This window comes from Lycium ferocissimum, chromosome 3 (genome assembly GCF_029784015.1).
Source record: "Lycium ferocissimum isolate CSIRO_LF1 chromosome 3, AGI_CSIRO_Lferr_CH_V1, whole genome shotgun sequence".
In the NCBI taxonomy this organism is placed as follows: domain Eukaryota; kingdom Viridiplantae; phylum Streptophyta; class Magnoliopsida; order Solanales; family Solanaceae; genus Lycium; species Lycium ferocissimum.
The window spans coordinates 49,599,583-49,703,782 of record NC_081344.1 but is presented as its reverse complement, the minus strand read 5'-3'; the positions used below and the strand labels follow the sequence as shown (position 1 = coordinate 49,703,782).

The 104,200-nt window shown below is 38.6% G+C and overlaps 1 protein-coding gene across 7 annotated transcripts; it reads right to left on the bottom strand.

The window, feature by feature from the left end:
* Nucleotides 1-45,467: 45,467 nt before the first annotated feature.
* Nucleotides 45,468-84,020, bottom strand: LOC132050263 (guanylyl cyclase 1-like). Of its 7 annotated transcripts, XM_059441429.1 has the most exons (13): nucleotides 83,927-84,020; nucleotides 83,361-83,515; nucleotides 81,975-82,177; nucleotides 81,706-81,873; nucleotides 81,360-81,484; nucleotides 79,090-79,201; nucleotides 78,249-78,323; nucleotides 69,090-69,131; nucleotides 67,000-67,088; nucleotides 66,749-66,810; nucleotides 60,363-60,435; nucleotides 46,440-46,515; nucleotides 45,468-45,646 (listed from the first exon to the last, which is right to left on the bottom strand). In XM_059441429.1, the coding sequence occupies exons 4-13, from the start codon at nucleotides 81,871-81,873 to the stop codon at nucleotides 45,605-45,607; spliced, it is 864 nt and encodes a 287-aa protein (XP_059297412.1). In that variant the 5' UTR covers nucleotides 81,975-82,177; nucleotides 83,361-83,515; nucleotides 83,927-84,020; the 3' UTR covers nucleotides 45,468-45,604. The 7 variants fall into 7 exon arrangements, with proteins under 7 accessions (XP_059297412.1, XP_059297411.1, XP_059297414.1 ...); XM_059441428.1 differs by lacking the exon at nucleotides 83,927-84,020 and having other exon boundaries at nucleotides 81,706-81,887; nucleotides 83,361-83,663; XM_059441432.1 differs by lacking the exons at nucleotides 45,468-45,646; nucleotides 83,927-84,020 and adding an exon at nucleotides 45,653-46,255 and having other exon boundaries at nucleotides 83,361-83,665.
* Nucleotides 84,021-104,200: the final 20,180 nt, after the last annotated feature.

Genomic DNA, 104,200 nt, shown 5'->3' with positions numbered 1-104,200 from the left:
CCTTTTCAAAAAAAAAAAGTTAAACGGGGGAAATCATTTTACGACCGATTTTACGGCCCCGTAAACTGGTATGGGACGGCCCCCTAATCGTATTTAATTATTTCACACTTAACCGTAAAGCTGGAATTTTGGCAACTCGGAGGACGCATTGCACTATACGGTCCGTAAATCACTTTACGGGCCGTATAGTGCCATATACGACCACCGATTTAAAAATTCTCGCAACTTTCTTATTTTTTTAAAATTCATCTTTAGCCATTCCCGCCCTAGCGAAACACCATATATTCAAGTCTTCCATAATTCTACCCCTCACACAAGCACGGAGAAATTTCCGAGGTGTAACAAGCTCATCTCGGGAGCACTGCGTGCATGAAACGAAATACCTCAAGAGCGGGGTCGTACGGGAAGATGTACCGACATGTAAAGCATCTCTCGAAGCATGAATCAAAGTACAACAAGAAGCAAATTTAGGGATGCCCCGCATGAATTTAATGTCTAAAGAAAATAGTCCCTTCTGGACGGCCGCTTCCCGCCTAATAATAATAATAATAGTAATAACAATGATAGTAATAATCCCCTTCGCAGCGTGTCGGTCCCGACATACGCCTATCCCGGTTCCCCCGGCATGCCGGTCCCGAAATAAAATGATGGCCCCTTCGGGCATGCCGGTCCAACATACGTCTATCCTGGCCCCTTCGGACATGCTGGCCCCGACATAAAATGATGGCCCCTTCGGGCATGCCGGTCCAGCATACGTCTATCCTGGCCCCTTCGACATGCTGGCCCCGACATAATACTCCTAGCCCCTTCGGGCATAATAATAATAATAATAATAATAATAATAGTAATAGCGTTATGGAATGTAGACATAAGTCGTAAATGGAATGAAATAATAAATTGCACACCCCCTTCGGAGTGGTTTTGGAAAATCTGAATAATAAAATATCGCACTCCCTTCGGAGTGGTTTTTGAAAGTCTAAATAATAAAATATCGCACTCCTGAGAGTGGTTTGAAAATAATTTTTTTTACTTCTTTGTACAAAACTAGTTCTTTTAAAAAATCATTAGTGAACTACAAACGCGTCTCAAATTAATCCGACCTAGCATAAGAAAATTTACGATCATACGCACGCAAACCAATGTTAGATTCATTAGACACGTTTACTTACCGAGACCTGAAAGCTCAGAAACGGGTTTCGAGTCAATCCGACTTAGTATGAAGAAGTTACGAGCATTTGAAGTACAGAACATTCTACACGTGTTTCAGAAGCCATTTTTGGAGAACCGAAGCCATAATCATATTAAAAGAACACTATCACAACAAGGTATATTAAAACTTAACGAAATGCTTAAAACACTATCGTTTAGTAGTCGGGTCAATAGCCAAAAGTTTCTTTTACTTATCGCACATAAATAAGTCAAATGGAGCAACATGTAAGGGTCTCGGGAATTGTGGTCCCATTTCAGGTCAAGTCGGGGTGGCGTACATAAATTACGAACATTAAGCCTTGCCAAGTCATCTACGAAAGTTTCGTGGCAATCTAGTTCCGTTTGTGAAAGATACGGATGTGTAAACTATTTTTCTATCAAAACATAAAGTACCTAATTCAATTACATTGAATAAATAAGGGTCAAAATTAGGCTCAGATTTCTAGGAACCGAGTTTCCCCGAGGTCAGGGATTATAACCTATTATGTCTAGGACATGCCAAAAGAAGGAAAGGTAAGGCTTTACATACCTTTTCCGCTTCTTACGCTTCTCCAATTTCAAGTTCCGAATGCCCCAAAATCTACAATTGGTCACAGACACCAAACATTGATTATAAGCCTTTAAGTATTCAATCTTAAATCAACACTTGTCTACAAAAATTCACAAAGTATCTCCCCGTTTATATGCCTAGCCCAGAATTTACACCCAGCAACCAACACATCAACAACAATACCAAATATATTACCATCATTTTCAACACCAACATATACCGTAAAATAGCCCGCACATTATTTTCCAAATTTTCCAACTAACCAATTCGCGATATAACTATTTAATAATTTTATTTCCATAAAGAAGTCGAAATTAACACTAACAACATTAATAACAACATCCTCCTCATTCTACAAGTTAAATACATTTGTTTTCATCCAAAATTTTCTTCAAACCCCATTCCACAATCCAACCATACCAACAAACGAATTTATCGCGCTATTTTCTTCGTTCTAATCCGTTAAAACTCTAAATAAACTTGTTAACAATGAAAAGGAACCTTATTCATACCTTAAGTGCACAGCCACAACGTCCACCCTCATCTCTTTAGTTGATTTTTAGCTCAAAATCGAAGGCAACGCGACAGAACACTTTTTCTCTTCATGGGCTTCGGGATTCCCAAGGCTCCGATTTTGGTCAAAAATTGGTTTTCTCTCTAGGCTCTCCTCTCCCCTTTTTCTCTAGAGTTTTCTAGGTTCTCTTGGTCTGAAAATGAGGGAGAGAAACCGAAAATTTCAATTAAAAAGCATGGGTGATGGGCCCGACTCGAATTGATCTGCCTGGGTCGGATTTATCGTTCAACTCAACCCTCCTGCCTTAAAATGCTCATATCTCCTTATCCCGATGTCACCTTTAGGCCCATGACCTACCGTTGGAAAGCTAATTCAATTCTATACAACTTTTATTTCTGGAAGTTTTCCCAAATTCCAAACTTATAATGCTGTTTTTTGCCCCTCCAAGTCAGGTCATCCGAAAACGCTTTCTTAAATCGTCCTTTTCGAGGGCTTACACTCATTTTTGGCTTATGGGTCCTTCTTAGGATTTGCTCAACTTCACATGTACTACCCATATATCTCTTCATATGTCTTTTATAAGGTCCCAACGTGTGGGCCCCACCTTAACTTATCGTAACGAGGGTTTTTCGTTAAATAACTTATGAACCAATTCACACCATATTGTCTCCAAATGTCGTACGTGTATATATATTCTTAGACTTAGATCACCCAATATTCATCCTTAATACTTGTTTGACTTAACTCCTTTTCGAGCTCGTACCACGCCGTCTATGATTTTGTAGCGCGAAATTTTTTTCCGGGGTGTAACAGGAAGGGACTATATATATATAAGGGGAAAGATGACTTGTTCATCTTATTTCCCCTAGAGTTTTTAAGAGACAAGAAATCAAGAAAAGAGAGAAAAAAAAAAGAATGGCCATTCGGCCTTGAGGTGAAACCGAAAAAAAAAAAAAAAAAAAAAAAGGAGAGCTTCCAACTTGTTTCTTCTAGCCAAACAATCCCTTTAAGGGTTCTTAGTAAGGCTTAAGTCAGAGCTTTTAAGGGAAGAAGAACTCATACAAGTTGCCAATTTAAGTCAAGTGAAGAAGTGAGGAAAAGGTAAGGTTTAATTTTTCTTATGTGCAAGGCGAGTGTTTCGAGCATGTTGTGTGCATGAGAATGGATGAAATTCATGTGACGGAAGTGTGCGAGCGTGTGTACGGAGCGTGCTTAGGTGTTATGTTATGTTGTGTTGTGTCATGTGTTGTTGGTTTTAATGTATGGAAAATATAGAAGTTCAAGTGAAAATATCACGTGACATGTGAGGTGTGTTCGAATGGTATAGATTATGGTAGGGTGTGGTGAATTGATTTTATTTAATGAAATTGTTGTTATGGTAGGTTCTATGATGTTAGAATAAAGATTTAATGGTTCGATGAATGAAAATTTGGTTGTTGTGATTGAATTTGAAAAAAGAAGGAAATATGTTGTTGTCAGGTCATAAATCGAAGATGCTGGTAAGTAGTATATTGATGGTATTGTTGGAATATCATGTGAATTAAATTGTATTAAGTTATATTGAATTGTAATGAATTGTATTGAATTGCATTGAAAGGAATCGATTGAGTTGAATTGAATATGGGGTTTGTTGGTATTGTTGGTCGATGATTTGGCGTAGTTTCATTCTCGGATTTGTTGAGTGATAATATGGCCGAGTCGAATTCCTCGGGGATGTCATATGTATAGGGGAGGTGCTGCCCAAATTTTGTTTATAGACAAGTATGGGTTAAGATTAACCTTGGTAATTGTGACCAAATCAGAGATTTTGGCGCACTTCGAGCTTGAGTTTGGAGACGGGTGCAAAGCGGAAAAGGTATGTAAGTCCACCTCTCCTTCCTTGGCATGTCCTAGTTATTATAGGTTGAAATCCGACCCTCGGGAAAAGTCCCTCCTCGGAAACGATACCTAAATTTGTTCCTTTTTCGTTCAACAGAATTGAATCCATAACTTGTGCCTTAAGGTAAAGTAATGTTCAAACGTTCGAAACCTTTGTAAATGAAAACGAAATGCCTTGAAATCTCCGTGGATGACCCAACGGGACATAATGACCATGTTTTTATGTTCGTTACCTCGAGTCTCGATGTACGTGCTTATCGGTTTCCATTACTTCTTTCAGAAGCTTTATAATTTTATTTTATATTTTCTCGTGGTGTTGTTGTTCATTGATGGTCTCGCCTTATAATGATTGTTCCTTCATGCGTGACGAAGCGACCGTGGTTATTGCATAAGGTAATCGGGGTTATCGACCTTACGTCACTCCGATAGACACGTGACTTTCTTTGGGTTCTCATGCATGCTGCTTATATGATACGTATATGACATGTATATGATATGTATATGAAAACGGGGAGATTTTGGGGAAGGGACACACATGTTGCGCTATAGACGCATCGCCACCGGCCGGTCACCTGCGTATCTCCATCCCGACGCGGGATGCCCGGACGCGGACACATGTGGGTGAGCCGATTATTTCGGCGCTATGACTTGTTCTATTTTCACATGTATATGACAAGAAATGTTTTGGAAAAAAAAAATTTATATAATAAGCAAGCATGACATCCGCCTGAGAGGCACTTACAGGTACAGATTATCCTTTTATCTCGTTATGTGATCTTTGGTCCCACATGTTGTTATTGCTCACACGTTACATGCTTCATTGTATTATTCTCATGGTTTACATACTCGGTACATAATCGCATCGACCCCTTTTTTCGGGGGTCCGGCCTCATGCCACGCAGTAGACAAAGCTGACGGTTCGACCCTAAGAGCTTTTCCAAATTGTGACGAGAGGTGCTCCTAGCTGTTTCGGGAGCTTCTGTTTTGGGTACTATTTTTGTGCGTATATATGTAGATACAGCAAAGTCAGCTACTTGTAATTACATGTATCTTGTTAGAGGCTCGTAGACAGATATGTACAGTCAGACGTTTCATAGCCTAGTTGTTCTTGTCGCCGTGTAATATGTCAGTATAGTTGACTACTTGTTTACATGTATGCTATTAACGACAGTGTTATGAGGAAAAGGAAAAAAAATGCTAGTGTTCATACGGCCCACTTAGTGATAAGAATAAGACGAACGATACGGGGGTGCCCGGTACAAGTATCGGGTACTCGTCGCGGCCCCTAGTTGGGTCGTGACAATCATCATGAGAAATCATAGAACAGGATCACAAGGCGTCGTTTCATATACTCGGAATCTTTGAAATAGTCATTATCCATGAGTAAAATTGAGAAATCGAGAAATAGCTTATTATTTTCATATCATCATAACCATGGTAGGAACATATCTTCGACATATCCGTCATAGACATTTTCTCACATTTATCATCATCATTGTCATGACAAAATCATATTCGTCGTAAAAGTTTACGAGAATCATAAAACTTGGTTTTTGGAGAAAAATGAATATTTTGGAAAACATTTATAAACTTTTAAGAAGGAAGTTATGCTTTAAAATCATTTCTTCTAGCTTTTGAAAATGAAAACGTTATGGAAGCGTTTAACACATCTCACGTATGGATCATGCCATGAAGGAAAAAGAACGAGCCTTAACATACCGCGCGCGCCTTACTAGCTACGCTTATTCATCCAAGCTTGGTTCCGCTAGTCTACATTCAAGAAAGTTGATGCAACCATTAGATTCATTGACATATACTTGTCGTATCCTTTCAAGTTCCTTCACTTATGGTCCGCCGGAATTTCGGCAAGCATCCCCCCCTATAAACATACCACCCCCGAGAATCTAACTCGGCCAAATTTTTAATCAACGGCAATCCGGGAATTTAACCCGGCCAAAACCAACAATAATACCAACAATTATTCTAACAACACTTCAATAACCAATTCAATTCAATTCAATTCACATAATCTTCCAACAACTTAATTAACATACTACTTCATCCGAAACCTACAACTTCAACAACAACCATGTATTTCATGATCATTCGTATGCATTAACTTCGACAACACCCTTCGTTTTACGTCACATAATCCCTAACGACAACAACTAAAATGTCAAATAACATCAATTTACCATAACTTACCAAATCCTATACCATTCGGCCACAACAACAATACATAGATTTTTATGAGTTTCCTTCTTTTATATATATTACAACAACAACACCAAACTATGTAAAATGTATTCATTTATTTCCATGCAACACCACACAGCCACACACGGCTATAACTACCATCCACACGACACAACAATTACATTACCAAATAATATTAACCCATCACTTCAATACACTACAATACATATTCGGCCACAACCACACACATGCACGGCCAACACACCCACCTCTACAACACATGAATTTCATTCACTTTTCCATACTTCAACATGCATAACATCCATAACACATAAGAAAAGAGTTAAATCTTACCTTTTCCTCAATTCTTCACTTGACTAGGGTTATGAATTTGTGCAAATAAGTGATGCTCTTGTTTCAACAACCCTTCCACGTTGTAGAGGACCTCCAAATGAGCTAGAATATTAGGAGGGAATAATTTTTCCTCATCAAATTTCCATGGCTAGATTTTTCTAGCCATGGCCGAAACTTTGGCCTTTTTTTTTTTTTTTTTTTTCATCTTTCTTGTTCTTTCTTTCTCTCCAAGCCCTCAATTTAATTATGAAGAATTTGGTCATCTTTCTCCATATATATATATTTTCCCCTTTAAATATAAAATGACCACATGCACCCCTTCTTCCTTTCTCTAGAAATCTCTTTTTTTTCTTGAAATTTTCTTAAAACAAAAGATGACTTATTTGTCATCTTCTTTTCTTTCTCTTCCTTTTTTTTTTTTTTTTCTAGAGTCTTCCTCCCTTTTTCTTGAATTCTCTTAAATATTAGAAGATGACTAATCTTTCCTATTTTTGTCATCTTTTCCCTATATTTACACATGTGCATTTTGCATGGCTTCCACTAAAATAAATATGAACACATGGCCCTTCTCTTGAACCTTCATGAAGCTATGTGAAATTACCATTTTGCCCCTAGTCTTCTACATTATTTCCATGGCCATTTTGCGAATTTCCTTTTTGCCCTTAGCCTCTCACAATATTCCATATCAACAATATTCCTAAATAATATTAATAACCTCTTGCGCATTAAAATAGTTTTGGAAATCGATCTTACCTTCCACATTCCACGACTTCTTCGAAATGTCCGAGCGCACGAAATACGGGCTATAACATCCTCCCCCCCTTTAGAACATTCGTCCTCGAATGTTCAACTGACCTTATGGCCGTCATAATCCTCCGGGAGGGTTCCTTTGTTTAGCCGCTCTTTTCTTTATGCCCGTTCCTCATCCTTTTGTCTTATAATCGAACTCCTTGACCTTTTCACGAGTCCTTGCTCCATGTCATAGGTTTTCCTACTTCGCCATACCAACTTGTTATCCCCGTCCTTTCCAGGTCATTTCTTTCCCGTTATTGTTCGTCACCGCACCTTAACGAAAGCCATGTCTTGGTACAGCAGCCTTTACTTAACGATCGGCTATAGGCTACTTCCTTACTCTCATATCCGTCTCTTGGTACACTCATTGTTACTTCGTTTCTACTTTTTTTTTCCAAGTATCCCGGCGACATGCCGACATATTTTGAACTCGATTCTAAGCTAATAGGTTTCTTTTTCGACACTTGATAGTGCTTTGCGGTTCCTTTTTAGGTCTAATATAATATGGTCTCCCCCTTTGGGCTCCTTATATGCTAACCGCCTTCGAGTACCTTTCTTTTTCTTGCTATTTCTTCATATGGGTCCTAAAGCTCGTGAACTATTCCTTTCTAACACATAGATCTCGCCCTTTTCCTAGGTCATCCTCTCGCAGCAGCTCTTCCATGCTCGAGGCAACCATACTAGTATGGCCATACATTTATTCCTTCATATATCTTTCAAGGCCAAAGTCTTATTATATCGTCGCTAAGCTTAATCACTCTTTTTCTTACTTCACATTCCCCTCGTCTTAGTCACTATTCTTTCCGCCTTTCTTATCAAAATCGGTCTTCAAACCTCGTACACTTCTTTCCCCCGTTTCCTTTTATCACTTTCTATTCCTTTTCACATGTCTACTTTGAGTCCTTACCCAAACAATCTCGCTTGCCGGTAATTTCTCTCGGGAGCCTCCTTACCGAGGTTTCTTACCTTTCGCCTTCTTTCGACACTTTGTTCTCTTTGTTTTCCACTAACACACTCTCTTTCCTTCCCAACTATCACCATATTAGACCCCTCCAGCCTTAGTCCATAACAAAATAATGATGCTTTCCTTGTAGCACTTATACCGTCCACTTTCGCCGTCACTGGGCTTCGATTCCTTTACTTGACTAATGCCTTCCTTACCGTAGCGCCGGTCTGTCGGGACTCCTCGTATCTATCAATATAATCATATGTAAAATATTCTACACATTCATGTGTATATATATATGTGCATTATTCACTAACCCACAAAATACTTTCAAACATTGTTCAAGCCTATCCAACTTTCCCGAGCTATGATACACTTTTTGTCTCTTCACCATTCTAGCCTACCTTGTCTTTCGTGACCCCGTATAGTTCCTAACCATTCTGTATACTTTAATTTTCCCCTTAGTTCACTTTTAACTTCTCGTTTGTCTCTTGTATCTCAATTTGTAGAACTTTTGGTTTATTTCCCAGGGGGTCACCCATCCTGAAATTGCTCCCACCTGAGCACGCTTAACCCCGAAACTTTGGTGGAATTCGGTGCCTTAACACCGATATAATCGCGTCCACTTTCTCATATGACCTTTATTACATGATTTAAAGCCGTCGTAGCCTTACGTACCTTCCGAAACATTTTCGTAATACGTCCTTTCTTTTACATTTACCGTTTTACCCTTTTTCTCTTCTCGATATTCACTTCTCTCGCTCGTGTATGACTATTTCCCCTCTCCGGCTGCCCCCGCTCCACGTAACGAACAAATATATCAGTCCGGTCTTACCTCTTTCGACTTCCATATCGTCATTCGCCTTATTCCATCGACATCGGGCGCCGCGGAAATCAACGATGAGTATAAGGAATTTTATTTCCTATGACTTGGCTCTATCGCACGATCTAATGAAAGAAAGAAGGTCAACCATCCCTAGATGCCCCGTACCTCCGTTTATAAACGTGGCCGGCTTCACACCCATAAATAGGACTCTACCGAACACGACTTTGCGTACAACCCTTAGACCGACCCAGGCTCCGATACCACTTTGTCACACCCCGACTTTACTTGTATGTGATGGGCACCCGACCCCATGTTTGGAGCCGAGCGAACCCGATGACTCTTATTACATATCAAATCTTTCAAAATTCCCTTACGACAACAAGTAATAGAAAACGTAAATAAGCTCCCCTTCGATTTTTTTTTCTCGTACTCCTCGATCACATGTAGTCCGTGGTCGTAGTGGACCGGTAACATAATACAATAAGCCGCCTCACCGATGACGCCGCTATCGGGGACCGACATACACACTCATGACTCTCGTCTCGCAAAGTCTCTAACTTCAATCCGTAAATCCTAGCATACAAGCTCGACTCGGCAGCACTCCAAGAACAAGTAGGGCCTGCCAACTCCGCTGGAACGTCTTTTTTGGCTTCTATCCATCTGGGTGTACCTGCGCGGCATGAAACGCAGCCCCCGAAGAAGAGGGGTCAGTACGAGTATTGTACTGAGTATGCAAGGCATGAATAACAACGTAGTAAGAGCTGTAGATCATATCACGTAAAAGAAAGTATCCTGTACATATGAGACATATCATGGGAAGCTGTATCTGTACATATGGAACATATCGGCTGTAAAACTGTAACCTGTACATGTGAATGCCTCTTAAGGCGAAATTATGCATGCTTACTTTTACCCTCATATATACATACATAATCTGTCTAAAGCATATATCATCATAACCTATCTGCATCACATAACATCATTAGCCCGCGTCCGGGCCTCCCGCGTCCGGGTAATCATCTCGTGCCGCCCACTAGTGGTGGTCGTGCCGCCTTCTGGCTCGGTGTAAACATAGCAGCCCGCCTTAGCGGTGACATGCCCGGCCATCTAGGCGCGGTGTAATCATCCAATAGCTGACCGCCTTAGCGGTGACATGCCCGGCCATCTAGGCGCGGTGTAACTGTCTCAACTTAAGCATGCATAAGAGCCCAATTAAAAGCTATACTATTATCGGAGTGACGTAAGGTCGGTAATCTCCGATTATATTATGGAATAATCATGGGCGCTTTGCCTCACCTTGAAGGAACTAGTACTATAAGGCGAGACTATCAATGAAGAGTATCATCATGAGAAATCATAGAACGGGATAGCATCATATACTCGGAATATTTGAAATAGTCATTATCCATGAGTAAAATTGAGAAATCGAGAAATAGCTTATTATTTTCATATCATCATAACCATGGTAGGAACATATCTTCGACATATCCGTCATAGACATTTTCTCACATTTATCATCATCATTGTCATGACAAAATCATATTCGTCGCTTTTTAGTCGTAAAAGTTTACGAGAATCATAAAACTTAGTTTTTGGAGAAAAATGAATATTTTGGAAAACATTTATAAACTTTTAAGAAGGAAGTTATGCTTTAAAATCATTTCTTCTAGCTTTTGAAAATGAAAACGTTATGGAAGCGTTTAACACATCTCACGTATGGATCATGCCACAGAAGGGAAAAAAGAACGAGCCTTAACATACGCGCCGCGCCTTACTAGCTACGCTTATTCATCCAAGCTTGGTTCCGCTAGTCTACATTCAAGAAAGTTGATGCAACCATTAGATTCATTGACATATACTTGTCGTATCCTTTCAAGTTCCTTCACTTATGGTCCGCCGGAATTTCGGCAGCATCCCCCCTATAAACATACCACCCCCGAGAATCTAACTCGGCCAAATTTTTAATCAACGACAATCCGGGAATTTAACCCGGCCAAACCAACAATAATACCAACAATTATTCTAACAACACTTCAATAACCAATTCAATTCAATTCAATTCACATAATCTTCCAACAACTTAATTAACATACTACTTCATCCGAAACCTACAACTTCAACAACAACCATGTATTTCATGATCATTCGTATGCATTAACTTCGACAACACCCTTCGTTTTACGTCACATAATCCCTAACGACAACAACTAAAATGTCAAATAACATCAATTTACCATAACTTACCAAATCCTATACCATTCGGCCACAACAACAATACATAGATTTTTATGAGTTTCCCTTCTTTTCTATATATTACAACAACAACACCAAACTATGTAAAATGTATTCATTTATTTCCATGCAACACCACACAGCCACACCACGGCTATAACTACCATCCACACGACACAACAATCACATTACCAAATAATATTAACCCATCACTTCAATACACTACAATACATATTCGGCCACAACCACACACATGCACGGCCAACACACCCACCTCTACAACACATGAATTTCATTCACTTTTCCATACTTCAACATGCATAACTATCCATAACACATAAGAAAAGAGTTAAATCTTACCTTTTCCTCAATTCTTCACTTGACTAGGGTTATGAATTTGTGCAAATAAGTGATGCTCTTGTTTCAACAACCCTTCCACGTTGTAGAGGACCTCCAAATGAGCTAGAATATTAGGTGGTAATAATTTTTCCTCATAAAATTTCCATGGCTAGATTTTTCTAGCCATGGCCGAAACTTTGGCCTTCTTTTTTTTTTTTTTTTTTTTCATCTTTCTTGTTCTTTCTTTCTCTCCAAGCCCTCAATTTAATTATGAAGAATTTGGTCATCTTTCTCCATATATATATACTTGCCCCCTTTAAATATACCTTTAAATATAAAATGACCACATGCACCCCTTCTTCCTTTCTCTAGAAATCTCTTTTTTTTTTCTTGAAATTTTCTTAAAACAAAAAAATGACTTATTTGTCATCTTCTTTTCTTTTCTCTTCCTTTTTTTTTTCTAGAGTCTTCCTCCCTTTTTCTTGAATTCTCTTAAATATTAGAAGATGACTAATCTTTCCTATTTTTGTCATCTTTTCCCCATATTTACACATGTGCATTTTGCATGGCTTCCACTAAAATAAATATGAACACATGGCCCTTCTCTTGAACCTTCATGAAGCTATGTGAAATTACCATTTTGCCCCTAGTCTTCTACATTATTTCCATGGCCATTTTCCGAATTTTCATTTTTGCCCTTAGCCTCTCACAATATTCCATATCAACAATATTCCTAAATAATATTAATAACCCTCTTGCGCATTAAAATAGTTTTGGAAATCGATCTTACCTTCCACATTCCACGACTTCTTCGAAATGTCCGAGCGCACGAAATACGGGCTATAACAGTAAACGCATGTAGTGTTGACATAATTTATGAATGTAGAAGAAAGAAAGGTGTTGGCAATGTTCTTGTTGAATTGGAATGGTTTCGGGTGGAGTGGCCATTGGTTGGGTTGTTTTGAATATTGTATGGATTGCTTGGAATGTTCTTAAATCATGTGTGAATGGTTGCGGATTAGTAATCGAATATATGAGCATTGGTATTGAATTGATCGTATGTAGTTTATTTGAATATAAATGAAATGTTGCCGAATTGTGTAGAAAGGAGTTATTAATGTTAGAATGCGTTTTGAATCATCTATGGATATTGTTAGTATGGTTGTTAGTTTGGTTGTTGTTGAATTGGCCGAGTTAAATTCTCGGGGATGTCTAATTTATAGGGAAAATTCTGCCGATTTTTTTGTAGATAAAGTATTAATTTGGGAATTGAATTCTTAAGTGTTATGGCTAATGGTTGATGCCTAATGACATTATTGTAGATTGTGAGAAGTCGAGACGTAAGTTCGGATTAGCTTAGGAAGCAGCTAAGGTATGTAAACTCAACCCTTCTTTCTTTGGCATGTCTTAGTGAAAAGTAAGTTATGACACGCATCCCGAGGTAACTCTATTCTTGCGGTCCGAGCATGTTTATGGTCCTTATTTGTTTCTTGATATTCCTATTCTTAATGTAGCCAAATTATGGTCTTTATGTTTTTCGCATGACTAAATTTCAAAAGCTGCATAAAAGTTTGTTTTCAAAAAGAGTTTTGTTCCTAAGCGATTCCGAAACTACGAACGTCTGTAACTTTCGCATAAGGGCTCGGATCGCTTCGATTTGTTCGTAGCAAGTTCTAAAGTGAGTAATGTTTGTAACCTTCCGAGGCGGACTCGGATTAGTTTGGCATATGACTATGATCCCTACGGTTTTGTTAATACGTTTATGATATATGCTATGTGTCCGAATAACGTCCGAAAGATATTTGATATAACTATTGTCCGATTTTCAAATGGCGATTCGTTTTGATTACTTCATTGAGTCTTTGATAATGTTTTATGTGCATATGGTTTCTCACTACTCTGCTCGTGCGAAGCTCAATATGTCCTTCACTGAGTCCCGGGCCAGGACACGCATTCGTGCACATTCCACTGCATTATTCACCGAGTCCCTCACTAGAGGGCCGGGACACGCTATATATATATGTATACGATGATGTGATGATGTGGGGTTGGCGGCCAGGATGGCATACCGAGTCCCTTGCTAGCGGGGCCGGGACACGCTATTCACCGAGTCCCTCACTAGAGGGCCGGGACACGCTATATATATATATATGTACATGCATGCATACATAATGATGACATGATTTTACTTACCGAGTCCCTCACTAGAGGGCCGAGACACGCTATATGTACATGCTTGTGATGATTTGATACACCGAGTCCCTCGTTAGAGGGCCGGGACACACTATATGTATACATGATGATTATATGATTTTGATATGCATGATAAATCTTTTCGAAGGCAAGTTTTATGATTTTCTGTACTCTTTATTTCAGTATGATCCCGCTTATTGTATTTCATGGTTTACATACTCAGTACATATTCCGTACTGACCCCCTTTCTTCGGGGGCTGCGTTTCATGCCGCGCAGGTACACCCAGATGAGTGGAAGATATTAGCGAGTAAGATGTTCCGGCGGGATTGGCGAGCTCCATTTTCTCGAGTCTTTGGCGAGTTAGAGCTTTATGATATGGTTTCATGTTTCATGTTAGAGACTTTGCAGACAGTGTCGTGTATGTAGTATGTCAGTTTTGTAAGCGGATCCATAAACCGGTGTATTATGATATATTATTTTACGGGTTTTATACGATTACAGGTCTTACTTGATTTGGAAAAGATGAAAAGCAAGTTTGTTTTCCGAAAATCTTTCATTATGTATTTATGTTATGCTATGAGGGCCCAATATGATTATGAGTGTCACGAGTGTCAGCGGGTTCGCTCGGCCCTAGGTAAGGGTTGGGTGCCCATCACACCCTATCGGATTAAGGGTGTGACACCTCTACTCATCTGTATACACCTGCGTGGCATGAAACGCATCCCCCGAAGAAAGGGGGTCAGTACGGAATATTACTGAGCATGTAAAGTATGAGGTACAGTAAACCGGATCATACTGAAATAAGGAGTATAGAAAACTAGTACAGAATCCAGAAAAACCACAAGGCTTGCCTTTGAAACATAAATCATGCATGTCAACATCATACCCAGCCCATTATGGGACTGAGTGACCTAAGTAAATAATCATCATGTACATATGCATATATAACGTGTCCCGGCCCTCTAGTGAGGGACTCGGTAAGTAAAATCATTGTATACATGTACATATAGCATGTCCCGGCCCTCTAGTAAGGGAATCGGTGAATGAAGTCATCATATGCCATCCTGGCCGCCATCCCCATATCATCACATCATCATATCATCATATACATATACATATAGCGTGTCCCGGCCCTCTAGTGAGGGACTCGGTGAATAATGCAGTGGAGTTGTGCACGAATGCGTGTCCTGGCCCGGGACTCAGTGAAAGAAGTATTAGCAGTATGCACGAGCAGAGTAGTGAGAGACCATATGCATATAAATCATCTTTTAAGACTCAATAGATACGTAGACGAATCACGCTCGAGTATCAAACGATAGTCATATTAAATCCGCTCTAAATACCATTAGGACTGCATTAAGGAGAAATTTGAGGGATCGTAGACGTGTATCAACCAATCCGAGCCCGCCCATGAAAGTTACGGGCATTACTCGTTATGGAATCTTCTACGAACGTATCGAAGCGATCCGAGCCCGTCTATGAAAGTTAGGGACCTTATTCGACATAGAATCCTCTAGGAACAAAACTTTTTATGCAACATTTACTATCCAATCACACAAAAGACACAAGGACCATAGCTCGACTATATTAAGAATGCTAACATCAAGAGGTGAATAAGAATCGTAGACATGCTCGGATCTTAAGAATAGAGTTACCCCAAGGCTCGTATCATATCTTACTTATATCTAAGACATGCCAAAAGAAAGAAAGGATAAGCTTTACATACCTGTTCCACATCTTATTAGCTACGCTTATTCGTCCAAGCTCGTAAGCCTACACTTAAAAGGATTCACACTAACATTAGACTCTTTATTGCACACCTGTTCCAAATTTCAAATCAAACTACTCTATATTCTGCCGAAAATCGGCAAAGCATCTCCCCTGTTTATACGCCTAGCCCAAAATTACAATTCAGCAACCAATCAACAACAACAATAATACCAACATCAACAACACTATTATTCATACCAACATATTCCATAAACATCCCACACAACGTTTTTCAATATACAACAACAATATGCACTTTCTTCAATCCCAATCAAGGAGTATAATCTCATCAACACACCAACAATGTTTGATACCATTTTTGTATGAATAAATCAGTCCATCCACACGGCCACAACACGTTCAGAACAGCCCATAAACACAACAACTACAATACAACACTCTATGACTTTTTCTCCATAACTAGTTTCATTTTTAAGGCTTGCTAGACCTTCAAATAAACTCAACATAAAAGATGGGATAAATAACATACCTTATACTTGAAAAAAAACTCAGCCACATCAACCTTTTCCACACACCAATCTTAAGTAGAAGCAAGAACAATCACCTTTCACGGACTAGTTTGGCGTAATCTTGTCAAATTCTTGATTTATCGGACTATAATGCTTGGGGGAGGTGTAGAGAATTTTCTAGGACCCTTTGGAATGTTATTATGCTAAAAAAAAATGGGGTTGATGGGGTATTTATACCCCTCCTAGGTCGGTTTCACCGACCTTCTCACGTGGGGCCCGCGGAGCCATTTGGCGACTTAGCCTTAGGTCTTGCTCTTAAAATGGCCATAACTCTTGATTCTGACATCGTGTGAGGACCCGCGACCTATGGTTGGAAAGCTCTTTCAATTATCTACAACTTTTATTCTTGGTGTTTTTCCAAATTCCAAACTTATAATGCCGTTTTTGCCCCTCCAATTCAACTCATCCGAAAACGTTTCCTTAAATCGTCCTTTGGAGGGCTTATGTCCATATTTGGCTTATGGGTCCTTCTTAGGACTTGCTCAACTTCCATGTACTACTTGTATCACTTATAATATATCCTTTACAAAATCCCGACATGTGGGCCCCACCTTAACTCATGGTTTCGAGGGCTATCATCGAGTGATCATGTTAACCGATTTACTCCATACACTCTCCAAATGTCATATATATGTTCTTATGCTCGAGATAACATAATCTTCATCCATAATCCTTGTGTAACTCTGCTCTCCCCGAGCTCATACTAAGCGAATCCCATGTCTTGATAACGCGAAATTTTCCAAGGTGTATATTTGAAAAAATCGCGTTAAAGGACTTAACCGTGCCGTTACGGTTAAGTCCTTTAACGCAGTATTTTACTGCGTTAAAGGTACTTTTGTACCTATTTTTTTTTTTCTTAGAGTATTTTGGTTCACTTGGTCTTTCATTGGGTCATTTTGGTTCAGGACTATTTGGAAGGGCCTATGCCTTTGGTGTAGTAATTTTGTCGTATCTACTAAAGGCTTATGATTTTGGTCTAGTAGTTCCACCACGAGGACCTAGCGTGCGGGTGTTGGATGATGTTTATGCTTAATTGTTGTCCAACTAATACACTGGTTGTAGTGTATTTCCTCTGTGTGTGTGATGTATTACTCAATTCTCGTGCACGGTATTTTAAAACTTGCTTCCAGGGGGTATGATGGGGGGCAAGGTCGATCTTACTAAGTCCTTGTGGCTCATCACTCGCTGCTCTCTTGCAACAGTTAAAATTCCCTCAGACGCTTAAGAGTTTATGATTGTTGTCATGTCAACTGAGGTTAGCCGTCCACTTGGTTCGTGGAGGCTAGAGTTATTCAATGTATCTTAGCTTATGTTTATTAAAAACATTTTGAACAATTTGTATGCGTATTCACAATCAAAATTGAATATTTCGATTTTCAGACATTAAACCCCTTCACATAAGCGGAGATGAATGAACTATAATATAATCTATATGACATTTAGAATACGTCTCTTGAATTTATACTCAATTGTTAGATGATCCATGACTAGTATGTCGGCTTTGGATTATTATCCAATTAGGTAGCTATTGTATTCCACTGTCACGTTTAGATATGAAGAATGGCTACTTGTCATTTATGTGTTTCTATGATTATTGGTGTAGCCAGTTCACTTAGTTGGATTCGGTGCTCGTTAAGTGTTGGTCACGACCTTGCTGATATTGGGTCACTGACCTTTAATGTGGGCAATTCGCGGTGGTCTTTAACTTTTGCCCCTCAAATTGGTGGTTTTTAATTTTTGGCCTTCGCCTAAAATTTATGGGTTCCGGATTCGAACCCCCGCGCAGTCAAAAATTTCTCAAGGTAGAGTTTGAATTTCGCTCTGCCGGAGGGGGCAAGCTTTGCCTTGAGGCATATTTTATTTTTTTTACTTTTCAAGGCATACTTTTAGTTATGCCATAAAGAAAAGTTTTGCCTTATGGGACATACTTTTAGTTATGCCTTAACTAAAAGTGTGTCCCATAAGACATATGTCACGACTCAAACTGGAGGGCCACGACTGACACCCAAGACCCTACTCGGCTGAGTGTCATACTATCATTCTATTCATAAGTCACAACTTTTTATGAACCTTTAAATTATGAAATGACGCCTCTGTCAAGTAAAAGATGAAAACTTTTTAATAGAACTCTTTCATCATGTCAGGGACTTCTTCCTTATCGTTAAGTCAAAGAAAATCTTTAGTCACAATAAAATCTTTAAATCAATGCATATGAACACATCGACCTATGTGGCCACCTTACACAATTGTTGATATCGCCCCTGTGCAAGGGACGCGCATTTAATAATGTACCGAGTATGCGGTGAATCGAAATAATATATCTCGAACCCGAATGATGAAAAAAGAGTAATAGACCGGGCCCGTACCTGTAACCAACACCGATAATCGTGTATGTGCATATGAATTTTACAACATCATGTGTGTGTATATATATATATATATATATATATATATATATACATATAGCCACCTTACACAATTGTTGACATCAATCCCCCAAAGTGGACGTCAAGCATTTAATAATGTACCGAGTATGTAAGGCAGAACTGAAATAATATATCTCGACCCGAATGATGAAAAGAGTAATAGACTCAGTCTGTACCTGTAACCATGTAACCAACACTGATAATCGTGTATGTGCATATGAATTTTTACAACATCATGTGTGTGTGTGTGTGTGTGTATATATACACACACACACACACACACACACACACACACACACACACACACACACACACACACATATATATATATATATATATATATATATATATAAATGCATACCTTCGCTCGCTTCGCAGCCCCTTCAGGCATAATAGCATAATGGCCCCATCGGGCAGCCCTTCGGGCATCATAATCATCGTATACCAGCTGATCAGGTGGTTTGAGTATAGAACGCCATAGCCCTTCCCCTTCCCCATAAAATCATTTTGTACATATATATAAGTGTGTAAATGTATGATAATCTTTGTAAAACATCAAAGGACTCCTGTCGGAGCAACTTTTAGTTCAAAATGGGAACTTCTTCCACTTTTCATTTGTCTCCTTCGAGACTTAAAAATCAAATATGAAATGCATATGAATAAAGAAGCCATATGAATGTCCCCTTCGGGATTTAGACATCATTATCAAAACGTACCACTTATGGATGCCCCTTCGGGACTTAAGAAGTCAAGGAACTCGGGATATGAACAACACCAATATAAACACAGGAGCGAGCTCTACATCTGAAGTGGATTCATTGCTTTAGTATCACCACGTTCGTACTTATCATAGATCATGCCAAAGTGAAAGAAAGGATAACCTTAAAATACCTCAAGTCGCCCAAGCAAATCCAACAATCGGGCTAATTACAACTAGCACGTACTCCTATAACAAGGAATACACATATAAACTTAGATGATGCTCCTATATCACGTATATCAACAACAAGTTGATTCTAAAGTAAAACGGGCAGCATTTCCCCTTACTCTCCAATCACCTCAACATATACAACAACCACAATAACAACAACAAACTTACAAAAGTCCTTAAATACTCCTTTTACTGCCCTTACAAAAAGTATACATCAAACAACCCAAAGTATATCAATATACAATAAATTATATACACTTCCTTTCTTCCCAATCAAGGAGCATAGTCTCATCAACACACCAACAACATTAGATACCATCCATATACATAGAAATTAGCTCAACAACACAGCCACAACATGCTCAAAATAGTGCATGAACTCAGCAACTACAACACAACACTTTATGACCTTTAGTCCATAACTATTTTCACTTTTAAGACTTGTTAAACCTTTAAATCAACTTAACATAAGATATAGGATGAAGAACATACCTTATACTTGAATAAATTTAGCCACAACAACTTTCTTCAAGACCAAACTCAACACAACATCAAGTAGAAACAAGAACAATCACTTTTCATGAACTAGTTTGGTGTAATCTTGTTGGATTCTTGATTTAAGGGGTTATAAGTGTTTAAGAGAAGTGTGTGGATGTTTCTAGAGCTCTCAAGAAGTGTAAATGATGAAAAAGCGGGAATAATAGGGTATTTATACCCCTTAAGAGTCGGTTCCACCGACTTTCCAAGTGCGGCCCGCGGGGAGCCATTTGGCAGCTTGGAGGCTTATCTTGAAATGCCCATAACTCCCTACTCCGATGTCGTTTTGATGAACGGTTTGTTGAGTTGGAAACTAGACTTCCTGAAATTCAATTTAGGCTTTTGTTTCACTTCAAAACTCCTGATATACTAGGAGATATACTTCTCTAAATTTGACCTAGAATTTCTGTCCAAAATTCTGCTGAATTTTTCAAATTTTCAACAAACTTATTTTCTTTGATTTGCTTAGTCCCGGAATCTTCCGAAACTCTCCATACATGATATCTATCATTAATCATACTTGATACTGGTCATATCCTTTGGTTCCAAGATTGTCCTTCCTGGTTACGACTTACGAGATCGTAATTCATCCTTTACTTCATTGCTACGTACTTCCATGGCTTGTACCTTTAAAAACTTCATGGGACGTCTCCGATACTCCATTAATACGGTGAAATACATGGCGTGTTCATGCTCTGAAAGTGCGAGGTGTAACAACATAACTAAAAGTATGCCCCATAAGACGGAACTTTTCCTTAAGGCATAACTAAAAGTTTGCCTTATAAGGCAAAGTCTATGCCTTAAAGAAAAGTTCTGCCTTATGGGGCATACTTTTGGTTATGCCTTAACGAAAAATCTGACCCATAAAGCAAAACTAAGCTATGCCTTAAAGAAAAATTCTGCCTTATGGGGTAGACTTTTAGTTATGTTGGATCCAGCATAACTTTAGTTTTTCCTTCCCCAGCCCTGTCTTGCAAAATTATTTTTTATTTTATGCCTGAACGAGGTTCAAACCCAGAACCTCAGTTCGCCCATCTTTCCAACAAAAAAATGCTTTAATGTTTGTCCATTCAAACAATCTACATTTAGCCTGACAACATAACCTAAAGGGTCATCATAAAAGAACACAATGTTTAACTAGTCTCACTATACATAGATGAAAAGAAGAGGATAAGAAAAAGGGTTGGCTTAAATTACGACCAAAAAAGAATAAACATTAGAGGTAGAAATCAAATAGATTATTTTGCAAAAAAATGAAGAAATGGATATATTATTTTAAAAGCGGAAAAGGGCTTAAAATACCCTCGAACTATTGGAATTGGTATAAAAATACCCTCCATCCACCTTTGAGCCCCCAAATACCCCTGTCGTCCACCTATGGTGTCACACCCTAATTTCCGATGTATGCGTGATGGGCACCCGACCCTTACTTAGGGCCGAGCGAACCCGCTGACTCTCGTTATACTCATAATTATCTTTGGGCCCTTACACTTCCGCTGCGCCACTCTGATGAAATACGATGCTCTAATGCTAGTATGATCGCGTCCACCTCATCGCATGACCTTCGTCACATAATCTGGAGTAAGTTGAAGTCTTAACAGATTTCAAAACGTTCCCATAACACCTTTCCCTTCGAATTAGAAAAGGTCTCTTACTCTCCTGACCCCACAATTACTATTTTAGCCCTTCTTCAATTCTCACTATTCACCTTTCATCTGGTGAGGAACACACCTTGATCGCCGTTACTTATAAATACTTGGTTATCGGCCTTTGGATTCCTGCTCTCATTTTACCTCATCCTTTCTGTAACCGAGTCTTTCACATTCCCGTCACTTATAGTACTCGTGTCCTTAGCTACACACGTCGCGCCCATTACTACTCGTTACCTCGCTCCTTCTTATTCCTTCTTCCATTTACCCTTCTTTTCTTATGCTCACTATCATTTCCGTTATTACATAACCCTTATTCCAAGCTTTCCCTACGTAACTTGATAAAGCCTTCCTTATTCGTTCTATAGCTTGCTTTTCCGTTTCACACTTGCCTTTATATTCGGGCTACATAGATCACCCGAAAACGTTACTTAAAAATATTTGTTTGGAGGACTTCCACTTTGATTTGGCTCAAGGGTCCTTCTTGAGTTATGTTTAACTTCACATGCGACAATTCATATGAATCACGTATGTGAAGTTAAACATAACTCAAGAAGGACCCCGAGCCAAATCAAAGTGGAAGTCCTCCAAACAAATATTTTTAAGTAACGTTTTCGGGTGATCTCGACTTCGAGGGCGTAAATGATATTATAAGTTTGGATTAGTGTCACACCCCGGTCTTACTAGGGTGTGATGGGTACCCGACCCCATATTCGGAGCCGAGCGAACCCGCTAACTCTTGTTACACATATAAACTTATGAGTCCGATAGAAGTGAATACATGGAAATTTTTATTTTTTTTTTCATAAGCAAAATCTAACATCATATAAGACTCGTAACACGAGACGTAATAACATGTCGGCTGTTGGAGCCGCTTATAGACTGAAAACCCAATACCCACGACTCTGTCTGCAAAGTCTCTAACTCCGAACAAGTCATCATGGCACATATACTCTGACTCGGCAGCACCCCAGGGCAAGTGGAGCCTACCAACCCCGCTGGACATCTTCTATGCTAGCTTCAGCTCATCCGGGGTTCTCGCGCGGCATGAAACGCAGCCCCCCGAAGAAGAGGGGTCAAGCGAGCAATGTACTGAGTATGTAAGACATGGATAGTAACATAGAAAGAGACATAATCATGTGCAACAACAGTATGGAGATGTAGAGCATATCCTGTACATATGAGACATATCACGTATAAGGGAGTAAGCTGTGCATAGGGAACATGTCATATGTAAAACTGTAACCTGTACGTATGGAACATATCATGTAAAGCTGGAGCCTGTACATAGGAATCATATCTTGTAAAGTTGTGACCTGTGCATATGAGTGCCCCTGGGGGCGGATGCCATGCATGCTTGTCTGGTCATATGGTATCATAGCGCCGAACAAGCCGGCTCACCCACATAGCGCCGAAATACGTCGGCTCACCCATATATCCCGCGTCCGGCATCCCGCATCCGAATGATAAGCCACCCGAATTGTGTGGCAATGAAACATGTTTCCCTTCGCATTCCCCACATATACATGTATCCCATTCCCCCCAACCCATATACAGGTATGGCATGCATGAGAGCCCAAAGAAAGTCATGTACTCGTCGGAGGGACGTAAGGTCGGAAACCTCCGATCGCATTATGGGGTAATCATGGCCGCTTTGTCTCACCTTGAAGGATTGATAATCATAAGGCGAGACTACCAACAGAGATTAACATTAAGAGAACGTAGAACATGTCATTTCGTATCATATCATATCATACCGTGTCATATCATAGCATATCATGTCCTGTCATAGCATATCATGTCCTGTCGTGTCATATCATGTCATGTCATGTCATGTCATAGTCATTTTCTCATATCCGACATCTTCATTGTCATCATAGAATCATGGTCATTGTTTTAGTCATAAAGACTTTCAAAAATTTGTAAAACTTGGATTTAGAGAACAATGAATACTTTGGAAAACATTTAGGAACTTTCGTAAGGAAATTCATGCCTTGGAATCGAGGGATTAGTTAAAACAACTATTACTTAGTAGTCGGAAAGATGTCCAAAAGTTTCCTTTAGCTGTAATACGGAAATAAGCCAAATGGAGCCATAGGAGGAAATTAAGGAATAGCGGGCCCACCTCGAGTCAAATGAGGTGGCGTATACAATTTACGTATGAAACATTTCATAACGTTACTTATGAGAGTTTTAGGGTAGTCGGGTCTTATTCATGCAGGTTCTAGGTGTTTAGACATTTCTTTCAACTATTCATGAACATTTACTTCAATTCTACCGAATGAATAGTAACCAATTTCAATCTCGGATTTCTAGGATTAGAGTAGTCCCCGAGACACGTGTTCAAGCCTATTATGTCTAAGACATGCCAAAGAAGGAAAGTGAAGTCTTACATACCTCTTTCCGCTCCTTCGCTACTCCAAATTCCGAGTTCAAGTTCGCGAATCTACGATTTGGAAACATTTACCAAACGTCAATTAGAGTATTTCGAAGTTGAATCTTAAGGTAACACTTGTCTGCCGAAATTTTGGCAGCATTTCCCCTGTAATTACTCCATCCCACCAAGTTCAACTTGGCCAATTTCAATCAGCAACAATCCCGGGAATACAACCCGGCCAAACTAACAACATTACCAACAATCATACTAACAATTTCAATCAACGTACTACTTCCTTCAAGGCTTTCCAACTCCAATAAAACAATAACAACCCCGGTGATTTAGATTCCAACAACATAAGCTTTTATTTGCAACATGAAATCCACAACCAAACCTTCAATTCATCATACCCATTAAATAAATTCAATCCATTTTTTTCTACACACACACTATTCCATTCGGCCATACACACACATGCATATTTTCCATGAATTTTCATCCTTCTCTTTACATTACAACAACCAAAACTCTAAATAAAATCATTGAATCATTGTTCCATTAACCATGCATACATACGGCCACAATGCCATCTCACGGCCACACAACCACCAACATCACAATTTCATGCTTTTCATTTATTTCCATCATAAAATACATAACAACAACAATTGAAATGCTACATAGGAATTGATTCATCATTCACACACATAACACCCATACGGCCAAGCTCCAACACCTACAACTTCATGAATTTCATTCACTTTGCATACTACAACATACATAATTATCCAAAACATGTATAAGAACATAAACTCTTACCTTCTTCCTTAATTCCCCACTTGACTAGAATTTTGTAACTTGCAAGAATATGCTTCCTTCTTGCTCCAACAATCTTCTCATGTTAAAGGGGACCTCAAGTTAGTAGGAACACTAGTAGAAAATAATTTTTTCCCATCAATTTCCATGGCCTAAAATTTGGCCATGTTGGCGAATATTTTCTCCTTCTTGCTCTTCTCCTCTTTTTTTTTTTTTTCCAAGTCTTCTTATCATGTAAGTAATATGGCTAGCACTCATATATATATATATATATATATATATATATATATATATATATATATATATATATATATATATATATATAATATATGTGAGGGGCACATGCCCTCTCTAGAAAATTCTTGAAATTAAAGATGACTTATTTGTCATCAATTTCTCATTCTTTTTCTTCCAAATTTTTCTAGAGTTTTCTTCTCTTTTTTTCTTGAAAATAAATGATGACTTAATGGTTTGACTAGGTCATCCCTTGGCCTTTTCTTGATCATTGTGAAATTCCCATTTTGCCCCTCGACTTTCCTCAATATTACCATTTTGCCCTAGCCTTCCACATTATTTTCATTGGCCACTTCGCAAATTCTCTTTTTACCCTTAGCCTTTCTCAATATTTCCATACTACCAACATTCATAAATAATTTTTATAACCACTCGTGCATTAAAATAACTCTTAAAATAATCTTGTCCTTAACTCCCCGCCATTAACTCGAAATATTCAAATGTACAAAATACGAGGTATAACATCCTTCCCCCTTTTAGAACATTCGTCCTCGAATGTTCAACTAGTCTTACTGGTCGCATAAGCACCTCGGGGGGAGCTCCCTTTTTATAGATGGTGTTGTCCTTCATACTATCTCTTAGGCTATCCAATACCATTCTCTTTGTCATACTCTTTCTCTTCATATACATCCATTTTACTCGCGTCGCATTATTCAAAGTCCGTACAAACTTGTCACATTACCTTAAACATTATCCGGGCTTCTATCCACTTATTGTCGGTTTCCCCGACCTTACTAATTCACTTGATGCAAAAGGTCTCCCCAGTAGCTCAAGCGTTCATATCAAACACACTACCGTATCAACTGTCTTTATCTCATCCTTACATTTCTCTCACCTGCTTCCCCCCTTTTAGGGCGCACCTATACCATTATCCATTCATACTTCGTCTCATATCCTCATTCCCAATCTCAATCTACAGTGGAATAATAATAACTTACTTTGCAACACTTGTACCATTTACTCTTGCTATCACTCGAACTTCGGCCTTTTTACTCGATTAATGCCTTTGTACCGTAACTTCGGTTCGCTGGGATTCACATGTCCACCGATACCATCATATTTGGGATATCCTACACCTTCACATATACATATATTCAATTACTACTAACTAGCCCACAAAATACGTCCAAACGCTGTTCAAGCCTATCCTAATTCCCAGGGCTGTGATGCACTTCCTGTCTCTTTACCAAGCAAGTTTGCCTCATCCTACGTGTCTTCTTAAGGTTTCCAATCATCCCATATATAATCTAGTCTTCCTTAGGCTACTCTAATCTTCCATTTGTCCCTTATGTCCGAATATATAGAATTTCCTATAAACTTCCCAAGTGGGGGTCACCCATCTTAGGATTGCTCCCACCGAGCACGCTTAACTCGAAACTTTGGTGAAATCCGGTGCCTTAATGCCGATATAATCGCGTCCACTCCCTCGTATGACCTTTATTATATGTTGGGAGCAAATCGAAGCCTTACCGATTCTGAAACATTTTCGTAACACGTCCTTTCTTTGTAATTACTATTTTGCCCTTTTCAGTTCCTGATGTTCACTTTCCACCTGTGTACACGACTACTTCCTGTCCTGGGCCTACAGATTCCAGAGGATAGCGATCGTACCTGTCACACCCCAATTTTCGATAGGGTGTGATGGGCACCCGACCCTTACTTAGGGACGAGCGAACCCTCTGGCTGTCATAGCACTCGTAGTCATAATGGGCCCCTAACCGGCCATAAATGCGTAATGAAATTTTTTTGAAACAATATACAGTATACCTTTCAAATCAACATAGCTTGCGATTGTACAAAATCTGTAATATCATGTATGCAATACGACGGCTTATAGAGCCGCTCACAACTGACGTCTTATAAACATGACTCCGTCTGCAAAGTCTCTAACATAGTCAGATACCATGGCACACGTGTACACTGACTCGGCAGCACTCCGAAGGAAAAGGAGCTCGCCAATCCCGCTGGAACACCTTCGGCTAATGTCTTCGGCTCACCTGGGTACCTGCGCGGCATGAACGCAGCCCCCGAAGAAAGGGGGTCAGTACGGAATATGTACTGAGTATGTAAGGTATGGAAATAAAAAGCATGAATATATGAAAACATCATGGGATCATAGAACGGATAAGATAAGAAAGTAACTTTGTTTCTTTTTACATAGAAAAAGTCTCTTTTCATAGGTCTTATCGAAAGTAGAACCTATATCGGATCGTGTCACATCATCTCATGTCACGTCATATAGCGTATATATCATAGCATAGTAAGTCATATCATATCGTGTCATAGCATATAAGTCATAGCATAGCGTATCGATCGTAGCATAGTAAGTCATGGCATAGCATAGCGTATCATGTCATATCATGGCGTTTCATATCATATCATAGCATATCATGTCATAGCATAGCATATCATGGCATAGCATAGCATATCATGGCATAGCATAGCATATCATAGTATATCACATCATGTCATGTCATAGCACCGAACAACGTCGGCTCGCCCACATAGCGCCGAAATACCTCGGCTCGCCCATATATCCCGCGTCCGGGCATCCCGCGTCCGGGATGATAAGCCTACCGACTGTGTGGCAATGAAACATAGTTCCCTTCCCATTTTCCAAATATTCCCTACCTCCCACCCCATGTTCATATACATATATTTATCATATATCATGTTAGAATCATGTTCGTCGTTTTAGTCATAAAAGCTTTGAAAATCATCAAACTTGGTTTTTGGAGAAAAATGAATATTTTGGAAAACATTTGCAAACTTTTTTGAAAGAAATCATGTGTTAGAACCATTATTTCTAGCTTTTGAAAATGAAATCGTTATGGAAACGTTTAGCACATCTCACGTAATTACAATCGTGGTAGAAACGTATCGTCGACATATTCGTCATAGGCATTTCTCCATATTTGACGTCATTGTTACCATTATAAGCCATATTCATCGTTTTCGTGGCATAAAGGCTTTCGACCTCTTAGACTTTGGTCTTTGCAACACATGGACCTCATGGAGAACATTTACGAACGAAGGAATACTTGTCTTAGAATCCTAGGCTTAATAAAGTTATCTTGCAAGGTTTTAGGACAGCGCGTTGGAAAGTTGCATATACTCAATTACCTTTCAATGAAACATAGCAAGTTTAATTCAATTCTATTGAATGAATAGTGATCAAATTCAAACTTAGGTTTCTAGAGATTGAGTGGTCCCCGAGGCTCGTGTTCACACCTATTATGTCTAGGACATGCCAAAGAAGGAAGAGTAAAGCCTTACATACCTTTTTCCGCTTTGTACGCCGCTCCAAATTCAACTTCCGATTTCGCCAAAATCTACAATTTGGTCACAGATACCAAACATTGGTTATAAGACTTTAGGAATTTAATCTTAAATCAACGCTCGTCTTGACTTCTCAAATAAATTCACTTATATTCTGCCGAGATTTCGGCAGCATCTCCCCTGTAAATACACCATCCCCGAGAATATAACTCGGCCAATTTCAATCAACAACAATCCGGGAATTCAACCCGGCCAAACTATCGACAATACTAACAATCATTCTAGCAACACTTCAATATTCAATTCAACCCAAAATCTTCCAAATACCATAAGAATTCCAACAATACATTTATTTCTTTCAAACTCGTAAACTATCTCAACAATTCCATAAGTTACCAACATCATTTTCATCAACTCAAACGACTATATTAAAATTACATTATGTTCCAAATCAGCCCACAACAATTATGATTTCCATTTGAGTCATCAAACCTTCATTTTCATCACATAATCTACAACAATCAATCACCAAAATACTATATAAAATGAGTTCATTATATTCTACCAAAAACAGTCCCTATACACGGCCAACATCAACATGTGTAATTTCATCAATTTCATTCATTTTCTACACATCACAACAACACACAAACATGCTAAATTCAATTAACTCTCCATTCCTACACAACCACACACACTCACGGCCAAGCTTCAACTTCCATATCTTTGTGAATTTCATTCACTTCTACATATCTCAACATGTACAAATCATGCATAACATATAGAAATAAGGATTAGTTCTCACCTTTTTCCTCCACTTCTTCACTTGGCTAGAATTGGTAACTTGTATGATTATGAGTTTTTCTTGTTCCAACAATTATTCCATGTTGTAGAGGGCCTTCCAATGAGTTGAAAGCTTGAAGAAAACTCTCTCCATGGTCACCTTTATGGGGCTGGTTCGGCCAGCCCCTCAAAACCGTGCCTTCTCCTTTTTTTTTTTTTTCTTCATCTTTCTTCATGTTTCTAGAGAAATGGAAGATGAATACTTGTCTTGTTTTTTTTTTTCATCACATGCTTATATATATATATAGAGAGAGAGAGGGAGGTGGCCGGTTGCCCCTCTTTATTTTCTCAAATTTTCTTTAATTCTCTAGAAATTTCCTTATGTAGTAAAAATGAATAACCCCTTGACTTGGTCAACCCTTGCCCTTATATGCATGTCTTGCAACATAAGATAAACACCTATCCCTTTTTAATGGCTTAAATTAATTGGCCAACATGGACACCTTGGCCATTTCATGAAATTATGTTTCCAACTTCTAGCCTCCAATTTCTCCTTATCCTAAATTTACCCTTAATGCTCCATTCCAATAAAACGATGAATACGCAACTCATACATTTTAACAAAATTGTAACCTTGTCCTTTTCTTCCCGCCATTAACTCGGAATATTCAAATGTACAAAATGCGAGGTGTAACATCCTTCCCCCCTTTTGGAACATTCGTCCTCGAATGTTTGTCTAGTCTTACGGGGTCTCATAAGCACCTCGGGGGAGCTCCCTTTTTATAGTTATCCCATACCATCTTCTTACCATACCCTTTTTCTTCATACACTTCCATTTGCTCGTGTCCCGTCATTCGAGGTTTTTGTAAGGCTTCTCACACCGCCTCAAACACCATCCTAGCTTTTATACACTTATTGTTGGTTTTCCGACCTCACTAACTTACTTCGGTGAGGGGGGGGGCCTCATTAGTAGCCCAGACGTCCATACCAAACGCGTTATCGTATTAACCGTTCTTATCCCACTCTTGCATTCCTCTCACCTGCTTCCCCCCTTTAGGGGTATGCTTATACCTTCACCCATTCACGCCTGTTTCTTTTTCTGCACCTGAGAAATCTTATGCTACCTTTGTGTCGTCCAGAACACACTATTCTTACCTAGTCCCTTTTTTTCATTTTCAAAACGTATTCTGTTCATTCACATTTTATCCATATCGTACCAGTCATTCTCTAGCGTTCATTCTGCCTTGTTCCTCGTCTTTCTATAACTTAGCCTTTCACAATCCTGCCGCTTATGGTACTTGTGCCCTCAATTATACATCATCACCTATTGTTACACAGTTGTCTCGCTTCCTTTTTATTCCTTTCTTTCCGTTAACTCCTTTTCTTCACCCGACCTGATTTACACCGTCCTACGTGTCCTTTTAAGGTTTCTGGCCGCTCCACATACTCTAATCTCTCTTAGACTACTCCACTTTCTCATTTACTCCTTACGTCTGAATTTGTAGGATTTTCAAAAAAAACTTCCCAGGGGGTCACCCATCCTGAAATTGCTCTCACTCCAGCACGCTTAACCTTGAGACTTTAATGAAATCGGGTGCGTTAATGTCGGTATGATCACGTCCACTTCGCCGCACAGCCTTCATTACATATTCTAGAGTACGTCGGAGCCTTACCAGACTTCAAAACGTCCCCGCAGCACATTTTACCAGCTATCTGATCGATACATTCCTATTCGTCACGATTCTTTTTCCTCATACGCTTATCTTAATCATATCATCTTATCCAAACCTGCCAGTCCTTTCTAAATCATCTCCAGAAAGACAAGTCCTTCAAATTTCCTTACTACCATATTTCCACCGCCGTCTTATTAACCATTTCACTACTCATTCCACGCTAACTTATTCCCGGAGGGCGCCGTTTTACAAACCAACTTTCATCACTACTGTTATCCCGGCGTTTGCAATATATTTTCCAACTTGTATCTCATCCTCATACTATTTCTAGAAAAATTTCGGCAGAGTTTCCTCTGTATTTCTTACTATCCAAAACCTGCACGCAGGAAATACCAACAGTGCCTCACAGGGCCATCATCATATATACATATCACACCATATTGTATCGTATCATAGCCACACAGGGCTCTCAATATTCACAAAGGTCCGAAGACATTGGATTTATCTCATATGCTCAGCACGACTACACATGTCACATTTTCTTGCTTACCTTCCTTTTCAATTTTCCAACTTTGCCTTTCAATCGTTTGCCAATACCTTACTTGACATATACCTTTCGTATCTTTACTTACCTGCGTGCTTTGAAACCTTCCATACCGCTGATCGCTTCCGCCTGTCAATGTCATTCCTCTGCCGGAATCAAAAGATTAGTACAAAGGATCTCATTTCCTATAACTTGGCTCTACAACACGATCTAAGATGCCAAAGAAGAGTAACCATCCTAGATGCCCCGTAGCCTCCTGTTTATAAATGTGGCGCGCTTCACACCATAAACAGGACTCTACCGGACACGACTTTGCAGACAACCCTTGGACCGACCTGCTCTGATACCACTTTGTCACACCCCAATTTCCGATAGGGTGTGATGGGCACCCGACCCTTACTTAGGACCGAGCGAACCCTCTGACTGTCATAGCACTCGTAGTCATAATGGGCCCCTAACCGGCCATAAATGCGTAATGAAATTTTTTTGAAACAATATACAGTATACCTTTCAAATCAACATAGCTTGCGATTGTACAAAATTTGTAATATCATGTATACAATACGACGGCTTATAGAGCCGCTCACAACTGACGTCTTATAACCATGACTCCGTCTGCAAAGTCTCTAACACAGTCAGATACCATGGCACACGTGTACACCGACTCGGCGGCACTCCGGAGAAAATGGAGCTCGCCAATCTCGCCGGAACACCTTCTCGCTAATGTCTTCGGCTCACACCGGGTGCACTCGCGCGGCATGAACGCGCCCCCGAAGAAGGGGTCGGTACGAATATGTACCGAGTATGTAAGGCATGGAAATAAACAAAAGCATGATCATATATGAATAAATATCATGGGATCATAGAACGGATAATGATAAGAAAGTAACCGTTTTTTTTGTTTACTTTTAGTTTAAAATAGTCTCTTTTATATCACGTCTTATCATATGAAGAAAACTATATCGGATCGTAGACATAGAAAATAGTATCACGGTCAGGTCATAGCGTATCGTATCATGTCATAGTAGTCATAGCATCGTGATCATAGCATATAAGTCATAGCATAGCGATCATAGCATAGTAAGTCATAGCATAGTCGATCATAGCATAGTAAGTCATAGTCATATCATAGTTTCATAGTAGTCATAGCATATCATGTCATAGCATATCAAGTCATATCATGGCATAGCATAGCATATAATCATAGCATAGCGATATCATAGTAAGTCACAGCATGTCATGTCATAGCACCGAACAATGTCGGCTCGCCCACATAGCGCCGAAATACCTCGGCTCGCCCATATATCCCGCGTCCGGGCATCCCGCGTCCGGGATGATAAGCCAGCTGACCAGGTGGCAATGAAACATAGTTCCCTTCCCATTTTCCATGTATTCCCTACCTCCCACCCCATGTTCATATACATATCCATTCATTTACATAGATTATAGTATCATGTCATGTTTTAGTCATAAAGCTTTCAAAAGTTTGTAAAATCTTATTTTAGAGATGAATAAATATTTTAGAAAACATTTATAAACTTGGTTTTTGGAGAAAAATGAATATTTTGGAAACACAAACTTTTTGAAAGATGAACTGTTAAAACAACTATTATTTAGTTTTGAAAATGAAATCGTTATGGAACGTTTAACATTTCACGTAATTACAATTATAGAAACGTAAAATAAACCACGTCATTGAACAATAAGAGATATTCATCGTTTCGGGGTAAAAGCTTTCGGCCTCTTAAAATTTGGTCTTTGCAACATATGGGGTGGGCATACACAATTTACGGAAGGAATACTTGCCTTAGAATGGAGTCATTAATACGAAGTTCTAAGCAAGGTTTTAGGACATTCCATTTGCCGTCGGTGGAAATGTTTAAACAATTACCTTTCCGATGAAACACCAAACTTAATTCAATTCTATTGAATGAATAGTATCAATTTCAAGTTCGAATTTCTAGGAATGGGATCATCCCCGAGGCGCGTATTCAAGCCTGTTACATCTAAGACATGCCAAGAAAGAAAAGTGAGGCCTTACATACCTTTTTCCGCTTTGTACGCCGCTCCAAATTCAACTTCCGATTTCGCCAAAATCTACAATTTGGTCACAGATACCAAACATTGGTTATAAGACTTTAGGAATTTAATCTTAAATCAACGCTCGTCTTGACTTCTCAAATAGATTCACTTATATTCTGCCGAGATTTCGGCAGCATCTCCCCTGTAAATACACCATCCCCGAGAATATAACTCGGCCAATTTCAATCAACAACAATCCGGGAATTCAACCCGGCCAAACTATCGACAATACTAACAATCATTCTAGCAACACTTCAATATTCAATTCAACCCAAAATCTTCCAAATACCATAAGAATTCCAACAATACATTTATTTCTTTCAAACTCGTAAACTATCTCAACAATTCCATAAGTTACCAACATCATTTTCATCAACTCAAACGACTATATTAAAATTACATTATGTTCCAAATCAGCCCACAACAATTATGATTTCCATTTGAGTCATCAAACCTTCATTTTCATCACATAATCTACAACAATCAATCACCAAAATACTATATAAAATGAGTTCATTATATTCTACCAAAAACAGTCCCTATACACGGCCAACATCAACATGTGTAATTTCATCAATTTCATTCATTTTCTACACATCACAACAACACACAAACATGCTAAATTCAATTAACTCTCCATTCCTACACAACCACACACACTCACGGCCAAGCTTCAACTTCCATATCTTTGTGAATTTCATTCACTTCTACATATCTCAACATGTACAAATCATGCATAACATATAGAAATAAGGATTAGTTCTCACCTTTTTCCTCCACTTCTTCACTTGGCTAGAATTGGTAACTTGTATGATTATGAGTTTTCTTGTTCCAACAATTATTCCATGTTGTAGAGGGCCTTCCAATGAGTTGAAAGCTTGAAGAAAACTCTCTCCATGGTCACCTTTATGGGGCTGGTTCGGCCAGCCCCTCAAAACCGTGCCTTCTCCTTTTTTTTTTTCTTCATCTTTCTTCATGTTTCTAGAGAAATGAAAGATGAATACTTGTCTTGTTTTTTTTTCTTTCATCACATGCTTATATATATATATATATATATAGAGAGAGGGAGGTGGCCGGTTGCCCCTCTTTATTTTCTCAAATTTTCTTTAATTCTCTAGAAATTTCCTTATGTAGTAAAAATGAATAACTCCTTGACTTGGTCAACCCTTGCCCTTATATGCATGTCTTGCAACATAAGATAAACACCTATCCCTTTTTAATGGCTTAAATTAATTGGCCAACATGGACACCTTGGCCATTTCATGAAATTATGTTTCCAACTTCTAGCCTCCAATTTCTCCTTATCCTAAATTTACCCTTAATGCTCCATTCCAATAAAACGATGAATACGCAACTCATACATTTTAACAAAATTGTAGCCTTGTCCTTTTCTTCCCGCCATTAACTCGGAATATTCAAATGTACAAAATGCTATAAGTTACCAACATCATTTTGTAACTAAGACATTCTATCGCCATGCCAAATCCATGACCTTTGAGTCATCAAACATCGCACCTCGCTTATTGCCAATTTATCGTATTTCCTTTCGCGCGCTCCTTTCTCTTAGACGTATCCATCACGGTAACACCAAACATGCTTTATCGTTCTCACCATTCAAATCCCCGTAACTTTCCGTATCGCCTCTCACTTTCTTCCGTCGTAGGTAAAATAGAAATAGGAGATTCCATTTTCCGACTTGGCTCTATCTATCGTAACGATGATATGAGGTAGAAAGAAGGTCAACAATTCCGAGTTAAATGCTTGAAGAAAACCTCCCGTTTATAAATGTGGCCGGCTTCACACCCATAAACGTAGGACTTTTCTTCATCTTTGCAGACATCCCTAGAAATAGATGAATACTTGTCTTGTTTACCACTTTGTCACACCCTTATATATATATACAGAGAGAGTGATGGGTACCCGACCCCATATTCGGAGCCGAGCGAACCCGCTAACTCTTGTTACACATATAAACTTATGAGTCCGATAGAAGTGAATACATGGAAAAAAAAAAAAAATTCATAAGCAAAATCTAACATCATATAAGACTCGTAACACGAGACGTAATAACATGTCGGCATTGGAGCCATTTATAAAAGATCGACAACCCAATACCCACTTGTCCTTTTCTTCCCGCCAAAGTCTCTAACTCGAACAAGTCATCATGGAACATATACTACCCGACTCGGAAAGTTTTACTCAAGCAAGTGGAGCCTACCAACCCCGCCGGACATCTTCTATGCTAGCTTCCGCTTTAATCCGGGTTCACGCGCGCGCATTATATAAGGAATACGTGCACCCCCCGCTAATAGGGGTCGGTACGAGCAATGTACATCGAGTATGTAAGACATGGATGGTAACATAGAAAGAGACATAATCATGTGCAACAACATATGGAGATGTGCAGCATATCCCGTACTATACGAGACATATCACGTATCCTTAGAGCATTACTCGTGCATAGAACATGTCATATGTAATCATTGGCTTAAACTCGTACGTATGGAACATATCATGAGATGAAAATTGGCCCAAGAACCATGCCATAGGAATCATATCTTGTAAAGTTGTGACATGTGCATATGAGTGCCCCTGGGGGCGGATGCCATGCATGCTTGTCTGGTCATATGGTATTGTCACGACCCAACTCCGTAGGCCGCGACACGTGCCCTAGTTGGACACTCGTACGTACCTCATCCTACATTAGCAAATTATTACGATTAGACAGAAATAATAATTTAACAAGGACAAGTGGGCATGCCGCACGAAGGCCGATAAGGCCGTCACAAAACATAGACAACTCTAAACGTACGCAAATCTCACGAAACATATACAGAACCCACACCACATGTCTACAGACCTCTACAGAACAAAAACATAATCATATGACGGGACAGGGCCCCGCCGTACCCAGAACAAATACGTACATATGCAGCAGAAAAATATTATACCAAAATACGGGCTCCGGACAAAGGAGCACTCCAACAGCTGAGCAGATAACCTAAGCAACGGATCCACAAATCAGTCGTCTGTACCTGCGCGGCACGAAACGCAGCCCCCGAAGAAAGGGGGTCAGTACGGAAAATGTACTGAATATGTAAAGCAGAGAACGTAATAAATAATATCAAAATCAGAACAGAATGTGCGGAAGAAGCATAAGATACATAGGGAATCAAAAATGCATACCAGAAAATCATAAGTAATGCATGCAGAAAACATATGCAAGGCCGGCCCCGCTATGGGACTCGGTGAACAGAACAGAGGCGCTCCCTTCTGTCCCGCGCCAAAACACAGCATACTTCGTAGTAGGGAATATCTCCGAAACAAATCATAACATACCAAGTGGCCACGTCGATCACATAATCGATATCAAAATATACGTACATGGCACATCATACACCACAACCCATGTACGTATATACCGCCCCTCACACGGGGCGCGGCGAACAATGCAGACATACGCTTGAGAACATATCCCGGCCCGGCTCGGTGTGGGAAACATCGAGGCATCCACGAGTGGAGTAGTGAGAAACTAATGCAATAAAAATAACATATATATATACAGAGACTCGATGAGGCGTATCAAATGACAAATCGATCAATGAAATCGGACGGAGTCATAGTACGTACCTTTCGGACGTCACAAGAGATTATGTCGTGCGTAACATTCGGAGTCAAAGTACGTATCAAAACGTTCCATAGGACTTAATGGAATATTTAAAATGATTTTGGTTTAGTAGTCAACACATTCTTTGAAAACCGTTCAAGACAAATCGTAAATACAAAGAGTAAAATCGAAATAAGTGGGCCCACCTCGGTCAATTGAGGTGGCGGACGGAAATTACATATGTTCAACTTCATAATATCATTTACGAGGATTTTAAGGTAATCGGATTTTATTTACAAAAGTTGGGGAGGTTTAGATCATTTTCTAGTCTTTTACAACCTAACTAATTCAATCTTACTGAAAGAAAAGGGGAAGTTTTTGAATGCGGATTCCAAAGAGTGGAGTGGTCCCCGAGGTCCGAATTCAAGCCTACTACATCTAGGGCGTGCCAAGGAAAGAATAAGGGTAGCTTTACATACCTTTCTGTCCTCTTCACGATCGCCAAAGATCAAATCCCATTTCGTCAAAAATCCGCAAATGGTCATTCTTACCAGTTACTATTCATGCAAATGGACATTTCAATCTTTGGTTTCTATTTGGCTACCAAAATTTCGACAAAGACTTCCCCTATAAACGTGACACCCCGAGATCCAACTCGGCTCAAAACAACAAACAACAACCCAACAACAACATCAATAACATCAACAATCATAACAAAACACAACATGGCATAACTAACCAACTTTCCAACATAATACCATAACTCCCATTCCGACTCCATACGTCCAAATCAATGCCATCATATTCACATTCATTACTAACTAAGGTCATTACAATGCCATTCGGAAGCATTTAATACCATTTTTACAATATATACACAAATTATACAAAATGCACAACTCTCCACCAAGGCCATAATCTATCCAAATTTTCAAATCTTCAACATACATATTCATAACATATTTCCATCTTCCAAGTTCATCAATAATCATCATGATTCACACTTTAATATCTCAATTTCCATAATGTCATAAAATCATACAAATACGACATAAGTTTCTACATGCCGTTTCAACGCAAACTTGCACCATATATGCTTCATTTACATTGCCACGATCACAATAACACCATTAGCATGTTAAACTAAAATTGATTCATTCCCATTCCTCTAAGGGGTACCACACGGCCAAATGCTCTTTTTACATTTCACTTACATTTATTCAACTTTCCTTTCCAATATAAATTCCACACTAAACACAACTAGAATACAACACAAATTCAACTCACCATAGATATACCATATATACATACACACGGCCATACATATGCATTCACTTCCGCCATGCAAACTTCCATATTTCAATGTGTTCTACTCATTTACATATGCTACAACACAAACAAACCTTCAAAACATAATTAGAATGAATGAATTCTTACCTTTTTCTTCCAACTTCTTCACTTGTCCAAAGTGTTGAATCAACAAAACTAACGACTTATCTTCCGAAATAATTGCACCACGTTGCAGTAGGACCTTGAATTAGTATAAATATAACAAGGAAATAATTTTTAGAAACAAGATTTTCTTGGTAAAATGGAGGCTCTCTCTTGGCCGAATGCCCTCCTATTGTTCTTGAAATATTTCTTGTTTTCTCCTTCTTTCTTATGTCTTGAAAATTCTAGAGAATTTTCATGAATCTTAATCCTTTATTTTTACTTAGTCACATGACTTAGTCACATGACTAAGTCATGGGCCGGCCAAGCCACCCCTCAACTTTGGGCTTCAATTTCTTCATTTTCATTTTTTTTTTTTTTTCTAGCCCAATTTCCTTAGCCCATGCTTGGTAATTCATGAAACCATTTTTCAAAATTCCAATTTTGCCCTTAGTCTTTTCCGATATTTCCACGTCTACATTTTTCCATAACCAACTTATGAACCAAACAAAATCAATACATTACAATGTCCTTAACCTTCCTTAAACATCCCATGCACACTAGGTAGAATCCAATTAGAACCTTAATTCCTACCATTCCGACTTGTTTCCAATTTATCCGAATACGCATAAAATGCGAGGTGTAACAGGTATCATAGCGCCGAACAAGCCGGCTCACCCACATAGCGCCGAAATACGTCGGCTCACCCATATATCCCGCGTCCGGGCATCCCGCGTCCGGGATGATAAGCCGACCGACTGTGGCAATGAAACATGTTTCTCTCCCATTCCCCACATATACGTGTATCCCATCCCCCAACCCATATACAGTATGGCATGCATGAGAGCCCAAAGAAAGTCATGTACTCGTCGAGGGACGTAAGGTCGAAACCTCCGATCGCCTTATGGGTAATCATAGCCGCTTTGTCTCACCTTGAAGGATTGATAATCATAAGGCGAGACTACCAACAGAGATTAACATTAAGAGAACGTAGAACATGTCATTTCGTATCATATCATATCATACCGTGTCATATCATAGCATATCATGTCCTGTCGTGTCATATCATGTCATGTCATGTCATAGTCATTTTCTCATATCCGACATCTTCATTGTCATCATAGAATCATGGTCATTGTTTTAGTCATAAAGACTTTCAAAAATTTGTAAAACTTGGATTTAGAGAACAATGAATACTTTGGAAAACATTTAGGAACTTTCGTAAGGAAATTCATGCCTTGAATCGAGGGATTAGTTAAAACAACTATTACTTAGTAGTCGGAAAGATGTCCAAAAGTTTCCTTTAGGCTGTAGTACGGAAATAAGCCAAATGGAGCCATAGGAGGAAATTAAGGAATAGCGGGCCCACCTCGAGTCAAATGAGGTGGCGTATACAATTTACGTATGAAACATTTCATAACGTTACTTATGAGAGTTTTAGGGTAGTCGGTCTTATTCATGGTGTTCTAGTGTGTTTAGACATTTCTTTTAACTATTCATGAACATTTACTTCAATTCTACCGAACGAATAGTAACCAATTTCAATCTCGGATTTCTAGGATTAGAGTAGTCCCGAGACACGTGTTCAAGCCTATTATGTCTAAGACATGCCAAAGAAGGAAAGTGAAGTCTTACATACCTCTTTCCGCTCCTTCGCTACTCCAAATTCAGCTCCAAGTTCGCCGTAATCTACGATTTGGTCACATTTACCAAACGTCAATTAGAGTATTTCGAAGTTGAATCTTAAGGTAACACTTGTCCGCCGAAATTTGCAAAGATTTCCGTAATTACTCCATCCCACCAAGTTCAACTTGGCCAATTTCAATCAAGAACAATCCCGGAATACAACCTACCAAACTAACAACATTACCAACAATCATACTAACAATTTCAATCAACGTACTACTTCCTTCAAGGCTTTCCAACTCCAATAAAACAATAACAACCCTGTGATTTAGATTCCAACAACATAAGCTTTTATTTGCAACATGAAATCCACAACCAAACCTTCAATTCATCATACCCATTAAATAAATTCAATCCATTTTTTTCTACACACACACTATTCCATTCGGCCATACACACACATGCATATTTTCCATGAATTTTCATCCTTCTCTTTACATTACAACAACCAAAACTCTAAATAAAATCATTGAATCATTGTTCCATTAACCATGCATACATACGGCCACAATGCCATCTCACGGCCACACAACCACCAACATCACAATTTCATGCTTTTCATTTATTTCCATCATAAAATACATAACAACAACAATTGAAATGCTACATAGGAATTGATTCATCATTCACACACATAACACCCATACGGCCAAGCTCCAACACCTACAACTTCATGAATTTCATTCACTTTGCATACTACAACATACATAATTATCCAAAACATGTATAAGAACATAAACTCTTACCTTCTTCCTTAATTCCCCACTTGACTAGAATTTTGTAACTTGCAAGAATATGCTTCCTTCTTGCTCCAACAATCTTCTCATGTTAAAGGGGACCTCAAGTTAGTAGGAACACTAGTAGAAAATAATTTTTCCCATCAATTTCCATGGCCTAAAATTTGGCCATGTTGGCCGAATATTTTTCTCTCCTTCTTGCTCTTCTCCTCCTCTTTTTTTTTTTTTCCAAGTCTTCTTATCATGTAAGAAATATGGCTAGCACTCCTATATATATATATATATATATATACATATAATCATGTGAGGGGCACATGCCCTCTCTAGAAAATTCTTGAAATTAAAGATGACTTATTTGTCATCAATTTCTCATTCTTTTTCTTCCAAATTTTTCTAGAGTTTTCTTCTCTTTTTTTCTAGAAAATAAATGATGACTTAATGGTTTGACTAGGTCATCCCTTGGCCTTTTCTTGATCATTGTGAAATTCCCGTTTTGCCCTCGACTTTCCTCAATATTACCATTTTGCCCCTAGCCTTCCACATTATTTTCATTGGCCACTTCGCAAATTTCTCTTTTTACCCTTAGCCTTTCTCAATATTTCCATACTACCAACATTCATAAATAATTTTTATAACCACTCGTGCATTAAAATAACTCTTAAAAATAATCTTGTCCTTAACTCCCCGCCATTAACTCGAAATATTCAAATGTACAAAATACGAGGTATAACAATTAGCTTAGGAAGCGGACGAGGTATGTAAAGCCTAACCTTTCTTTCTTTGACATGTCTTAGTTGTAAGTAGGATATGATACGAGCCTCGGGGTAATTCTATTCTTACGATCCGAGCATGTCTACGATTCTTATTCACCTCTTAATGTTGGCACTCTTAATGTAGTAGAATTATGATCCTTATGTCTTTGTATGATTGGATTTCAAATGTTGCATAAGATGATTTAAGCAAATTGGCCAGAGCCAGGTTTGTCCTAGGGGTTGTCTGCAAAGTCGTGTCCAGTAGAGTCCTGTTTATGGTGTGAAGCGCGCCACATTTATAAACGGGAGGCTACGGGGCATCTAGGGTGGTTACTCTTCTTTCACTTCTTAGATCGTGCTATAGAGCCAAGTCATAGGGAATGAGATTTCTTCTACTAACCTTTGATTTCAACAGAAGAATGGCATCGGCAGAAGAAAGTGACGAGCGATATTGGAAGCTACAAAGCACGCAGGTAAGCAAAAGATATAAAAGATATATGTTGGGTAAGATATTAAAGTATGATTGAAATACAAGTTGAAGATTAAAAGGGAAAGTAAACAAGAAAGTGTAACAGGTGCAGTTTGAGTTGGGCATACGAGGTACGTTCGTCATTGTTAATCGTTCTCGATATTGGGAGCCCCGTATGGGCCGTGATATGATATATATATATATATGTTGGCCCCGTGAGGCATTGTTGGTATTTCACGCGTGCGGTTTTGGAGATAGTAACAATTACGGAGGAAACTCGCCAAAATTTTCCGGAAGTAAAAAAAAAGAGAATGAGATATAGGTTTGCAATATGTCTTGAAAGGTCGTGCCAATAGTAATGGTAAGATTTGACTAAGCTACGAGTACGGCCGACATCGAGAAAGAAGTTAATTGCTGAATTGAGGATAATAATAACTGGAAGGTCGATATTGATATGGTAAAAAAGAATTTGGAAAGGGCTTGTAATCCTAAGAGATGATTCGGAAAAGGGTTGGTAAATCTTGATGGAGTGTTATTTAAGGCACCGACTGAATTGATAAACAGGGAGGAATTACGATGAGCTTATAGTTAAAAGAAGTAATAGTGTGATTAAGACAAGAGTACAGAAGAAAAGAATTGTGATGGATATGAATGTACTGATAAGACAGCTCGTGAGATATTAAGGATAAAGTTGATCAGAAAAGGTAAAGGGTTAAGGAGTGCTACATTATAGGATTGATTACGAATAGAAGATATGATGTGAATATAATGAGGATTGCTATGAAAATAAGTAAGGCCTAGTGAGAAAGTGGCCAAAAGCTATGATGTGATACGAAGTATGATGTGTTACGAAGTATGATGTGATATGAAGTATGATGTGTTACGAAGTATGATGTGATACGAAATATGATGTGTTCGGAGATATGCAATATTCTGAAGTATGATGTGTTATGGCGCCAAAGATGGGGTGGCGACCATGTTCCGTCCGCCGGGTCCCATTACGGACCGCATGTGATATATAATATGATAATATGATGACATGATGATGTGATGATTCTATTCACCGAGTCCCTCACTGTAGGGTCGGTACGTATATATATATATATATATGATGATATGATGGCTATACATGATGATTATATGATCTCATTTACCGAGTCCCTCACTGGAGGGCCGGGACACGTTATATATACATTTGTACATGATGATTATTTACTTATGTTTCTATGTTCCATAATGAATTGGATATGATATTGACACGTATGATTTACGTCAGAGACAAGCCTTATGATTTTGCTATACTTCTTATTTCAGTATGATTCTGCTTACTGTATTTCATGCTTTACATGCTCAGTACATATTCCGTACTGACCCCCTTTCTTTTCGGGTCGCGTTTCATGCCACGTGTGTGTATACGGATGAGTAGAGGATATAAGGTAAGATGTTCCAGCGGGATTGGCGAGCTCCATTTCCTTCCGTGAGTGTCTTTCCGAGTCGAATATTTATGTTATGGTATCTTGGTTTATGTTAGAGACTTTGCAGACAGAGTCACGTATGTAACATGTCAGCTTTGTAAGCGGCTCTGTAAGCCGATGTGTCATTATGCATTTTGTTACAGATTTCATGTGTTTACAGATTTTATTTGATTTGAGAAAGATGGAAAGCATGTTGTTTTGAAAAGCTTTCATTATGCATCATTTTCATGATTTAAGAGTTCAGTCAGATTATGAGTGTTACGAGGATTAGTGGGTTCGCTCGGCCCTAAGTAAGGGTCGGGTGCCCATCACACCCTATCACAGGTTAGGGTGTGACATATGGGGTCTAATACCCCTGCCGTCCACCTATGGGGTCTAATATTCCCTTATTTCTAATAACCTCATCTCAATTATGACATGGCAATATTTAATTGGTTACCGCATATGATTAACTAATCTAATTAATTTTAAACCCACTTACCCGACAAACCCGACCTGCCCCAAGTTAACTAAGGCTAAAAATGAAGTAATTTTTATCAAATTATCACTTATTTCTGCCGGAAACAATAAAAATTGTGGTACGCTAATGCTTAATTCAAGCACTAATACCAGGCTGCATAATAGTTTATCCACTGCCCGCTCAGTTATTCCCATCCAACTAATAACCCTCAAATAACCTTCTAAAAGGAAGAGTAATTTAACAAAAACCAAAAGAAAAGGAAAAAAAAGTTAAAATTAGCAAAAAAATAAAACCAGTATGCAATAAGTGATGGGTAACCAATTCCTTTCGCACTTACCATGAAATACTTATGGTATATTTGGGGCGGTTTGGGTTTGTCGAGTAGGTGGGTTGGAATCCGATCAACATAGTATAAAATTAATTAGATTAGTTAATTATATAGGATAACCATATAAATGTTGTCACGTCATAAATGAGATGGGGTGTTAGAACGCAACCACGCAGTTAGCACGCCTTTTACTAAAATAAAAAAATAAAAAAAAGAGATTGGGTTGTTAAAAAATAAGGGTATATTAGACCTCATAAGTGGACGGCAGGGGTATTTGAGGGCTCAAAGATGAATAGAGGGTATTTTTATACCAATTCTAATAGTTCGAGGGTATTTTAGGCCTTTTTCCGTTTAAAAAAAGAATGAAGGTGCAAATAGGAAGCGGAACAAACATTAGGGTACCAAATGCAAAGACCGTCAAAAAAGAATGCTCCATACTTAAATCAAAACAAAAAAGGGAACCTGCATATCAAAACAATAATACAATTTTGTTTTGCACAAGAGACGAGGATAATACAGATGCACACTACGTAATTTACGAGGAGGTTTATGCAACTACTACACCATTTATTAGTAACTTCTGGAACTAGTATTAATTTCATGAGGTACATATGATAGATACTTCTCGTGCACAGCCATGATACTATTGCCAAGAATGTACATAATATACAAGATTTACAAGGAGACTAAATTCATGATACTACTGCCTAACAACAATAACATACCCAATGTAGTCCCACAAGCGGAGAGGGTAGGATGTCTGTGAGCCTTACCCCTACGCTGTAGGGTATAGATTTGTTTCCGATAGACCCTCGGCTCTCACGATACTACTGCCTAGATGAACATAATATACGACTAAAGAATACCCAATATGGGCAATACAGCAGCAATGGCCAAGCCACAGAGGAACAATCATTCATCCATGGAAATCACAATAATCACAAGGGGCTGCTTTCAGTCTCTTCTTTTTGTAAATGGATCTGCATGCAAATATAAAATCATAAGAATGTCACTTGTGGCATCTTACAATATTTCCATCAAAAGAGCATATTAAAAAACTATCTGATGCAAAATTTACAAAAATTTAATGCAACTCCAACCTTTTCTGGAATAGATTTATTATTATTATTATTATTATTTTTTTTTTTTTTTTTTTTTTGTTGATAAGTAATGATTATATTCTCATATGTTCAACTTATTTCGGGGCAACAAACTCAGGAGGGTCAAGGGGAAGGTACTGACACTGTAGATTGGTGGTCATTACCAAAAGAATAGTAAAAGATGTTTACTAATTTCATCCAGCAGTTTATACTAAAGCCATATTTGATTTAGGTCTTGTATAACACTTTTCTTTTTATAAGTTTAGAGCTTTTGCAACGCTTGAAACATGATATGTTATCCAACAATAAACCCGTGGCGGTTAGCTAGTTTTCATGCATGAATAGTCAAATACTGCTCTCCAAAGTTCTCCTTTTATCCCCTTTTGATGAAGTAATTACTTCTCCGTGAGCTTACAGCCAACGACAACGAGTAGTAGCATTAATGAACCATCAGAAAGGTGCCCTGTATTCCCTGGCAAAAGCACCATTCTATTGCATCATAATGAATGCTTCAAGACCATGCATACTTGTACCAAGCAAGCTGATTAAGCAAATACTGAAGTGCACTTAAATGTCTAGTCATCAAAGTGAACAAGTTTCAGATTAAATAACTTAATACAGAAATAAGTATCTCAATCAGCAAAAAGGAAAGGTTGCTAAAAGTTAACTTTACCAGTAAAAGATCCTCATCAGTTCCAAATGATTTGCGTGCCCCTTCTAAACAGCTTGAGGTGACCTTTTCATGCTTCCTGAATAAGGTTTCCAGGCAGACGTAGATCCAAGATTTTAAGTCAGTATACACATAATACTGATATACTCACTACTATTTGTGGACAACAGATACGAACTTTGTATAAATATATAGTTTCTTAAAATTTTATATATATATATATATATATATATATATATATATATATATATATATATATATATATATATATAGAGAGAGAGAGAGAGAGAGAGAGAGAGAGATGTATGTTAAGCCCACTAACTCTCCCAGACGAGATGAAACTAATTGTATAAGTCAAAATAAAAAAGGTTGATCTTAGATGTAGGATTTGTCAAATTAGTCAAGGTATTACTCTCTCAAATCATATGAAAGCATAAGTCTGTAAGTCCAAATAATAAAGGTGGATCTCTTAGATGTAGGATTTGTCAAACTATTCAAGGTAATATTTCCTGCCCACTGTCCTACTACATCAGCAGATCAAGTATGAATTTTCTTCCTTGTGTCAACTGATCAGAGAAAAAAAATTACAAGTAGTAAACTATGCAGTCTAGATCGTGCTATCAAAACTAGAAAAAGCTCCTTCATTATAGTGGCAAATCATCAATTTACCAGGACATTCAAACACACATCACATGCACTTCTTGTAATGAATTGCACACTGTAATGTCCCATATTTCTCAAATCTTCAAATAACTTAATGTTATCAATAGAACTTAGCACCGTAGCATGCAGGATGAACCATATCTCATGTGTTCTGCTATGCTCTGGGATCGGAGACATACTACCCTGTTAGATAATTAGACTTTTAAAAACATAATACAAGTGTACAGTGTATACACTGCTGACTCACATAAATGCAATGTGTAAATTGTAACGTGTTCCTTGAAAGGATTCAAGCGTAAATCATTTGTCTTAACACAGTGACCCGATTTCTCATCTTTTTATCTCTTATTCCTCAAACGAAATTAGAGCATTGGTGAAGAATCCATTTCCATGCAAACAACAGCATGTTGGGTAGAATAAAACATCGTTTTCGATCAATTTTACTACTGTCGTATTTGTCCAAGATTTTCGCACTCTTTGCGTGTTTTATATACACCCGCACCACCTTTCACTCTAGATCCTCCTGCAAACCCAACCCAAGAAACCGCGCCATTGTTATAGTTCACAGATGCTCTTACGTTCCACTAGAAGGTAAGACACCTCCCCTTCGTGCAACATCATGCATCAGAGAGTATGAGACTTTCCCACCAACTTTTGACCGCCACTGCAATACCTTTAGGATCGACTCGTTATTTCGATTTGACCCATCTTAGTCCTAGTTTATTTCCGTGGCTGGAACCCTAGTCCTATGACGATCCTAGAACTTTCCGGCAGCATTTCTTCATCTACCACTTCATGCCCAATTTTCTAGCATCATCCAAATTGGAATTGGCTAAGACACCTACCTAGTGCATTCAAAAATGCTTGACCACTCTTCAGCAAGTTTCTGATGACTAGTCAATTTCTGGTGACATTTGTCAGAAAAATCTTCACAAGATATCTTATATCAGTCTCTTTGTCAACCATTGATAGTTCTTCTTGTAGCTTGTGGCTCCTCTGATAAATTAATTTTTACTGTTTATCTTTAATTCCAACTATGAAATTATTAATATTTGGCAATTTTTGTTCGAAGAAAATGAAATTTGGTAAAACGAATCTTATGGTTACCACATAACATCTCAATTGGAGGATTAAACTCTTGACAGTGGTATTTATCTATCAATTGTGGGCCAGAGGGCACCACTCATGAACATCTTACCAACAAGCTTTAGATATTGATGTATACTATCACCTAAAGTACTGGAGAGTTGATATTCAACTGTGCTGTCTTTTGTGGAAATCTGTTAATCACTAAATTGACAATAGGTATTTTGTCCTTTACAAACTCGCTATTTAGTTTAGGAAAGGCCTGCACCCTTAAGGCTGTTTCGTCCCTTCTAGACTTACCTTTTCTTTTTTTATAATGGTATGAAGTCTTACATTAATTCTCATTACCAAGATGGTACTGAAAAGGTTGCACAAACTGGACTTCCCCAACTTACCTGACAAAAGACTCTAGCAAGTCCAGAAAATCCAACACATCAGGAGCAAAAGACCCAACAACAACAACATACCCTGTGAAATCCCACGGTGGGGGGTCTGGGGAGGGTAAAGTATACGCAGACCTTACCCCCATCTCAGAAGATAGAGAGGCTGTTTCCAAAAGATAAGAGAAAACATGACGAGAAAAAGTTAGACAAGCACAAACAGTACAAAGCAAAACGGAAATGAAACTAACGAAAGCGACAAAAGCCATAATAAAGCAGTCTGAGAAAAAGAAGCAGTAGCTAGCACAAATAAATACGATAATTGTGGTACAAGAAATGACTAATATTTGCAAGAATCAAAGGACAAGAAAATGAAGATCGAAACTGCGACTACTAGTACGACGGGATATGTGGGACTACCTACTAGCCTTCTACCCTAATCTGAGTCCTCCACAGCCTCCTATCTAAGGTCATATCCTCGGTAGCCGAAATCGCGCCATGTCCTGTCAAGCACCTCTCCGAATACTTCTTCGACCTACCTCTGTCTCTCTCCGAAACCGTCCATTGCTAGCCTCTCACACCTCCGCACCGGGGCATCCGTGTCTCTCTCTTCACATGCCCAAACCATCTCGGCCCGCGCTTCGCATCTTGTCCTCCACCGATGCCACTCTCACCTTGTCTCGGATATCTTCATTTCTAATCCTATCTCTCCTGGTATGCCCACACATCCATCGCAACATTCTCATTTCCGCGACTTTCATCTTTTGATCGTGTGAGTTCTTGACTGCCCAGCCCTCCACCCCGCACAACAAAGTCGGCCTCACTACCACTTTGTAGAACTTGCCTTTAAGCTTTGGTGGCACCTTCTTATCACACAGCACTCCCCAAGCGAGCCTCCATTTCATCCACCCTGCGCCAATACGATGTATGACATCATCATCAATATCCCCATCTCCTTGCACAATAGACCCAAGATACTTGAAACTCCCTTTCTTTTGGATAGCCTGGGTTCCAAGCCTCACTTCCACGTCAGCCTCATGTGTCACGTCACTAAACTTGCACTCCATGTACCTGGCTCTCGTCCTACTCAACTTGAACTTTAGACCTCCGGCAGTTTGTCTCCAAACCTCTAGCTTAGCATTCACTCCGTCGCGGGTCTCGTCAATCGCACTATATCATCCGCGACCCACGCACCATGGCACCTCACCTGAATTTGCCACGTCAAACCATCTATCACCAAGGCAAATAAAAACGCTGCCAAGAGCCGATCCCCGACGCAACCCCATCTCCACCGGTGAAGTTGTTCCGAGTCTTCTCCCATCGCCTACCCCGATTCGACTCCCTCATACATGTCCTTGATCGCCACATGTACGCCACAGGTACACCTCTAACCTCCAAGCATCTCCATAAAACCTTTCTTGGTACCTTGTCGTAAGTCTTTTCTAGGTCGATGAAAACCACGTGTGTCTCTCTTTCTTTCCCTATACTCGCTCCACAATCTCCCTCACAAGATGAACGGCTCGTAGTCGAGCGCCCGCTCTAATCCGAACTCGGTTCTCTCGAAACGGACACGCCCTCTCTCACCCTCATCTCCACCACCCTTTCCCACACTTTCATGGTCGTAGACTTCGTGACTCGATACCTCTATAGTTGTTGCAATTTTCAATGTCGCCCTTATTCTGCAAAGAAACCATCGTACTCCACCTCCATTCCTCGGGCATCTTCGTCGTCTTAAAAACGACATTAAACAACCCGCCGGCCTACTCCAAACCTTCCCGCCCGCACTCTTCCAAAACACTCTGTGGATCTCATCGGGCCAAAGTCTTGGCCGCTCTCTGGCGCATCCTACGAATGAAACTCCCTTAACCTTATCTACCTTTATACTCCTACAATACCCAAAATTGCGACGTCTCTCGGAGTACTCCAAATCTCCCAACACAATGTCTCTGTCACCTTCCTCGTTCAAGAGTTTATGGAAGTATGACTGCCATCTCCGTCTAATGAGAGCATCCTCCACCAATACCTTGTCATCCTCGTCCTTAACGCACTTTACTTGATCCAGATCCCGTGCCTTTCTCTCCCTTACCTTGGCTAGCCTGAACAATTTCTTATCCCCGCCTTTGTCCTCTAGTTCTGCATATAGGTGTTCAAAAGCTGCTGTTTTTGCCGCCGAAAGACCCAATATTCCCAAACAATAGATTATGAATACATTTAAATTTTATAGCAGCTACACATTCCTTCTTCCCATCAAAGCATCTTTTGTTTCTTTCTAGCCATATGGTCCATGCTATGCATAAGGGAACTGTCCCCCAAAGATTCTCCGGCCTCCTGTCAATTCTCTGTGTTTGCCAAATATGGAGTAGCTCTCTAAAGTTTGATGGCATTACCCAGTGAACTCCAAAAAAGCATAAAAATATAGAGCAAATCTGCCATGAAGAGCTACAGATAAGTAGCAAGTAATCCAATGATTTCCTAGCATTCTCACATAAAAAGCACCTGCTGAAAAGAATAAATCCTTTCTTCTGCCGTCTATCATGTGTTAAACATGCTCCGAGAGTAGCAAGCCAGCGAAAGCAAGCCACTTTGGCACTTTAGTCTTCCAAATCATTTTCCAAGGCCAATCTTTTAAATATTCCACTGGAAGTTCTTGCAGCTTGTCATAGCATGTCTTAACAGTGAATGGTCCATCTTTACCTGCCAGATAGCATTGACAATCTTTCTTGCAAACATCTAATGTCACATTCTACATTTTCTGCATAAAGGAGGCAGCTTTGGTCATTTCCCAGTCATTAAGCTTTATTCTAAATTGAAAGTCCCATCCTGAGTTAGAAATGCATTCTGCCATTAGACAATACTTATCTCTGACCAACTTGCATAAGGAAGGAAACATGTCCTTAAGTATCTTCACACCATTTATTTGTCCGTGGCCTAATTTTTCTCCCATTTCCGACTTTTAGAATTATACTATATTTGAACTTACCCCCCCCCCCCCCCCCCGCCCCCTCAAAAAAAGAGGTTCGCAATATATCTCCAAATTGCTTTTATGTATGAAGTCTTAACAGGTTTGGGATCCCAACAGCCCTATTTGCCATATTCAGAGACAGTAACAGATTTCCATAAGGCATTCCTGCCATCATTCAACCTCCATATCCACTTGTATAACAAACACTTGTTGTGAATTCTTGAGTCCCTTAACCCAAGACCACCCCCTTTTTTACATCTACAAACTTTTTGCCAATTGACCAAATGAAACTTTCTGGTAGTGGCATTTCCTTCCCATAAAAACTGGTTTCTTAACCTATTTATCCTCTTCTTCACTTTAGCAGGAATAGGAAGCAATGACATTAGATAAGTTGGTATCTAGTTCTAGAATACTATTAATTAATGTCAATTTGCCACCAAAGGACAAGTATTGTCTCATCCAGGGAGTGAGTTTCATTTCAGACTTGTCAATGACGCCCTGCCAAGTATTTGTTATCTTTTCCTCTTGCCCCCAGAGGAAGTTCCAAATAGGTGGAAGGAAAGCTTTCAACTTTGCACCACAATATCCCAGCCAACTCCTAAATCTGGTTATCTGCATTTACTGAGAAAATGCTACTTTTAGCCAGATTATTTTTAACCTAGACACAGCTCCAAAAGCTAATAAGATCACGCTTAGATAAAGGATTTGTTCTCATTCTGCACCATTGTACTTGTATTATGTCTTTGTTCTATCTCTTAAGTCTATAAGTGAAGCTCTATCACATAAGCTATGACTAAGGACAATTTTTTTCATTAAAGTATCTATTTAGAGCTTGTTCCTCTTCCTCCATGTAAATTTCACTGTCGGTTGTTAGTGGGTCAATGGTTAATTGATCAGCTTAGAACATATTAGGTTACCAAAAGTATACTAAGATATTAAGATGGACTATTGTAAACATACTTGCATAAGCTATGACTAAGGACAATTTTTTTCATTAAAGTATCTATTTAGAGCTTGTTCCTCTTCCTCCATGTAAATTTCACTGTCGGTTGTTAGTGGGTCAATGGTTAATTGATCAGCTTAGAACATATTAGGTTACCAAAAGTATACTAAGATATTAAGATGGACTATTGTAAACATACTTGCAAGTGGTTAAAATTGCTTCCCTGTGTCTCTTTTATCCATGACTGTTATTTGCAATTAGCTCTTCATCAATTAGACATCAAGAATATATTTCTTCACAATGGTATTCAGGATGAAGTATATATAGAGAAACCATCAATGTCTGAGTCTTAGGGGGCCTAGAGGTCTAAATCTGTCAATTACGTCGATCATTATACAGCCAAAAGCAGTCTCTTTGAACATTACTCGATAAATTGAGACATAGTTTATGAGTTTGCATGACTTGTTGTGAAACTAGTCATGAAGTGTCCTATTATCATTCTGCTTCAGATGTGCATTTTTATTTTATTTTTGGTAAAAGTTTATTATGTTGATGCAGTTAGTGATCAAGAGAACAACAACAAACCCAGTGTAATCTCACAAGTGAGGGTCTGGGGGGGTAGTGTGTACGTAGACCTTTACCTCTACCTTGGAAAGGTAGAGAGGTTGTTTCCGGGAGACCCTCGGCTAATGGGAAGGTAGTGATCGAGAGAGCATTAACAAATCAAAAGGTCTATCCAGCACCTTTAGACCAAGGACCTACGCAAATTGCAAATATTTTCTTGGGGTATTGAGGCTGCCCATGCAGATGTGGCATTATAGAGAAAGTATACCTAAGTGAGGATCCTTAAAGATTTTGGAGACATAGATGATAGGTTAGCAAGTTAAACTATGTTACAGTGATTTGACCAGACATTGTCATTCCGAGAGTTTGTACGTCAATTTATGGATCTCCATTTGATCCAATTCATTACTATGTAGATGTAATGGCATGTATCTTCTTTGTAGATAAAAAGTTCCCAAAAAAGTACTTAACGAGCATAAAGGAAATGAGCAGATCGTTGACTATACTATATAGACAGAGACAGAAAATATCACCTATACAAATACAGACTGGCAGGGTCACCTTCTAATAGACGTTCCAGCTCTGGATACTGTGGTTTGTTAGGAAGAAATTCAACGGCTTGAAAGATCAAGATACAAAATGTGGATGCAAGATCACGTGAAAGAAAATATAGGGCCAGTACAATATCAACTTGTGAACTCGTAGGGATGAAGACCCTACACCGAGAACTAACGTTTGCATAGACTAGCAGACAGAACTTGTGAGTATGATACTGATACTGCACTTGGTATATCATTTAATCCAGTATTTCATTAGCGAACCAAGCATGTAGAATGATGGTCATTTTGTCATAAAATCTATGAAGAGACGCCATTACTAAGTTTGTAAAGTCAAAGGTCTAACTTGCAGACGTATTAACTAGATCATTTGCTAATCTGTGAGCTAATTATATATGTAGGTTGAAACAAACTTGATACATACTACATCTATACAGTATACACCCATTAAGGAAGAGTTAGATAGCTAGATAACCTGTTTGATTGTGTACAAATGTTACAGTTTATTACATCGGAAAATGTAATACTCCCTTCGTCCCAATTTATGTGACCTTTTTTACTGTGTATGGAGTTTAAGAAAGAAAATAAGACTTTTGAAACTAGCAATCTAAAACAAGCCATAGACATTTTGTGGTATGAATCATCTCGTTAAGGGTAAAGGAATTTTAAAGTTAAGTTGTTTGTAATACTATTTTTTTTTGGAACAGACTAAAAGAGGAAAGTGCGGCTTTTGGAGCTACTCAACACGTCTCCTCCTCTGGGCTCAACTCCAGACTCTTTTCTGGAATTCCAACTCTAAAGGTCTCTTATCGGTTAGAAGCTGCTATCGCAATCTTATCGGTACATCTTCACAATCCCTTTGGCCTTGGAAGACTATTTGGAAAACCAAGGCGCCTCACAAAGTCAAATGTTTTACTTGCTTGGTATCTCATGGAAAATGCCTTACTCTTGACAGCTTGCAAAAGAAAGGCAAAATACTTTGTAATTGTTGCTCTCTATGCGGAAGGGATTGGGAAGATGTGAACCACTTATTTCTACATTGCAGCTTCACCAGTCATGGTTGACATTTTATTCTGTGTCATGTGGGTATTAAATGGTGCATGCTTAGGAGCACGGTTGGTTGTCTCCTCTCATGGCACAAACAGGATATGCATAAAGCGTCGGCTTACATCTGGAAGTCTATCCCAGCAGTAGTTTGGCGGGTTGTATGGAGAGAGAGAAATGGTAGAATTTTTAATAACAAAAAAGACAACCAAGTTAATCTAAAGCACAAATGTATATTTTTGCTTAATTTTTGGTGCAACATAACCTTTGCAAATGTTTTGGAGCCGGAGGCGTTGGCTGAGTTTCTTAGTTCTTTACATTCACAGTGAAGTTATCTTTTAGATGTACTTCTGTCCAGCTTTTCCTTAAAGTTGGCCCCTTCTTTACATCAAATAAAATTCTTTCAGTTACCTATCAAAAAAAAAAAAAAAGTGGGCAGAGGGAATTACACATTGTAAAGTGTGTTGATGATAGGCTATAAACACAGGTTTTTAACTATATTTTGCCTCTTAATTGCTACACTTTAATCGTGTTTGAGATATAATGTTAGTATTTTTATACTTATTAGGTGTGTTTCTTGTGTAGGACTTGTTCCTGAGTAAATGAGCATTTTCGAAGTTCAAAAGGAGATTTTGGGACTTCGGAGTCTGAATAGAAGTTCAACGAACAATTCAGGATTGAGTTCAGGATTCGAGGACTAGTTATGCATGCTAAAAGGTGAAGAAAACGGACGAAGCAGGAGGCAAACCAGGCGACGCATGATGCGCCAGCGACCAGTAGCACAGCCTGAGAGAAAAAAAATGAGGTTACAGAATATTTGGCGTGCCGCCCGCCTAGCGCCATGCATTGCGCGGGGCGGTAGGCCAATTTCGGGCTGTTTTCAATTTCCGATTTTTTAAGGGTATTTTGGTCCGAGCACTTTCTGGTTATCCTATAAATATATGAAAAGCACGTTTTTTAAAGGACTTTTGATCTAGGGAGCATTGGAGGAACGTAGAAGAGGATTTGACAGCCGAATTCGTTACTTTCCATCACGATTCGATACAATACGGAAGTTTGGATCAATCGTCGATTGTAATGTTTTCTACTTCTATTTCTTCTATGTTCTTTTATTCTATTATGGAGTAGTTTCTTATAGGGTTTTGATAGACATGATGTATTTATTAACGTTTTTAGATTCGATTCTTCTTTTATTGCTTGAATTCGTTAACAAGGTTTTGAATTGAATTGCAGAGCTATTTACTATTTTATTTAATTGAAAGAAGAATAGTTTGGTATCTTTGCATTATTTTGTTTGGTTCTAATTGGTGATTCTTCTAAGTAACCGAAAAAGCTTCTTGAATCCTTTGGTTGAACCAGCCAAACAACGGGCAAGAGAGCTACCCCTAGAACAACACCATCTCATGATAGTATTTCAATGGAACTCCTTGATGCTGTGGAATTCCACGGTCAAAAGTGGTTTACCAAGTTCTTCCCAACCGTTAATCCAACACCGGAAGAGGAGATAAATTCAATCAAGTTGCGCCTCAATTATATTGATGTTTACCAGAGCCTAGAGCCTTGATTGACTGTTGATATTCTCCTTGACTAATTCATTGGGTGATGCGAATAATGATATGGTGCGGGAATTCTATGCCAACTGGTCCCAGGATTGGTATACACTTCAGACTATGTTATCCAGGTAAGAGGGACGAGGGTGAATTTCTCGTACAAGGTGATTAATGAGTTGATGCGGTGCCCTAAAGTACCTTGCGTCGAATATGATGACTTCTTGTGGAGGCCTGATTATAGGGCCATTCATCACACATTATGCGGGACAAATTTCGTGGCTGCTTGGGTCCGTCATGCTGATGGGTGACATCAGCATATGCGGCGATGTGATTTCAATATGGAAGCCAAGGTTGTATTGCGTTTTATCAATTGCCGCACTATGCCCATAGACCATGACTCTACGGTGTCCAAAGAGAAAGTGTACTCGATATACGCCATCTTAACTCGTATGCCCATTAATATGGGAAAAATCATGATCACAGTAATGGGTAAGACTAGGAATGATGGTAAAGGAAGGTTGATCTATCCAAGCATTATCAACAATTTGCTGATTAAGGCCGCGGTGCCTACAAACCAAAGGGGTGATGTCATACTCACCTGTTCTAAAAAGAAGTATGATGTCACGTCAGTGAAGGAATCTACAGGGGAGTCTAGTGCTAGGCTCACTGCTGTGCAGAGGACAAACCGCATTGAGCAATCAATTCCTACTTCTAATGGCGGATTTGCGAATCGGGCTGCGAAAGGAGAGGCAAATTTAGAGGAGCACCTCCACGCCGGCCAAATGGCAACGGAAAACAAAGCAGCAAATAAATGACTACACCCATACTTAAGCTAAGTGTTGTCCTCAATGCGGATAAACTAATTTAAAATTCAAGAACATATGCAAAAACTATCGAATGGATTTAATAGAAGGAAAACTTCTCTCGAATATCTTTCGATCTTGATTCAAGAGCAATTCAAAGAAGCTCTTACGATTACTCAAAAGAACTGCACTTCAACAACAATCTACTAGCTTAAGTATTCAATAACGTAGTACTCTTTCGATTAACTAAAATAAGTAAAACATATGCATAACGTTCAAAACTACAAACGAGAATTCTAGCAAGAAACATAATCAATCCGTAAATAAGTCTCAAAACACCATGTCTGTCAAAAACCTAAGATAAACTACTTCATAATAGCAAAAATAAACATAATAGGAGAAGAAAGTAAACTAGAAGTCATTACAACCAACTTTCGTATTGAATCGTTTGTAGAAAGTAGAAAAGTCTTCTCTCAAACTCTAAGCCGCCTCCCAAGATGTAGCTGCCCAAAGATGAGCACAATCTCATAGCGACATGGAACTGAGGAGTGTTTCGATGAAACTCCTCGATTTGGCCTTGATCTTTGTGGAATTCCATGGTCAAAAGTGGTTTACCAAGTTCTTACCAAACGTTAATCCAACACTGGAAGAGGAGATAGATTCAATTAAGCTGCACCTCAGTTATTTTGATGTTTATCAGAGCCTTGATCGACTGAGGATATTCTCCTTGACTAATCATTGGGTAATGCGAATCATGATATGGTGCGGGAATTCTATGCCAACTGGGCCCCAGGATTGGTATACACTTCAGACTATGTTGTCCCGGTAAGGGAGAAGAGGGTGAATTTCTCGTACAGGGTGACTAATGAGTTGATGTGGTTCCCTGGGGTACCTCCTGCCGAATATGATGACTTCTTGCGGGACAAATTTCGTGGCCGCTTGGGTTCGTGATGCTGACGTGTGCCACCAGCATATGCGCTGATATCATTTCAATATGGAAGCCAAGGTTGTATTGCGTTTTATCAATCGCCACATTATGCCCACAAACCATGACTTTACGGTGTCCAAAGAGAAAGTGTGCTTGATATACGCCATGTTAACCCGTATGCCTATTATATGGGAAAAATCATGATCACAGTAATGGGTAAGATAAGGAATGATGGTAAGGAAAGGTTGCTCTATCCAAGCATGATCACCAATTTGTTGATTAAGGCCGCGATGCCTACAAACCCAAGGGGTGATGTCATACTCACCTGTCCTAAAAAGAAGTATGATGTCACGTCAGTGAAGGAATCTACTGGAGAGTCTAGTCTTTGGGCTCAATCTTTGCGCAGAGGACCAACTGCACTGAGCAGTCAATTGTACTTCTTAATGGCGGATTTGCGAAATCAGGCTGCGAGAGGAGAGGCACATTTAGAGGAGCTCCAACTGCGGGTCCCGCTTGCACCATACACTGTATAGTTCCTCAATCTTGGAGAACCTCCACGTAGCAAGCATTGACACCTTGAATAAAGACTACAACAACGGGAAAAAAAAAGGTCCTTTAATGTATGGGGTTAGCTATTTTGGTCCTTGATATATCCCCCTTAACGTATATGGTCCTTCAATGTATGCAAAAGTAGACACTTTCTTTCCATAACCTTAAAACTAATGGAACTCATGTTAAAGTTAACTAGATTTGCTCACGTGCATCTCACGTGACAAGAGAAAACACAACAAATAAATGGAACCTTCATTTGCTCAACGAACAGAAGTGACAAAGAGTAAGTTCTCCTAATCTTAGCTTGCAAATCTGTAAGTTCTCTTAATACATGATGCACTGCCATCCAATAAATCTCATAGATGATGGATATCCAGTAAATTCTCTAATACTGTGTGTTATAGGTCCTCCGAAACTTAGACGTTCCATTCTGTTTTACCATCGCTTTTGATTTCCATTGGTTGGTTCAGAGCTTCTCTAGTGTTTGTGGAAATCCTGTGCTGAATCGAGTTGGAAGTCAAGGTTTGTCCCAACTTGTAAAATGTCAAAAAGGATTTTAGGGAAAAAGTTAGTTATTACTTGATGGAAGGAAAAGAGAGCTTGCCATCGTGCATTGGCAGCTGTGGACCTGCCTGATGAGGTTAAACTAGAGTTTTCCCCTCTCCCACCTCACTGCCCAAATAAAAAGTGAAATTAAATAGAAAAAAAAAGGGGGAAGTATTGGATAAGAGGGTGGATCTAATAGTTGCTTGTTTGTGCAATTATTTGTGCCCTAACTCCTAACTAAGATATTTACAGTCTTTATGAATATTCTCTTAATGTTGATATTGTGCAAAGTGTATCAGCAAAATTATATCTTGTATGGTATAACTCTGGTCTGGCTCCTGCACGGAATAGCTGAGCAAAAGTTGCATGCTTATCTAGGTTCATTTGGTATCACTGGAAATCTTGCTTTTTCTCCAATGTACACCTTGTCTAGTATACTAGCTTTCCAGTTCTTTTGATCAAATCACAAAGATTCAGAGAGTATTAGCCATCTCTTCCTACATTGTACAGTGGCTGCTGACAATTGGGACATGTTACTACTCTATTTTCGGTCTACATAGGGTGATGCCACAGAACATCAAAGATGCATATGCAAGCTGGTGCCTATGAAGAGTTGACAAATCCATCAGAAACGTTCTAGATGATGATCTCAGCAAGTATCTTTTAGTGTGTACGGAATCACGGATGCTTTATTGGAATCTCAACTCCAATCACTCCCCTAAAGCTAGATGATTGCTTAACTATTTTGTTGGACAAACTTAACACCTGTAATTAGCATTGATAATGTTTTGGATGTTCATTCCCGAGTCACAGCATAGCCTTCTCTTGTAATGGAGCCAACATCTGTACTTCTGTAACCCCCGCATCTCTTTGATGTATTTGAATGAAATTACTTACTTCATCAAAGAAAAAAATTCAACTCCACATTCTGCGCTGCTATGTAATGCAAATGAAATCATTTCTTTTTGTTGTGTTTTTTCTTCTTATATGAGATGCACTTGAGCAAATCCAGTTAACTCTAACATGTTTTGAGGTGCTCCGTCAGTTTCAGGATTGTGAACAGAAGTTTTGCGAACATTAAGGACCCTTTATGTTAAGAAGTACATATCAAAGACCAAAATAATCCAACCATTATACATTAAGGATCATTCAGGTTTTCTCCTCGACATCAACGAGTATCCTTGTAGCCTATTATTCCACATTCTATATTTATATGATGTAAAATTTCACGAGATGAACCTAAAATCATTTGAATGGTAAAATGAGTCATCATAAATAGTGTTGCCAAGTTCTATTTTCTCCTCTCTTTTTTTGAATGTGTTTTTTATTTGATAGATCAAAGACAAACCTTGAACTGGCAGGATCACGAATCTCAAACTCATCTGTATCAGCATCATATCCACAGATGACAACATAGTGACCTGCATCGACATATTACCAAATTATTATGATTAAATAACAAAAGGAAATTGGTTCGCATTTAGATAATAAACAACTTTAATTCACTACTCTCACAAATTGATCTAAAACCATAATCCACCAAATGCCAGTGTCAAAGCCCACACTTCAGAGTAGTGAAACTAAAAGGATGGAGTACATAAAGAATCTACCAAAGAAGCACTACCAACATGTTCTACTCTACAGTGTTTGTAAGCTCCAAACAGCAAAAATTAAGGACACAGGTTAACAGTTCACCAATGTAGGATGTGGTGTCATTCATAGAGAAGATTATGATTGTATTCAACTTTTTGGGTTTAACCCTCTGGTAACAGGAACCCACTGGCCTGAGTAATTCAGATTCGCACGGCGTAGGCCCATTTAAGGGGGAAGCACTCCTACCAGGAATTTCTCCATTCCATTGTTTGAGCTCGAGAACTCTGATTAAGGGTGGAGCGATCCCATCCATCAGACCACATCATTTTGATAGACTTATGATGGTATTCTTTGAAAATGAAGGCAATGCTCCCTTAATGAACTTCATATCAAATAATAAACTCCAACAACTACCACAACATTGTGTAAATAAAGTTTCATGTCTCAACGTTAACATTTCTAACAGCTATTTATGACTTGTTTATAAAGATAATCCTATAAAATATTGAATTATATTGGTATCTACCTGGACATGTTATTTTTTATATTCATCAAAAACGAAGTTTACAAAAATGACGCTTCAAGAATAATTATTACCCAATGTATTTTTTTTTTTTTTTTGAAACTGGTAACTTTAATTATTACCCAATGTTAGCCTAGTTTTAGTATCATATAAGCATATAAATATAGAGATACACTAATTTTATGTCAACCACAAGGAGATGCATTCAATTCTTATTCAGGACATTGGTGTGATTGAAGCTGTTTTTTCCTACGCATCAACAAGATGGTGATCGATATTAATTCCAGTTGGGAAGGTACAAAATCTTCATGAGATCACCATGATATATGGATGCAGGCAGTGGCATAGCCAGAACCTCAGCAAGGGTGTTCAAACTTTAAAGTAGTCAATCTTAAATCAAACTATGCAATATTTAGCTAAACCATAAAAACAATTGTGATTAAACTACAATTTTTAAAGAGTCAAGAGAGTTTGTAGTTTTTTTTTTTTTTTTTTAATTAATATACCAATAGGACAGTCCTATTGGTGGATTTTATTTATAAGGAGATAACAATTGTATCTTACATCATGCTCAAAATAAGAACTAGCTAAAAGAAGAAAGACTATGACTATGTTGAAGTTCAAGCTTGTGAAGCTCTCCCTTCCTATTACATGAAATAAAGCTAACTTATATATGAGTTCCTCATTGTTAGTTGTGAGCTTTTTGTTAAAGAATTGTTTGTGGTAAATCTTAAGATTTTTTTAATAGACAACTTCTGGTTAAACGAAATTACTTTAAAGATATGTTGGTCGTTTTTACACACTTTTAATAGCATTTATTAAGAAACTCAGATTACAAAAGAGAGAGTCAAACAGACCACCATGTTTGGTCTTTGGTCTGTTTAGTCTTGGGAAAAAATGGGCAGATAAAAATGTTGAACACGGGAATCGAACCTGTGCACCCTACCTCCCTTTGAACACCCTTGGCAGTTGGCTCTCTCTCTCTCTGTTGTGCAAGGGTGTTCAAAATGTAAAATATACTTATACAAAGTGGTTTTTGACCTTTATACACGATGATTTTATTGGTTAAGGATATTCGCTTGACCACTCTTGAGACACTATAGCACCGCGACTGGATGCAAGGCAGTCATAAATTTAGGTTTGCCTTTGGAAGGAAGAAAAAAAAAAAATAGTGAACTCCAACAACCTGTTATTCAAAAGATGGAGACAAGATCGGAGAGATGGAAAATGTTATATCCCGTATTTTGTACGTCGGGATAATCCAAGTCAACCACGGTAAGTTAAGGACAAGACCATTCCGGGATATGAAGTCGAGGTTTAACCACAACTGTGTTTTAAGACATAAGTGTTCATGATATGGTTGCATGGAAATATTAAGGAAACATTTGGGGTCAAATTCTATTTTTGGAAAGTATTTATTACATGGAAAAAAAAAAAAAAAAAAAGAGAATTAAGGGCATGTGGCCGGCCACTTAGGGTGTGGGCCAAGGCCACATGGACACTTATTATATGTAACAAAGATGAAAAATTAGTCATCTTATTCATCTTCTTCACCTAGAGAAAGATCAAGAAACTTTGAGAAAAGGAGAGAAGGCCATACGGCCAAGAATAAGAAAAATTGAGTCCAAGAATTAGCCATCAAAAAATTAATTTCTTCAAGCAAACTTACTAATTGGAGGGTGCTTATTAACGTGGAAGTGTTGTTGGAAGCAATAGACTATTCGTTTTCATCATTCACCACCCTAGCTAAGTTGGAAAGTTGAAGAAGAAAGGTAAGGTTCAATCTTGTTTTTATGTGTTATGTATGGTTTGTGAATGTTGTGAAGTGTGGAAATGAATGAAATTTATGAAAATATGGATGTTGGAGTGAAACTGTGCATGTGTGGCTTTGGCCGTGTGGGTGTAGTGATGTGTAGGAGTAATGAATTAAGTGTATTTAGCATGTTTGTGTGTTGTTGTAATGTGTAGAAAATGAATGAAAATCATGAAGTTTGCATGGAGGGTGTGTTGGCCGTATGTATGGTGTTGTACATGGCAAGGAATGAATTGATGTTATTTAGTGTTTTGGTTGTTGTTGTTATGTGGATTCTATGTTGATAATGAGTGTTTAATGATCTAAGTTGAACTTGTAATTGATACGGGACGTTGGCACCTTAATGTGATTTTTATGTAATTTTTGTATTTATGGTAATGACATTGTTAACATATAGATTGTTGAAGTAGTTTATGAGTTTTGGAAGAAGGAAATATGTTAGTGTTGTTTTCGGGTTTGGAGAGGATTTCGGGTGAATTGGAGTGTTGGTTGGATTGTTGGAAATATTGTGTGAATTGTTTCAAGTGTTCTTGAATATTGTTTGAATGGTTTCGGATTAGTAATTGAACGTATGAACGTGAATATTGGTTTGAATGTAAGTAGTTGAAATGAGTATAATGGAATATTGTGAATGTTGTTGAATTATGAAAAAGGGCTACTAATGTTAGAACGCATGTTGAATTGATTATTGATGTTGCAGTTTGGTTGTTGGTATTGTTGTTGATAAATTTGGCCGAGTTGAATTCTCGGGGTGTTGCATTTACAGGGGAAATGCTGCCCAAATTTCTGTAGAATTAGGCGCTAGTTTGGGATTGCAAGCCTAAATGCCTAAAGCTAATGTTAGTATTTAATGACGTATTGTAGATCTTGGGAAATCCACGACGTAAGTTGGAATAGCTTGGAGAGCGAACGAGGTATGTAAAGCTCACCCTTTTTTTTTTTTTGGCATGTCTTAGACGTAAGGGAAAAAAATCATACGAGCCTCGGGGAATTTCTATTCCTACAATCCGAGCGTGTATACGACTTTTATTCACCTCTTAATGTTAACCTTTTAATGTAGTCATGGCATGATTCTTGTGTCCTTGGTATGGTTGAATTTTTAATGTTACATAAGGAATTTTATTCTTGAAAAGTTTCTAAAACTACGAATGTCCGTAACTTTCACAGAAGGGCTCGGATCGCCTCGATATGCTCGTAGGAAGTTCCGTAGCGTATGATGACCCTAACTTCCATAGGCGGGCCCGGATCGGTTTGATACTTGTCCGTGGACCCCCGAGACGTTTCCTTGTATAGTGCTAAAGGTTGTTGGAAAGAATCTAACATGCTTAGTATTCCGACCCCCGAGTATGATTATTATTACTATTATTATTATTAATATTTACCAAGTCCGAAAATAAGGATTGATATGTATATGATTCCGACACGTAGTTATGATTTCTAAAGTTCGGTTTGCTATGTTCCGAGTGATGTCCGAAAGGTATTTGATATGACTATCGTCCCGAGTTTCAAATGATAGTTCACTTAATTTATCTAACCTCATCGAGTCTTTGAGATGATTTGTGTGCATATGGTTTCTCACTACTCTGCTCGTGCATGCCTCAATGCATCTTTCACCGAGTCCCGGGCCGGGTACGTATTCGTGCACAGTTTCATTGCATTGTTCACCGAGTCCCTCACTAGAGGGCCGGGTACGCTATATATCTATATATATATATATATATATATATATATATGATGATATGATGATGTGATGATATGGGGATGGCGGCCAGGATGGCATTTGATGATTCTATTCACGAGTCGCGTCACTGGGGCGGGTACGGCATACGCATATGATTATATGATTACTATGCATGATGATTATATGATCTTATTTACCGAGTCCCTCACTGGAGGGCCGGGTACGCTATATGTATATAATGATTTGATGATATAATAGTGACACGCATGATACATGATTCAAAGGCAAGTTTTAGATTCTCTGATTACTATACTTGTTTTGGTAAATCTCAGTTCGGTTATGATTCTGTCTATTGTGTTCCATGCTCAGTACATATTCCGTGCGACCCCACTTTCTTCGGGGGCTGCGTTTCATGCGCGCGGTGCGGATACTTGTTTGGGTGAGCGCAGAAGCTTAGGATCCCTACTCGCTATTGGAGAGCTCCCTCGTAGACCCAGATTTTGGTACAGACTCTTTTGTTATATGTGTGTATATATTTATTCGGTACGGCGGGGCCCTGTCCCGTCATATAAATTTACTTGTTATTCTTGTTAGCAGGCACCGTAGACATAAACGTGGGTTGTGGGTAACACTGTTTAGTTGTGTTTGCGTTCTGTATATCCTCAGGTTGTATATATGATATACGTATATATGTGTGTGCGATGTCGTGCCTTTTCGTACGTATAAGTTCTTATTATGTTCGCTATGATCTGATTATAATTGATAGGTGGGTACGAGTGCCCAGCTCGGGCACTAATCACGGCCTACGGGGTGGGGTCGTGACAGAAAATGCAGTATTTGTCAAAATGTAGAAGAGTCACCCTAAATAAAATCCATATTCTCTAGTATTCCCATTTAACTCATCTTTGTTCACCATCCAATCCATTAAAAGTATCATAACGTAATGAGGAAATTCTTGCGCGGTGTGCTGAGAGGCTTTATTTGGTGAGTTGGGATAAGGGAACTGCTCGCAGCTCGCAGGCCTGCTCCGCTAGATTTGGGCAGTTTGGACATTTGTAGATTATACATCTTCAACCAATCTCTTTCAGGGAAATGGTTAGCACGATTCCTCTACCAGGAAAGAGCATTATGGAGAAAGGGGATTCTGATGAAATACGAGTGATAATGGAATAAGTGGTTACTGTAGAAGGTCACAGCCTCATATGGAATGAGTGTTTGGAGATGTATTATGAAGGAATGGAATAAGTTCTTCAGAATTAATGGCTTTACTATTGGAATGGCAATCGGGTTCGCTTTTGGTTGGATGTTTAGCTCTCAACTCTGAAGACAACTTTCCTCGTTTATTTTTATCACCACTCTCAGGGAGGCCACAGTAGCTGGTTTCCTTACAAGAGATGGGTGTCATGTGACATCGGATACATCTTTTAGGAGTCCAATTCAAGAATGGGAATGGGATAAGATCAATGATTTGTTTCAAGAAGATCTATAACTATACTAATTTTGGATGATGATTGTGTTCTTTGGAGGGTGAACTTATCAGGGCAATTCTCTATCAAGTCTTATAATACTGTCTATTCATCAAGGGACCCAAATTAGTGTGGAAACTGAAAAGAAGATAAAAGGCACAAAACAGGTGGCTATCTTCATTTGAGGCACAGCAAGGTATCTAATCCTAAAGACGGGCAACTATAGGAGCACAATATTTAGTTGGTGTTGCTTGTTCAAGAACAATGGGATGATGAAGGCCACATATTGTTATCCGTTGCTTTGCCATAAAACTATGCCCTTGGTATCTCCCGTATTTGACTTCTCTGGTGAAACCGAGGTCGATGGATATTGGATGTGAGGAAGGAGTTGTATAAGGTTTCTCCCTTTCTGGATTTGGCAGATATGGGGAGAACAGAATAGAAAAGTTTTTGAAGGAACAGAAAATCCGTTGCGAAGAGAAAAGAGCTCCTTTCTGTTTCATTTGTATTTTCAGTGTAAAAAGGATATTTGATATTGTATAGGTAGTTTTATTGTCTTTTCAGGCTATTTTACTTTTCAAGTTATAGCTCACTCTACATGAAAAGCTGACACACATACACACACGAAAAGCATAAACTACAACAAGACGCTTCTCACCAGTATAGCCTGGGCTATCATTGCAGAAGTCTGATATACAAATATCTTCCAGCCACGAGTGACTGCAAAAAAAGAAACAGAGAAACAGAATAACAATGAGGGAAAAGCAGAAGTAAGCACTTATAACCTCATTGGCGACAATGTATACTAAAGAAATCTCGCTTTTGCGGTGAATCTTCTGTGGCGGGTGCGGTCGGCAGTGGTGGATTTAAGGAGAAGAAAATTGAAAATGTGTATGCAGAAGATTCTACCTTAACTTGTACTGGTCAACCAAAGCGATCCCAATAAATTTCCCAGACATGATCAATGAAGAAATCTCTTCACTGCTAATTGATCTGCACTGTAAAAAGAGGATGTTTTGTACTATTACTTTTGAGATGTACATAATGTGCTGAATTCAATTTCTGACATGAATGACAGAAATTAAGGCAGAAAAATTCAAAAATGACAAGTCGCACTTCAGAATTCTTTTCCAGATAATTTAATGGGAGACAAGGCAGATAGATAAACAAGCTTAGGCATTGATAGTAGGAGGTCAGCTGAGCTGCAATGCCTGGTCATTCCCAGATCAACTAATTCACTAATGCCAAAGCCTATATGAGGTACATAACACACCCTGGAACCAGAAATTTCCAGGATTTGAACAACCCAAGGAAGAACCAATCTCTCATGTACTCCACACCATCTGTTAGCTCCATGAGTGGTCCAATCATTCCACCATACTAAGGCCACATGGACTATGAGGCCCAAACTAGAGGGAACTCTGGCCATATACCATGCAAAAGATTCTTCTTCTGCTAAGACATCTATCGATACCAATATAAATACATAGGCTTGCATTTTGGTATGCATACCATATATATGTAAATGCATCATTGAAGAAATATACTTCCCATCGTAAGTGTAGATACCAAAATCATTGGGCTAGAGAGCAACTTATCTGGGCTTCATTGTATTACAACAATTCTAAGGCTCGTGTGCTGGAGTTATGATGCAGAGGCTTGTTACAAATAGGACCAGCAGGACCCTATCCTAACCTGGTGAGTGGTGACAGAGAGCAGTACTAGTACTACTACCTAAGGGAAACCACATCACTTTGCCGAACTTCTTTTTTTTTTAACTGAGACCTTGCCAAACTTCTTTTGTTTTCTTGATAAGTATCACCTTACACAAACTTTACACCAACTTTATCCTACAACCTGTACATTATTGTCCACTCTACAATAGGTGAGGCACTCCTCATAAGTATGATTTGACCGTAAACATTAACTATGTTATAGTTTTGAACTGATTGCATCTTTCTCCAGCTAACATTTTCCTAATAACCGAGAGATCGCCAAGGGCCAGTGGTGCATGGTCCGAACTTGGTGATAATGGACCAACCCCTCTATCCTTCTCTAGTTAAAATATCAGTTTTTTGTTTGTGGTAGGGCTAAAATCCGTGATATGTGCCTAACCCACACACTATGTGTTGCGCTCTTACAACTAGACCAGAGCCCTGGGGGTTTCTCCAACAAATATTATATTCCAATTTTATATGAAATTAAAGCAAGACTTCATGGTTATAAAAACAAAATCACATGAATGCACAAAAAATCTTACAGGTAAGAAGGCATTTGATTCAGAGGAATAAGATTTCTTGGTCAAGCTAAGAAGACTACCGATTGGGTCCTCTAAACCCACCAAGTCTGGCCCTTTATCTATCCTTAAGAAAGAGGTATGACGCATGGGAAAGAATGCAAGAACTCTATGATACAAACATACAACCTTAACCACGAGCAGCAACCCTCTTGATTGATCAGAAAGAGTGAAAGGTGCTTAGCCACTTCCTATAACCACCCTGATCAATGAGATGAGCAGGCTTCCCCTACTTTCATTTTTTACCTAAAGCAACCATAATAAGATTGGATTATAAACATAAAAAAACTTATTATTCTGAACTGCTCCCTCCTTTTTCCAAAAGAACATTAGACTTTCATTCTGACCTAAAACAACAATCACTTAAACCCTTGCCCCCCCTCTAGAGGGAGTATAATCAGAGTAATATACCTATCCACATGCCAGTTTTATCAGGTTAAACTCTCACCAACTCTCCCATTTTGCTTGGTGTCTCTTGTTCCACTAGCCTCATCCTGCTACTCTCTCCAATAAAGGTTCATTTATAAGTTCTTATCCCAATACTTCAAAATCAAACTACCTTCAACACTTAAGTCCCAGACTAACAGCTGGTCAAAGTTCACAGTTCTCAATATTTAGACTTTGGGGAGTGATAGCTGTCAGAAAATAGTATCACTAGTCAGTCAAGCGAATCTAACTGAAATTGGAGAGTGTAGGAACTTACCTTTTTATGATTCCTTAGTAATATACTAATAGCCACCATGTGCTGAATAAACAAGGTAAAAGGGAAAAGGGTCAAAATTCCGTTTAAGTATACGAAATTCACAACATTTGTCCTCCATTAATAGTTTGGCTCAACCATGCCCCTATCATTACTTTTACTCGGGCCAAATGTACCCTTATTTCACACGGAACCTGACGAAGCATAATTAGAAGACTAATTGGAGGGCAGTTATGGACCTACACCCATACATTAAGGGTATATTTGATCCAATTTAGTTCCTCACTGCAATTATGCAATAACTTGGTTAAATTGTAATGAAGTTTCTCACCAATTTAAGACATCACATTGAGCACATCGGTGTTCATTTTTAAGCAACTTAAAGTGCCATTTTATAAAACTTAAATTAGAACCTCTAGGTAAAGATACAACAACCATATTGTCATAAAATTAAAATAAAAATGCATCGCATTACTTCAAACCACAAATATCTTTACATTCTATCAAACCACCAAATGCCATTAGATTCCATCAAACCACAAAATACATTTACATTGCATTAAGATAGCATAACTAAACCCACAATTTGCTTCAAAAATATACTCATAAAGAACAAGAACATTGAGACATATCATAAACAATTGAGAGAAATAAATGAGGAAGATAACTTCAATATTACTCCAAGTATACTTAACTTGGAATTTACCAAAATTAAAGGAAAAAACTAAACCCATTAGAGCAGATTTGGGAAACTTAGAAGAGGGGCTAGGGTTTGGTTCGAGTAAGAATATAACGGATTAAATGGGGTTGAGAATAGGGGACGGCGGTACACTAATTAATCTAATTAGTCTTGTAATTATGCCAGCTGGGGTCCTGAATGAAATAAGGGCATATTCGGCCCAACTAAGTAATGGTAAGGGCATGGTTTGACCAAACTATTAGCGGAGGCCATATGTTGTGAATTTCACATACTCAAAGGGCATTTTTGACCCTTTTCCCAAGTTAAAAATACGTCATAGAGCAAACACATACAATTCTTTTTCCTGTCATAGAACCAATAGAAATAAGTTTGACAAACTCTTAGGAACAAAGTAATCTCAACCAACAAGATTGAATTGTTTAAATTAAATAAAAAAGAAGAGACTGAATCGTGCCCTTGTCCTTTTGCTCAGTGGTTTTAGGAACCCTTTGATATCTAAAAATCCGTTTTGTTTTTAACAATTCCTCTTAGCCTCTTGGATAGGGGAAGAACCTTTGCATCTTTTGACAGTTTACCTCAATCTCATAGATTAAATCAATCAAATATAAATTAAAAAAATGGAGAAAACAAGCAAAGAGAACACGGTGAATGGCTTAACAAAGAACGAGAAACTTTCTCCTAAATTTGGTGCCTCCTCGAATTTGGAGAATAAACCATCCCTTGGGACTCTAATCAACAAGAGAGGGTAAGCAGAGAAACAGATAACAATGTAACATGAAAAGCTTAAGCTTGCCAAGATGCATTGTTACAACCAGCTAGCACACTGAATTTGTCTTTGTTTTCTCATTTTGTGTGATTCAGTGATATTAAAAATGGAAAGGGAAAAGAAGTATTCTTGTCAAACAAACACAAATTGAAAATCATTTCCAGGGCCATTTTTCTTAAGTTATATGCAATACTCAATCCAGTCAAAGAAGTTCAAGCTAACGTAAATGTAATCAAATTGATACTGTAGGCTACCAAGGCAACCAACCAAATCTGATGACAATTCACTGTTTTCTTATTCAATATTTTTTGGACGAAACTTGGAGGAGTAAGCCAGTCTCAAGGTATTTCCACGGGAAAAGGGTCAAAAAGATCCCTCTATTTTGTTTTAATGGCTAAAAATATTCTCCGTTACAATTTTAGGTCATTTATGCCCCTGCCGTTATGAAAGTTAACAAATATACCCTTCATTTGACGGAAATCCCCAAATTGATTCAAATAACCCGATTTCATAAAAAATAACCCACACTCCCTATTTTACCCGCCCCGACCCACCTCCTAAAATGACCCATTCTTCCTCTCTCCCATATTTTCTCCTCCAGCTCTCAAGCCCACTGCTCCGGCTAACTCCATCTCTGAGCAACCACTTCTCCCATTCCCTTTCCCTTTCTCGATTTTATATCCCATTTCAGAAAATTTGCAAAGCAGCCATCTCCGGCGAGCCACGGAATCAATAAACCACTACTAACGGTTGGAAAACCTTCATATCTGGCCAATTTATATGATCGTCTTGTGCTTTGGCATTGCTCCAGCGTGTCGCCGTCGAAGCAACGACGCCGTGGAGAGCTATAAATACACACAGCAACAAAAAAACAGAGGAGACAGGGCGAAATTGTCAAACTGCTCAAGGAAACCAATTTGTTGGCATCAGAAGGAAGAAGAGGAGGGAAATGATAACACATTGCTTTCAAGATTGCCTTTGAAACCCCCAAATCTCCATTCCCATTACCTAAAGCTGATATCAGAATATCCCCAGTGAATCTAGCAACGTCAGTAGAGAATTCTGGAGATAATTCACTTGCTTTACAGATATATTCCAAGAAATCATGGAAAAAGGAAACAATTGAGCCATCTCCGTCAAACCACGGAATCAATAAACCACCCCTACTAACGGTTGGAAAACCTTCATATCTGGCCGATTTATAAGATTCTTGTGCTTTGGCATTGCTCCGGCGTGTCGCCGTTGAAGCATGGACGCTGTGGAGAGCTATAAATACACACAGCAACAAAATAAACAGAGGAGACGGGACGAAATTGTCAAACTGCTCAAGCAGAGCTGAAACCAATTTGTTGGCATCGGAAGGAAGAAGACGAGGGAAATGATAAACATTGCTTTCAAGATTGCCTTTGAATACCCCAAATCTCCATTCCCAGTTGGTTTCAAATCTATGACATTGTGAGATCCACTAACACTGCAGATTCTTGGTTTGATTGGACGGAAAGGAGTAGAAATTTCATTACAGAGGTTTCTCTGAATAGGAAGACATTGGAATGGATCGTTCAGATTCTAAGAGAGGCCTCGAAGTACAGAGGTAATGGTGTGAGAAGGTGGAAGAAAAGAGATAATTTGTCTGAAACTTTTTGTGCAAAAAACTTTAATAGTGTTGGACGTATATCAGCATCATCAGCATTCGTGGCAGGAGTAGGGCTGTGCTAATCATTCCGGAGACTTCATTCAATGCTGAATGGAGATGGATAGCTGACAAGATTGGTAGGTTCATAAACTATCCTAGGGACATAGTTAATGAAGGAGAACCCATATTGGCAGACAAAGGGCTTCCCTAAGCAGATGCACTTAAAAATCCCAGATGGTCCAATAAAGAAGTGGTTATAGTCTTCAAAGGGGGGAGATGTTATTCACATCAAAGAAGGATTTGATTCACCGGAAAAAGAGGTATTGAACAGATGTCTGGTTGGTTTCTTCTCAACCACAGCGCATAAACCTGAAATTCCAACTTTATCAGATATCAGAAGATGTGCTAGCTCAACTTGGAGGCAAATACATGGAATGAATATTTATGAAATATGCGATGGCAGATTCCTTTTTGAATTTGCATCTAAAATCAGTGCTGAACAGAGTTTGAAGGGGAGATGGTACTCGAAAGATATCATTAGCTTCCAGTGGTGGTCGCCAGTGAAAAGAGGCCTGTCTAGGGATTTTCCGAGCACTATTTGGACCAGAATAGTGAGCTTACCATTACAATTCTGGTTGTCTAAGGTCTTCAAAGCCATAGGAGACTATTGCGGTGGATAGGTAGAGACAGAAGAGGAGACGGAACTTCGAAATCATCTTAAATGGGCGAGAATTAGGGTTAAAGGGATGCAAGTAGGGTTCCTAAGGAAGTAACCTTGGAACATGAAGGTTTAATGTTTACACTCCAGATCTGGGTGGAATCGCCGCAAGGATTTACGCTGGAGAAGAAGGGTTGACGCAAGCAAGAAACCAACAGATATCGAGGGATCTGTACAAAGGGTCAGAGGTTGGTATTAGGGATTGGCATGGTATGGTAGATACCGATTAACATACCGAAACCGAAATTTTTTTACCGCGGTTTTGGTATTATGGTATTTGGTACGGTATTTGGTATGCATTTTTAAAAAGTTTGGTATTCCGTACGGTATTCGGTATTCATAAAGAGAATACCAAAATGCCGAATACCATACCGAAGTATATAATTACATATACAATTCATATATCTTAGTATTCTAATACTAACAAATATATAAACTAGTATTATTAGAAAACTAATTGTTTAAACGTTGGAACTTTGACTACTCTATCTTGATTTAAATGTCTTTTTTGTGTAATTGATTTACAAAAAGGATTGCTTGTACTTTCTTTTGAATATTTTTACATGTGTAAGGTGTTTAGTACATATAATTGAGACATTTCTTAAGTAGCGGAAGTCATAATTCTCCACAATATGAGTATATGTAAGTCGAAGTCGAACAAACTATGGTACCGATTTACCGTACCGTAAAATACCGAAACCGAACTTTAAAATACTGAACCATACCAAATTAATTTGGTACGGTAATGGTATAGCATTTTTAGAAACCGAAAACCGAAATTACCATACCGAAGTTTCAAATACCGTACCATGCCCACCCCTAGTTGGTATGATACTGGAATCGAGAAGGCTGGCAGATCACGTGGGGACCTCGAGTGGGCCATCTAATTGCTGTAATTTTTTGGACATGTATTTAAAGACTTTGGGCCCAAAAGTTATTGGGCTTCAGAATGTAAAGTCAATGGGTCATAGCTCTAGGACTCAATTAAAAAAAGATTCTGGTCTCATTAATGCACCATGTGACACCCCACGTGAGCCTATTCTGGTATCATTAATACACCATGTGACACCTGACGTGAGCCTATCTTATTAACCCAGAAAGATAGAGATTTATAGCCTGTTTTGGCCAAGCTTATTTTTCCCCCAAAGGTACTTATTTTTTCCATAAGTGCTTATTTTAAAAAAATGAGGTGTTTGGCCAAGCTTTTGAGAGAAAATAAGTGCTTTTGGGGAGTAGCAGAAGCAGTTTTTCAGAAGCTAAAAAAAATAACTTTTGCCCAAAAGCACTTTTTTGAAAAGTACTTTTGAGAAAAATACACTTAGAAGCACTTTTTAAAAGCTTGGTCAAACACTAATTGCTGCTCAAAAGTACTTTTTAAAATTAATTGGCCAAACACAAACTGTTTTTAGCCAAAAGTACTTTTTGAAAAGTACTTTTAAAATAAGTTGTTTTTAGAAGCTTGGCCAAACAGGCTATTAAGAGTTGATTCTCAGACGACTGCTTTCTTCTCGAATTTGAAGGAAACTGCAACAAAGTTTCTGGAGAGTATTGCGAACTGGGAAGCAGCGAACAAGAAACAAAATTCTGATCGTTCTTCTTCATCTCTTCTATTTCACGAGGAGGCTGGTAAAGGTAGTGGGGCTGTAGAAAAAGAGAATGATACAGATAATATGATATGACCATAGTTGAAGAAGAGATATTTATGGTGACCCATACAGATGCAGAAGATTCGAACATGCAACTATTGCAGGTGCATGAGGCTGTTCCGATTGACATGCAAGTCAGGATTGCCAAGTGTCTGAAGTGGAGGCATCTAATTGGGTAAAATTCAATATTTTGGAATTAAGCACCATTTATGGGGCCGCTTTTGAAGATTGCGAAAAAGAAGCCTTAGCTTTGATCATCAAGCTGGATGAAAGGAAGAAATTTATAGAGAAACTTGAGGGGAGCAGTACAGCATAACTCGAAGAAGTAAAGGGTTGTTGAAAAATGAGCTGAAAAACCAGCAATCAGACCTTAATGAGGAAGTGGAAGGGGTGAGGAGTAGGGGGAAGACTCTAAGTATAACTTATCAATGAAAGTAAAGTTAGCGACTTGGAATGTGAGGGGACTTAACGGGTTAGCAAAAAGGAACCTCGTTAAGAGTTTAATGTTAAATTGGAAAGCTGATATTTACTATTTTCAAGGGACAAAGCTTGAAGAAGTTGAGGTGATGGCCAAACATTTGTGGGCCACAAGGAAGTTGTGAAGGAATCATGATTTTATGGGATAGCAGAGTATGGACAGGGGAGTTAGTTGTTGAAGGACCTAATTCAATCTCATTTAGGTTTGAAGCTGTACAAGATTCCTTTTCCTGGTATCTAACTGGAGTGTATGCACCACATTCTAGACTGGAGAAAATTGATTGTTGGGATGAGATTGCAGCTGTTAGAGGTCAGATGGAAGGTCCCTGGGTAGTGTGTGGGGATTTTAACACCAATAGATACATGGCAGAAAGGAGGAATTTCTCAAGAATTACAAATATAATGAGTGACTTTTCTGAGTGGATTGAAGACATGGGTTTACATGATCCTCACCTGAATGGGGGGTCAATTTAACTGGTTCAGGGAGATTAATCATAATAGTGCAGCTAGACTTGATAGATTTCTTTTTTCCGTGGATTGGGAGGAAGCTTTCAGAGACATAAGACAAAGAATACTTCCTAGAGCCATTTCCGATCACTCTCCAATTACTTTGGAGTGTGGAAATGGGAACCAAAAGAAGTCTTATTTCAAATTTGAGAATTGGTGGCTAGGCGTGGATGGTTTCAAAGCCATTTCCGATACAGAAGTGGTGGAATGAATTTGAGGTCCAGGGCTGTCCTGATTTCCAGTTAGGCAGAAAACTAAGAATGTTGAAGAACAAACTTAAAAAGTGGAGCAGAACAAATGTTGGAGAATTGGCAAACAAGAACACTTGTCTTCTGAATGAGCTAGCTGAACTAGATCAGACTCAGGACAGCAGGGAACTCAATGAAGACGAGATGATGATCAGGGCAACAATTATGGTTGAATTAAAGGAATTGGCAAAAAATGAGGAGGCAAGCTGGAGAGGAGAAATCTACAGTCTTGTCGCTTCAACAGAGGGTTAAAAATACTAAATTTTTTCAGAGGATTGCTACTGCTCATAAGAGATACAATACCATTGACAGGTTGAAAGTTGGGGATGAAGTTGCGGTAGAAATGCCTGATATCAAAAGGACTATGGTGGATTTCTATACGAAGCTATACTTAGAAACAGAAACTTGGAAGCCCTCTTTTCAATTTCCGAATTGTCCCAAAGTAAATGATGAAGAAAGTGACTGGTTGCAAAGACCTTTTTCAGAGGCAGAGGTTCTCAAAATTATTAACATATGTGCAGTGGACAAGGCACCTGGTCCGGATGGTTTCGCAATGGGGTTTTACAAAGAGTGTTGGGGAATCCTTAGAGAAGATATAATGGCAACGGTTCAGAACTTTCACCAGAATGAGATTTTTGAAAAATCATTCAATGCCACATTCATTGCTCTGATTCCCAAGAAGAATGGTGCCGAAGAATTAAAAGATTTTAGACCTATAAGTCTTATAGGTGGTGTCTACAAGATCTTATCCAAGCTTTTTGAAGGCACTAGTAGTTCTATACAGAAAATTAGGATGAACTGTCTTAGTCTGTTCTTTTTTTGTGTAAATAGAATCTGTGGGGGGAAGTAGGTGAATTAGTTGACTTGATAGGCAATGTATAAGATATAGGTTTTTGGACAGGGTTTTTGATAAAAGGCAAGGAGGAGTGATTTGGGCATTTCATCTGAATGGTTAGGGCATTTTGATAGAAATCGGGCAATGGCGAGGATGGTAGTTTCTCCACGAATTGACCTGGGTTTTCTGCGATTAAATCACATAGCTTAATCAATGACTCCATTATCAGAGAAATGGAGTAACAGCTAGTTAGACATCTGACACACTGCTGCTAGATAACTAATTAGTTGATCAATGGTGTTTTAGTTTTGCTTTGTAGTAGCGATAACGGGTAGTGGAGATGTGGCGGCAGCCGTCGGTGGTGGGAAAGGGAATGGGAGAAGTGGTTGGTCGGAGATGGAGTTCGCCGTAGTTGCTGGAGGAGAAAATATGAGAGAAGGAAGACTTGGTTATTTTAGGAGGCAGGTCAGGGCGGGTATATTATGAGAGTGGCTTATTTTTGTGAAATCAGGTTATTTGAATCAATTTGGGGATTTCCATCAAATGAAGGATATATTTGTTAACTTTCATAACGGTAGGGGTATAAATGACCCAAAATTGTAACGGAGGATATTTTTAGCCATTAAAGCAAAGTAGAGGGATATTTTTGACCCTTTTCCCTATTTCCACCGAAAGCGGAAGAAGTCTATTACAGTGACCATCAAAATCACTGAGAAGGTGGTACATCTAATTTGTCCCACTAACCAGATATTATGGTAAAACAGATCTGGATGTTTATAAGTCAAATTCAATTGATAAAGCCACAAAGCAGGAGGTCAATTAGTTAATCTACCAACTACCATCTAGTGCTTCAATCCAAATTCCAACTAGTTGACCAATTAGACTTAGGTTTGCAAGCAACAATGAGTGATAAGGACATCCTTTTTTTTTTTCTTTTTTCTTTTTTTTGACAATGATAACAGATAAGGACATCCTTTTCTCTTTACACCAGATACTGATGCTGCAACTCAATCTAGAGGTAAAAACGACATGTCATCTAATCCTCAAATTTAACTACTTGCTTCCTTCCATTTGTGTTGTACGTGAAACATAATTGTGTTTTCACGTGAAACATATCCCATTATCTGCTATCTTAGGTCTAATTGCTTAATATGTAGACCAAGACAGTGACAACAGTTATTTTTTATATAAAGATGAGTTCATTAAAGCCTTGAAGACTATGTTTGGAGAACAACAGTTCATGCATGAAGCCTTTTCTTCCATCAATCTTTTCGATAACAAAGAAATCTCTGAGCCCTCTCCTTCCATCAATCTTTATCATTGGTCTATAGCAATGAATGGTTTTGAAAGACACTAACCACACCTTTTTCTCTCTACTGTACTCAGTTTTAGCTTTGTAAGCGAAGCTTGTTAAATGGTAGCTAGCCATTAGATGGTAGCATTACAAAACAGAAGGTCAAACAATCGAAGCAGTAACTGATCTTTCATTGAAGATATAACTGGACAAGACCCTCAATCACAACTATTGTCATAAGCATAGATCTCCTTCTGATGAAAATAACAACTTATACCCTGACTAATAGCACGGCAGAGTATTTACTACAAGACTGGACACAACTGAATGGGCTTTACCTCTATATTAATACCAGCATCACGTGCCTTTTGGAATAGCATATCAACTCGGACCAGATCATTGGACAATTGTTCCTGCAAAGTACAATCTGATCAGCATCACAAAGACAGCAGAAGAATGACAAAGTAAAGTTCTCAGACTAGTAGGAAGTCAACAGCGTGTAGAACTGTAGATTCTCTATACTTTTATCATGTTTAGTTACCCTGACTTCCTGCTTCTCCTATACAATCAACATACTGATACTAATAATAAATATGCAAAGACAAAAAAGGCAAGGAGCAAATTGATCTTGATAGTATATGCTACTTTTGATAAAAAAGTACAATACAAGACATGTCTAACCTGATTTTCCAAATAAGAATACGTGCACTTCGACAAATGAGATCAAAATGGAATGCGATAGTTACATCATTGCATATTTGAAGCTTGATACACTTGAAAAAGTGAAAATCACAACGAGAGCAATCTCTAATTATTTGATCTTCTGAGGGCTATATCGAAGAGTGATTAATAAAAGATTATGTGATGTTCATCAGACTAAATATAATCCTATTTTGTAATTCTTTCCAAATAAGGAACCTATTTTGTATGTTATGTCACAGATATTTGATTTGGTGATAGCAGTTGAACACATCCATACTTCATATGAATATGCTATGAGATCTTTAAACAAACATACGATGTGAAATTGCTGATTTATATAGGTATTATCTTCACTTATTTTTGGCCAGTTACTCACTTCATTTCTAACAGTACTTGCAGTGTAACAGAACTTGCAGGGTAACAGAGGCAAGAAATGTAAGCAATTCTAACTCCACAAACCAGTCATAAATACTCCACCTTGTAAAATGTCTCCACGCAGAAACTTGGATTAGCTCCTATTGTGACTGTAAAGTAGGAAAAGTTGACAGAAAATTTATGCAACAAATATGCCAGATCAACTGTCCAAATACTGCAAAGATTAAAAACAACGTCAATAAACTTTGTGAAGCTTTTTATCTCATTCATATAAGAGCTGTTTCATCCGAATCAACATACCCAGCAAGGAACCCAATTGTGAGACTTGAGATGCAGTAAATGAAAAACTATAGAGAGACCAACAAGTCAAAAATAAAATGTAAATTTCTTGAACATATTCATTTTAGCAATTAGTATGCTTGCATATAATTTCGAGTAAACTCATAGTTCAATGGAGATCTGCCGAGTGGAGAATAAGAGAGAATTCCTTATTGAAAATATAGGTGAGAAGAAAATAATTATTTGCACTCTAAAAGAGAAAAAAAACAGAAAGAAGGAAAGAGCTGGTAGTATCATGAGCTTGTTAAATCTAAGACAGCGTTCCTTAATTTCGATTGTGAACATACCAGTGGTCATTTAAAATTCAAAAAAAAAAAAAAAAAAAAAAAAAAAAAAAAAACAACCTTTAATCTAGTCAGTTCAATTTTATTTATTTTTTGCTATATTCCAACACAAAAAGACAAACTATGACCCCACATGTTTCTCCATGAATAGTATAATTTCACTAATTCTCTTGAATTTCCTGCAAAGTAAAACATCTGACTACTTGTTTTAAAGCATAAAAACACACTTTTCCCCTGGTATTATCTGCAAGAATGAGAATACCACCAAAATGAAATGAAACGGATAATCATGTTCGTAGTTTAGCATTATTAAAAATCTACGAATCGATGCAGACTTCAACAAGAAAGAAAATGGAAGAGGGCCAGAGTGGACGTTCCCTCTTGCTCTGGCATTGAACACTCTTTGTCCACTCGCCTTAAAGGAATAGTCTAGTATCGAGAAACATGATTGACAAGTAAATCTAGGAGATTTGATTCAATCTTCCTTGGAAAGAAGCATTCTTGCATAGCACGGTTGATGCCACCAATCAGTGTGTCAGGTTTTATTTTTCATAGTAAGAAGGCCATTGTGCACTACCTTTTCATGTACTTTGCAGTTTATCATAGGAATATCAACAAAATGAAATGAAACGGCTAATCATGTTTGTAGTTTAGCATTATTAAAAAAAATTACGAATCGATGCAGAGACTTCAACAAGAAAGAAAATGGAAGAGGGCCAGAGTGGACATTCCCTCTTGCTCTGGCATTGAACACTCTTTGTCCACTCATCTTAAAGGATTAGTCTAGTATTGAGAAGCCTGATTGACAAGTAAATCTAGGAGATTTGATTCAATCTTCCTTTGAAAGAAGCATTCTTTCATAGCACGGTTGATGCCACTAATCAGTGTGTCAGGTTTTAATTTTCATAGCAAGAAGGCCATTGTGCACTACCTTTTCATGTACTTTGCAGTTTATCATAGGAATATCACCAAAATGAAATGAAACGGCGAATCATGCTCGTAGTTAGCATTATTAAAAAACTACAAATCGATGCAGAGACTTCAACAAGAAAGAAAATGGAAGAGGGCCAGAGTGGACGTTCCCTCTTGCTCTGACATTGAACATTCTTTGTCCACTCATCTTAAAGGATTAGTCTAGTATCGAGAAACATGATTGACAAATAAATCTAGGAGATTTGATTCAATCTTCCTTGGAAAGAAGCATTCTTGCATAGCACGGTTGATGCCACCAATCAGTGTGTCAGGTTTTAATTTTCATTGTAAGAAGGCCATTGTGCACTACCTTTTCATGTACTTTGCAGTTTATCATAGGAAATCATCATTATGTACATCAATGTAGTGATCAACCATTTATAGGAACAGTCTACATTGGCAGAATCCCCTCTAGTTCCAAATATGTTGTAACTCTTTACACAGAGCACCTAACTGACGGTTGGTCTTTCTGAAGATCCGAACGCGTGGAGAAACGTGCAAAAAGGATAGGTTTAATAAAATGACAGAGGAAGGTTGAGGTAAGACATCAAATATTACATGATACGTAATTATGGGCTTTCAAGGAGTGTGGAATTCAAATGTTTCTATTTCAATTATTGCAAAAGGGAAATTCCCCAGGAAATAATTAGATAAAGCCAAACCAAAAAATGAAAAGATGAATGAAGTAGACTCAAACATGATATTTACCCTCGTAACGTAGCAAAAGAAGTACTTATAGAGTGAGGAGTATATTTTTATAACTTTTAAAAGAAGTACCTTGTAGTGCAGCAGAGCTCTTCCAGTTCTTGCATATCACCATCCTTTATCCCAAGAGTCCTCAAAACCATTAAAACACAAGCAAGACCACAGTCCCATGTATGTAATTGGTTAATGTGCGGAACCTATATTAACAAGCACAGCCTGACTGTTAAAACTAGAAAGACAACTGAGCATATATCTAGAAGATGCTTGCTAAAACAATAAATGGTAGAAATAATTTTTTTATGACCGTAGTATTATGTACACATAGTAGCCAATATTCAAATTTTTAAATTAGCAAATTACTTCAAAAAAAGTGCACCAAAAAAAATTATAAGGTTGTGAATAGAGCAAATAGACTCACTTCACAAAAGGATGAACACGAAAGGACTGAATTGTCGCATTTGTTTGTGCCAACTGATCGTTTACAAAGGAAGGACTCTACCCAGCTTAAATGATCCCTTCCAGATCCTTGAGCGCTTTCTTCTTCTGTCCTCGAAAACTTATTCAAGAGAACATACAAAGGCCACATCTGCAACCAATAGACTGATGAAGGAGCTAAACATCTCAATCCACAAACCTTATGTAGCAAATTACAAATTGTCACTTTGATGGAAAATCTCAAGTCCTCACCTAAGTTGCTTGGACTCGGGTGCGGGTATCCGATACGGGTACAGATCCGAGTGTCGAATTCGGCAAAATCTGAATTTTAAGATTCGGGGGTGCGGATCCAGGTATAGATATGGGTACGGGGATTCGCTAAGAAAATCCAAAATTATAAAAATAGAGCTATAAAGAACACGACCCCTCGAATTCTTGGTTTCTCTCTGTTTGGCCTGAAACATGAAGCAACGAATATGAGACAAAAGGACTATAATATTGGAGTTATGTCATTTCCCATGTCTTAAATCTGTTTTCTCTTTCATTTTGAGAAATCAAATTCTCAATTTTCCCCCCAAATTTGTCCATGGACTCCGGTCAAAGTATCCGAAGTTGATTGACCGTATCCGAGACGTATCCCGCCCCCGCACCTGCACCCGTCCCGTGTCGAGACGGGTGCGTCATAAAAAATGAAGACTCCGCGCAACTTAGGTCCTCAGCTGTTGTGTCTTATCAGATACACTTTTATATTAGATGGCAGGAGGATGCAGCAACGTTCAGAAAGTATTCAGGGTCTGGAACAAAAAATATTGCACACTATTTCAGATATTTACATGGTTCTTCTTTTCTCCGCGCTTCCAGATAGCAACATCATAGAATATAGAATACTTTCCACTTGCACCCAAGGGTGTGGCTGTCAATAAAGTGAGAGAATCATGAGGTCTCACGTTCAAATCCCAGCGGAGGCAAGAAACACCATATGATTTCTTCCCCTCTACCTAAGTCTTGATGGGTAGAGTTACCCGCTACCTGTGTTGGCGGTAGCAAGTACTCGATGGAATAGTCGAGTTGCGCGCAAGCTGGCTCGGACACCACCGTTATTAAAACAAAAAAGAAAGGAATAATTTCCACTACAACAAATGTGATCAGGATATCCACATCCACAGGTTGGTTGCATATACTATAGGTACCATTTCAATTAAATGGCTAAGCATATGATGGCTACGGAAAAACACATTTATCTACGGGAGAACATAATTCCTGCAAATGCAATTTCAAATCTCAGTGGAGGCAAAAGAAGTCAGCGAATATTTCATCTGACTAAGCATTAGCAGACAGAATTGGGGATTCAGGATTTAAACTCTACGGATTCGACCTTTAAGGTTTTTAGTATTGAACCTATTAAAATTTTAAAATTATGGGCTTCACCCCTACTATTTGTTGCAATCTTATTAAATTTTTAGACAAATTAATACTCCGCGTCGTATAAGGTTGCATCTGCCCCTGCAGGAGGTAGCAGCCTGCTGCTAGCAGGTACTAGTAAGAAGTGAGTGCAAGCTGATCCCTATTATTTAAAACAAAAAACAAAACAAAAAAAAACAGAAGAAGATGCAGTTTAATAGATATATGATCAGTTACCTTCCTCTCAAAAAGTTGGGAAAATGAGCAACCAAAAATTCATTGAAACCCTTTGCAGCTCCTATTTCAGATATATAGAATTCCAATCGGATCAAATTAAATTGTGTGCATTCCAATAGTCTTACAAAATCCCAAGACAGAGGTACACATTCCTGCTGGGATCATTCAAATGCGTCAAACAGAAAGATATATGGTCATAGAGATATAGGTATGATAGACCAATGGAAGAAGTGGGAAACAGAAAAAGAAAATAGTTTGATCAGAAGTCAATAAAGAAAAACTTTTAGGTCTGCTTGGCACGAGTAATAAGAATAAAAAAATTTATCGGGTTATATTTGAGTTTATTTTAAGATTTTATTGAGATAAAATTGTGGTATAATTTTTTGAGACTACCAAAAAAATTATATCACAATTTTATCTCAATAAAATCTTAATTAATTAATCTCAAAATTAATTATTTTAAAATTATAATGTTATTTTACTCTTGTGAAAAAGTAGAATAACTAATCCCTTGTCTTGGATAACTTGTTTCCAACCAAAGGATCCTTGAGCGGAAAAGAACTGACAGAAAGGCAGGCAGGGTCTCTAATTCTTCGTTGAATTTCTTTCTCTTTTTCGTTACGCCTTTCTCAACATTCTATTTGTTGAGCGCTTCTGGGTCCCACGCTCTTATTTCTGTTAAGAAGATATGATGCATATAATAAAACACATTGATAATTTGACAGTCACCCCCACTTAATACCTTATTACTCTACCCGTTTGGCCATGAGAATTATTTCCTTTTTTTTCTTGGAACTTCTTTTCACTTTTCTAAAAAGTTAATGTTTAGTCGTAAAAATTTTAAATATAACTTGAAGTTATATTTAAAATTTAAAAATGTTGTACTTGAAATTTGAAATACAACCAAAATCTTGTTTTTCACTTTTTTCATTTTCTGTTTTGGACCGTTACTTTTATTTTTCTGTTTTCAATTTTTATCCTAAAATTTTTTATTTTTATAAAAAGGATCCTCAAAGTGTTTATTTTTACAGCTACTTGGTTTAGTTCTTGTTGGGTTTTGTATGGAGTACAAGTGCAAGGGATTGATGGGACAGTGTTTACGCACTGGTTATATTTAATAATTGCTTTGGGTGATTTTGCTAGTTTTTAGAAATTAGGAGTAAAAATCATATTTCATGTGTTTTAGAAAAAGTACATTTCAACAACCAAATATTATTTGCAAAAACTACAGCCAAACACAACTTCTACTCCAACTCCAACTACAACTTTAAAAATTCCAAAAAAAAAAAGTGAAATTATTTTTGGTTTCTATGGACATTGCCTACTAAGTAGTTTCTCTGCACAGTACGTTGCACCTGTATTCTTAGTTTTGTAGTGTCATAAAATAATATTAATATAATTAAAATAAATTCTTGGGTAAATAATTATAAATTATAAAGTATAATTCTATGTGAATACTCAATGCGGATCGTCATATAGTAGCTTATTTGTCGTAGGTCAAAATGACTGGATCTCGTCTGGCCCTATAGGAACTATCATTCACAAGTTTAAATTTGGGGAGAAAATAACATTTCTTTAGTATTTCTTTTCTAGTTCGATCACTGTTATAATTTGTAGTTGTACGAAATCAGGTGAGTTGGTATAATCTTTCCTCGGTTGGTTAAAATTTATTTTTTGGTAGCATTATGTGTTGTTGGTGGTGGTGGTGATGGTGGTGTATGTATGTGTGTATTGTTAATATTTTATTGAAAATAAAACTCAACGCAGCAAGTAATGTTCGAACATTAACAATGTTTCTAATATGTCAAATATTTAGTTGATTGTTTCCTTATTTTTTGTTATTTTAACAACACACTTTAAAGCTGAATATGGTCAACATTGACTATAGTTGCAAATTTTTATGTCTTAAAATTTCTCCCTTGTTTTTAAGCTAACCTCGGAAACTTCATCATCAAGTCCACTCGCAAACCCTGATAAGGGATTAGTTAACTATATTTTCGGAAAAAACTCTCTAGAGAAACCCTAACCTAGCTGAAACCCTAATATTTTTTCTTCCCTTTTCAGGCCACCATGGCCGCCACGGCCACTGGACAGCCTCCACCGAAGGGTGTCCAGCCATCATTGTCACCTTCACACTTGATAACACAACCCATGTAACCCCAATCGATATCGTATGCGCATGTAGTAAAACCAACAGAAACAAATATCTCTTTTCCTTCATTATCACAAAAAAAGATTACGCACTTGCATGGAGAGCCTAGATTTCTATGGGATGAGCGGGAAATTGAGCAAATGATTTCACGTGAAAACTTGCAATATGCAATCGTAGGAAAGTTCTCTTATGGCTGGCCAGACATAAAAGAATTGCGTAAACTTATTCCAAAACAATGTGAATTGAAAGGCGACTGTTCTATTAGTTTGTTAAGGAATAGGTACGTTTTGCTTCGTCCAACTCTTGTGGAAGACTACGTGAGTTTATTGTCAATGCTTGCTTTCTACATTAATCATTAGATTTGGTGGTATCCGATAAGAACCCTTAAGTGGGATCCATGGTTTGATCCAGATGCAATTCGATGGATTTCCTTTCCATACTTGCCTCATAATTTCTTTGTCAAGGAAGTTGTGTTCACACTAGCATCAGCAGTAGGTAAGCCTTTTCAAGTTTGATATGGCTACTAAGAATCAAACCAGGCCAAGTTGTGCAAGAGTTAAGGTGGAAGTTGACTTGCTTAGTGATTTTCCACAAAGGGTAAACATAGGCATAAAGAAAAAAGGATTTGTTACGACCCAACCAGAGGGCCATGACGGGCACCCGGTGTTACACCTTAGAAAATTTCGCGTTATTAAGACTGTGGACGGCTTAGTATGAGCTCAAGGGAGAGCAGAGTTACACAAGGATTATGGATGAAGATTATGTTATCTGAGCATAAGAACATATATATGACATTTGGAGAGTGTATGGAGTAAATCGGTTAACATGATCACTCGATGATAGCCCTCGAAACCATGAGTTAAGGTGGGTCGCACATGTCAGGATTTTGTAAAGGATATATTATAAGTGATACAAGTAGTACATGGAAAGTTGAGCAAGTCCTAAGAAGGACCCATAAGCCAAATATGGACATAAGCCCTCCAAAAGGACGATTTAAGGAAACGTTTTCGGATGAGTTGACTTGGAGGGGCAAAAACGGCATTATAAGTTTGGAATTTGGAAAAACATCAAGAATAAAAGTTGTAGATAATTGAAAGAGGTTTCCAACCATAGGTCGTGGGCCCTCACATGATGTCAGAATCAAGAGTTATGGCCATTTTAAGAGCAGGACCGTAAGCTGCCAAATGGCTCCGCGGGCCCCACGTGAGAAGGTCGGTGAAACCGACCTAGGAGGGGTATAAATACCCCCATAAACCCTATTTTTTCAGCATAATAACATTCCAAAGGGTCCTAGAAAATTCTCTACACCTCCCCCGAAGCATTATAGTCCGATAAATCAAGAATTTGACAAGATTACGCCAAACTAGTCGTGAAAGATGATTGTTCTTGCTTCTACTTAAGCTTGGTGTTGGAAAAGGTTGATGTGGCTGAGTTTTTTTCAAGTATAAGGTATGTTATTTATCCCATCTTTTATGTTGAGTTTATTTGAAGGTCTAGCAAACCTTAAAAATGAAACTAGTTATGGAGAAAAGGTCATAGAGTGTTGTATTTTAGTTGTTGTGTTTATGGGCTATTTTGAACGTGTTGTGGCCATGTGGATGGACTGATTTGTGCATACAAAAACGGTATCTAACATTGTTGGTGTGTTGATGAGATTATACTCCTTGATTGGGATGGAAGAAAGTACATATTGATGTTGTATGTTGAAAAACGTCGTGTGGGATGTTTATGGAATATGTTGGTATGAATAATAGTGTTGTTGATGTTGGTATTATTGTTGTTGTTGATTGGTTGCTGAATTGTAATTTTGGGCTAGGCATATAAACAGGGGAGATGCTGCCCGATTTTCGGCAGAATATAGAATAGTTTGATTTGAAATTTGGGACAAGTGTGCAATAAAGAGTCTAACGTTAGTATAAAACCTCTTAAATGTAGACTTACGAGCTTGGACGCATAAGCGTAGCCAATAAGAGGTTGAACAGGTATGTAAAGCTTACCCTTTCTTTCTTTTGGCATGTCTTAGAGGTAAGTAAGATATGATATGATACGAGCCTTGGGGTAACTCTATTCTTACGATCCGAGCATGTCTATGATTCTTATTCACTTCTTGATGTTAGCATTCCTAATATAGTCGAGCTACAGTCCTTATGTCTTTTGTATGATTGGATAGTGAATGTTGCATAAAAAGTTTTTGTTCCTAAAGGATTCTATGTCGAATAAAGTCTGTAACTTTCATAGACGGGCTCGGATCGCTTCGATACGTTCGTAGAGGGTCCTAATGCGAATAAAGTCCGTAACTTTCATAGGCGGGCTCGGATTGGTTTGATACATGTCTACGATCCCTCAAATTTCTCTTTAATGCAGTCCTAATGGTATTTAGAACGGATTTAACATGACTATCGTTCGATACTCGAGCGTTGACTGTCTACCTATCTATTGAGTCTTAAAAGTTGATTTTTATGCATATGGTTTCTCACTACTCGCTCGTGCGAGTGTTATTACTTCTTTCACCGAGTCCGGGCCGGGGACACGCATTCGTGCGCAACTCCCGACACGTTATTCACCGAGTCCCTTACTAGAGGGCGTATATGGACACGTATATATATATATATATATATATATGTATATGATGATATGATGATATGGGGATGGCGGCCGGGATGGCATATGATGACTTCATTCACCGAGTCCCTCACTGTGAGGGCGGGACACGTTATATGTACATGTATATGATGATTTTACTTATCGAGTCCTCACGGAGGGCCGGGACACGTTTATACATGCATATGTACATGACGATTATTTATTTATGTTTCAAAGGCAAAAGCCTTATGATTTTACGTACTCCTTATTCGGTATGATCCCATTTCTTGTATTTCATGTTTTACATGCTCGGTACATATTCCGCATCGACCCCTTTTCTTCGGGGGCTGCGTTTCGTACCATGCGGGTGTATACGAGATGAGTATAAGATGTTCCGGTGGATTGGCGAGCTCCATTTCTTCTGAGTGCTACCGAGTCGGAAGTATCTATGTTATGGTATCTTGATTTATGTTAGAGACTTTGCAGACAGTCACGTATATATAATGTCGATCTTCGTAAGCGGCCGTAAGTCGATGTGTCATTATGCATTATGTTACGATTTCATATGATTCTGATTTTACTTGATTTGAGAAAGACGAAAAGCATGTTGTTCTTTGAAAAGCTTCCATTATGCATTTATTTCATGATTTAAGAGTCCGAAAGAAGAATATGAATATCACGAGGATCAGCGGGTTCGCTCGGCCCTAAGTAAGGGTCGGGTGCCCATCATGCCCCATCAAGTAGGGGTATGACAAAGTGGTATCAGAGCAGTTCGTCCTAGGAGGCTACGGGGCATCTAGGGTGGTTACTCTTCTTTCACATCTAAGATCATGCCATAGAGCCAAGTCATAGGGAATGAGATTCCTTATACTAACCTTTGGTTTCAGCAGAAGAATGGCATCGACAGAAGAAAGTGACTAGCGATATTGGAAGTTATAAAGCACGCAGGTAAGCAAAGGTATGAAAGATATATGTCGGGTAAGATATTGAAGTACGATTGAAATACAAGTTGAAGATTAAAAGAGAAAGTAAACAAGAAAGTGTAACAGGTGCAGTTTGAGTTGGGCATACGAGGTATGTTCATCATTTTAAATCTTGTTGTTGATATTGGGAGCCTGATATGATATATATATATATATATATATATATATATATATATATATATATATGTTGGCCTACGAGGCATTGTTACGTGCGGAGCAGTTTTGAGATAGTAACAATTACAAGAGAAACTCTTTTAAAATTTTCCTAAGTAAAGAGAATGAGATATAGGTTTGTAATATGTCTTGAAAGGTCATGCCAATAGTAATGATAAGATTTGACTAAGCTACGAGTACGGCCAGAGCATCGCGAAGAAGTTAATTCTTTGAATTGATAAGCAGGGATGAATTATGACGAGGTTATAGTTACAAGAAGTAATAGTATGATTAAGACAAGAGTACAGAGGAGAAGAATTGTGACGGATATGAATGTATTGATAAGACAGCTTGTGAGATATTAAGGATAAAGTGGACCAGAAAGGGTAAAGGGTTAAGAGGTGTTATATTATAGGATTGATTACGAATAAGGTATAATGTGAATATAATGGAGATTGTTATGAAAGTAAGTAAAGCCGAGTGAGAAGGTAGCCAAAGCTATGGTGTGATCTATGTAGCTAGAGTATAAAGGCAAGTGTGAAACGGAAAGCGAGCTATAGAACGAATAAGGAAGGCTTATCAAGTTACAGAGGGGAAGTTCGGAATAAGGGTTATATAATAACGGAAATGATAGCGAGTGTAAGAAAAGAAAGGGTAATTGGAAGAAGGAAATGGGAAGAAAGCGAGATAACAGTGTAGTAATAGATCATGACATGTGTAGCCAAGGATACGAGTACTATAAGTGACGGGTGTTATATCCCGTATTTTGTACATTGGGATATTCCGAGCTAATTGCGGAAAGTGAACGACAAGGCTATTTTTCGACTTGGTTTTATGGTACAAGTCGTTTATAATTTTATTGGATGGAAATATGGAGGAAAACTAGTGGCTAAAAGTTGGAAAAATTATTTCATGGAATGGCCAAATGGCCATGTGGCCGTGTGGAGTATGTGGGACCCACCCTTGGTTGGCCAAATTTGACTAGTTCAACCTATGAAGGGTGTATGTGATTACTTTACAATTGTAGGGGCTAGAAGTGAAAAAAATATTTCTTGAGGGGGTCTAGGTGGCCGGCCAAGAGTATGTGGGCCATAGGCCACATGTATTAATTATATATGGTAGTATAAGATGATAATTAAATCATCTTCATCATCATTTTCACTCAAGAAAGTTCAAGAAATATGGAGAAAGAAGGAGAAAGGTAATCGGCCATGGGCTGGCCGAAACTGCCTCCAAATTATTGATCATGAAAAATTCTTTTCTTCTAGCTTTTCTACTAATTGGAAGGTCCTCGTTAACGTGGAGTAGTTGTTGGAGCAAGAAAACCGCTCGTTGTTGCCATGTACAAGCCTAGCCGAGTGAAGAAGTGGGGTGAAGAAGGTAAGGTTCAATATTCATTTTCATATGCTATGCATGATTTGTGTATGTTGTGGAGTGTGGAAATGAATGGAATTCACAAATTATGGTGTGTTGTCTTGCCGTATATATATGTAGTGTTGTGTAGGAATGATGAGTTAAGTTTATTTGGTATTGTAGTTGTTGTTGTTATGAATTATGTGGTGAAAATGAAGGTTTGATGACTCAAATTGAAGTTGTAGTTGTTTGTGGGCTGATTTAGAACCTAAAGTGATTCTAATATAGTTTCTTGCATTTATAAGAATAATGTTGTTAAAGTGTGGGTTGTTGGTGTGGTTTGTGAGTTTTGGAAGAAAGAACCGTGTTAAAGTTGTTCATGTTGAGTTGGGAAGGTTTCGGGTTCCATGGTGCATTGGTTGGATGAATTGAATATTTTGCGGATTGTTTGAAATGTTCTTGAATCTTGTTTGGATGGTTCCGGATTGATACTTGAACATGTGATCGTCGATGTTGGTTTGAATATATGTAGTTAAATTGAATATAAATGAAGTTGTCGAAGTATGTAGAAAGGAATTACTAATGTTAGAATGCGTTTTGAATTGATTATTGATGTTGCTTATATGATTGTTGGTATTGTTGTTGATGAATTGGGCCGAGTTGAATTCTCGGGGCATTGAATTTACGATGGGGGGAAGTCTTTACCAATTTACGTAAATAAAGTGTTGGCTTAGAATTGGATTTCTAAGTGCCTATGTCTAATGTTTGGTGTGATGACATTATTGTAGATCTTGGAAGGTCGAGACTTAAATTTGGATTAGCTTAGGAAGCGGGCGAGGTATGTAAAGCTTAACCCTTCTTTCTTTTGGCATGTCCTAGTTGTAAGTAGGCTATGATACTAGCCTCGGGGTAACTCTATTCTTGCGATCCGGGTATGTCTACGATTCTTACTCACTTCTTGATGTCCGCACTCTTAATGTAATTGAGTTATGGTCTTTATGTCTTTTGTATGTTTGGATTTCAATTTGCAAAAAAGGAATTTTTGATCTTAAAGGATTCTATGTCCAAAAGTGTTCCTAACTTTCGTAGACAGAACCGGATCGCCTCGATATGCTCGTAGGAGATTCTGTAGCGTATTATGACTATACCTTCCATAGGCGGGCTCGAATTGGGTTGACGCTCGTCCGTGGGTCCCGCGACTTTCCTTTGTATAGTTCTATGCTTTTTGAAAGAACTTAATATGGCTATCATCCGACCCCGAGTATGGTTACTTATTTATCTATTGAGTCTGAAATGGGAATTTTTATGCATATGATGTTGATACGTAACTATGATTTCTAGAGTTCTATTTGATATGTTCCCGAGTGACATTCGGAAAAAACCTGATTCGACTATTGTCTTGGCTAATAAATGATAGTTCGTTTTGATTATTCTATTGGTGTCACGACCCAACCCCGTAGGCCATGACTAGTGCCCGAGCTGGGCACTCAAACACATTCATTAACCCGATTCACAAACAGATAGCTTACGCGTGTACAAATATCAGGCGCTGCCTCAAATGCAAACATATATATATCAGAAGCCGGGAGGGCTATCAAATGGCACGTCGGCCCAAAACATATACAAAAGCAAGCCGACAAGGCTGCTACGGCGAATAGGATCGCCCAGAACATATAACATACAAACACACCTGTACAGGGTAGGCCTAACCCACATATATGTCTACAGACCTCTAAACAGACCAACAGAATCATATGACGGGACAGGGCCCCCGCCGTACCCCCCCGAACAAACAAATACGTGTGCCACGAACGAATATGTACCAAAAGGTGGGCTCGGAACAAGGAGCACTCCCAAGACCGCGGATGAAAATCCTAAGCCGCGGATCACCAAAATCTGTGCTCTGTGCGGGCATGAAACGCGCCCCCCGAAGAAAAGGGGGTCGGTACGAAATATGTACCGAGCATGTAAAGCGTGGAATACCATAAACAAATCATACCGAAACGAGGAGGACGGAGAAGTAGCATAATAACCCAGAAAATCATAACACTTGCCTTTGAAACATAAATCATACGTATCAATTTCATACTCAGCTCGTCATGGGACTGGGAAACAAGATCAGAAAATCATCTCGTACATATGCATAGACATAACGTGCCCCGACCCTTTAATGAGGGACGCGGTAAGTAAAATCATCAGATACATATATGTATAACGTGCCCCGGCCCTTTAATGAGGGACGCGGTGAGTAAAATAATCATATCATATACATATAACGTGCCCCGGCCCTCTAGTGAGGGGCGCGGTGAATGAAGTCATCATATGCCATCACGGCCACCTCCCCGTATCATCATATCATAATCATATCATATAACATGCCCCTCTCTAGTGAGGGGCGCGGTGAATCATCTTTTGTAGAATCGTGCACGAATACATGCCCTAGCCCGGGACGCAGTGAAAGAGATCATAATAGCTCGCACGAGCAGAGTAGTGAGGAATCACATACACAAATCCTCATCACAGAGTCAACAACATAACCAAACGAAACCTCATTTAAAAGCCAAATAACAATCAAGTCAAGTTCCTTCGGAAAATCATTCGAGAACACATCAAGCATCACTTTAGAAATTGTAGGTACGTGTCAAGATCATATGACATACTTGTGGGAATCAAAAAACATAGTCGTCATTTCAAACTTAATAAAATAGTCTAGCGAACTACTATTTCCCAAAACCAAGACAATAGTCAAATCGAATTTTCTTTGGAATACTACTCGGGAACATATTAATCCGAACTTCCGAAACCACAGCTATTCATCAAATCATATACATAAGATCATTATCATAATCTCAAAAGGTAAGTAAAATGATCGTACTTGCAATCGGGATCATAGTCGTATCATATTCTTTCAAAAGTCGTCAGAAGTGCATAAGAAAAAGTCGTGGGACCCACGGACGGGCGTCGACCCGAGCCGGGCCCGCCTATGGAAAACATAACCTTCATACATCATGGAATCATTTTTGAGCATATCGAAGTGATCCGGTTCTGTCTGTGAAAGTTACGGACTTTCGTAGTTTGCGGAATCATTTAGGAACAAAATTCTTTTAAAAACCAACTTTTTATGCAACTTTTTAAACTTAGTCATACAAAAGACATACGGGCCAATATTTTACCATATCAAACATACGAAGACTAAAGAACAAATAAGAATCACAGACATGGTCGGATCGCGAGAGTAGAATTTCCTCGAGGCTCGTATCATAACCTACTTACGACTAAGGCATGCCAAAAGAAGGAAGGGTTGCGCACATACCTCAAACGCTTCAAAGCTACTCCAAACTCAAGCTAATCACGACCTACGCCTCGGGCTCCCCAAGGTCTACAAACAAGTCATAATATGCCAAATATTAGCTATAGACATTTTAGGCGTTTTAATTCATTTGTAGCCCTTAATTCTACGAGAAATTTGAAGCAAGATTTCCAGAATAAATAGGCCACCAGAAATTTAACTCGGCCAAAATCAACAACAACCACAACAACAACCACGGCAACATCAATAATCAATCCGAAATGCAATATAACATTAGTAACTCTCTTTAACATCATTCGACAACATTCGATACTTTCGATTCAACGACACATTTAAGCCAACATCAACGCTTATACATTCAATTACCAACCCGAATCATACTAACATCATTTAAGAACATTTCAAACAATTCATACAATATTTCAACAATCCAACAAGGCTCAATTTGCCCAAAAACTGTCCCAAATCCAAGAGCCTCACTATACCCATTCCTCACTTCCAAATCATGATTTACCAACAATTTATACTCAACAATGCCATTCTCTTAAACATAAAAATTACATTAAATACACATGATTCTCCAATTCAGCCCATACAATTACAACATCAATTTTGAGTCATTAAAAGCTCATTTCCAACATAGAATTCATAACGACGACGACTAAAACATTAATCGATATTAACCCATTCTTTGTCATATACCATGATCATTTTCGGCCAACACACAACATATATACATATGGATAATTCTCATTTATTTCTTCACACTACAACCATCAACATACTATATAGAACTTAATTCATCACTTAAACATAACACAACACACACACACTTCACACGCCCAACCCTCATACACATGCCTCGATTAAACCTATATTTCATGAATTTCCTTCATTTTAGCATACTACAACATACATACAACCTTTATAACATCTAAACATAATCAAATCTTACCTTTCCTCTTCAATTCCACAAGAGGCTAGGGTTTGCGATAACGAAAACTAGCGGGTTGATCGCTCCATTGACAACTTCCACGCTCTTGGGGACTTCAAAAAATAGTGGGTTAGCATCAACAAAATAATTTTGGGTGACTTGAATGGAAGTTGGTTTTCCACCCTTCTTGGCCGAGAGAGTTGTTGTTGTTGGTTCTTGACTTCTTGAAAATTTTCTAAGTGTTGGGAATGAATTAGATGACTTAGAAGTCATCTTTGTATATAGCAAGACTTGTACATGTGTCCACTTGCCCACACAGTGTTGTTCCAATTAAAATTGAACACAAGTGTGTGGGCCATTTCCAATAATTCACACGGCCAAGGGCCAAATTGCATGATTTTCAAGTTTCCATTTATATCACTTTTGGTCCCAAATTTTCCTAAGTGTCCCATGCAAACAAATTCATGAACAACTTATGTCTCAAAGTAAAATCGAAGGTCAAAAGTCCTGACTTTGTATCCCGGAATAGTTTTGTCCTTAACTTATCATAATAAATCCGGATTGTTCCAATGCATAAAATACGGGATATAACAATTGGGTCTTTGTAAATGTTTTGCATTACATATGGTCTTCCACGATTCTGCTTGTGCACACTATTGTTACTTCCTTCGCCGAGTCCCGGGCCGGTATGTTATCGTGCGCACTATGCTATATTCCGAAGTATGATGAGTTTTTCGAAGTATGATGTGTTACGAAGTATGATGTGATACGGAGTATGATGTGTTCGAAGATATGCAACATTCCGAAGTATGATGAGTTATGGCGCCCGAGACAGGAGGGGCGACCATGTTAAGTCATCGGGTCCCGTTACGGACCATATGTGGTATGTGATATGATAATATGATGGCATATGATCTTATTTAAGTCCTCGCTAGAGGGCGGGACACGATATGTGTGCGTATGATATCGATATTGACGTCGTGATTTATGTTTTCGAGGTGAGCATTTTGACATTACGATTATTATACTTATTTTCGTACTACTTATGCACGATACTGTATTTCGGATACAAACCACTTGATAATTAAGTTCTTTGTGCTTACTTTACGTACTCACTACATGGATTTATGACCTCGTTTTGTATGTTCGTGCTTTACATACTCGGTACATATTAAAATGACCCCTTTCTTCGAGTGCGTTTCATGCCGCGCGGTACGGATACTTATTTGGATGGTCCACCGACTTAGGATTCATTCGAGGTGTCTTGGAGCGCTCGTGTTCCGGGAGCCTATGTTTTGGTACGGACTCTTCCGATGCATATGTATATGGCTATTCATGGGTACGGCGGGGCCTTTGTCCGTCATATGTAATTATTGTTCTTGAGGTACGTAGACATGTACGAGTGGGTTGTGGGTAGTCCTTTATTCGGTGTGTACGTATGATTTGTGATGGACGTCCCCGTATTATGATAGCCTTAGGAACATGTCCGTTATGTATATGTGTATACGTGACAGCCTTGGGGCGACGTTTTATTTTTCTGTATGTATAAGATCTGATTATGCTAACTACGGTCTGACGTTTGATCTCCGTATAGGTATAAGTTATTTGCGTCTTTGTTTACATTTGTAATGTGTGTGTGCGGGTGCCGGCTCGGGCCGTAGTCACGGCTACGGGGGTGGGCGGTGAACAGTGGTATCGAAGCGGTTCGTCTCGGAATGTCTACGACCGTATCCAGAGTAGAGTCTTGTTTATGGTGTGAAGCGGCCACACTTATAAACGAGGGAGGGCCTTTGACGGGGCATTTAGGAATCAGTGACCCTTTTTCTGTCTTAGATCGTGCGATAGAGCCAAGTCATAGGAAATGAGATTCTCCGAACTAATTTTTGATTTCAGCAGAAGGACGACATCGACAGAAGAAAGTGGTTGACGATATTGGAAGTTATAAAGCACGCAGGTAAGCAAAGACATGAGAGATATATGTTGGGTAAGGCATTGAGGTACGATTGAGATGTAAAGTTAAAAATTGGAAAAAAAAAATGGACAGGAAAAGGTAACAGGTGCAGCTCGAGTTGGATATACGAGGTAAGTCCATCATCTTCATACGGTTGTTGATATTGGGAGCCCCTGTCGAAATTTTGTGATATGATATAAATATGTATATATTTGGCCATGTGAGCATTGTTGGTATTTTCTGCGTGCGAGTTTTAAGATAATGAGAAATATAGAGGGAACTACTGCTTAAAAACTTTCAAGAAATAAAAAGAGGATGAGATATGGGTTTGTGATATGTCTTGAAAGGTTGTGTCAATAGTAGGGTAAGATTTGGCTAAGTTGCAAGAAAGTCGATCTTGAGAAATAAGTTAACTTATTTGAATTACGCTGGTAATGGTAATTGGAGGTCGATATGATAAAAAGAGTTTGGAAAGGGTTTGTGATATTAAGAGACGACTTAGAAGAGGTTGGTAAATCTTGAAAGAGTGTGATATTAAGGTACCAACTGAATTGCTAAGCGGGGATAGATTATGACGAGTTTATAGTTAGAAGAAATAATAGTAGGATTGAGACAAGAGTACGGGGAAAAGAATTGTGACGGACACGAATGTATTGATAAAGGCAGCTTGAGGAGATGTCAAGGATAAGGTTGACCGAGAAAAGGGAAAAAGGTTAAGAAGTGTTACACTATAAGATTGATTACGAGCGAGATATTATGTGGATATAATAAGGATTGTCATGAAAATGAGCAGAGCCTAGTAAGTAAGAGACCCTTTCTAGTTCGGCGGGAGATGTGCTGTGAGAACGTTTTGGAGTCTGTTAAGACTTCAACTGACTCCAGATTAGGTGATAAAGGTCATGCGGTGAGGTGGACGCGATTATACTAGTATTAAAGGATCGTATTTCATCAGAGTTCCAAGGTTAAGCGTCTTTGGGGTGAGAGAAATTTTAGGATGGGTGACCCCCTGGGAAGTTTTCCGAAAGTCTTACAAATTCAGATATAAGAAGCAAATGAGAAGCTAGGGTAGCCTAAGGGAATCAAAAATGTCGGAATAAAAGTGCCGTCTAATTGAGATTGAAAATACGGGCATAGGGTAAAGCATAAACGGAAAATAGTGTAAGTACACCCCTAAAGGGGGGAAACGGGTGCGAGAGATGCAAGTGTAAGATGAAAATAAATGACATTACAACATATTTGATACGGATGCTTGAACGACAGGTAAGAAGATTGCCTACTAAGGATGTAGCTTCTGTTAAGATATCATGGCGGAGCAATGACAGGAAGGAGACGACTTGGGAAGCTAAAGAAGTGATGAAGGAGAAATATGATTGGTGCATGAGATGTGTTATAGTAATAAAAAGAAACCGCCAGAGATTAACGCAGACCTTATGCGACTAGTTAAACGTTCGAGGACGGAATGTTCTAAAAGGGGGAAAGGATGTTTATATCCCCGTATTTTTGTACATTGGGATATTAAGCTAATAGTGTGGAAAGTGAACGACAAGGCTATTTTCCGACTTGGTTTTATGGTACAAGTCATTTATGATTTTATTGGATGGAAATATGGAGGAAAACTAGTGGCTAAAAGTTGGAAAAATTATTTCATGGAATGGCCAAATGGCCATGTGGCCGTGTGGAGTATGTGGGACCCACCCTTGGTTGGCCAAATTTGACTAGTTCAACCTATGAAGGGTGTATGTGATTACTTTACAATTGTAGGGGCTAGAAGTGAAAAAAATATTTCTTGGGGGTCTAGGTAGCGGCCAAAGTATGTGGCCATAGGCCACACATGTATTAATTATATATGGTAGTATAAGATAATTAAATCATCTTCATCATCATTTCACTCGAGAAGTTCAAGAAATATGGAGAAAGAAGGAGAAAGGCAATCGGCCATGGGTGGCGCTCAATACTCCAATTATTGATCATGAAAAATTCTTTTCTTCTAGCTTTTCTACTAATTGGAAGGTCTCGTTAGCATGTGGACTAGTTGTTGGAGCAAGAAAACCGCTCGTTGTTGCCATGTACAAGCCTAGCCGAGTGAGAAGTGGGGTGAAGAAGGTAGGTTTTATATTATTCTTTCATATGTTATGCACGTTGTTGTGTATGTTGTGGAGTGTGGAAATGAATGGAATTCACGAAATTATGGTGTGTTGTCTTGGCCGTGTATATGTGTGTGTTGTGTAGGAATGATGAGTTAAGTTTATTTGGTATTGTGGTTGTTGTTGTTATGAATTATGTGGTGAAAATGAAGGTTTGATGACTCAAATTGAAGTTGTAGTTGTTTGTGGGCTGATTTAGAACCTAAAGTGATTCTAATATAGTTTCTTGCATTTTTAAGAATAATGTTGTTAAAGTGTGGGTTGTTGGTGTGGTTTGTGAGTTTTGGAAGAAAGAAACATGTTAAAGTTGTTCATGTTGAGTTGGGAAGGTTTCGGGTTCCATGGTGCATTGGTTGGATGAATTGAATATTTTGCGGATTGTTTGAAATGTTCTTGAATCTTGTTTGGATGGTTCCGGATTGGTACTTGAACATGTGATCGTCGATGTTGGTTTGAATATATGTAGTTGAATTAAATATAAATGAAGTTGTCGAAGTATGTAGAAAGGAGTTACTAATGTTAGAATGCGTTTTGAATTGATTATTGATGTTGCTTATATGATTGTTGGTATTGTTGTTGATGAATTGGGCAAGTTGGTCTCGGGGCATTGAATTTACGGGGGAAATGCGCCCAAAGGTGTAAATAAAGTGTTTGGCTTAGAATTGGATTCTTCGATGCTATGACTAATGTTTGGTGTCCAATGACATTATTGTAGATGTGGAAGGTCGAGACTAAAGTTTGGATTAGCTTAGGAAGCGGACTAGTATGTAAAGCTTAACCCTTCTTTCTTTTGGCATGTCCTAGTTGTAAGTAGGCTATGATACTAGCCTCGGGGGTAACTCTATTTTTGCGATCTCGGTATGTCTACGATTATTTACTTCTTGATGTCCGCACTCTTAATGTAATTGAGTTATGGTCTTTATGTCTTTTGTATGTTTGGATTCCAATGTGCAAAAAGGGAATTTTTGATCTTAAAGGATTCTATGTCCAAAAGTGTTCCTAACTTTCGTAGACAGAACCGGATCGCCTCGATATGCTCGTAGGAGCTGCAGCAGCGTATTATGACTATACCTTCCCATGGCGGGCTCGGATTGGGTTGACGCTCGCCCGTGGATCCCGCGACTTTCCTTTGTATAGTTCTATCGGCTTTTTGAAAGAACTTAATATGGCTATCATCCCGACCCCCGAGTATGGTTACTTATTTATCTATTGAGTCTGAAATGGGGATTTTTATGCATATGATTTTGATACGTAACTATGATTTCTAGAGTTTATTTGATATGTTCACGGTGACATTCGGAAAAAACTTGATTCGACTATTGTCTTGGCTAATAAATGATAGTTCGTTTTGATTATTCTATTGGGTCTTTGTAAATGTTTTGCATTACATATAGTTTCCCACGGATTCTTGCTCGGTACCTTTATTGTTACTTCCTTATGGTCCGGGCGGTATGTTATCGTGTGCACTATGCTATATTCCGAAGTATGATGAGTTTTCCGAAGTATGATGTGTTACGAAGTATGATGTGATACGGAGTATGATGTGTTCGGAGATATGCAACATTCCGAAGTATGATGAGTTATGGCGCCGGGAACGGGAGGGCGACCATGTTCCGTCCGCCGGGTCCCATTACGGACCATATGTGGTATGTGATATGATAATATGATAGCATATGATCTTATTTACCGAGTCCCTTACTAGAGGGCCGGGATACGATATGTGTGCATATGATATCTGATATTGACATGCATGATTTATGTTTCAGGAGTGAGCATTTTGACATTCTGATTATTATACTTATTTTCTGTACTACTTATGCACGATACGTATTTCGGATGCAAGCCCTTCGGTATTCTAGTTATTGTGCTTGCTTTACGTCTCCTCACTTCGGTTATGACCTCGTTTTCTGTGTTCATGCTTTACGTACTCGGTACGTATTCCGTGCTTGACCCCGCTTTCGGGGCACGTTTCGTACGCGCGGTACATATACTTGTTTGGATGGTCCACTGACTTAGGATTCTGTTCGAGATTTTGTCTTGGAGCGCTCCCTTGTTCAGGAGCCTATGTTTTGGTGCGAACTCTTCATTGTATGCATATGTATGTATATGTCTATTCATGGGTACGGCGGGGCCACTGTCCCGTCATATGATTCTGTTATTGTTCTTAGGAGTACGTAGGTATGTACGCGTGGGTTGTGGGTAGTCACTGTTCGGTTGTGTCTGTATGATTTGTGATCTGGACGTCCCCCCGTATTATGATAGCCTTACCGGCTTATGTTCGTTATGTATATGTGTATACGTGACAGCTTTGGGGCCACATTTTACTTTTCTGCATGTATAAGATACGATTATGTAGCTACGGTACGACGTTTGATCTTTGTATAGGTATAAGTTATTTGCGTCTTTGTTTTGCAATGTGTGTGTGTACGCGTGCCCGGCTCGGGCACTAGTCACGGCCTACGGGGTTGGGCCGAGCGAGAAGTGGTATCGAGAGCGGTTCGTCCTCGGAATGTCTATAGGAGACCGTATCCGGTGCGAGTCTTGTTTATGGTGTGAAGCTGGCGCGCTTATAAACGGGAGGCTGGGGCATTTAGGAATCGGTGACCCTTTTTACGCTTAGATCGTGCGATAGAGCCAAGTCATAGAAATGAGATTCTCGAACTAATTTTTGATTTCGGTAGAAGGACGACATCGACGAGAAGAAAATGTTTGACGATATTGGGAAGTTATAAAGCACGCAGGTAGCAAAGCACGAGAGATATATGTTGGGTAAGGCATTGAGGTACGATTGAGATGTAAAGTTAAAGTGGAAAAAAAAAATGGACGAGGAAAAGGTAACGGTGCGGCTCGGAGTTGGATATACGAGGTAAGTCCATCATCTTCTACGGTTGTTGATATTGGGAGCCTGTGGCTGTGATATGATATGAAATATGTATATATGCTGGCCCTGTGAGGCATTGTTGGTATTTTCTGCGTGCAGGTTTTAAGATAGTAAGAAATATAGAGGGAACTCTGCCAAAACTTTTCAAGAAATAAAAAGAGGATGAGATATGGGTTTGTGATATGTCTTGAAAGGTTGTGTCAATAGTAAGGGTAAGATTTGGCTAAGTTGCAAGTACGGCTGATCTTGAGAAATAAGTTAACGGCTGAATTGATGGTAATGGTAATTGGAGGTCGATGTGGTAAAAAGAGTTTGGAAAGGGTTTGTGATATTAAGAGATGATTTAGAAGAGGTTGGCAAATCTTGAAAGAATGTGATATTAAGGTACCAACTGAATTGCTAAGCGGGGATAAATTAGGATGAGTATATAGTTAGAAGAAATAATAGTAGGATTGAGACAAGAGTACAGAGGAAAAGAATTGTGACGGACACGAATGTATTGATAAGACAGCTTGTGAGATATCAAGGATAAGGTTGACCAGAAAAGGAAAAAGGTTAAGAAGTGTTACACTATAAGATTGATTACGAGCAAGATATTATGTGGATATAATAAGGATTGTCATGAAAATGAGCAGAGCCTAGCAAGTAAGAGACCCTTTCTAGTTCGGCGGGAGATGTCTTTGTGAGAACGTTTGGGTATGTCAAGACTTCATTGACTCGATTAGGTGATAAAGGTCATGCGGTGAGGTGGACGCGTTATACTAGTATTAAAGCATCGTATTTCATCGAGTTCGAGGTTAAGCGTCTTTGGGTGAGAGAAATTTCACGGATGGGTGACCCCCTGAAAGTTTCCGAAAGTCTTATAAATTCGGATATAAGAAGCAAATGAGAAGCTAGGGTAGCCTAAAGGGAATCAAAAATGTCGGAATAAAAGTGCCGTCTAATTGAAGATTGAAAATACGGGCATAGGGTAAACGTAAACGGAAAATACTTAAGAGGAACGCGAGAGATGCACAAGTGTAAGATGAAAATAAATGACATTACAACATATTTGATACGGATGCTTGAACGAGAAAGAAGATTGCCTACTAAGGACGTAGCTTCTGTTAAAATATCATGGCGGAGCAATGACAAGAAGGAGACGACTTGGGAAGCTAAAGAAGTGATGAAGGAGAAATATGATTGGTGCATGAGATCGCATGTTATAGTAATAAAAGAAACCCCCCCTTGAGATTCTTATAAGACCTTATGCGACTAGTTAAACATTCGAGGACGAATGTTCTAAAGGGGGGGAAGGATGTTATATCCCGTATTTTGTACATTGGGATATTCCGAGCTAATTGTGGAAAGTGAACGACAAGGCTATTTTCCGACTTGGTTTTATGGTACAAGTCATTTATGATTTTATTGGATGGAAATATGGAGGAAAACTAGTGGCTAAAAGTTGGAAAAATTATTTCATGGAATGCCAAATGGCCATGTGGCCGTGTGGGTATGTGGGACCCGCCTTGGTTGCCAAATTTGACTAGTTGACATGAAGGGTGTATGTGATTACTTTACAATTGTAGGGGCTAGAAGTGAAAAAAATATTTCTTGAGGGGGTCTAGGTAGCCGGCCAAGAGTATGTGGGCCATAGGCCACATGTATTAATTATATATGGTAGTATAAGATGATAATTAAATCATCTTCGTCATCGTTTTCACTCGAAAGTTCAAGAAATATGGAGAAAGAAGGAGAGAAAGGCAATCGGCCATGGGCGCGGCCAGCTTCAAATTATTGATCATGAAAAATTCTTTTCTTCTAGCTTTTCTACTAATTGGAAGGTCCTCGTTAACGTGGAGTAGTTGTTGGAGCAAGAAAACCGCTCGTTGTTGCCATGTACAAGCCTAGCCGAGTGAAGAAGTGGGGTGAAGAAGGTAAGGTTCAATATTCATTTTCATATGCTATGCATGATTTGTGTATGTTGTGGAGTGTGGAAATGAATGGAATTCACGAAATTATGGTGTGTTGTCTTGGCCGTGTATATATGTAGTGTTGTGTAGGAATGATGAGTTAAGTTTATTTGGTATTGTAGTTGTTGTTATGAATTATGTGGTGAAAATGAAGGTTTGATGACTCAAATTGAAGTTGTAGTTGTTTTGTGGACTGATTTAGAACCTAAAGTGATTCTAATATAAGTTCATTTTTTAAGAATAATGTTGTTAAAGTGTGGGTTGTTGGTGTGGTTTGTGAGTTTTGGAAGAAAGAAACATGTTAAAGTTGTTCATGTTGAGTTGGGAAGGTTTCGGGTTCCTGGCATATTGTTTGGATTGTTTGAATATTGTGGGATCGTTTGAAGCGTTCTTGAAACTTGTTTGACGGTCTCGGATTAGTACTTTAAATCGAGCATCGATGTT

What these genes read in the sequence shown, in the direction of transcription:
- LOC132050263 (XM_059441429.1), bottom strand. Translation starts at nt 81,873, where the DNA reads ATGTGGCCTTTGTATGTTCTCTTGAATAAGTTTTCGAGGACAGAAGAA. An exon ending in GAGCTCTGCTGCACTACAAG is followed by an intron (nt 79,202 to 81,359) that starts GTACTTCTTTTA and finishes TAATCTTTGCAG; the next exon opens with TATTTGGACAGTTGATCTGG. An exon ending in ATGCTGGTATTAATATAGAG is followed by an intron (nt 69,132 to 78,248) that starts GTAAAGCCCATT and finishes TTGTTTATTCAG; the next exon opens with CACATGGTGGCTATTAGTAT.